General features: G+C 42.6%; 5 protein-coding genes across 9 annotated transcripts; 1 reads left to right on the top strand and 4 right to left on the bottom strand.

Moving 5' to 3' along the window:
* Window positions 1–10,862: 10,862 nt before the first annotated feature.
* FEM1C (fem-1 homolog C) lies at window positions 10,863–25,620 on the bottom strand. Of its 3 annotated transcripts, none has more exons than XM_035100027.1 (3): window positions 25,548–25,620; window positions 23,680–24,396; window positions 10,863–16,955 (listed from the first exon to the last, which is right to left on the bottom strand). In XM_035100027.1, exons 2-3 carry the CDS (start codon window positions 24,221–24,223, stop codon window positions 15,646–15,648), a joined length of 1,854 nt encoding a protein of 617 aa, XP_034955918.1. In that variant the 5' UTR covers window positions 24,224–24,396; window positions 25,548–25,620; the 3' UTR covers window positions 10,863–15,645. The 3 variants fall into 3 exon arrangements, with proteins under 3 accessions (XP_034955918.1, XP_034955916.1, XP_034955917.1); XM_035100025.2 differs by lacking the exon at window positions 25,548–25,620 and adding an exon at window positions 25,341–25,493; XM_035100026.2 differs by lacking the exon at window positions 25,548–25,620 and adding an exon at window positions 25,105–25,332.
* A 17,977-nt stretch (window positions 25,621–43,597) lies between these two features.
* Window positions 43,598–72,356, bottom strand: LOC118076882 (uncharacterized). The gene is made up of 5 exons (XM_035100041.2): window positions 72,218–72,356; window positions 71,913–72,126; window positions 69,636–69,881; window positions 68,130–68,363; window positions 43,598–44,801 (listed from the first exon to the last, which is right to left on the bottom strand). Exons 2-5 carry the CDS (start codon window positions 72,096–72,098, stop codon window positions 44,097–44,099), a joined length of 1,371 nt encoding a protein of 456 aa, XP_034955932.2. The 5' UTR covers window positions 72,099–72,126; window positions 72,218–72,356; the 3' UTR covers window positions 43,598–44,096.
* A 15,688-nt stretch (window positions 72,357–88,044) lies between these two features.
* On the bottom strand, window positions 88,045–104,326 carry CDO1 (cysteine dioxygenase type 1). Of its 2 annotated transcripts, none has more exons than XM_035099994.2 (5): window positions 103,884–104,326; window positions 97,817–97,894; window positions 92,505–92,662; window positions 90,221–90,390; window positions 88,045–88,767 (listed from the first exon to the last, which is right to left on the bottom strand). In XM_035099994.2, exons 1-5 carry the CDS (start codon window positions 104,060–104,062, stop codon window positions 88,738–88,740), a joined length of 615 nt encoding a protein of 204 aa, XP_034955885.1. In that variant the 5' UTR covers window positions 104,063–104,326; the 3' UTR covers window positions 88,045–88,737. The 2 variants fall into 2 exon arrangements, with proteins under 2 accessions (XP_034955885.1, XP_034955886.1); XM_035099995.2 differs by lacking the exon at window positions 103,884–104,326 and adding an exon at window positions 100,084–102,948.
* Window positions 104,327–106,409: 2,083 nt separating this feature from the next.
* ATG12 (autophagy related 12) lies at window positions 106,410–111,130 on the bottom strand. The gene is made up of 4 exons (XM_035099759.2): window positions 110,885–111,130; window positions 109,973–110,109; window positions 107,864–107,926; window positions 106,410–107,124 (listed from the first exon to the last, which is right to left on the bottom strand). Exons 1-4 carry the CDS (start codon window positions 111,096–111,098, stop codon window positions 107,065–107,067), a joined length of 474 nt encoding a protein of 157 aa, XP_034955650.1. The 5' UTR covers window positions 111,099–111,130; the 3' UTR covers window positions 106,410–107,064.
* Window positions 111,131–111,212: 82 nt separating this feature from the next.
* On the top strand, window positions 111,213–136,251 carry AP3S1 (adaptor related protein complex 3 subunit sigma 1). Of its 2 annotated transcripts, XM_035099758.2 has the most exons (7): window positions 111,213–111,499; window positions 115,167–115,258; window positions 118,493–118,604; window positions 121,818–121,889; window positions 124,861–124,968; window positions 127,448–127,489; window positions 135,714–135,789. In XM_035099758.2, the coding sequence occupies exons 1-6, from the start codon at window positions 111,431–111,433 to the stop codon at window positions 127,481–127,483; spliced, it is 489 nt and encodes a 162-aa protein (XP_034955649.1). In that variant the 5' UTR covers window positions 111,213–111,430; the 3' UTR covers window positions 127,484–127,489; window positions 135,714–135,789. The 2 variants fall into 2 exon arrangements, with proteins under 2 accessions (XP_034955649.1, XP_034955648.1); XM_035099757.2 differs by lacking the exon at window positions 127,448–127,489 and having other exon boundaries at window positions 111,217–111,499; window positions 135,714–136,251.
* The last annotated feature ends 7,928 nt before the right edge of the window (window positions 136,252–144,179 follow it).

Here is a 144,179-nt window from a genome sequence, read left to right as displayed (position 1 = left end):
GATTTCACATACCGTACTGATTTGAACAACAACAACAAAAATAATAATCCAAGGATTTGGTAACAGACATCTTAAATCCTGTAAATTTCAGATCAAACGTCAAGTGTCCAGAACCTGAGGAAATACTTCTTAAAAAGGAAAGCTGTGGACAACTAGTGAGGACATTTCTGCCCCGGTATCTGACCAAAGGAAAGCAAAGAGCAGTGGCTAAAACAGCCTCAGGGAAGAGGACATGCTCTACAATTGCTAAAGGAGGCCAAAGTGGCATCATTTCCTGGATGGATGATCAGGGATCCCACAGAACCTGCGGCCCTCGAATAATTGCTGGACTCCAACCCCCATCACCCCTGACCATTAGTCATGTGGGCTGGGGCTGATGGGAGTTGGAGTCCAGCAACATCTGGAGGGCCACAGGTACCCCCATCCTTGCCATGGATGATGCACCGAACATCTAAAGGAAGGGAAGATAAGTGCCATCCGTTAAATTGTTCTGCAAGCTTCCAGAGCACAAAATACACTTTGCCATGCAGAGGAACCTGCCATCGTGAATAAAAGCCTTTGTCTCTTTCCTGTTCAAGCTTACAGTTGGATATTGTCTAAATAAGGCACACCCACACAACTGACCTATCACAGAAACATACTGCAAGTCCATAGCCAGTATCCATTAAGATGATTACGACAATGTAATGTGAAGTAATATTCAGTGGATAATCAGTGGAAAACCAACAAGAGTGCTGTCAAGGAAGTTCTGTTAGTGGTCATTGTTAGTGGACACAAGAAAAATAATTCTATGTAACTTGGCAAGAGGTTATCTTTCTTTTCAAAGGCAGAAAGATGGCATGGCATGGCTGAGGTCCCTACTTCTTGGCCGGGGGGGGGGGGTAAGCAGCTCTCATAAAATTCATTTCCCTTCACTTAGTTGCTGAAACTCTTGAGCTATTTTCTTTGAAACGTATAAAGAACACAGTCTCTTAGCAACACTCCTCCCACAGAGGAGAAAGAAAGGATGATATCAATTCCTTCTGCACATTAAGCAAGGCAAGCTGAGCTTTGGAAAACACTTTCTTGTTAGATAGAAAAAGACATGTAAATTTGTGCCAGCCCTGTCCTTTAAAGATATCTTTTGGATAAAGTCACACTAGGACTTGTACATTCACAGTTGGTACTTGAGTTTGCACCAATAATAAGAACAGTCAGCTAGACTGTCCTGATGAAGATCTAGCAGCTTACATGTACAGTCAGAATAATCAGAACCTGCCTAATATCTTCTGTTATTCCTGAATTCCTGTTTTTATCATACTTTTTTACTGGGGTGTGTGGTGTTTGTTTGTTGTTGTACCTCTGTTTTTAATTATAGCATTTTATTGTTTTTTTGTGTTTCATTTTTGTAAATATTTTAAATACTAAGACGTTTAGAAAATATTTTAAATAAATAAACGCAGCCCCGTCTTGTCCACCCTCGTTGGAGCAGGTCTCCAGGGTTTCAGCCAGGGTCTTCAGCCCTACGTGAAGACTGGAGGGCGGGAGTTCAACCTAGGGTCTTTTATCTGCAAGTCATGTGCTCTACCACAGAGCTGTGACCCTTCCTCAGAGTTACACCTGCAAAGAAATGCAAAAGGCCACAAAACCAGAGAGGTGAAAATAGATAGAATGGGAAATAATTGCATCAGGAGTTTCAACAAAACAAGCAAAACCATTACTACGAAAGCACAGTTGTTGCACTGTATGTAGTTATTGTTCAATACTTAATCCCTTTGGCAAAATCTAACCACCTCAGAGGAACCATTCTTTCTCCCAGTTGCCAAATCAGGTGGGAAATGTGTGTGCCTGGGATGGTGTCTGTGGCAATAACACTGCTAGACACTTTAAAAATTTGGGACATGGGCCACACATAAACATATTTGCAAATGCTAAGTTTCTAGGCAAGATGCAAATTAATAATACAAGTGTTACAGAAGGCAAGCCATCCAAATTACCCTATGTAAACTGTTCAATTAATTTGCATCCCACCCCAGACTACCTTAAATCTGTTCCTCATCAATTCTTCCCTCCCCCTCAATTAATTGCTCAACAAATCCTGTCCCAAATCAATTCAATTACTGCCATTCACAACCTTCGAAATTGTATCTAAATTGAATCATCTTAAATTAATCTATTCCTCAAATTACTAGCCTACTCAGTAGCCCAGATTGCACCCCTAATTCAGTTTCTCTCAAATTCATGACCTATCCAAAAAGACTTGGGCCACTTTGAAAGAGTCAGGGCCTGATAGGGCTTTTTTCAGCCAGAACTCAGTTCTGGCACCTCTCAGGTGGACGCCATTGCCATTATAAGGCAACAAGTGAGGCTTTCATGGTGAGTTCTGGCACCTCTTTTTCTAGAAAAATAGCACTGCTGCCTGTTCTCCATGCTAGCAGGCCATTTGGAGTCCAAGCCCTTGCTTTCCCCTAAAACTCCAGTGGCATTGCAGCCCCCTCAAGAAATCTAGCTGCGACCAGAACTCTAGGAAATGCAAGGGACAAATGCATTCCTCAAAAATGAACATTCTCCTCCTATGCTGTTGGGAAAACACTGGATGCACATCACACAAAACTTGCTACCCCTAAATGCATTTGCAAGGAAAACGTTGCATTTAGCAGCCAAGGGTTTTACCCAAGTTCATGGCCCTGATTTATTGACTAAGAGACATGCCTGTACACATTCTCTATAAATAGGGAATTCTCTACAGCTACCAGTTTTAGAGATTTTCTGACTCAGTAGAGAATTTTTAACAGATTGTTTTCTTCTTCTCCCTGGCAACTTGCTACTTACATATAAAGCTATAGTGTCTATTTTCTGAGGCACAAAACACTTTCATGCTAAGAAACCCAGGCATAACAGCGCTTATCACTGGACACAGAACGAGATGCTGCATACATAAACGTTTTCCAAGGCAAACTTCATTAAAATTAATTGGTGCAGAGGCGAAAAACACATGCCTTCACAGTTGTGTTTTCTTCTGGCCGTCATAAATTCATACTCTTTCCAGGTTTGCAGAAACTTACACAGAGATGTAAGATACGAAACACCCTCAAACCTATACGACCATTTGCCTGCATTACGCTGGTCCCTTTTAATGTTTCTCTCCATGGTACAGTAGTTTGATCATTTTTGACTCTGGGCTTAATAGGGCCCACTCTTTAGATGGTTACGTTATTATTTCACTTATTTCGAAATGGGGCAAGCCAGCCCTGCTGCGTTTGGGGGGTGGGGGTGGGACCCCACTTGCTCATTCTGCAGAGTGAGGCCCTGGACTTCTGCCCCACACCCTCCAACAACCCTCAGATAAAAAGAGACATTTTCATCTGAGGAATGTTGGCAGGAATGAACACACAGAGTCATTTTTGGGAGGTTTGTGACAGAACTACAACATGGTCTCTTCCTCCTTCCCCCACCTCAGAAGTGTGTCGGGGTTGGGTGTTCGCCACGACTTGTCCGCCTCAGCCGCACCAGCTCCACACTTAGAAGGTGCCCGTTTCATTGCTCTCATCTCCTCGCCGACCTGTCCCCAGTGCCAGGGGATGCAAGAGGGCAGTTTGCTGCTTCCTGGCCTCCATCCCACTCTCCTTTCCACACATGCAGCTCCCCCCGAAATCACACAACTGAACTGCCACAGCACTGGACCTCATGCACAGCACATGCGCAAGCTAGTCCCTCCATTGCTTTCCCCCTCAGCCGTTCCGATCAGTTAGGGATCGAGGATAATGTGCAGCTTTACTGAAATGCTGCAATATTGCAAACGCAGACAGGAAACTGATAGATTGCACTCAGCAGCTGAACACAAGAAGGAGGAAACATAGTTTTTCTTCTTCTTGGTGTCGTTACTAGCCGGCTTACGTTTTGCAGGTTACAAATCGGTTATCAGCTAACTACGAAGCTGGGAGAAACTAGAAACGAGCCAGCAAAACACTGAACCGGCCAGAGAAACCTTTACAATAGTTAGACAGACTGGAATTGGAGGCATGGGAGTGGAGGCAAGCCCATTCTCCCTAACCAGAAGAAAGCAGCAAGAGGAATGGTTTGTATGGCTTCAAGCAGGAGGCATCAGGGCTTTAGAGTCCACCCGCCTTCTTCTCAAATCCTAGTAAGCACTAACTACTCTTTGGGAAGGAGCCCACAGGCCTCCCCCCAATGCCACTGCTGCCCCAGGAGCTGCTTCTGCGCATAGCTGTAAAGTTTTCCCTTTTCTCATGAGGAAGCCTATTCCGCATAAGGGAATTTCCCTTAAAAAAAGGGAGAACTTAACAGCCATGCTTCTGCAGCTCCCGTCCGCTGCCCAGGAGAAATCGGGGCACCCCCGGATCAAGTCAGGAGCCGTCCCAGCAAAATTGGGACACTTGGAGGGTATGCTGCCCCCAAATGCTGCCCTAACTACACCACTTGTTTAATGGGCCATACATATTGTGAAGTCAATTTAAAAGTGTGTATTTGTTTGCTGAAGCAACTGCAAATATGTAGGAAGAAATAAAAACTGCAAAAAGGCCTGGACGGGTTCCGCACCCCCAACATAGGCTAGCATTTGCTTTGGAATTTCTCAAAAGTAACAGAAGCAAGTTTTCTACTCAAATATAATTACAGATCTCCAGTGTACAACTTCCCACTACGAATCCAAGTTTAATATGTTCTCTTTTTTCCTACTGTTGCCCTTTTGTTTTGCACAAACAAGCTCTATAGCTGCTGCCTGGGTTAGGCACAGAAGTTCACAAACCAACTAAATAGGTGAAATGGGACAGAGTTCATGAGTACTTAACCAGCTTAAATTTAGGGACTCAGGCTTACCCTGTTTGTGGACTGCATTAGTATTTCAATCGTTCCAAGAAAATCTCCTAGACTAATGCTGGCTTTTTAAACAGGGAGAAAGGCAAATCTGGTATTAGCTTTCTTTCTCAGTGTCTGAGCAGCCATGATGTTTGGGTTTCATTGTTGTTGTTAGAGCTGTTATTTCCAGAGCTGCTATTTCCAGTATGAATCAGCACAAAGTTATTGTGCCATACTGTATTTCTGTTTCTCTTCACATCAGAGGCACAAATTCACACCCTTACACTCTTGGAGAACTGCTGATCTGTGGTTCCTCCATATGCAAATCTGGGATTACATTATTGGGAAAGTTTAAGATTTACACAGCACATTCTGCTTGCATCTGAATAGCAGCATCAAAGCCTTTGTCTCAGAAATGGCAACCAATAGTAGAAGAGGTTTCAAAATTCATTGGGTAAGTGATATTTCATATTGGGTTGCACAACATGTTAATATAGAGACGTTTGCTTTAACGCAGAAGCAGAACTACACCTAAACTATTTCTGTGATTGTATGTCCTCACATCCAAGCTACAATGCAGGTAACCAGGCAACCAGTAATCAAAACAAATGTGGCCACTTGATTATTTAGGGTGTATTCTTTGCTGAAAGAATCTAGGTTTTTCAGGCACCTGTCATTTGCATCTCTAACATATTTGTCCTGACATGATAGGCACCATATTATCCTCTAGCTGGTTTTTGCGTTGCATTTACTAGAAAGTCGAATAAGATATAAGACAATTGTCTGTGACTCATACTACATTATAGGCACTCAAATCACATTTCAATGAATGTACAGATGGCCTAGTCATCTCATATAAACTGCTGTTATACAGATTACAAATATTGCAGCTAAAAGAGGACATCTTTATCCAGATGTGAATATAGCTGAGCACTCACTTCTGCCAGACATGTGGGCTTTTTGCAGACTTTGGTCCTCTCCATATACTAGACTGAAGAATTCAGCTTTACTCACATTGAAAAGGGAAATTAACAAATAAGCACCATTTATGTTTAATATAGAAAGGACCAGGGGCAACTTGGGGGGAAATAGTTTGGGGAAGCAATTGTGTGGCAAAGAGAGCTAGGATATTGCTATATACATTAAAATCAAATAACTTGTGACTGAAAGGTGGGTGAGCGAATGGGGTGCTAGGCAACATTTAGAGAATACTCAGTTGTGTTCCTGATTGGGCATTGGCAGCCAGGTCTTTCTGTCTCTCACCTGACATCAGGTGGGTGCATGAGCTTAGTTTGGAGGAAAGGACCTCACAGGCCATATTAGGTCTATGAGCCAGAAGTTCCCCACTCCTGAACTGCTCCCTGAAATCATCCCTGGAAAGTACTGAAGTAGCTCTGGAAAAAGATATATCTGCAGCCATATACACAGTGCTTCTTTTCTAGAAAAAGAGGTGCAGGAACTCCCACCTTTTTTGGATAGACAACCCTAAGTTGTTGAGCACCTTTCAGGAGGACGCCAAAGTTGTTTTTTTAGGGGCAGCAACCACCCACAGCTGCTTTAGGCGCATCAATGCAGCAACATAAACCCAATGCCTTACACCACTGTCCTCTGACTCTGCCACGCCGATTGCCGCGCTGCCCCGATTGCTATGCTGCTTGCCGCCTCCAACACACAACCAAGGGCACCGTGCCGCCAGCAGCACACTGCTCCCAGTGCCATGCAACCAGCCGCACAACCCCAAGGAAGGAACGCAACACTAAAGAGACGCCGGAACGCACAAAAGAGGGGCCGGAACTCAGTTCCAGCTGAAAATACACTGTACACAAGGTCCCATGGTTAGAGTGCATGAGGAATTGGTGGCCCAGCAAGATATGAGGGCAACAGCAGCACCATCTCAAGCCTTTCTGGGCAACTCAGACTATATGCAAAATAAGGGCAATGTAGGCATTTAAAAAAAAATCCTGAAAAGAAGCCGGCCTACAGCAAATAGTGAGAATACTGCTTAGGAGCACATCTGAAATATTCACAAGGCAGCAGGAGGCAGCTGGCCAAGGAATTCGTACAGGAAACCCCCTAAGTGAGAGATCCTTATATGGATTTGGGAGCAAAGCCCAGTCTGATATGTGACACTTGTACTTAACTCCGTTACATAAGGCCAAAGGGAGAAGTGCTCTAGACCTGTGGGGAGGGGTGCCCCCCCCCCACGCAAGAGCAGCTGTCTGAAGAGACTGCAGCAGGAGCTATACTGAACTTACCAGCAACATTTTTCTTTTAGGAAACAGGTCAAGGTGCACCTCTTCTGACAGGCTTTCGGAATATGGGGACTGTAACTTCAACAACTTATGAACAGTTTGACGCGGCTGCTTTTATCGGTCATTGTATCGAAATAACTGTTGCGGTAATTTTTTTGCTGTATACCTATTACATTGTTTTAATGCTGTAAAATGCATTTAGTAATAAACCAGCATTCCTGCAAACTGCTCATGTTCCCGACACGATCGGAAAACAGGGGGCTTATCCAAAAAGAGCATTTTTAGCTCTCAATCTGCTTTCCCTATATTAAAATTAGACTACACTCCTGTGTATCTGAATTTGCATATGAGGAGCAATTTCAGCCTTATCCTGTTCATACCAGTAGGCATTCCCTTTTGTATTTGTCTCTGCCCTCTCATTGGTTGATGTTCTTATGTCAATTAATTGTCGACAGGGCATGTGCACAGATAGCACCTTGTTTTTTTTGTTTTTGTTTTTAAATATCCCCATCAAGAAGTGTAGACACACACAAAAACACAACCCACACATTCAGGCAATTGTAACATTTCTTATGCACATGCTACCCGTTTGCCAATATTATTATATTTAATATAGTGCCATCGAGGTCTATAGCACAAGAGGTTGGTCCCTTGCTGGGAAGATCACAACCTGCAATTAGAAACTACAGAAGGGAAGAAAAACATGGGTAAACAGGAAAATCACACGTTATTTCAGTTACATGTAGTGCTTAAGCAAATCTGTGTGTTCAGTTCCTTGAAATCTTTCTTTCTCTGCAAAAGAGGCTCTCATTTCTCTGCCTCATTCTTGGGGAACTTGAATTTTTCTTTAGAATTTCAGGTGAGGGATCTTGAACTTACCTTAGTGCTGCAAGGAGGCTGGGGAAGGGTGTTTTTTTTTCATTCCAGTCAACATTTCGCCAGCACTTAGCAGCCTCTAGGGGCTGCTCATTCTTCTTGCTCTGGGGGGAAAAAACACCTTGTCTCTTCCCTGGGATTTAGTTCCAGCGCTGGCATCTGGGAAAGCTGTACAATGCAGATTTTACCAGATTTGTAAAATGAAAAAAGAGAAAAAAAGAGAGGACACGAACAAAACCCCTCGGCAATCTCAAAAATAAGGGGACAAAAATGTTGCACCTGATTCATGAGAATTTCACTGAAGTTCTCCCCCTGGGGAGTAGGGGGTTGTGCCAGATGTTTTAAGAAAAGGAGAGTTTTGAGGAGAAGGCCTAGTTTCAAGGCCTAGGGCAAGGGTGGCTGATCTATGACATGCCATATGTTGCTGGACTTTTAACTCCCTGACCAGCAGCCATATTGGTCAGGGCCGATGGGGGTTGGGAGTCTTATAACAAACAGCAGGAGGGGCACAGTTTAGCCATCTCCCTAGAAGAGCTGGCCCAAAAAATGAACCTCGGTATAGAAAACTAGGCTAGCCATAATATGGTCAGTGTCTTGAGAGAACATATATTGGAAGCTTTCTGTAAAGACTGAGGCCTACATCTCACACAAACTTGGACGTGCTTACAGCCACTAAGTCCAGCTCTGTTTTGGACTTAGGCCTACATGCTCTGAAGGAAAAGCAGGATAAAAGTATGATTTTAAAAAAATGTTACATTATAGAGGTTTTTTTAAGGGAACAGACCCAATTCCCACAAATACTACATATATATTAGAACCATAGTCAAATTGTGATCTGTTCTTTTAAGTATACTTTTGTGTAATAGGCTAAATCTTGTCTACAACAAGATTTTCAGAAGACCAAGGGAGGTCTGAGAGAAACAAGGTAGATCTGAGCAATCTCATTAATTAGAAAATTCAAGGGTGAGGAATTCTCGTGTGGTGACTCATCCACTAAAAACCTCGAGATTAATTTGAGCAATGAAGTAGGCACACCGCTCTTTCAACATACTGTTCGTAATTTAAGGATAATAGGTGTTCAGAACTCAGTCGCCAGACAGATAATTTTTAATACATTCAGAGCACTTTGCAGTAAAAAGAAAAAAAAGTCATGCAGACTGGCTTTGAAGAGACAGGCAGATGCACTCTCTTTATATCTCCAACTGCATGCTGCATCAATGAAGACTGACCCCAGCACAACCTATTTTCTGCCAACATTCATGTGGTAATAACTTTGCACTGTGAGAGGAGGGTGGTGGAGGGAGGAAATATAGTGTGCGTTTTTTACGTGCACACCTGAAGCAATGCAGGCTGACCCATCCCACAATCCCCATATTTAAAATTGTTGTATACCTTATTTATTTTAAAATCTGAATTGTCTTTCCTTTTACTACATCTTACGTACCTCATAAGATTGCTCTACTTCTGGCAACAAACTGTTGAGAGAGATGGGCCTATCCCTGCTTAACCCCACCCCCCACCCCCGCTAACACAACCCCTCTGAAGGTTGTCACTGCCTGAACACCTGAAACAGATTTAGGTACTGTATAGCTAAGGGGAAGAGGGGTGAAGGAAGCGGCAATTTTAAAATTTCAGCAGATAAACCATGCTGAACACAGCTGGCATGGGGAAATGATTCTTCTTGTGAATTAGCACTGCTTCACATTCCCTCTGTGCATATTTTAAATAAAAACATAAGCACTGTTTCATCATAAGAAATGGTCATTTAAAGCTGCTCTGGAACGTCCTGCTGCTCAGGAAAGCAGAAAGAACAAAACTAGATTGGACTGAACTGGTATTGGTAGACTGCTTGCTTGGACATGAGAAATCACCTTCATGGCTCTGTTTCACGACTTTTGAGACATAGGCAGCATACTGTTCTCTACTACTCCACTTTATAGCCATGTTCAAATATATAAAAGGATGTCATATAGAGGAGGGTGAAAGGTTGTTTTCTGCTGCTCCAGAGAAGCGGACACAGAGCAATGGATTCAAACTACAAGAAGATTCCACCTAAACATTAGGAAGAACTTCCTGACAGTAAGAGCTGTTCGGCAGTGGAATTTGCTGCCAAGAAGTGTGGTGGAGTCTCCTTCTTTGGAGGTCTTTAAGCAATGGCTTGACAGCCATATGTCAATAATGCTTTGATGGTGTTTCCTGCTTGGCAGGGGGTTGGACTGGATGGCCCTTGTGGTCTCTTCCAACTCTATGATTCTATGAACTTCAGCTAATTTCTGTTGAAAGGTTTTCTACATGCTGGTATGAAGCTATTCTTTACAGTTTATACTTCTATCTCAGCATCCCAGAAAATGTTGTAATACCAGGGGAAATTCATCCTAATAAACACCAAGGTGTTTTCTTTTTATTAAAAGAAAAAAGAAAAGAAAAGCAAAATTTCGTGCTAATCAGTTTCTCACCTTTATGGAGAAGAGAAGCAACCTGGAAAAAATTTTTAAGGTCAATCACAAATGTGATATACCCCAGTGTTGTGTTTATACTAGCACAATGGCTATATTACAAAACCCTCAAGATATGCATTGTGTGAAGACAGGAACAGAATCTCCCCTGTAGATCCAGCAATTTCAATGTTTCTTTCACATGCCATCATCGTTCTTTCAATATCTATGTTGTATTGTAACATTCCACAAATGTCACCAATATTGTTAGAGGTGTTGCCATAAGCCCAAGTTCCTACAGGAACACTTATTGTGTGATCTATGCATCTGTGATCAAGCTATGCGCAGGATAGCAAGCTCTGAGCGTGCAGTGTGCAGCACCTCAGGAATCTCAGCTTTCATTTGAAAATAAAAGCTTCCAGTTCTTAAAGCTGTAGAGACAGCTGGAAAACAAGGTTCAGAGAAATGTCAATGGTTTATATTATTTCTTGTCTCTCAGAAATTGTTTGCAGAAGCAGAATTATTATATTTATTCACAGTCTTTTTTTAGTGCAAAATTTCAATTTCAGTGCACTTACACATAGCCCTGAGCTCATTTACATACATCAACTTATTAAAGTCTGATATGTTAACTCCACAACAACACACTGAAAGACTTGTGCAAGGTTAGCAGTGATTAATTGATAAGGAACTGAGGAAACAAGATCTTTCATCTTGTTATTTTTTTTAATGTATTAAAGTCACATCCAGTAGGAAGGAAAAAAGGCATAATAAAGTATTTTCTTAGCAGGTGCATTCCTCTATTTTTGACAGGCTTATCATAGGCACAACTTGGTAAGACTGAGGGAAGAAAAAAATAAATAAATACGTTATACTATGAAGCAGCAATCTTCTACTTTTCAGGAAAGTTCTCCTGCTTCGTAATGGGTTCAGGTGCCCCATCTCAATTTTGCCTAATGAGGAAGGGTGAGAAAACTGAGGTGTACCACATAAGAGACTGGGAGAATGATAGTAAACATACAAGGAAAAAAGAGGGACAGATCAAATGACAGGATTGCATAGGAGAAACAGAGTATGCTGCTGAAAAACTCAAGGAAAACAATGGTTTAAAGCTTTTAGTTGACACTAATAACTGCATGGGCAATAAAGAAAGGAAGAGTCAACAGCCAAACTTGTTTTGCTAAGCTAAAACTAATCAGGATTATGTCATTACAAGTGAAGTCAATAGCTTACATCTCTAGCCTCTTTCAGGACTGCCTAGACTTGCCTACTTGGAAGCTTAGCATGGTTAAGTTCAGTTGTGTACCACAAAACCACCAAAATACAGGAATCAGTACCCAAAGGAGTCCAAAAATCCTCCAGCAACTAAAGGGTTTTCAATGTATTTCTTCTAAGTGGACTGATCTCTTGCTTCCCCCCCTTTTTTTTCTGTAATTATGAGGGCTACAAACTTGGTTTTTTTTTAATGAAAATGTAAATTTATTGCTTTTATCTTTAAAATATTGCCTCATCATCAGATTCCATACAGATTAGCAGAGCAGAGCAATCAGTGGCTTTGGCATATAGAATCTGGCTACTACTTCAAAAACTTTATCTCCAAAATGTACCAGTCTTACTCCCTGGTTCTCTGCTCTCAAACAATACTAACTGAATGCACATTATCACTGGATGGGATATTTAGCTAGTACGAAGTATGGCTGCTCTTCCCTTTCTTAATTGCTCAGTACAACATTAGAGGAAAACACTATTTGGAGCCCTCTCTGGCAACCAAGTTCATGCTAACAAAGGAACTGTTGTGCTAGTGCCAAAAATTATAAGCATTCATAAATAAAAAGGGAAATACATAAAAGCAATAAATGGGATAAACTTGGTCAAGAATCAGGATGAGCCATACTGATGGTACACATTTCTGCCTCTTTCCAAATAAAGAGATGGTTTATCTGATAGTTATGTGAGGTTCTCAAATAAGGCATGACAGCAATTCAGTAAGAAGAACTAGATGTTTTTAGGTGAAACTATGTCGAAGAGAAATGATCAGTCAGAATATCTTAAAGGGGTTCATTTCCCTAATGCTGGCAAGTAGATATTCCTGCAACCCATGCTAAAACACATCTTCATGAATGGCTTATAAGCCTCATAGTAAGTAATAATTTCCAGGACTACAGGAACAGCTATCATCAGTATTCCAAGTGGTGGGTAATTACTGTAGGAAGCCACTTTTTAGTATACACAAAGAGATGGCTATCTGTTAGTTTCTAATTTACTATGCATCTAAAGCTGCATTAGTTTGAACATTTAGCAAATTAATTTCAATAGTTTAAAGACTTAGAAAATTAACATGAAAACCAGACTTTGTCTTCATGAGTCTTGGACTGTAGGTGTAGGGTATAAATTAATTGTATTGTTTTTTTAAATGAAGTATCAAGAGTGTAAAAAAATTGTATTGTTTTTTAAAATGAAGTATGGTTGTTCAGTATGGAGGTGCCATGTTCAGTAAGAAGGCAAATATAAGAAACTAACAGTTTCTTTAAAGTTTTACAGAATAAGAATTCTTTAACTTATCAGCAGGATCTATTTTTCAAAGTATATCCAATAAGTCAAGAGAAATCCCCATTTCCAAACGCTTAGTACTGCCTGAGTAAAGTTACGAAGGAAAATAAAACATTTTTGAGGACACGGTGTTCTACAGTCTCCCTGTTCATCACATGTCCTATTTCTAGGCTAAAGTAGGTTAGGTTTTGCCCTTCTAGTATATGAATTAGTATTGTCTACTTGCAGGCAAGCAATGAAGATTATGAAAAATCTGACTCCCCTGTCTCCAAACTGCTCAGGCTGTGAATCCAGAAATAGGAATGTGTTTCAACCAGGGTAAAAGTAATTAGTTAAATTAAATGTTCTGCTTTATACTTGTGAACCCAATTTCCCCCTATGATTTGCTTTTGATAGTGACCCAGATGTCCCCATGAACAAAAAATAACTTGCATTTCTTGCCTGTTCTGAAAATTAAACACATAGCAATGCAAGTTTCTCATTCCTTTCTTGGTGTGATGGAACAAATTAATTTTTGTCATATACACTCTAGACTAGGCAACGACCCACTTCAAAAGCAACACTAAAACACAATTTAGCATTGCAAGAATGAACCACAGTGAACTTTGGACTTGCATCCCTTTCTCTCCATTCTCCTCCTCCTTTGCATGTGAAAAAAAGGAAAAAGCAGCATCCTGAATTGGGAAATGGCTAAATCTAACTGGTTTGTTTGGGAAGTGGCTAACTGGTTTGTTTTAACAAATGAGAATGTAAAGCTATTGTTTAATCCTGGTTCATTTGAACTAACTAGTTAGAATAAACCAGTTTCCTGATATTGTGATTTATTCCAAAATGAAATTGGAGGTTTTCAGTCTTCTTCTCACAAACACAAAGGAGAAGAAAAAGAGAAAGCAAAAAGACACATTGCAGTTTGTTCTCAAAATACTAACCCATGATTTAGCATTATTTATGAATAGACCAATAAAGTGATGGTTTTTAAAAGTCAGTGTGAGTACTAGTTTATATGTACTGTGAGGATGTGCCAACCAAATGTGATCAATCAACTGAGGGTAGTAATGTTGTAATTAAAAAAGGAATTCCAGATTCATGCCAGCCTTGAAGCACTGATTTGGTTCTGATATTTTTCCTGCATTGTCAACTGCTACAGAGTCACAGTAACCTATCATATGTGTTGTTGTTGTTTTTCTGAATTGAAAAAGCACTAGGTATAGTAGTACTGGAAAACACTCAATATGTTAGATTGTAGAAATGTCAAATACACTGTATGCCATTGAAGAAAAATGAGGTGGGATTTTTTTTTTCTTGAGAACCATTTTATTTTAAGACATTTGCAGGTCTAATATGCCATAATAAGTTTCATTATGAATCAACAATAAAGTGCTGAATTATATTAATTACCTGAATCTTAATCTCATTTGTAGTCTTCACTTATGGTTTCCTTATCAAGTCTAAAAAGCCCTTTCTGCTGCAATAGCTAAGCTGTTGTGCAAGTATTATAAAAATAGATAGCTTTCAGTCGAGACTATGTACTCAACATGGCCTCTGATGTTTTTCATAAATATGGCTGAAAGGTATTAGAGAATAAAATGCATGCAAATTATCTGTAAGAGTTATTTGAAAATGAAGGGGATACTACTAAACTTCTGAAGCCCCTGCAGAGGGCTACTGATTACAACCATATAGTTAATTATAATAGTTGATGGCTAGTTCTGGACTGACAAGCATCATGCCAACATGCTTTAGTTTCTTTTGTACTTAAGAATCTTGAGTTGTAATTTCAGACTATGTTTGATCTAGTTCTCACTGAGTTGTATGATTAAGTTTCAGGTTAAACTTGGAAAAAAAACTCTCTATGCCTAGTCACACAATCAGCTCAAGCAAGACACTAGTGTAGAGGAGAATATGGCAGTTCCTTTCCTTTCTCTCCTCGCAGCAAGACATATTTATATGACTTTCAGACTTAATTTAAAAGTGGGATTGCCAACAAGTACACATTTTACTCCCAAATTCAGCACGCAACTCTAGAAAAATAAATGGAAAGCAACTGCAGAAAAAGCTGGAGGCAAAAAGTCATATGAGAGTTTAGACAGCTGACTGATGTCTTCAAGAAATGTCAAACTGTAAAGGGTATATTTTCAAAGAGTTCTCTAACAAACTGCAAGAAAACAGTGTCAGAGCTGACAATGGCCAACTGCTGCATAGAAATATGCCAACACACAAACAGTCATGTTCAAGCCAGTGCATAGAGAGGATAAAAGCACTTATGGTAATTGCAAATGTTAACAAGTCCATACAACTTGTATAGTTCAGCAATGAACCCATTAGAAAAAAGAATAGAAATGCTCAAGCAAGAACAAAAAGATGACTTCCCAACTATATAAAATCCACACACCAGTAAGAATAAGACAACACCACGAAAATTATTCAGTTCAGTCCCAAACAACCAACAGGCAAACTAAACCAGAATAGACAAGCCTTTGGCAGACAAATTTTAGTGAGTCCGAATATAGCATTACATTTCTAAATAATCCACAAAATATATTATATGTTTGTTTTAAATATTGGGCAACCAATTCTGCAGATCTGATTCTAATAATGCTTTAGCCAATGAGCAGGATGGACCAAGCTGAATGAATGATGGTGTATCGCTGGCATATCACAACAGTGCTTGAGAAAGCAACAATTGATGTTACTAACTCGTGCTCCCACAGTACCAAGGGCCTATTGTCAGACTGTCATCTATGGAGCAAAACAAAGTTCTCAAGTTTTTCTGGGATGTGCCCTTGGTAACCTATGCAATAATTCACAATTACACGGGCAGCAAGACACTGCAGTGTAGTATGGTTGATGGGCTGGATCAAGTTCTTTGCCATTTCCTTCTCATCCAGCAAGTCAATAGCAGTTTGTTTATGCAAGTTTGTTGCATCAAAATGTGATCCTGACTTGATAAGAAGATTCATGATGTCAGGGTGGTTGTTCAGTGCAGATATGTGCAAAGGGCTGTTGTCATCAGAGTCTCTAGCATTTACATCAGCACCACATTCCACTAGTATAGCAGTGACTTGCAAAGAAGGAAATTTACAAACTGGGTAGCGCCCCACACATGTGGTGTTCTTGTCAACAGCAAGGTGGAGTGGGCTGAAGTTATTCTTTCCTCTAGGATGTAGCTTAAGAAATCGATATATAGTTTGTTTCTTGAAATGATCTTGCTCGGGACTACAAGGAACTTTCTCCAGCAAGCAAATTAAATGCAAAATGATGGAAAGGGCTTTGTTGAGCTGTATTTGGTCAGGCGGACACTGAGTTTGCTTGATAGCACGTTCTATTTCGAGGACACTTTTGCACAGTATACCCATGAGATCATCAAATGTAACTGTTGTGCCCAGCAGGCCTTTTGCTCTGTCTTGAAGCATGAAGGAGAAGAGTTCAGCAAACGAAAGCAGACTACTCGCAGTCATAGGGCTCAGGGGGTCCAAATTGCTCTGCTGCATGTCCAAAGCGTACTTCCACAGATTGATGCATCGTTTGAAATTTCCAGAGTCTGCATAGACAGCACCTCTGTACCGAATATAGTAGGACGTATCTGGGTGAGATGGGCCAAGAATACGTTCTCTAATTAACAAGGCCTGCATTCTCATCTCATCAGGGTCTGCAATAAGGTTTTCTAGCTCTTCGGCACTGTTCACCTCCTTGGCATAATCATAGGCCATTATTAACGTTTGAGGCACAGGTTTGCTTAGTATGTTAGTCCTATCACTGTATCTCATATCCATAGCTCTTTTCCAGTATTTCAAAGCACCGAGCAAATCTCTCTTTTTATCCACAAAGGTGGCTCCCAGGAGTTCCAGTGCATTTATACGTTCTACTTTGCTAGTTTCAACATGTTGGGTCAAAAAGTCAACTATGTTTGTGTGACCTGTAACACTAGCAGAGAGAAGGGGAGTCATTCCATAGCCATCTTTTTCCATCTTTGCACAATATTTGAGAAGCATCTTCATGATTTCCAGGCTACCAGATTCTGCACAATCATGCAATGCTGTGTTTCCTATGGAAAAAAGAAAGCAAAAAAATCATGTATCCTATGACACATTTTCAGAGAAACAATAAAGGAATTATGGCTGTACATAAGTCAAATTATCTAGTATGTTAGTCATTAAAATAATGATAAAATTACACATCATAAGCAGTGGACAAATAATTGACAAAGGTGGTATTTTAATCTAAGTCATGAACATGTAAGAAAAGTAACTTTCCTTATTAGTCACTTAATAATCTTCCTATTTGAATTTAAGAAAAACACTCAGCCTTGAATATGTGGGATTTTATATTTGCCAACCCAAAGCTTACAGCATTTTGCCAGAACATCACACTGCAGCTGTTCTGCTGGAGCTAAAAATTTCCCCATGTTTTCCCAATACATATTATTTAACCACTCATTCAGTGGTGTTCAAAGCATTTATAGTACCTGAGACAATGAACTTGGAAGGAGATAAAGGAAAGCCCTGTCTGCTGGCACATTTAGCTAACTTGTAGACAACACTCAGGTCACTGTAAAGTGAACATGATTATTTTGGGGGGGGGGAATTCTGCAAGGATTACCTTACACATTTTAAGGACAGGTGAGTAATGCTATCCTTTCTGCAGGAGGTAAACCGATTAAGACAGGGTGGCCAACATGTGGTCCTCCAAATGTTGCTAAACTACAACTCCCATCAATTCTGACCATTAGTCATGCTGGCTGGGACTGGAACCTGAAGTCCAACAACTTCAAAGAACAACAGGTTAACCACCCCTAGGTAAGGAGGTCTATAGGATTGGGGCAGCTAAGCCTTACTGGATCAAATAATGAAGCATAGTTTAAATAATTATCTATAATTTTCTGCTCTACACAAGCCTAACTTTCTTACGTCACTCAGTTACAAAGCCCTTTAGGAGTATCAAAATCTCTGAGGTCATAGCAGTGACTGTTTCCAAGTTCTGCAGCAATCCCCTCTCCACTTTAGAAAATTGTGAATAGGAGAAAGAAGAATTCTCCAATAAGTTTCACAATCAATGTAGAGTCTGATTTCTGCTTGTGGGGTTGCCGTCAGCACATGTCTAGAATTGTAAATAATTATCAAAATAAATAAATTCCTGCAGGTAAGCATCTGTTGTGTCAAGGGGCAGATTGGAGCATTTACAAGTAAGCAGATCCTGCAACAGGAAGTATTCCATCCCACCATTTGACATGATCAGTTACGGCACAATTTTACAAATATATTTGTTTGTAGGTATCTGTCCCAGCTTGATGTCTCAAATCACAAATTGGGGAGTAAATCTGCAACCAATTAGGCAACTGAAACTACAGCTGATGTTTAATTATTTCTAATAAATTTAAGGATTACCTTTGAAATAGTTATAGTTCAACTGCAAGTATATTCCTATTATGTGTGGCTGTATTGGTTTGCTGCTTGAAATAGCAAGATGGAACAGATATGCCAGTTTGCCCACTGAAAAAATAGGTTCAGATACTCCCTTGCAAATGAACAGCACAGAGATATGCTTCACAATACTATGCATGCTTATTTAGAAAGAAGTCTGACTTTCTTTAATTGGATTTATACCACAGTGTGCGTGAAAGTTTGCAGCCTGAGTCACAGTACTCTAATACTTCTCTGCTTCCCTCCACTTATACTGGGTAAATTTCTTAGTAGATAGCCTTCTGAACATGTCTTACAAAATGTTTCTGTAATAAAGCCCTGTTTATATATATAGCAAAAAACCCATGAACAGGCTATTGGTTGCCTATTTGTCCCACCCCATCACTACTGAATTACTGTGAAGTCAAGTTAACAGGAGAGTTTTTAAAAAAGAATGCTGCTATGAGGAAAATGAAGTCAGTATGTCCAAGAAATTGTTCACATGGGGCCCTGAGACAGATCTTTGTGGACAGGCAGGGAGAGATAACTTGGAAGACAACCAAGAAGGTACCTGTATTTAAAGATAGGAAGCACTAAGCATGATAGCTTAAGAAAAGAATGTAAAAAGCTGAAATTGAAATACCTAATTATTACTGACCGTTGTTCCACTTAACACCAATTCATATGCACATGGCTCACTGATGCCAATACTATTCAACATCCAGCTTATACACGGCTGGGTAATAATGCAGAACAGAAGCACTGTGTTGGGATCATGTCCCTGCGTCCCAATGTGGGGAAGGAACTTACTGTTGATAAAATACAGCCAGTATTTCACTGAAGAATCAGATTCAGCTTCTCTCCAATAGTTCACCATTTCAGAGGTATTGAATTTGTTTGCTCACTAGCCACATAGTTTAAGATATTAGGCCAACTCACCAAAATCTTAACTCTTTTTAACAGGTTGGTAAAGTAACCCAGTGTACCATCATGGACAGAGTACAACTCAATGTCTACAAGAGTGTGGTCATCTTCCCTAGTATATTACTACTGGCTATATATCTGTTAACCTTTGAATCACAAACAATGTGCCAATTTTATTTTTAACTTTTTGAAAGCCATAATACATGGATTAATCATTCCTGTCAGAACCACCACATTTCATTGTTTAGTTATTTAGAATAAGATGCAATGAATGCGGCCCTCTCACTTGCAGGTCAGCTTTTGCTCTAGCACAGGCATCTGCTAACATTAGAGAAGGGGATGAGATTTTCTCTAATTCACCTTCCAATGCCTGCCCAAATGTGTTCTAGAGGATCAGGGAACCCTTTAGAACAATATGAAAAGTGGTGTGAGGGACTTCGTCAGAAAAAAGAGAATTGGGAGAAAATTGCTTCCCCCTTTTGACATTCACAGATGCCTCTGCTGGATCAAAACCCATCCCAAGAGTTAGATGTAAAATTGGATTTCACCCTTAAATAACTAACTCATAACCCTTCCACTTGTGCATATGACTGCAGCCTGAGGTAACAGCTGCTAATAAGACATACTGAACATTCAAGAGGGGCAAGTACTTATGTGCAAATGTGCATAGATAGGATTGTGAGGCATATATTTTGGTTTTCATTCAATTTCCTTATCCATGCAATGAAAATGTATCATCTGAAATGCTCAGCTTCCTGTAAGTTTCATATTTAACCTAACATGTTTGCCTTCTTCCTAAAAGTATCCACTAGGGAAGCAGTATAACATTTTCCTAGTCCTTGAATAACGTTTAAAAGATTCCTAAATAAAATCTCTCTAAATCTATGCAGCTTAATATTTCTCCAAGTGACAATGTTGCCATGGATAGACTCCAAATTGATAATCATAGATCACAAAAATGTGATAGGTTTATATAAGCACAACAGTATGACTAACAAAGAAGGGATTGACACGGTTCTTCTGTCTGGCTCTAGAATATGCTGGACAGGCTCCCTCACACACATTTTAGGTTACTTGCCAAATAACTAAGATCTTACATATCTTTTCATGTAATACATACACACCATCACACTGTACTACAACTATACTATAGGCACATAAATTGTTCCACACAAACCTAGGAGTTTTCAAAAGGCAGGATCAAGCTCAACAACAACATAATAAACAAGCTAGCTCCTCCACATACTGCCAGCACAACCTTCTAAGGATTTAGAGAAAAGAGCCAGAAACAGAAACCCGAGACAGAAACTGCTCTTACTATCACCACTGTGGAGGACATATGATGGAAGAAAGTGCTTCTCAGGAATTGAATAAAACTGATCGGTTCAGAACAGTTAATTACCCTTTGGTAGATTTGTCTAAAAAGCATGGCTCTCCAGAAACCATTGGACTTCAACTCCCATCAGTCTCAGCAACATCTGGAGGGCTGCCTGTTTCTCCAACCCTGTTACAGTCTCAAGGCTACTGTACTGCTATTTGCAGCAAGGAGGCTTTGGTTGCACTCCTGCCCACACTTGTCTAAGAGTAACAGAGCAATTCAAATGCCCAAATGGCCATGTTGGGAGCAAGTGTAGATGCAGCAAAGATGACCCTCCATCCAGCTCTGCCTGGCTCCACTAGCCTAAACCAGCAGGGGAGTTTTGCCACTGGCAGAGCTGCAGTTCAGTATGTCCACCCAAATAGCAGAAAGGTGGAAGCTAGCACTGGGATTATCACTACTACAATGGAGACCCCCAAATAAGGCATTATAGGGATGGCCTGGGTTGACACAAGATCAGAGCTGGTATGCTGCCATCACTTGATGGCAGATGGCTATGATCCTGGTAGCTGGCACAGTGAAGGGGCATTTTTCCTGCCCCATCCCACCCTGCCAAGCACAAGCAGCAGGACTGTGGTTGCAATGGCTAGCTGAATTGCTCCAGCAAATCTTGCCACTGCTAGCCAGGGGTTAGGATTCAACTGAGCTTATTTCTGAGCTTGCTTTGTTCATAAATTTTATAGAATAGCACAGTTAAGGAAGAAATGTGTATTTTCTCTACATCTGTGAGCTGCTTCAAAGTACCTTTAGAAATCAGAAACCAGAGTGCTCCCCAGCTGGCAAGACAGGCCTTACTGCCCGAACTAGCAGGTCATACTTCATAAGCCTACATTTATGCATGTTTTGAAACAAAAAGCATCATGTAACTGACCCATTATGCATTATATGAAAAAGGACTACAAATGGTACCCAACTACCTTGTTCCATCAGCACAGAGATTTCCACTACACAACAGAACTTCCCACCTCCTCTCCTTGCACATGCCTAATATCATCAGTTCCAGAGGGTTGGGGGGAAACCCAGAACAGTAAGGGGAACATGGAAGGAGGAGAGAAGGGAGAAGTTCCATTGTGCACGTGAAAATGCTTGCACTGACAGAATGAGTTAACTGGAGACCACCCACTGCTTTCCGAACTATAAGATTACCTTTTTAAAGGTGAAATCAATATCTTTTAAGACACCTATACTCAATCTGCATATATACTGCATGAAAACAAAAACTCTAAAATATTTACTTCCTGAGTTCTTTTGAAACTTCAGAACTCACAGTGCAGATGTGCACAAAATGCTACTCAAAGTCCAAAACTGGCAGTCACATTAAATTGGTCACAACAAAAAAATTATTCCCCAGTTTACCCGCTGAATGTGTTGATGTGGGAATTGAGATAATTACTTTTTCTATTAATAATTACAATAAAACTAAGATTTTATTTTCAATAAAATTAAGATTTTCTTATGACAAAGAAAAATAGATGAAGTCACAACTTCTGGTGATTTTTTTTTAAAAAAATCTCTAGGCCAAAACTCTTATTCCACCAATTGGAAAAAAGAGCACCATCAAGGATAAACAACTCTGTAAGCTTCATTTGCCAATAAACCAGCAATGTCAGTGTCACTCTCCAATGTTTAGGAAATGACATCCATAAAAGTTTCTGTGAGTTCTCACCTGGCATAGCTTCGATTATCTAGACACTTTACTAATAGAAAGAACCCATGACCATGACACAGTTATTTTAGTTAATGTACTAAAATAATACTGAGAAATTAAAATAACAGAAAGGGGTTAAGTTCTGCTACCGAGTGTCAGTGACAGCAGTATGCTTCTTCTGCTTATAAAAATAGAATTCCTTTCACATTGCTATAAGGGCAGAACTTGTGTTTCAATTATGAGTCATTAAGCAAAGTGAAGAAAGACAACACCAGAAAGTCACAAAACAAGATCCAGCTGGTCAATAATAACACTTAGTATTTATATAAGGTTGTGGACTGTTCAAAGAATTTACATAATCATAGTTTGATTTATCCCCTCACTATATTGCATCCAGGAAACTAAGCAACTGTCTGGAGGGGTTCACGACAGAAACAAGTCAAAACTAGAAATTTCCTGATTTGTTGTTACACCAGTGTGCTCTCAGTCACTCACATTCTTAGCACACAAATAATATTTGTTATTACACAGTGGAAATGACTGAACCAAAGCCCATGGATTTTCGTAAGACTAAGGCTGCTATGGACTCATTTACATAAGAGTAATCCCCATGGAACTCAATGGGTTTTACTGCTAAGTAGACCTGTGTAGGACTGCACAGTCAGTCTCTCAGTTATACGTCCTGTTTTTTAGATTAGTGTAGTGAGTGAGGTCAGATGCATGTGAGTCAGAGACAGGATGGGCAGAGTAGTATTTGTGAATCTCTGAAGCAATAAACATTCCTAGCAAACTAGTAAAAATGTGAAAGAAAATAAAATACTGTAATAAAAAAGCAATGTCATGCCTAGAACAAATGGACGTGTAAACTACAATCACGAGAAAAATCCACAGAACAATTTTGCTGACCAAAATGTCAACATAGTAAACAAGAAGAACAAAGGTTTCAGTTGTGACACAGTGCCACTGTCCTTTTATTGTAATTCTATTACAACTATAAGGATAAGACTAATATGGGATATTTCCTTACTATACCTAGCAGGCAGATAGATATGTTTAGATAATGGGTGGTGATGCCTAAAGAATGCCAATGCAATTTGTATTTGTAGTATTACCTGTATTAATAGTGATTAAATTCTTCCATTCAACGATCCAAAATAATCTAGTTTCTGTATGATGTTGCTTTTTAAAAAACAATGAATTATCACCACATCATTGTAACAATACAACACTACCTGAGCATAATCTATGGAACAATTCCCTTTAAAAAAATTAATGAAACCTAAAGAAATGCTATATACAACATGGAAAATTTAGCAAGGACAGAATTAAGCTTGGACTTTGAACCTTTGAACTGTCAAGCCAAATGAACATTCTGAACAGTTCTTTAAAAGTCACTGCTGAAAATGGATACTGAACTCACCTTTGACACTTTTTCTATTTACATCAGCTCCTTTTTCAAGCAAATACTGAGCGATTTCTTTGTGCCCTTTATAACACGATATCATAAGGCATGTATGCCCATGGCGGTTTGATACTTCCAAGTCAGCTTTGTGTTCCACAAGATACTTTACAATTTCTAGATGACCATCAAAACAGGCAGCTCTAAGAGGTGTTGAGTTTGTCAAAGTGGTATTGTTGACAGATGCTCCATGATTTAATAAAGACTGGACCACCTTCAAATGGCCAGCTGCTGATGCTGCCCATAATGGTGGTGCACCTTCAATAGTCTCACCATCAAAATTCACAGAGCCACCAACTTCTATAGAAGCACTGCACTGTTCCAGTAGATGTTCCACCATGTCAAGATGGCCATAGCGGGCTGCCATCAAAAGGGGTGTGGCACCATTTGTTTTTTCTGACACCAGCAAGGCCACTTCTTCTTTAGTTTTATTCGCCAGTAACTTGGTGAGAAGCCGCAGCTTGCCATCCCGAGCTGCATTGAATACTGCTGTCTTAAGATCCATTTAGTCTCTTCCTCTCTCTCTGACTTGTTCTTCAGAATCACAGATAATGGGATAACTGGAACCACAGAGTTGAAGCTGCTCCCTGCACACTCTCCTCCAATGATGTGCTGCCTCTGTGTACTGCATGAAGCTTTCACACGCGACCTCTGAAGGCAAATACTATGCTCAGCAACCTAGAAAACAAGACAAAGTTTGACAGCTTCCTCTTTGAATCTAAGTGAAGACACTCAAAATACAATCATTACCCTTGCTTATACTGTCCCTCCCACTTGTCCTCAGAAGAAAAAGGCAGCTGGATCTGAACATTTTCAGGCAACAAATGCTAGCTTTTGAGATGACTATGGGGGAGATAGGATCCCAGATGCAAATTATTCTTGCCACTTCTCATACCAATCTATTTTGTCTGCTGAGCCCATGTGGGTTCAGACAACCTAGCTGACACGGGATTGTCACCACCTGGTGGCTACAAAAAGAAAGAAGCAAAAGCGAAGAACTTTTAAGGCTGGGATCCGTACCTATGCCCGAAATATCACAAGAATCACAAAAGGAAATCTTTAAAGTGCGCCCTCAGCTAGGAGGGCGCCCTCAGGAATTTCCCCGCCTGCCCTCCACGGTTTGACGGCATAGATGGCCCCATCGTACCCCCACGGTCACGACACCCACACCCGAGGCGCCTCGCCCTGCTCCCGACCCCCAGCCTACCCGCAGGGGCTGTACTCCGGGCACGGAGCCACCCAGGACGCCCGTCGCTTCTCCGCCCCCTTTGTCCTGACTTCTCCCCTGAGGAGCCTCCCGCGGCCAAAAGGAAACAGGCACGCAGGCGGCCGGGCGGGCGGACAACGTCGCCTAGAAAGCTCTGCTGCCGGGCAGCCGCTCCTCACCTGCGTCGCCTCCGCCTGCTTGGCCCTCGCGTTCCCTTCGCCCGCCCCGAACCGCAGCGCTGCCTGCCCGGCCGCCGAAATTCCAACCGCCCCGCTCGCCCTTCGCTGCGACCGGCAAGGCAGAGGGAGCCTCGGCAACGCCTGAGAGCCAGGCCGGGGCGGGGACGAAGGGAAGAGGACGAAGAAGGAGCTTGTCTCTCTCTCCCTTTCCCCCTCTGGTCTCTGCAGCCAGCTACCTTCCCGCCGAAAGGCAGGCCCGTCTCCGTCTCCTCAGAGCAACCGCCGCGCCGCTTCTCACAGCCCAGCCGTCGGTGGTGCCGCCGCGCCCCGCTCGCGGCGCAGCTCCTCCATGACAGGCTCTCCCAACTGCAACCAGCCAGCCTCCTCCCTCCTCCCCGCCCTCCCTGATCGAGCGAACGAACACAGAACCCGGCGCAGCCTACCTTGCTGCTACGTCCCGCCTCGAGGCCGAGTGTGTGTGGGGTGGGTAGCCCCTGCGCTGCCTGCCAGCCTCCTGAGGCGCGCGGCAGCGAGTGAGGGAGGCGGGACTCGCTAGGGCACAAGTTGGGCTGAGAGCGCAAGCACGAAGGCGGTTGAGGGAAGCGGTTGGTGAGGCGGGGGTGGTGCCGCCGCCGCCGGGGGGGCTGCCGAGCTATTCCGGGCTGAGGAAAAAGCTCGGGGAAGCCGAGCCTCGCTCAGCGCGGGGCTAAATTAGCACATAATGGAGGCGGGCGGGCGCCAAGCGAGCGCGGCCTATGGGGAGCCGGTCTCCGTGTCGCCTGGCCTGTCGCGCTGGCTGCCTCCCCTCGGCTTCCCGCCACTGGCGTGTGGGACGTGTGAAGGAGGAATCTGAGGGGCTTCTTCCCTCAGACGTGTGTCGTGGGATTGAATCAGGGCAGAGAGCCGAGGAAGAGGAGAGTTAAGGGCCGCTTGTCGCCAGAATTTGGCAGCCAGCCGCCAAAAGGATCTGTAGCCGAAGCTGGTGTTTTTCGTTTCTCCCTAATTTGTATAACGTGCACTTAAAAAAGGTGGGGAAATGCAACTGTACAGAGGAAGCACACTGGAGATGTTCAGGGTGGGTTTTTTGGGGGTTGTTTTTATTAAATCATATTTCCAGCCCATGTCCCTGATTGTCCCTCTCCCCAGTTTTACCCTCACAACACCCCTGTGAGGCAGGCTTAGGCAGAGAGAAGACAGTGGCTGGCCCTAGTTCACCCAAGTGAGTTTCATGGCCGAGTGGGGATGTTAACCCATGTCTCCTCCTAGGAGGTCCTAGTCCAGTACGCTAACAACTTACTACCACTGGCTCCTACACCATGTTCTAATTTTTTATTTTTTTTAAATAATTTTTTCACATTTATTCAAAGGTTACAATACAGCTTTGTCCGTTGCCATATCACAGAATGTTCATTCCAATGATCCTCAATCCCATAACACTGCCATGTTAGCTCACCAAATACACTCAATAGGAACCCAACTACTGATCTGGTTTACTAGACATTTTCAATCAGTATATAATAATAATAATAATAATAATAATAATAATAATAATAATAATAATAATAATAATTTATTATTTATACCCCGCCCATCTGGCCGGGTTCCCCCAGCCACTCTGGGCGGCTTCCAAAAAAACAGAAATTCTAAAATACAGAAATCCATATCCCCTCCACAGACACCTCTGCAGTGAGGATGGCATTAAAATGCCCTTTTCTTCAGTAAAAGAGAAAAAATGAGACTGTTGTGTGTCAAAAGAGATGCCTTTGATTAATTGCCATGCTACAGTAACCATGAAAGAGGAAAAGCACTTTGGATATGCCTAGGGACACTTGTTTTCTGTGATTTTTAAAAAAGTTGGGGTTGGCTTTTATTTTTTAGAAATCACAGGTACTTTGTGTTTGGGTCTCCTGTATTTTTTGTTTACAAGCTACTTTAAGCTTTACCCACCACCAGGATAAAGTGCCAGAATTCTTGACAACAAAAGGAAACAACCCTAAAATAGAAACATTTGTGATAGTCCTGCCACAGTCTCAGAGGTGGCGGGCAGGTTGGGTGTCTCATTACAGTGCTGTAACTTGTAGATCAAAAATTGAAAGGATGAGAAGTGGCATTGAATTATGGGAAGGGGTATTTGCCTTCCTCTGGCAAGATGCAGGAGTAGGGCCAGCTGGCACTGTCTGCTGCACAGTCGCTTGCAAAAGATGAAGCCCTCTGGTGCAATACGAGTAGTTGACTGTAATTTATGTATTTATTACACATATATCTCACCCCAAAGGAGCCAAGAGTGGCAAACTAATAAGTGATAATGCCATTAAAAATAAAAGCCTATTAAAAGCAAACCATCACATAAAAGCTAAAGGGCAGATCAAGACTTTATGCTGTTATTGGTATACAAAACCTGTTTGTTCTCAGGGAGCTAACAAAACAGCAACAGCATTCCTATGGGAGATTCCAAGCCATCTTGGATTATGTCCTACAAATACTGAATGCATTGATCTTTTCTCTGGGTGAGGATGGTTCTCTAGCTGCCTCCTTGTTTCCTCCATTTTGAAGTTGTGTTCCACTTCTAGCCACCACACATCCCCAGTCCAGGTTTTGTATTTGTTGTAATAATAATAATAACAACCTACCTTCACTGTAAGGTCCAAGGGTAGGTTAGACTAGAACATTAAAAACAACTGACAACAATAAGTTGTTTTATATCAACCTTAAGACTCTCCAAGTGTCCCTATTTTCCAGGAGCAGTCCCAGATTTACAGAAGCCATCCTGGTTTCTCATTTAATCCCAGAATGTCCGACTTTTCCCTAGGACGTCCCTATTTTCATTGGAGAAATGTTGGAGGGTATGGAATAGGACATCCCCAAAGCCATTTTTCAGCCAGAACTCATCGGAACTCAGTTCCAGCACCTCTCAGGTAGGCACCATTGTCATTCTTAGACAGGCATAGGCAAACTTCGGCCCTCCAGATGTTTTGGGACTACAGCTCCCATCATCCCTGACCACTGGTCCTGTTAGCTAGGGATGATGGGAGTTGTAATCCCAAAACATCTAGAGGGCTGAGTTTGCCTATGCCTGTTCTAAGAGAACAAGGGAGGCATTAATGGTGAGTTCCGGCACCTCTTTTTCTAGAAAAAATAGCACTGCATATCCCAGTTTTCATCGAAGAAATGTTGGAGGGTTTGAATAGGATATCCCTATTTTCATCAGAGATGTTGGAGGGTATGCTTTTGTTTATGCTCATTGGCAACTTTTTTGTTTTCCTACCAATTCTCTTTTGATTCAAAATCTGTTCCAATTGTGAAAATGGATTTGCTTGTTCTGTGTGCTTATACGAAGGGCCTGGCTCCATACTGGCTAACTGCTTTAGGGTGTGGAGTTAGTGACTCCTTCCTCTGCACCTTAATCACGTTTGTCATTAGATGAGCAGTTTCAGACCTAGCACTTTGCTCCTGGGCTGCAAAAAGTCATGGCCAGGGGTCCCCTAACTTACTCGGCTTTGGGCTGGTGCCCGCTGTGCCAATCACGCGGAGGGCAGGGAAGCGCGCACCCATACATGTGCGCACACGCGATTTCCGGCCCACTTCCGGGTCGGAAAGGCGCTGGAAATAGCTTGTGCACATGTGCATGGGCCTCCTCCGGCCCGGATGTGCACCGGAAATGACACTTGCACATGCGCACAAGCTATTTCCGGCGCCTTTCCAACCCGGAAGTGGGCAGCTGCGCTGCGCCGGTGAGAGCTGGGGGCGGGGGCCGCATAAAGGAGCCTCATAGCCTTAGTTTGTGGAACCCTGGTCATGGCCATGATCCTTACAGCTCTGGCTTAAGTTGGGTTTCGTATCCCATTTCAGCCTTCAAATGTTGCAGTACAGAAATAAAAATATAATGAGCCCCACAGGGTAGGTAAGACTAATTCTTGGAATTAACTAGTTTGGTTTAACAAAGGTCACTGCTTTAGTTCAAAAATCTCTGAACTGTATCTGAAAGTAGTTTTCATAATTGCTGAGTGAATTAAGTTCAATTTGGGGTAGAACTTTGAACAATTTCTAGCTCATCCTCAAGTTCATTCACTTTTCCCTTTTTTGCTCTTTAGACTCTTCAGGCCTTTAAACTTCAAAAATAATAATTGTTGGGGGAAATAAATACTGTATTTTTCCATGTATAAGACTCATTTTTTTCCTTTAAAATGTCAAAAATTAGGGGGTGTCTTATACATGGATACATCTCCCCTCATTTTCTTAAATCTGAGTCTCCAAAAATAGGGGGCATCTTATACATGGGGGCGTCCTATAGACGGAAAAATACGGTAATTTACATTCTACTTCTGAAGTATATGTCAGCAGCTTGTAACACTCGGAAAGCTCTTATTCCCCCCTTTTCCCCAAGGATCATTTGAACGAGTTGAACTATGAATGGAACAGGTTTGTTTTGTTTTTAAGTAAAGGGACAAACATGAATTGGAATTAGTTCCTTTTTTTAAGAACTAGAGCTAGTTCCTTTTTAGAATGAACTTTCCAAGCTCTGGATAAGGCCAGAGGACCATTTGGTATTCTTTTCCCTACAGTGGTCATCTAAGTACCTTTGGGAAGCCCACAAACATCAGGGTCAAAAGGCAACAGCTACACCCTGTAATTGGTATTCATATCAGTATCGATTGCCTCTGAGCCAACATCACAGGGTTACCTTGAGCGCTCATTGCCCTAGGGGGAGAAGACAGATCATTTTGAAAACATATTTCCCCCTTATAACCAGGGCTGGTGCAAGACATTACGCCACCTCTGACAGCAGGCTGTGTCACACTTCCCTGCCGCCGCCACCCTCCTCTGCTGCTGCCACCCTCATCTCTTCTCCCAGCGTCTGCTTCTGTACCTTCCCTCTTGCTTCCAACAAAGGGATGCTAGAGCAGCAGGCTCTCCTGGCCTCACTCTGAGGTGTCCTTGTAGGCAAGCTTGCCTAGAGGGTGCCTGTGTCACTTCTGCTTTGCAATCTTATGATATGTTTTTAGTTTACGCTCCAGCATCCTAATATTTTAATATTTCTTCGTGATATTTGTGTGTTTTGCCTGAAAAGTGATTTATAAATATCTCAAATAAATATACTGATAAGGTAGAGGACCCTCCAGACATGTCTACTAGCTTAACAATAGTAAGCTGGGTTGTTCTCTGGTATTCCACTCCTGTACAGAGTGAGATGTGAACATGCACATTACTGAATTAAGGTCACCTAGCTGCACAGAATCATGCAGTCAGTAGCTTGGGAAAAGTCATTGTGGCTGAGGTTAACCCAGGCTTCCTTGAACCTTGTGCCTTTTAGTTTTTTTAGACCAGAACTTCCATCCCTACCCTGCTAAGTGGGGTAGAAGGGATTTTCAGACCAAAACATTGGAGGACACCAGAAGAAAAGAAGCATATGGCACTTTCTAATTATTAGTATTATAGTCACTGTAAAAGAAATGTTTTAGAGCTTTTTTTAAAAAGGCAGTGTGTCAGATGCTGAACATATTGAAACAACATGCACTTATTTATTTAGAAGATTTATATCCTACCTTATGAATGAATGATCCTCAAGGCAGAAAACAATAGACAGATGTGAGCAAACCCACAGCCCAGCAGCTGTTTTCCTGCCGATGGATGGGACCAGAGTGTACTTCCCTACAGCTCTGCAAGTGTAGAACAACTGACAGTTGGAGCTGAGTGTTCTTTCTAGCAGGGAGGGGGAAAGCTGAAGCCAGTGCGTGAAGCTAGGCTTGTTTTGCCATGATGTTCCTCCTGGGAGGAAAAGGTGAAACCTCCCATTGGCCCTTAGTCTCCTGTCCAATGGCAAAGACTAGAGTGTGCCTGCAATTCCAAAGACTATTTTAAAATAGCCTGCAGGTCAAATAATCTTAATTAGGCCAGATGGCTTAAATATTCAAGCTGCCTTTCACTACAAGACAAGATGCAAAAACTAAAATGTGATCGCAACCCAAGCTGACCACAGATAAAATGGTTTCCTGTCTCCAGATATGACAATCCTGACAATGAAACAAGATTGCAGTTACGTCTAACACAAAGTACACTTAACAGTCCAGCCTTTGTGCAAAATGCAGTAGAGGGTGTTCTAACTGGTGTTGGGGTTTTTAATATTAATTGGTTCCACTGCTACACCAGTTTCATTGACTCACAGTTAATTTTTTTAACAGTTCCTCATTGGGTTGTGCAAAACTGCAGCTTCTGTATGATGGTGCTATTTCATCATGTTGGAAATGTGCAATTCTCCATCATCAACAACATTTTAAAGGGTGATTTATTGGTTGTTGCATTCATTCATTGCTTGCTACAAAGAAAGTCCCAAAGCTAACTTACAACTCCATAGAATGCACAAATGCCTAACAGATACAAAAAGAAAACAAAAGATTATAAATTGTTAGGAACCTATGATACTTTATGACTAGGAAAAACCTGAGGATAGGTGAGGAGAAAGTTCACTAGAGATAAATTAGATTAAATAACAGCAAAAATACTAGTTTGCTCTTTCATGAAGTTGTCTTTCATTATGGTTATACATTACTATGGAATTACAGGGTTTAGATGTGACTGCACCGTACATGGTCAGATGCAAATTTTCTTTCTTGTATTTTTACTCTGCCATTCAGCAAATGGCTGTTAAGGCAGTTGCCCTTGGGAGTCTAACAGTGTACAAACATGCTGCAGTGCAGACAAATAATAAAGCATTGTAAGTCACTAGTGATAGCATTTTGCTGGGCCTCTCTCATGCAAAACAACACCACACCCCTGAATAGACTTGCAGAGATTCCTGAATCAGCATCAAGCAAGCAGCTTCAGAATTGTTGCTTAAGCTTGCACCAGAGCTAATGGGGCACCTACCGGTATCGACACCGCAACAGGCCAAGATGTAAAAGAGGTGGTACTTGCTTTGTGCCTTTCTTTGTGTTATGTTTCCTCTTAAGTATGTTCAGTAGCACATGTTGGGGTGGTGCTCACCCGACCTCTGGCTGATCTCCGTTTACTGGGAGCTAGAAGGGGAGAGGCAAGGTCGGAGGGGTACAAATGTACCAGCAGAGCTAATGCAGTCCTCCCAGCGGTTCATTTCCACTGCACTGAGCTTGTCACTGACTTGCACCTCCCCCAGGACCTCCTAGTAAGTGTCAGCAACACAACCAACTGGAGGGCAGGTGAATACCACCACCACCACACTAAGGGCTTATCCACACACACCTTTTGCCTCTCATTTTCTAGGCACAGATCCACACTTTAAAGCTCTCTGAGTGCTCTTTCTCACCTTGCCACTTTCCCCTGGAAACACTGCTCTTTAACACTGAATCAGAACAAACGGCAATTCGAGTTTTCAAAGGATTGCCATTTGCTCTGATTCACCAGTAAAGAGCAGATTTTCACAGGGAAAGCACCAGGGCAATGCAATTAATAATATAATATAAAATATAATATGTAAAACTCAGACATGGAGCTTTTTAGCATGGTCCTGTGCCTAGAAATGCAACACAAAAGGAAGTTAGGATGAGCCCAATGTATACTATGGCTGTTTAGGCCACAGGTGGGGCAGTACACCACAATTCCCCATGGTTAAAAATACTTTCCAAAGAGCAGTCTGCTTTATGCCTATTCTTAATGACAACTCCCCTCAGCAGACAAAGTTATTCTGTTGTGCAGTTGCAGCTTCTTTATTAGCCTTTCATCTGAATTGCCAGGTTCTCTCCCCAGGGCTCATCTACAGTGGAGTTTGATGTGGATCTGAAGCTACTTGGGTCTCTGCTTATTTTTGTGGCATCCACACAACACCCTCATCCGAGTGGCAGCCCACACTCTCCCTCCATCACTGCTATATTTGGATTTTCTGAATGAGAGCAGGAAACTGTGTGTAGGGAAGAGGTTAAATACCCATTCCCTGTGTGCCACCTGTCTAGTCCTGAGAACCCTCTCCAGAATTGGCTTTTCCGCTATCAGGCCAAAGGCCAAGGCATTTGCTCATAACGTGTCATTTGGCCCCGAGGTATAAAGCAAGATGCAGCCACTGTATAGTCTCAAGCTCTGCTTCCCCACCCTAGCCCACCTCCTGGTTAGGCTATAGGTGTTGGGGATTATCAGGTAACAGGTGGTGCAGGAGCTAAATCCTGTCTCAAAGCATCACCAGCTTCAGGATAGGCTCCTCTGTGTATAGTTATAAACTCTAGCTACAATACAGAATAAATACATTTTGTGAACCTTGGTATCTACAAGAGAAAGACTAATTGGAGGGAAATCCTGGAAGAGCAATTAACTTGATTAAGGGGCTAGTTGTGCTAATTTATGAGGAAAGATTAAAGGTATTAAAATACATTCAGCTTGGGTAAATGCTAAATTAAGATCGAGTGGGGGGTATAGAAAATGCACATAACTGAACAAAGGAATACTTTCAGATACTGTAATGGACAGCTATTCACTAGCACAAATAGGGAGACACTTTAAAAACTTCACTGTTTCTCCAGCTTAAAGGAGGACAGCTTTGTACACCATAATCAGTACTGGGCATTAACCCAAATTGGTCAAAGTTCAGATGACAAGGTGGAGGTAAATAAACATTTTGGCTCCTACACACTCTTACTTCTTCAAACAGAACTGGCACTCCCACTCAAGAGAGTTTTATATTACAGTACTGGAAGGAAGATCCACTGGCAGGCAGACACACACCTCTAGGTTCTTTTCCATTGCTGAAGCATTCTGGCCCCTAAATATTTCTACCTATTTGTTTTGTTTTTTTTCTTAGCCCCTCCCTCCCCCCACCAGTTTGCATAAGCAGGGGTGGAGATGCTATCACCCAAACTAGATCTTGTGCACCAGACATTTACAGCACACCCCCCCCCAAGAATATTGTTTAACCATTTCCAGAGCTACAATTCCTCAACCAATTAACAAACAAGAGTTCCCAGGATTCTTTGGGGCAGGACAATGTGCTTTAAATATGCTGTAAGTGTATGGTAGCCTTCTTCAACCTTGGGTCCCCTATCAGCCCCAGCCATCTTAGCCCAACGATCAGGGATGATGAGAGTCATAGTACAACAACATCTAGGGATCCGAAGTTGAGGATCTCTGGGGTGTTGTATGTACACAACCTAAGCAAAGAAGAATCTCGTGAGTCCTCTTTGTCATACATAAAGGAACAAGAACCATGGCTATCTGCTGGCCCAACATGGAATATTTGGGACCGATTTCATGGCTTGCTCAGTAAATATGAAGAAAGTCGATGACTGAGTGGTGACATTTGCTTTGTGTTTTTGTCAGGCAAACTTTACTACCTACTCATCTCTGCTCCTGTCAGACTTTTGCCAACGGTGGAGGTGACTGCTCAGATATTTACAAAACACTTGATGCACATAATGCAACAGGTTAACACAGCAAGTGGTATGGAGCCTGAAATGCAAGCAAGAGAGGTTTGCAAGCAAAGATGACTCAAGTAATTGAGTCCTCTTGTACACCCTTGGGAGGGCCAAATATATTTCCAATTGCTCATAACATGTGGCAACATTCGGCTCTTTAATGTTAAGCTCTTCCAGTAACCTGAAGAAACTGGGTGATGACAGTGGTGAAGGGTGTAGAATAACTGAGCGAAATGCTGTTGTTTTACACTGTAGTTACTTAATAGATAAACAGAATTTATCTCTCCCAAGACACTAGTGCTGGTTTTCTGGCAGAAGGATGATTATCCTTTGGATATTTCAATATTGCAAGAATTTTAAAAATGCCTATTTAATAGCTATTTCTATGGAAGTACAAATAGGGCAGGGATATTAATATCCTTGTGGAGGAATTGTGAAAAGTTGAAATGGTCTCATTAATCTATGTCATTTTGCAGTTTTGATGCTGCACAAGGTGGAGGAGACCATTTGCTTTTCTTTCCAGGTGTGGTTGACAAAAGGCTGCTTACACACAGTCTTCCAAAATTCCAATGCTACTTTCTGGACACAACCCTGCAGGCAGAAACAAAGTGATCATAACACAATTCCACTGATACCCAGAGTCAGTCCAGAGGGATACAATGGTCAATGATATCAAAAGCCACTGAGACATCAAGGAGAAAGAGCAGGTTTGCATTCCCCCTATCTATCAGGATGACCAAGGCTGATTTGGTCTCAAACCCAGACCTGAACCCAGACAGTCATGGGGTCAGCAAACTTTTTCAGCAGGGAGCCAGTCCACTATCCCTCAGACCTTGTGGGGGGCCAGACTATATTTCGAAGAAAAAAAATGAAATGCCCCACAAATAACCCAGAGGTGCATTTTAAATAAAAACACACATTCTACTCATGTAAAAACACCAGACAGGCCCCACAAATAACCCAGAGGTGCATTTTAAATAAAAGGACTCATGTAAAAACACACTGATTCCCGGACCGTCCACGGGGCAGATTTAGAAGGCAATTTGGCCGGGTCCGGTCCCCGGGCCTTAGGTTGCCTACCCACGATCCAGATCATCAATCTCATTCAGAAATGTCTGCAGTTGCTCAGCCACAATGATCTCGATCATTCCCTGTCCCCCAAGAAGTATTTGTGACAGGGAGATTGTTGTTATAATCCATTTTTACTAATAGGGATTCTCAGTGAAAATAAAGATTGCACTCACCTTAAAGGCCAGCACAATTATGTACAGAAGATCATTTAGGAGTGCCTAAGTTAGGGGTTTGGTGGGGGGCCGGATTCCCCAAAATTCCTGGGTCCCAGATCCTCCCCATAATTCCTGGATGTAATGAATATTCAAATAATAAAGAAATTATTTAATAAAAACTATTATTTCTACCCCACCCATCTGGCTGGGTTAGACTAAATCAAGGTTGATTGAACTTTGCCAAAGTCATAAACCCCTGGGATTTAGTGATGCTAAGTAGCCAAGCAGAAGAAGAAGAGGAGGAGCTTGGACTTGATATCCCGCCTTTCACTCCCCATAAGGAGTCTCAAAGCGGCTAACAATCTCCTTTCCCTTCCTCCCCCACAACAGACACCCTGTGAGGTGGGTGGGGCTGAGAGACTTCAAAGAAGTGTGACTAGCCCAAGGTCACCCAGCAGCTACATGTGGAGGAGCGGGGAAGCGAACCTGGTTCACCAGATTTCGAGTCCACCACTCTTAACCACTACACCATGCTGGCTCTCCCCACTCTCTGGCTCTCTGTGCCAGAGCACAGAGCCAGCGGGATGGGCCATTAGCAGGGGTAAAGGTTGGTGGTGGCCCATCAAGGAAACCATCAGAATGCAAGATTGCTGGACAAGGGGAGTGGGACCCCTTCTTTGCTGGGTGCTAATGGGGTCCTTTACCCTTACCTTTTAATGGGCAGAGGCAAAGGCCAGGTTTTGGCTTTCAGCTTTGAATGATGCAGGCTGGGGGGGTGTCTTGGAGTCAGCAGCAAGAAGGGGGAGGGGAGAACTCTCTGTGAGCAGAGGATAACAGACTGGAACTAAGAGACACAGGAGATGGCTTTAGTTTGCTGTAGTTTGAATCCGGTTTTGCCCTTAAGCAGGAAGCCAGACCCTCATATGATGTGAATGCTTTGCAATCCCTCCACCTAGGTGCAGGTTGTGTATATGTGTAAATAAAACCATATATCATAAAGACACCACAGTATCTGCTGTGCCTCATTGTCCCAAAAGGGAACACAGATCCTGGTAAATGCACCTGCAATTCCTGGTATCTCGCACTGCTCATGGTGTGTAACACATGGCTTACACAGACATACTTCCACAACAAGAATGATTACCCCAAGCTCCTCTAGTCTGCTTTCTAAAGCAGACCTGTTTTCCACAGTGAGCTGATTCAACAGTCCCATCCTTGTCCTAACACCTTGCTCGAAGAGAACAGCATAAAAAGCATGTTGAGAGCTTGTAAAACTAAAGTAACCAAATGGAGCCTCAAGTGTTTACGGTATCATGTGGAAATTGTCATCTCATGCATTATCTACCAGGAAATGCATTGGCAATACCAGTGCATGTCATGAAACTACACAGACTCACCTCTGTATAGGAGAGCCTCTTATCTGCAATTAGTTATCCTATGGAGCAATCCCTTAAACTTCTAACGTATGAGATTTGCAAGTTGCAAGCTCACATCCATTTCCCAGTCTTCTGTTGGCTGTTCTTCACTGCTTTGAAAGTGTCATGCCACAACTGCAAAACACACCTCTTATTTATAGCCCTCCCCCCCCCCCTCTAACCAAGGTTAAAAGGTTAAATCCTGCTTGATTTAAGAACAGCCTATTCAGGGTACCATTTCCATTTGGCTGGTCACATTTTTATGGCATCAAAGGCTCCTTCCCCAAATCATGGAAAAACAAAATTTATCTTAACAGACACCTCCAGTGGTATGTTGGCCACTGATTGCTGCTTCTCGGAGCAAGAACAACTTGTACTGCTGATCATTTGCCAGCCAGTGTCTGTTACCCCCTTTTCCAGCAAAGCTCTATTCCCTGAACTTGAAACACTTTCAGCTACTTCTCTTTTTCGTTGGTTACCAGGAGCCTCACGTGAGCAAATTCTTATTGTTCTGCAATTCCGGGAAAGGCATATTTGGTCGCAGTACATGCTGAAATAAAACAACAACAAAGCTGAAATACCCAGGCATACTATTCTTCAGAGAAAGCAGGATTTATAATTGAATGAAAAGCCTATGTGCGTACAGGCTTCAAACTTCATGCTGCATATCTGGACTTGGGGGCCAGGCGTGTGACAGGGCAGGGCGGGGCTGCTGAGCACTGATCCACTCCATCTGTAGATGTGTGCATCAATGGAGTCACTTGAACAAATCCTGTGGTCCTTCCCACTCCCCCCCCCCTCACTAAGCATCATTGGAGACAAGTCATTTTGTAACAAAGCTGCTAATCAAAAAACGTACAGGTTAAGCGGATAGAAAGCAAACATGCAGCTGCATATTCCTGCCTTGCAGGGGGTTGGACTAGATGATTCTCAGGGTACCTTCCAACTCTCCAGTTCTGTGATTCTATGATTCTATGCACACAGAACTATCACCAGTCTTCTTTCTTCTTTGGCGATCACTCGTAGCCGAGTAGTAAGATTGTCTTCCATAAACACGGTTTTAACAATGAGTCTGCTGGATCATCATCAGTACAGCACCTCTTATAGTGCCAATATGATCTCTACAAGCCAGGGACGCAGATGGCGCTGTGGTCTAAACCACTGAGCCTCTTGAGCTTGCCGATCGGAAGGTTGGCGGTTCGAATCCCCGCGACAGGGTGAGCTCCCGTTGCTCTGCCCCAGCTTCTGCCAACCTAGCAGTTCAAAAGCATACCAGCACAAGTAAATAAATAGGTACTGCTGCAACAGGAAAGTAAACAGTGTTTCTGTGTGCTCTTCCGTCACGGTGTCCCGTTGTGCCAGAAGCGGTTTAGTCATGCTGGCCAGGATCTGGAAAGCTGTTTGTGGACAAACGCTGGCTGCCTTGGCCTGAAAAGCGTGATGAGCACCACAACCCCATAGTTGTCTTTGACTGGACTTAACTGTCCAGGGGTCCTTTACCTATTTTTTACCTTTACAAGCCAGCCCCTCTCCCCTAATGGGTTTCTTTTCCTTTTCCTTGAGTAAATTCAATCTGCAATTTTTAAATTTCTACTAACACACACAGAGATTGGTGAGCATTGTCCTTGGGTTTTATATAACTGTACAAGTTTGCATGTGTGATTCCTTTTACATCTTTTAAAGGAGAGTTGCAAAATTAGCTACAGCAGCTAAAATAATAATAATGCTTAGCATATTAAAAAAAAATCAGTGGAGTGTTTTGTATTTGCAGTGGAGATGGTTTCTTGCAGGGGGAATTTTGAAGCCAATCTTTCTGTATATTCATTTATGCATATGCTAAACATTGTGTACTCTATACATTGTACTGTATGTATGTACGTATGTATATAATTTGACAAGCTGCATCAGTCCTCTAGAGAAACACATTCAGAACACTTAAGCATCATGACATATAACCAGCCTGCCACGTATCAACACACCCTCTGAATTATATTTATAAACTGCTTTATAGTCCAAGGCTTTCAGTGTTCTGATATGGAATAACTATTTTGCTGCTGATATTTTTTTTTCTATTTTTATCATATGCTTTCCTAACTTCAGATGTGATGGAGATCACATCAGATTAGCACTTCTTTAGCATGGTGGAAGAGGAAAGGGGGTGTTAATTCTCCTAAAATAAATAGAGCAATGCACATATCAAAGCAACATTCCACATAGTGTTAAGCACAGCCTGGTATAAACAAAGAAAGGATAAAAAAGGGCAACTACTAGCCAATGATCTTGCACTGCAACATTGCACTTGAGCTGTAGAGCCTGTGCAAACTAACAACCGTCCAAGAGCACAGTGATAGAATTTCAGGCTTCGGCTTCCAGGGCAGCACAGTGCCACAGCCTTTGGGAGCACCTGGCACCCTGGGGCAGCTGCCAGAGTGACTGAGCCCCCCCGACCAGGTGACAGTGCTGACAGCAGAGAGAGCTCACTTCTCTGCCAACCATACCATAGCATCTTTAAGTAGCCAACTCACTGAGTTTTTTAGGGTTTTGAAGAGGCTAGTCCTTCTTCAGGGTCAACAGAACCCTCTGGGGCCAACAGTGATGAATTTGCAAGGCACTTTGAGAAGAAAGTTACTCATATTCACCCCAAATTGGAAATGTCCATGGCCCTGTGACAATTATATGAGATTGGCTTCAGTTGTTGCAACTCAAGTACATTGACAAGTCACCCAGTACGTTTCCGAGCACAATTCAAAGTGTTGGTGCTGACCTTTAAAGCCCTAAATGGCCTCGGTCCTGTATACCTGAAGGAGAGCCTCCATCCCCATCATTCAGCCCGGACACTGAGGGCCTTCTGGCGGTTCCCTCCCTGCGAGAAGTGAGGTTACAAGGAACCAGACATAGGGCCTTCTCGGTAGTGGTGTCCACCCTGTGGAACACCCTCCCATCAGATGTCAAGGAGATAAAGAACTATACTTTTAGATGACATCTGAAGGCAGCCCTGTATTGGGAAGGTTTTAATGTTTGGTGTTGGGGGCGGGGAGTTGGTACGGGGAGTGGTAAACGCCTCTTTGTGGAAGGAGATGCCAGTGGCAGAGGTGCTAGTGCCCTCTCGCAAGGGGCCATCCCTGGACCCTGAGGTATTAAAAAAACTACTGCTCAATAGCTAATGTCCCCTTTGGGGGTAAGGTGATGGAAAGGGTGATGACTTCTCAACTTTAGGTGTGTTAAGATGAGACCAATTACATAGATCCATTTCAATGGGGTTTTGACACCTAAATGGCTTGATGGCCTGACGGAGTACCTAACCTAGGAGAGAGACAGCAGGAGTGCAACACTGTTGATTCTCCTGGCTATTTCAGCAGCTTTGACACCATCGTCTATGGCAGGCATCCCCAAACTTTGGCCCTCCAGATGTTTTGGACTACAATTCCCACCTCCCCTGATCACTGGTCCTGTTAGCTAGGGCAGCGTTTCTCAACCTCTGTTCCGCGGCACACTACTGTGCCGCGAGAAGCTGGCTGGTGTGCCGTGACGTGAGAAGGGCGATTTTGCAGCATCGTGGTCCCCTTTCGCTCTAGCTGCAGGAAGCCGGCCAGAGCCTCCCCTTTTTTTTTTGGCAAATAAATTTTGGGAGGGAGACCGAGGGAAAGCCGCCCGCTTCTCTCTCACGCCGCTTTACGGCTGCTGAAAACCCCCCCGAGAGAGAGCAGCGCCGCCGTACAGCGCCCAGGCTCCCTCCTCTCCCAAGGTAAAGGGACCCGCCGCCGAGAGTGGGAGGGGGGAGAGGGGGCGGGGGGAAGGAGGAGCGCAGGCGAGAGCTGGTGGGCAGAAAAGTTGGCCAAGTCACGGCAAGGCGAGGCAGGCACGCGGGGGGCGCGCGCGCAGGTAGCGGCTCGCGAACTGCGAGGCGCCAACCCGGCAGCAGAGAGCTAGAGCGCGCGAGGAGGGAGCACGCGCAGGCGCCGCCGCCGCTCTTCCAGCCCAGCTGCCATTCTCCCAACACTAAGCGCTCCCCTCTCCCCTCCTTCCTTTTATCCCACACCCCCATCTTTGCCTCGCTTTCTCCCGCCCTGCCCGTGGCCGCAATGAGCTTGACCCGCCGGAAAGCAATATTTGGCAAGTGTTTCTTACAGTCATAATTATAATATAGGGCGGCAAAGAGTTAATTTTTTAAACTTTTTAATGGTGGTGTGCCTCGTGATTTTTTTCACGGAACAAGTGTGCCATGGCCCAAAAAATGTTGAGAAACACTGAGCTAGGGATCATGGGAGTTGTAGGCCAAAACATCTGGAGGGCCACAGTTTGGGGATGCCTGGGCTTTGGTATCCTCCTGGAGTGGCTCTCTGAGGTGGGAGTGGGAGGCAAGATATGATATGATGGTTCTGCTCTTACCTGCAGTACCAGAGCCAGAAGTTAGCATTGGGGGATATTTTTCCAGGTCTGTCACTGTTGCACTAGGGCAGGCATAGGCAACCTTGACTCTCCAGATGTTTTTGAACTACAACTCCCATGATCCCTAGCTAACAGGGCCAGTGGTCAGGGATCATGGGAGTTGTAGTTCAAAAACATCTGGAGAGCCAAGGATGCCTATGCCTGCACTAGGGCATCCATATGGAAAGGAGAAGGCTGTCACGTAGGAGATGGAATCTGAGCCAGTGCAGTTTTGCCTAACAGGTTGAACCTGCTGAAATTCCCTGTTCTACCTAATTATTAAAGCACAGGAGCCCTGCCCTTCTTTGCATCTGGTCACCCTAATTTTAACTTTTGTTTTCAACCAACAGCCACACAGGAGAATAGAGTGCCACAGAATGAGAGAAGCTATCTGCTAATGTATGTAAAGAGGGTTGTAGAATTTGGTGTGCCAGTCATGTAACGAAGAAGCCTGGAGGAACTGGCACTAGCTTTGGATACCACAGTTGTTCATGTGGTTCAAGCCTGGAGGAACTGGCACTAGCTTTGGATACCACAGTTGTTCATGTGGTTCAAGACATGTTGCAACACACCATTTTGTGGTTTGATGGGAATGAGGCCAATTGATGGAAGCTCTCTGCTGAGAAGCCTTTTTATCCGCGAATCCCAGCTGTATAAACACATCAAAAAAGAAAGATTTGGAATGACTGAAGGAATCAAGACAGCTGCTGAAGCATCATATTGATTTATGGTCCAATATCTGTGCCTTGGATGTTGGAGACGAGCACCATTACTGGGCAAGGGCCAGGCAACTTTGTCATCCCCAGCTTGTTTGTTATTTGGTTTGAATGGCAGGCACAACACGAGAGACTCTGCTATATTGCTAGCAAATTACCGGTATCACCCATATATGAAGTCACTGGCAGGATTTGAAATATAAGCAGTGGATTATTAACGATGGTGGGGTTTAGAAAATTAAAACTTACGTGTTGTAAAACAGCTAATAAGAAGGAGGAAAAAAACATCAGGAAAGGAGGAGTGGAAAGTCAAGAAGAAACTGCATGTTGTTGTTTTAATAACATGGTGATAAGTATTTTGGAATATTTTTGGAGATTTAATAAAAATGATATGGGAAAAAAAGAGAACCCCACAACATCTGGAGGGCAACAAGTTCTTCATTCTTGGTGTAAACACACAAGTACACAAACATTTCTTTTTGTCCCCTTGCTCTGCCTGGTTGAACAGGTTTCTGAAACAATGCAAAACCTGTTCACTAAAGATGGAAGAAAGATGCGTATACACACAACTGACTGCAATCCCTCTTTCAATCCATGTTCAATTCTCTCTCTAAAAATTGTCCAATTCCGGCAAAAGCTGCCTTACATTGAATTAGACCCGTGGTTCCCCAACCTTTTTGGGGTCACAGCAGTGGCATTGCAACGGGGGTGGGGTGGGGCGGTACGCCCCGGGTTCCATGTCTGCGGGGGTAACAAGAAGTCACCCCGCGGCGGCCCGCGGCGGCCCAAGCAGCCATCACACTGCCGCAGCCGCATGTGGAGGATCCTCTGTTCGCGGCTGCAGCTGCGAGCAGAGGATCCCGGCGCCAGCGGCAAACCACTAAGTACAGCACATGTGCGGTGTCGCATGCATGCACTGTACGTAGCGACGCCACACATGCACTGTATAGCGGTTTGCCAGCGTCGCCGCTCCAGCACCGGACGGACGGTGCCGGGATCACTACAGCCGCGAACAGAGGAATCCGATCCTCCGTTTACGGCTGCAGCTGTGAGCAGAGGATTCCGGCACCATCCGGCACTGGAGTGGTGCCAGCTGCAAACTGCTATACAGCGCATGTGCGGTGTCGCTACATACGGAGCATGCGTCGTACGTAGCAACGCCACACATGTGCCCTATGTGCCCTCAGGTGTCACGACGCCTTCCTTCGCCCCTGGGTCATAGCCCCTCTTGGTTCCATATAATCATCTGCAGTTCCAGCTACTCTAGAAAAAGCGTTATTCAGAAAAGCAGTTTGCATGACCCGTGAAGGAGGATTATAACACAACAGAATTCAAAACGGTAACAAATAACTGCACATTTATTCAAAATCCAATGAAAACTATTTAGTTCAATTAGTGCAACAAAACTGATGGAACTTTATCTAGAGATAACAGCTTCTCAAAGTCCGATAGTCATTTACACCTCCAGAGCCACCCTATCTCTTAGCACACACTACAGGTAACCGTGCGCCCCTCCCTGGGCATGGTACTGCCCACTTTGAGAACCACAGAGTTTAGGCCATTGGACCATCTAGCCCAGTATTGTCAGCTCTCCTGTAGTGCCCCTCCCAGGCAGAGCTACTTCTGGCTCTATGAAAGATAATTTAACTAGATTTCTTTCTGTAACCCCTGTTCTATGAACCCCCTCTGCAAAGCTTCCATGAAGTCAGCTCTTACAGCTAGCGAGCATTTTTCTGCCATGAGACACAGTTAAGTGTTAGGATGATTAACACTCAGTGGGGATCATTTGAAAAAAGCAGTTCTTTGGTGCGTATGGGGGTTTCCGCAGAAATTGTCTTAATAGGTTTGCCACTCGAGCAGTTTCTGCACCTCTTCCTTCTTCTTTTCATACTGCCATATGGCTTGCTGTTGCCTATATCTCGAGTCCTGGAAAATGTTCTTCACTTGCTGGGCAAATCCAGGGCTATCTTCCTGTAGTGTGTTAATGGTCTGGAGAACGAAAGGAGTCCTCTCCCTTGGGAGTGGGTTATTCCGCGGCCTCATCGGGATGACGCTGTATCCTTTGTGTGGTACGGTCATTGCACTGAACAGACACGTGCAGATCTGGAACTCGCACCAAAGCTCACTTAAGAAGTTTTCAGTCAGCAAGATGATTATCCAAGCAGACCCATTCATTGCATCCTTTAAATTTTCAAACAGATGCCTCCCGCCAGGCATTTCTGCAAATATTATTCCTGGTTTAATGCAGAATTCATTCTGTAGCAAGTCCTGGACTCTAACAGCTTCCTCGACATCTTCCTCAGCATGAAGAACCACAAACCTGTAAAAAACATCCCCAGCATCTTCGTCACTGCTGTGAATTTCTTCGGTATTGGTACCACCGCTGGTTTCTTCGCCCAGTGACAGTTCAGATGTTTTGGGCTTTTGCTTAAAGCCTTCTTGTCCTGGACTTGCATGGTTGCCCTTCATGCTGTTCCTTGGAGAAAAAGGAAACGTTCTTTTGGAGTTGCCATTTCCCATTGCAGCAAAACACACCCAGATCTAAAGACGATGAAGTATCCCAATTTTTCCAGTCTGTAGAATAAATGAAAAAGAACTTCAGAGGAGAAAAGATCTAAATCTTTTAACATGGCACAAAATTCATTCAAGGCTATTCCTGAAATCACAAGGGATCTAGGGCAGCAGCGGTGGGGGGAGCAGAAGTTTTTCAAGGCTTGTAAAGGCAAGACTGGAAAGTACATTACAGCAAAAGCATGTGAAGCAGCAGCAAGGAGGAGGAAAAGGGGGATTGAAGAGCCTTTCTAATATACATACTGTACACAGAACAGACTGCAGAGTTCTGGAGAAACTACAATAGCCACACTTCTGGACTGTGACATGATAATAAGCATATAAAAGGCTTAGGGAAGTTTTTAATGTTTGATCTTTTATTATGTTTGTAATATTCTGTTGGGAGCTGCCCAGAGTAGCTGGGGAAACCCAGCCAGATGGGCGGGGTATAAATAATAAATTCTTATTCTTATTATAACGTAATACAGGATATTAGTTAGTTTCTGGTGCTATTTAGACAGGGTAAAAAGGTAAAGGTGCCCCTGACCATCAGGTCCAGTCGTGTCCGACTCTGGGGTTGCGGCGCTCATCTCGCTCTATAGGCCGAGGGAGCCGGCGTTTGTCCACAGACAGCTTTGGGGTCATGTGGCCAGCATGACAAAGCTGCTTCTGGCGAACCAGAGCAGCGCACGGAAACGCCGTTTACCTTCCCGCTGGAGCTGTCCCTATTTATCTACTTGCACTTTGATGTGCTTTCAAACTGCTAGGTTGGCAGGAGCTGGGACCGAGCAACAGGAGCTCACCCCGTTGCAGGGATTCAAACCGCCGACCTTCTGATCAGCAAGCCCTAGACTCTGTGGTTTAACCCACAGCGCCACCTGGGTAATTTAGACAGGGTATTTCCCCCCAAAAAGACAGAACACATGTACATGTGGTGGTACCAATAACTATTAATAAACTTTTTAGTTTTTTGCAGGCCTTTGGGGTTGTTTTATGTTATGATTTGTATTGGTTATAATTGGTTTTATTATGGGTTGGGTGGTTTTTTGTTTTTTGTTTACTGAATATTTTTTATCAATGTGGTAAACTGCCCAGAATGAAGCACAGCAATTTTGAAAAAAACATTATATGTCACAAACCTGGAAATGCCCCTATTTCAGACTGCCTTCATACTTCCCCATTTTTAGTTACTTTAGCATTTCTATTTGCTGTGAAAAGGAAACGGGTATCTAACATTTCAGGTGGTTAAAGCTCTGCACATCAGCAAATGGCTGCTGAAATACTCCCCACGCAGCGCTTTCCAAGCAGTGGCCAAAGGGTTAACTAACACGGCACACTGTGTAGCAGGTCCCTGCCAAGTGCACACACACAGAAAAAGCAGTCCCAGGAATGTGGGCATCCGTTGCTCTCAGAAGCTGCTTACTTGAATCTACAACAGGAAGCCATCCTTTCAGACTACATACGGTAGCACATGCTAAAGAGTCTTTGTCCCTGTCAGTGATGTGAATGCACTGAATATATGATGCATGTGAGCTCATCAACTCCCCCAAAGAAGCAAACAGCAGATGTGCTCACTATGTTGAACATAAAAGGAAAACCAAGAATATTCTGTAACTATCCTGCCAAAAAAACCCCCACAGGCCAGGATCCAGAGAGCCTAGGGTACAATTGGAAAGGATTTGTTAAGAATGATTTGTTAAGAAAGGACGCTGAGGATCATCCAGTCCAACCCCTGCAATGCAATGCAGGAATCTCAACATGTGGTGTCCCATCCAATTTGAAACCATACCAGACCCTGCTTAGCTTTGCAAATGTGCTAGCAGTTTTATTGTCGCAAGTACCGTTCTTGTATTGGATGGGTATGTGTGTGTGTGTCACTTGTTACCCTAACTCAGAGCTTTCCAAACTGTGTGTCTCGACATGTTAGTGTGTTGGCTGCCGTGTGTCACGCAAACACTCTTATAAGGGGTTAGTTTAACCCTCGGTTTGCTAGTAAAACTGAGTTACTGTGTCGGGAAAGGATGCATGTTTAAAAAGTGCATCACCACGGGGACAAATAGAAGAAGACGACTTCACCCCGGTATGGTTCCCCTTTATCACATACACAGCCCAACAAGACAATGACAAAAATCCACCAACAGCATACAAATCAATATGGCTAACCTGATCCAAAACACTCACCCACCCCACTCACAAACAAAACAAAGACCACCACAGCCAACCCCAAAGAGGCCAACTCCAACATCTCTCACCACCAAAGGAACACAAGTGAACAGCAGAGAACCTACACAAGCGACGCTGACAAAACCGCTCACACATATTAAGCAAAATAGAAACATTGTCATCCGACCCCACCCCCACCCACCCTCCCTCCCCCATCTCTACCTCTCTTCCCCTTTTCTTCCCAATGTCTCAACAAATGAAACTGATTTGTAAAAATGTTATGAGAGACATTGCACATATCTTTTGAAATATACTCGGAGTCAAGAGTGAATTTCATGCTCTTTATTCAGCTCATAGTCATCAAGGAGGAGAAGAGAAGACGAATGGCTCTTTTCCCCAAACCATCTGCTTATATACATTATTTACACAATGGGCCTTGCGTGATTGGCTACTTCAGGGCTACACCTGTGGGCCAATTATATTATGGATTGACTTCTGCCTGCAGCCTGATTGGCTGCTCCTACAGGCCAATCAGGTAGCAGATTCACTTCTACCAGCCGCCTGATTGGCTGCTCCAGCAGGCCAATCAGGTTGCGGATTCACTTCCACCTGGAGTTGGATTGGGTAGCTCCCGCTGATTCTGAATCCTATTGTTCTAGGATTCAGCTCAGTACATAACACCCCTCCCCTCTAAGTTCCAGTCCTGCCCGGGAAGTTGCATTCGTAGTCCCCAAGGTCTGCTGGCCGCCTCCGTGTGCGTTGTGGCCTGGGGTGTTCCTTGGTCAGGGGTTCTGGTTCTGGCTCGTGTTCCGAGGCTGCTGGCTGTGCCAGGGCTGTCTGGTCTGGCGCCACTGAACCACTAGGTTGTAGCTCTGGTTCCGGTGTCCTTCCAGCCTCGGGGCGCCCCTCTGTGCCTACTGCTTCTGCTTCCCCTGCCCACCCCTCTCGCTCTACAGGCCTCACTGCCCTGCTGTCCCCTTGGGACCCCTCTGTCCCGCTCTCCTCCCGGGTTCCTCCTGGGAATAGTCGCCGTAGCTGGTCGCAGTGGCGGCGCCAACATTGCCCCCCTTCCGTTAGTACCTCGTACGACACGGGACCGGTCACCTTGGTGACTGTGGCGGGTACCCATGCTGGGCCTGCCCCAAAATTCTTTGCATACACTGGGTCCTGGGCCACAAATGTCCGGGGGTTCCTGCCTTTCCCCACCACTACCTCATCCTGAGCTCTGTCGGGGTGAAGTCGGTCCAGTCTAGTTGCAAGGCGCCGGCCCATTAGTAATTCAGCTGGGCTCCGGCCCGTCGTTGTGCTTGGGGTGCTGTGCTGTGCTAGAAGAAATGCGGCAAGGCGGTATTCCCAGTCCCCTTGTGTCATGCGGCGGAGGCTGTCCTTGGTGGTCCGCACCATGCGCTCCGCTTGGCCATTGGTGGCAGGGTGGAATGGTGCTGAGCGGATGTGGCGGATGGCGTTCTGCGCTGTGAAGGTCTGGAACTCCTCTGACGTGAATGCGGTTCCATTGTCCGAGACGAGGGTGTCAGGGAGCCCGTGGGTCGCAAACAGCTTACGTAGTACCCGGATGGCTGCCGCCGTAGAAGTGGATGGTACCAGTGCGACCTCCAGCCATTTGGTGTAGGAATCCACCACTATGAAGAATGTTTTTCCCTGGAAGGGGCCAGCGAAGTCCACGTGCAAGCGTGACCATGGATGTTGGGCGGACTCCCAGGGCTGGACTGGGGCCCTTGGGGGATCCGGGCGGGATTCTTGGCAGGTCTGGCAGTGTTGGACCCAGGCCTCTATCTCTCTGTCAATCCCCGGCCACCACACATAACTCCTGGCAAGGGCCTTCATCCTCACTACCCCTGGGTGTGTCTCGTGTAGGGCTGTGAGGACCCTTTTGCGGAGGGGCTGGGGAACAACAACCCTGCTTCCCCATAACAGGCACCCCTTGTGGGCCGACAGTTCATGTTTGCGGTTTGTGTAGCCAGCGAATTCTGGCCCGGGGCTGCTGCTGGGCCATCCTCGCCACACCCAGTCCAGGACCCGGGAGATGACCCTATCTTTTGTGGAATGGTGCGCAACTTCTTGTGCCTGAATGGGTCGGTCGGGAAGCAGCTCCAGGGTCATAACCTCTTGCGCAGGCGCTGGGTCGGGGCCTGTTTCTGGTAGTGGTAGCCTGCTGAGGGCGTCTGCGTGGCCCATCGCCTTCCCAGGGCGGTGGATTAGTGCATACTGGTAGCCGGCAAGGAAAATTGACCACCTGAGGACACGTGGAGACAACACTTGGGGGGTCTGCTTCTCAGGGGCAAACAGGCCAAGCAACGGCTTGTGGTCAGTCACTATGGTAAAGGGCCGCCCGTACAAGAAATCATGGAATTTTTTTACGCCCTTCACGATTGCCAGACCCTCCTTGTCAATCTGTGAGTAGTTTCGTTCGGCTGCAGCAAGCGTCTGGGAGAAGTATGCCACCGGCACCTCTCTTCCATCCGGGAGTTGGTGTCCCAGGACAGCGCCGATGCCATAGGGAGAGGCGTCGCATGCCAGCACCACTGGCAGCCTCTCGTCGAAGTGTGCTAAGACCGAGTTCGAGACGAGCAAGTCCTTGACTGCCTGGAATGCGGCCCTTTGTCGCTGGCCCCACACCCAAGGGGCCCTTTTATCTAGGAGTCTGTGTAGGGGCTCCGCTACCGCTGCCTTATGGGGAAGGAAGGCATGGTAAAAGTTCAATAGTCCCAAGAATGACTGAAGTTCGGGCTTGCTCTTGGGCGCTGGGGCCTCACAAATGGCCCGTACCTTGTCACCGGTTGGATGGACCCCTTCTGCGTCCACCTTAAATCCCAGAAAGTCCACCTGCGGCACTCCCAGTAAATACTTTTCCCGCTTCACCTTGAGGCCCGCCGTCTGGAAACGGTGCAGGACGGAGCGGAGGCGGTCCTCAAATTCCTCTGGTGTGGGCCCGGCGATCAGTACATCATCGAAGAAGGGGGTGACGCCAGGAATCCCTTTAAGGAGAGAGTCCATTAGATTCTGGAATATGCCTGGTGCCACGCTAACGCCAAATTGCAGCCGCTTAACTCTGAATGCCCCTCTGTGCGTCACAATCGTCTGAGCCTCTACTGTGGCTTCGTCCACAGGCAACTGTTGATACGCTTGGGCCAAGTCCAGTTTGCCAAAGATTTTTGACCCAGCCAGGGTGGCGAGGACATGGCTGACCACTGGCACTGGGTATGCATGGGCCGTGAGAGCCTTGTTTATGGTGCATTTGTAGTCTGCACAGATGCGGACCGAACCGTTAGGCTTGACGGGTGTGACAATTGGAGTTTCCCAGGGGGCGTTGGGCACCGGCTCCAGCACTCCTTGCTCCACGAGCCGGTCCAATTCCTCGTCTATGCGGGGTTTCAGGGCGAACGGGACCCGGCGGGCCTTGTGCCTGATGGGTCGTACAGCGGGGTCCAGCTGTAGGGCAATGGGGGGTCCTGTATATCGTCCCAATGCCCCATCGAAAACCCCTGGAAACTCTTTGCATATGGCGTCCACGTCCACTTGTAAGCTAGTGCGGTTCACCCCGGTAACGGCTAGCCCCAGAGGTCCAAACCATGCCAGTCCCAGTAAGCTAACGTAGGGGCCCTTAACTACCAGCAAGTCCAATTGTTGCTTTCGCCCTCGATATTGCACCCTGAAGGTCCCCACCCCCATAGTAGGGACCTTACGTTTCTGGAAGTCCCGGAGGGTGAATGGGGCCGGCCTTAGTTTGGGACCCCCATTAGGGCACAGTTCCCTTAATGTTCGGGCCGAGATTATGGATAGAGTTGAACCCGTGTCCAGCTCCATGCGGCATGGGGCTCCCTCTATCTGTACCTCTATATAAATTTTCTCTGTGCTGGGATGGGGCAACTGGAATACCTGGTAGTCCGTGATCTCCGTCGAGTTGCCTTGGTACATGGTGCCGTGTGACCTGGGGCTCCTGGGTCGGTCATCTGATGCTTGTCGACGGGTGAGTCGAGCCCGACACACCCGGGCGATGTGTCCCAATTTTCTGCACTGCCTGCACTCTGCGTTGCGGAAACGACAGGTCCTCCTCTCGTGGTTCTTCCCGCAGCTTGCACAGTTCCCTCCCTCTCGTCGAGGCTGCTGTGGTGTGTGTGCTGCTTGAGTGCGCCGCTGTACTCGGTGTACTTCCTCCCTGTCAGATTCGGATTCGTCGGTGAGGTCTTCGTGGTAGACCCTCGGTTGGGATGGCGGGGCCGGTCGTGCCTCTTGCGTTGACCTCTCGGCGGCTTCGGTTGCCAGGGCTTCCTCCAGAGCAATCTGGAACGTGAGGTCTTTTTTGGCGTAGAGGCGTCGTTGCAACATCTCGTCCCTCAGGCCACCGACGAGGCGGTCACGAAGCATGTTCTCCAATTCTGAGAAGTTGCATAACCGGGCGGCTTGGCGGAGGGAGGTCACAAACCCAGTTATGGTTTCCCCCGGGGCTTGCCGCTTTGCGTAGAAGGCATTTCGGCAAGCTACCACCGAGGGCTGTGGTGAGAAGTGCTCCTTCAGCCGTTCCATTATTGTTTTGTAAGAGACGGTAGCGACATCTCTAGGTGCAAGGAGAGCCCGGGCGATTTCAAACGTCTCCTCTCCACAGACGCTGAAGAATGTCGCCCTCTTCATGGCATCGTTGGTGACTTCTTTTGCTTGCAGGAGGAAGTTGAAACGGGCGGCGTACCCTTCCCAGTCTCCTGATGCTGGTTTGAATGGCGAGAAGCTGCTGTCGGTTGCCATTCTGGGTTCCTTGGGTCCTGGAGCTGAAGCCTGGATGCACGGTGCGATGCAGCGGTGCAGCAGGTGGCGGTGCTGCGGTGCAGTGCGTGGTGGCGGTCAGCTCAGCAGGATCCCACCTTCGTCGCCAGTGAAATATACTCGGAGTCAAGAGTGAATTTCATGCTCTTTATTCAGCTCATAGTCATCAAGGAGGAGAAGAGAAGACGAATGGCTCTTTTCCCCAAACCATCTGCTTATATACATTATTTACACAATGGGCCTTGCGTGATTGGCTACTTCAGGGCTACACCTGTGGGCCAATTATATTATGGATTGACTTCTGCCTGCAGCCTGATTGGCTGCTCCTACAGGCCAATCAGGTAGCAGATTCACTTCTACCAGCCGCCTGATTGGCTGCTCCAGCAGGCCAATCAGGTTGCGGATTCACTTCCACCTGGAGTTGGATTGGGTAGCTCCCGCTGATTCTGAATCCTATTGTTCTAGGATTCAGCTCAGTACATAACATCTTTGTAAACCAAGAAAACCTTAAAGGAAAATAAAGATAAAAAGTGTGCCACCAGCATGAAAATTCTGGAAAGCTCTGTCCTAACTGGTTATATTTATGTATACTGCACACTGCCACTTGCACGGGTGTAGGCAGGGGGGACAGCTGCCCACCCACCCCCTGATCAAGTAAAACAATAGAAATACTTCACTAACTGACCAATCACATCGGTTCTGTCCCCCTAACCAAGCCCTGCCCGCCCCAACAAAAATCCTGTCTGCACCCATGGCCACCTGGGATACCTCCCTGACTCTCATGGTGGTGGTGGTGAGAATGAAGGACAGCAAGCAGGCAAATTCATAGATGGCTGCATTTACCTTTGGGTCCCATGGCCCTGAATACCAGTTGCTGGGGAATATGAGCAGGAGAATGTTAATGCACACAATGTGCTACCTATGGGCTTCCCGTAGCCACCAGGTTGCTTATTGTGAGAACAGAATGCTGACTGTGGTGTAATATAGCAGGCCTCTTCTGTTCTCAAGGAGGGGTTGAAATTTAAATGGTAAAGCCATCGCTTTGATAACAACCCTTGCCGAAGAAGCCTGGAATGAGCAGTGAAAAACGAGCTGTGCATACAAGATTGATTATCTGATGAATGTGTTACCTTTCTGTATGAAATGCTCATCAGAACTGGCTCAGATGCTGCAACTGCAGACTTTGGCTGTTTTGTTTTTTGGGGAAACAGCACCACCTTATGGCACGGGTACACTGCGAGTTCTGTATTAATATGCACTTTAATATGCACACATGAAACCGTAGCCAAAAGCTGGCCTGAGCTCAGTCTGTTTTCCTATGGCAGTTAGTACAGTACTGTGATATAGAACAGGCTGGAATTCTCCATCAGTGATTCCCACATTTTACTCAACACACAACTAGAATTAAAAGGCTAGCAGGCAGGCAGAAACCAGGCAACTTTCCTTCATGGCACTTCAGATACAGCCAGGCAGCTCTGATTTTAGGAGCTGGAATGAGGTTGTTTTTCACAGCTTCTGTTCCCTCCAGCCTGAATGTTTCAGCTCTACATTCAACCATAGCTGCCAAGTTCTCCCCTTTTTTTAAGGGAAATTCCCTCATGCTGAATAGGCTTCCTCGTGAGAAAAGGGAAAACTTGGCAGCTATGCATTCAACAGGTCTAATGTTGTAATGAATCTGCTCTGTGAGTCTAGCCAATACAGTGGTACCTTGACTTGCAAAGATAATCCATTCCGAAGGCGCCTTCGTAGGTCGGAAATTTCGGAAGTCGAAAAAGCGGCTTCCCCTTTTAAAAAACAAACAAACCGGAAACGGAAACATTCGCAAGTCGAGTAAACCGCATCCAAAACTTCGTAAGTCGAGGAAAACGCATCTAAAAGCGCCACAGTTTCCCTTCGGAGGTCGGAAAAAACGTAAGTGCGCGGCCGTTTTTGCCGCTCATAACTCAAAAAATATGGAAGTTGAGTACTTCGTAAGTCGAGGCACCACTGTATTCCAGAATACAATGAATCCACCCAGCGGTAGAAGACTTAGAAACAGTTAGGCTGAATGCTGAAATGGCTGAGATCGCCAGTCATCTTCGGTCTTAGCAAACAAGCATTGGCACCATCTGTTATTTTTAAGGTTCTCAGTGGACAGAGACACAACAGCAGAGACAGGCAGAGGACGAAGGGCAGCCTGTCCATCTGTCCATCTGGAGTCATTAAGTATCTTTCCCAGGGACACTTCCTGCACTCCTGGTTGTGAATGCAACCAGGCATGTAGAAAACTGTTGATATGCCCTGACCCTATGAACCCTATAAACATGAAATAATCAACACAGGAGTAGAATCAGTAGAAAGTACATGCATAATAGAGGAACTCAGCTGTAAACATAAGACATTAAAAAATTCCATTGCAGAACCTGCATACTATTCCCTCAATCTGCTTCGTTGAACAGCTCACATTTTACGGTAGCTCAGCTGGTTAGAGCGTGGTGCTGATAATGCCAAGGTTGCAGGTTTGATCCCCGTATGTGACAGCTGCATATTCCTGCATTGCAGGTGGTTGGACTAGAAATGATCCTCAGAGCCCCTTCCAGCTCTATGATTCTATAGATATACCAGTGTGAGCTTTGCTGTGACTTTCAGGTGAAGTTCAGTGCGGGAAACCAGCCACAGTTTTAAAGGCAAGAAGAAATAGAAACAGTCTCATTTATTTATAGCAGACAAAGATAGCGAAAGGCAGTGACACCTGGGAATCGAGCATCAGTTTGAGATCTCAAAGGGGCCTCTACCTAATTAACTTCCTGGCTAAAAACTGCTAAATAAACTCACTCAAATTACCTTGCAGGTGGCAAATGTTCTTAATAGCTGATCCACAAACCAATAGATACAAAGTGGTTAAGATGGGAATGGTTAGAGGAAAGACATAATCCAGCTCTGGGAAAGACAACAAGAGTTAAGTTGCAACACTTTATGAACAACTTACTATCCCCAATTACAGTACTGTACTCCTTCCAGAAAAAAAGAAATGGAACTTCTCTGTGTAATTCCATGTATCTCAAACGGTCATGGGCAAGGTAGTAAAGCCTAAGGTTTTATTTGTGAATATTACAGTTATTTAATTACTGCCTGTTGTGACTAGTACAGGCATAGGCAAACTTGGCCCTCCAGGTGTTTTGGGACTACAATTCCCAACATCCCTGACCACTGGTCCTGTTAGCTAGGGATGATGCAAGTTGTAGTCCCAAAACATCTGGAGGGCCAAGTTTGCCTATGCCTGGACTAGTAGCTCCCCAAGAACCATAACAACCATTGTTTTGGAGACAATGACAAGTCTTTTTTAGAGATCAGATTTTCTGCTTAAGCTCACACAAGAGGCTTGCAGTATAGCCCAGTGCCTGACTTTTTCCTTTGAATGTCTGAACTTCATACCAACATCACAAACAGTTTTCTGAACTTCCACTGAGAGTTTGCCATGTAACATGGGGACTTGAGTTCATTGTTCCACAATGTGGCAATATAAACCAGCCCCTCTGAGATCCACCCCTCAGCAAGAAGTCCCTTCTTTTCTTCAGAGTTTTCTTCAAATCAGAATAGGAAGACTATTCTGACAGACAAGACAGGATTTGCTCCCACAAGATGGCTGCCAACTAAGATGGCTTGAAAGGAAGATGAGACAAATTCATGGAGGATAAGGCTATCCATGAGGCCTATATTCTATCTCCACTGTAAGGTTGTATGCTTCTGAATCCCTCTTGCTGGAAACCACAGAAGTGGTAGAGTGGGCCTGCTTGTGGGCTTCACATAAGCATCTGGCTGGCCACTATGAGAACAGGATGTTGGATTAGATAAACCCCTGGTTTGATCCAGCAGGCACTTCTTATTTGCCCCTTTCCTTGAGTCCTCTGGGAAACAGGGAAGTCAAGGGAATGTCAGGGCCAGTGGTGGCCACAAACACCTGTCGGAAGTAAGCATGGACCAATGGTATCAAATAGTATAGGAAACAGCCTTCTTAGAAAAACTGACCAATAAACTATCTGAAGAAGTGTGCATGCACACGAAAGCTCATACCTATGACAAACTTAGTTGGTCTCTAAGGTGCTACTGGAAGGAATTTTTTAAATTTTGTTTTGACTACGTCAGACCAACACGGCTACCTACCTGTAACTGACCAATAAACTGAAACTGACACAGGGACAAATAGAAGACGCCTCCACCAGTATGGTGAAGTATCACACCAGTATCACATACACAGCCCAACAAGACAACAAGAATCCGCCAACAGCATATGAATCAATCTTGCTAACCTGATCCAAACGCGCGCGCACACACACACACACACACACACACCTCACTACAGCCATCCAAAGACAACCAACCACCCCCTAGGCCACCCCAACCTCTCTCCCCACCAAGGAAACACAACGAGCGAATAGTAAGAAAACCCACACAAGTGACGCTGACACAAAACCCCACAAATACACTAAGTAGAAGAACAGAAGCATTGCCACCCAACCCACCACCACTCACCATATCTCTCCCTCTCTTTTCTTCCTAACCTAACACTGTAGAGCAGTGTTTCTCAACCAGTGTGCCTCCAGATGTTTTGGGACTACAACTCCCATCATCCCTAGCTAGCAAGACCAGTGGTCAGGAATGATGGGAGTTGTAGTCCCAAAACATCTGGAGGCACACTGGTTGAGAAACACTGCTGTAGAGAACACTAATGTCTCACAACAAATGAAACTGCAGGTCCCTACTATTAAGTTTAGGGGGGGGAACAAAGCTGCCATGGATTAAAGGAATTCGCTTCACAGCCACCCAGAGTGGTACAGTGGTTAGAGCAGGCATAGGCAACCTTGGCTCTCCAGATGTTTTGGAACTACAACTCCCATGATCCCTGACCACTGGCCCTGTTAACTAGGGATCATGGGAGTTGTAGTTCCAAAACATCTGGAGAGTCAAGGTTGCCTATGCCTGGGTTAGAGTCTTGGCCTAAGACTGGAGAGACTCAGGTTCAAATACCGTATATTCCGGCGTATAAGATGACTGGGCGTATAAGACGACCCCCAACTTTCCCAGTTAAAATACAGAGTTTGGGATATACTCGCCGTATAAGAAATACGACCCAGCGTATAAGACGACCCCCAACTTTTGAGAAGATTTTCCTGGATTAAAAGGTAGTCTTATATGCAGGAATATACAGAACTCACTCAGCCACAAAGCTCACTTGCTGGAGACCTTGAAACAATAATTGTCTCTCAGACTAATCTACCTCACAAAGCTGTTGAAAGAAGCAGGGATGGTGTGAACCTTTTATGCTGTCTTGAAGTTCTTGGAAGAAGGGTAGAATAAAAATGCAGCAATAGTTCTTTGGATTTCAGCTAGAAAAGGGGGGGAATACAAGTGGCAAATAATTCAATATTGCTTTCGTTTTTATATGGAGTTAATTGGATTAGTGACACACAAACACACCTAAAGGTTGCCAATATGCCCCGTAAGTAATTAAAGTTTTGTTTGTTTGTCCAAGTATTCTCTGAGGTTGTCACTCTTTTTGGTATTTTGCGTTTTAATTCTGTTACTGTTACTGTTATATTGGTTTTTAAGCTAATGTTTCGATTTATAGTTTGGGTTAACTGTGAATTGTTCTATGTTATGTTACTGTTTTGAATGGTTAGCAACCTAGGATTTCTTTTTTAAAAAAACAGGTGGGATACATGTTTAATAATAAATAATAATAATAATAATACACGATAAAACATCAAACATTTAAAAAATTCCTTAAACAGAGCTGCCTTCTATGTCTTTTAAAGTCATCTGAAACCCCACCCACCTACTCCTGAAGATTTATGGTCTTCTTGTATGCTCTCAATGAAAAACAAAATCTGGCACACCTAAACCCTTATGTTATATTATTAAAAAATTCCTTCCAGTAGCACCTTATAGACCAACTAAATTTGTCATTGGTATGAGCTTTCGTGTGCATGCACACTTCTTCAGATACTTCTTATGTTACCATATATTGTGTATTAAGTTCTAAAACATGTTCTAGTCACATTGGTCCAACATCCCTCCCCTGCCCCCCCAAATCAGAACTTGTGAAACAATAGTTTTTATTTAGATCAATTTGAATTGAAGAGTGCAGTATGCAGCCCTCTGGGTGATACAGAACTCTTCCTCAAACTAGATGTTTGAAAAAGGAAGGTAAACCAAAGGAAGAGATGTTTTGATGACAAGGGTTGCTATTGTGCCTGTTTGGAGAGGATTTTATACAAACTCTGTATAAACCCCGAATCTACTGTACTAACATTAAACAGAAGCACAAAAAACCCCAAGAGAAAAAATATCCAGCTACAACCACACTTCCTTTTTTTTTAAAAAAAAGCAAAAGAACTCAATTTTCTCTTATCCTTACCCTCTAAAAAAACTCTAAACAAGTCTTACATTGCCTCTTAAATATAGTCAGGCAATGGGGAAATCCAAGTCACAACTAGAAACTCTCATGTTCTTTGCAGACAAAACATTTTTTTTACTTAACTAGTAGAATAGTTTTACCTTGTTGAAAAACATTTTTTTTCAACTTTTACTTCTATGAAATGAATCCTACAAACTTCTTGGCTGATTTATATTATGTACAGTGTTTTTAAAAGAAAATGGGTGGTGTGTCCAACTAAATCAGGCATCCCCAAACTGCGGCCCTCCAGATGTTTTGGCCTACAACTCCCATGATCCCTAGCTAACAGGACCAGTGGTCAAGGATGATGGGAATTGTAGTCCAAAACATCTGGAGGGCCAAAGTTTGGGGATGCCTGAACTAAATCATACTCAAAGTAGACCCACTGAGATAAATTAAGTCAACTGATTCCAGTGGGTCTACTCTACTCCGAGTATGATTCATCTGGAAACCACACCATACGGTTCTTCAGAAATCTGAGACAGAAACAACAAGTTGGATTTCCAGAGAGCCCAAATCCAGGGGCATCCAACATCAAAGGGAAGACAGCAGCAGATTGGGATCCACTTCCTCTCTTACTTCCAGCATTTTCAACTTGATACCATCACTTTCCCTTTTCTAAGCCACCTGCACAGGCTGGATCATTAGGAAATAAGCCCCTTTCTCTCCTGCTCTCAGAATTGTGCGGGTACCGATTTAGGGTGCTCATGCTGGAAATCTCTAGTGCTCCTTTCCTGACCTCTAGCTATCAATCAGGTCTTTGGTTGATTTGATTTACACCCTATGCCCTTTTAAAATGTGGTGTGTTTTTTTTGGGGGGGGCGCCTTATCGGGTTGTTGTTTTTATTTTGATTGCCGGTATGTCTTTTGTGGTTTTATATTTTGATTTTATTCTATGAACCGCCCTGAGACCTCCGGGTATAGGGCGGTATATAAATTCTAATCCTAATCCTAATCGAAACAAAATAAAAAAATTCCTCCCAGTAGCACTTTAGAGACCAACTAAGTTTGTCATTGGTATGAGCTTTCGTGTGCATGCACACTTCTTCATCTGATTTTTAAAATTTTGTTTCCACTAAGGCAGACCAACACGGCTACCTACCTGTATCTAATTCTAATAACAGCCTCTCAGCCTTTACAGGACTGTTGAACCAATAAAATAACCGGGGGGGGGGGGGGGACTCTGAGAGAAGCATCCTGTACTGTATAATAATTTTTTTAAAAAATAATTTATTATTTATACCCCACCCATCTGGCTGGGTTTCCCCAGACACTCTGGGCGGCTCCCAACAGAATATTAAAAACAGAATAAAACATCAAACAATAAAAACTTACCTAAATAGGGCTGCCTTCAGATGTCTTCTAAAAGTCAGACAGTTGTTTCTTTCCTTGACATCTAATCTATCAATCCAGTAACTAGATTTTTGTAGCACGATTGGCACAATTCTCTTTTCTGTCCCTCCCCTACGCTGCAAAAGACTGAAGACTTGTCGCCACGCGAAAGCCCATTGAATCGAGGGTTTTTTTGGGGGGGGGCATCTGGCTGCCAAAGGGGCTTCACGTCGGACAAAGGGGCGAGGGAGAAGAACGGGGGTCGCCACTCCTGGAGCTTCACTTGCAGCGCCTGGTGGAGAAGCAGCACTTACCCGTCGAGGAGGCGAGCCTGGTCCTTCTTCCCCGCGGCGGAGGCGTCCGCGAACGACCAGCTTCTCTCCCCTTGCGGAAGTTGTGGCCGGGAGGATTTGTGTCTCAGCGCCTTTTACGTCCGGCCGCTGCTGAGAAAAGGGGAAGCATGGCATGGACGGGGCGGGCCCAGAGCTGGAACCCGTCGCCTTTTTCTGGCTGTCAGCAGCTACAAAAGCAGCAAGAAGGAGATTGCCACCCCCTCTGCTTCGAAGCTGCCCAAAGAAAAGCGCAACCGTGTTCCTCGGGTGGACCCGTCGACATCTTAGACTGATGTAAACCGTACAGTACTGTATGTGAATTAGGACTGTGTAACATACAATGGTATCTGACTGGAGCGACACACTGAGTATGTGCTTGTGCGCGAGCGTGTGCCTTACTCCAGTCATGCACGTGTGTGTGCGTGTGTGTGAGTCTTAGGCATAGAAGCCAACTCCTAGGGGCCAAGGTCCTTTCACCCTCCCCAATAAAATATTTGACCGGATCCCCCCCCCCAAAAAAGTTGATAGGCATTTCCACGATTGATTATGTGGGACGGGGCTTACCTGGGCTCCCCCAATATTTTATTCAAGTTGGGACCCTTGTTCTTACCTTGGATAGATACAATGATATTTGGAATGAGTTTACATATAATATATACGGTAAGGTTATTGACAATTTTATGTGTATTAAGATAAAAAGAATATACACATGTATGGTGGTGCATTTTCCCCTTTTTTATTCTCACTTTTTTCTCATTTTTTATAAATGAAATTCTCTTAATAAAATAATAGTAATACTAGTTACAGGTAGGTAGCCGTGTTGGTATCTGATGAAGTGTGCATGCACACGAAAGCTCATACCAAAATAAAAACTTAGTTGGTCTTTAAGGTGCTACTGAAGGAATAGTAATACTGTAGTAGTAACAACAACAACAACAACAACAACAACAACAACAACAACAACAACAACAACAACAACAACGGTTATAGAGATGTCATTTTACCTCACACAACCCTAATTCACACTTGAGCCCTGCAATCCACAGCACCCCTGCTAGGTAAGAAACCTCATTAAACACTGTGGGGCTTACTTCTGTGTGAACATACACAGGATTGTACCATAGGTCAGCATCTGTCTTAAGTATCATGCTAATAAAGAAACAAACCGATAGTGTCACATTTCAGGATGTTAAGTCAGCTGTTAAGTCAGTGGATTGGCCTTATCCAATATGTGTTTAGCCCTAGCAAGGAGAGGGAAACCTCAACAACTGGGGAGTCTTTGGCACCAAGGCAAATGCAGTCCTGTATAGGATTGCTTTTCCCCACCCCTGTCTCAGCCACAATGTTGAAAGCAGCTTCCAATGAAATAAAACACACAGCGGTTTAAATCACAAATATGTGTCCCAAAGACATACTTTAAAGCTGTATAAACCAGCAATGCAACTTGATGGCCTTAAATGACCAGTCCCCAAAGTTGAATCAGCGACAGAATTGTATGTATTCAAATTTCTACCCTGATTTTGTTTTGTAGTCTTACTAGTGTGAAGACTTTGGCCTTGTCTATACTTTATATACCAGCAGAATAATAATAATAATAATAATAATAATAATAATAATAATAATAATAATAATAATAATAATAATAATTTATTATTTATACCCCGCCCATCTGGCCGGGTTCCCCCAGCCACTCTGGGCGGCTTCCAACAAAACATTAAAATACAGAATAAGCCAGGAGAGTTCTGAGACCATTGAGGTTCTGTGGGTGGTGGTAGATTACATTTTTGAATATTCCTCCATGTGGAAATATCATTGCATATACCGGTAGAAACCTAGGTCAAGAGGAAGAGGGCTTGACGAAAACCGCTTCCTCTGATACTCAAACTTTTGACTCTCAGGGAGTCAAAATTTCCCACCCACGGCCTGAAGTGGCACAGCTCACTTTACCAGCTCAAAATTATTTACTGTAACCTCATTCTGTAACATGTGAGAATTTCACTCACATTTAAAGATGGTACTTGTCCCAGATTCCCCCCACTCATTCTTATGGGGAAGACTTGTGTGAGAAGAGCCACCTTCTATAACTGCCCATTGAGTTTTATAGTTCTTCAACCATTCATGGTCTCTTTAAAAAAAAAACAGACAGAAAAGCAAATAAACCTTCTAATTTCCAGTAAAGTTGTGTTGTCCCCTTAGCACAATGACTTCTGCCAGTGCAGTGGGACTTCTGTTTCTCTCCTCTCCCCATGCGCTCCTCCAATCTGCTCCAAGGGTTCCAGTCTTGAACCACTGGCTGTAGAATACTTAGATCTTCAGAGGGATGCGAGTGGTGCTGAGGTTTAAACCACTGAGCCTCTTGGTCTTGCTGATCAGAAGGTTGGTGGTTTGAATCCCCGCGTCATGGTGTTCCGTTGCACCAGAAGTGGTTTAGTCATGCTGGCCACATGACCCAGAAGGCTTTCTGTGGACAAACACTGGCTACCTCAGCCTGAAAACGAGATGAAATAGGGACATCCTATTCCATATTAATAACAATTTTATTAATTATACTCCGCCCATCTGACTGGTTTGCCCCATCCACTCTGGGCGGCTTCAGATGTCATCTAAAGGTTGTATAGTTACTTATCTCCTTGGCTTGAGGGTCGCATAACTTCATACCCTCCAACATTTCTCTGATGGAAATAGGGACGTCCTAGCAGAACATTCCAGGACCATCAGAAAGCGGGACGGCTTCTGTAAATCCGGGACTGTCCCAGGAAAATAGGGACACTTGGAGATTCTGCAATGCATGGTGGTTCACTAGGGACTCAATAAAGCTCACAGATGCTGCTTGCCTGGGATTGTGAAACGGAGGGAAATGTATGACCAGCTCCCACCCATGGTTGGTAAGGCTGTGTTATCAAAGTTGCATTATTGAAAGCCACAGGCCACATTCACACCGCACCTTTAAAGCACTATAAAATCACACTCATGGCTTCCTCTAAAGGATTCTGGGAGCTGTAGTTTGTTAAGAGTGTTGAAGCTCCGAGCCGACAGCATGTTGAGCAGTGGAGTCTTCCAATTTTGAAAGAATTGAGGACTTTGGTTACTGTGAGTAGAAGAAAAGGGATTTATAATTTGAAAAAAAAAAATTGGCCACAGGAGGAGATTTAAAAACGGAAGTTGATCTCCCCCATTGAGTGAACTGAGACGCAGTTAATTTGCCCGAAGCCGGAAAGATTGACAGGAAGCTTTCAATTTCCAAAGATTGGACTTAAAACCTTCCCCCTGAGGCAGGGTAAAGGGGAGAAGGGTTGAACTTAGTAAAATCCCTGTTAAAAATTTCATTTTGGACTGGGGAAAGTCCCCCTGTAAGATGGAGTCAGGTCCCTGGAGGGATCAGCGAGCCGCCATTATGACATCACAATAGGAAGGAATTTGTTTACCTCTTTGAGGTCGGGAACTGTCAGTATTAAAGAGAGTGCAGAATATAAGGCTGTGAACAAGAAGTTTGATAAATGCTCTTTTTGCAAATGGTCATAAGAATTTTAAGGTATGAAGAAGAACTGAAAATGCTAGTCTGCAACCAGTTTGGATACAATTTTTGTTTTTGAAGTCTGGAAATATAAACTGCGCCATTTCCTGTCTTGTAATCTGTGCTGTTCCCATGAAATTGGAGACGAGCAAGATGCCAGCAGACATAACATCAGCTGACTTGTCAGATTTTCAAGAGGAATTCCTGAAATTGCTACGAGATCTAAGAAGTGAAGTACATCAGAATACCTTACAGATTGTAAAAATAAACCAGAAGTGTGTGGAAATTGAAGGAGGACTAATTTCAGCAGAGACAGTAGAGAAGAAAGAGGAGCATTCATCAGTCCTGGACAATGCAATTGAATCTAAAAAAGAAGCGGAAGGGGCATGGAGCATTGCTCTCCCAGTGGGGGGGGGGACAAGACCCATGCTTGATTCAAAGGGTTTTTAAAGAATAACCAGCATGGAATAATGCCCTCTCAGTGAGAGAGGGAGGGCAGGATCCATACTGGGGTCTGAATCTAAGAGGAACAAAAATTGTCAAAGGATTGAAAAGTGGAAATCTAGATGGATGGTATCATGTAACAGTTAGAAATTTGGGGAGACAGCAGGGGATGAAGAAGGAAGTGTGGTGGATAGGATGTGACAGAGTGGGAGTGGGGTAAAGAGCTATAATGGATGTCATTTTCTGATTGATTAAGATTGTCTGAAACTGGAATGACCTATGGGAACTGGCTGAATCGTCTGGGAGACCTTGAGTCCAGGGGGGGGGGGTGAATCAGATTTCAATGTATAAATGTTATTAGGATAGAAGAATCAATATCTGAATTCATGAATAATTTTTGGGAATAAATTATAGGCAAAGGGATGAAATAGTAGATGGTTGGGAAAATGATTTATGATTTGGAATAATTGATGAATTTATAGGGTTAAGGATAGTTGATGTTTATTGATTAGGAATAGTTGAGAGATAATGGGGAAAATGTATTAAAATGATTAGATATAATATGAAAATTGCTTAAATTGGATTAAAAAATGGACTCAGTGAGGGGGGAATTGAGGACGTCTACAATGTTAAGTAAAAATGAAGGATTTGCTGTAATTGATATTTCTTTTTATGTTTTTTTTGTATTCTGTATTGTTTTAAAACGAATAAATATTATTTGGGAGGGGGGGGAGAGAGAATTGTAGCTCTGTGAGGGGAATAGGAGTTTGCTAACAAAACTCAGATTTAAATGTATGGTGTGGCCGTCACCTACTCAAAATTAAATCCTATGGAATTCAAGGGGACTTTCTCCCCAGTAGGTATTGCAGCCTAAATTGTTCAAATACAGGATGTGGGGACGCAGGATTAGATCAGTGTGTCACTGTACAGTCGCACCTCATTTTGCGGCCGAGATCCATTCCGGAGCCCCAGCCGCTAGCGGAAAAGGATGCACGGCAAAGCGCTGCATCTGCGCACGCGCACACAGCTTGCACTTCTGTGCATGCACGATTTAGCACTTCTGTGCAAGCGGCAAACCCGGAAGTAACCCGTTCCGGTCCTTCCCGGTTTGCCGCAGATGTTCGCTGGAATGGACGCTAGACAAGGCGGACGTTCGCAGAGGTATTACTGTACTTAGCATTTGGTTTCAAGCAATACAAGCAGATTAGTTCATGTGAAAGGCATGGTGTTGATATTTATTCCCTGTCCTTGCTCTTCAGCAACTGATAGATAAAAGTTTATTTCTGTCTACTGGTTCAATGACTTTCCCTACAAATGACAGAAACCATGTATTGATTTATCCATTTATTACCACAAGCAGTTGAAGTTCTCAAGCAGAAGTTCCACACCCTGCCCTATCCTCAGTTGCAACAGCACATTTATTTTACATAAAAACATAAAACTATTTTCAGACTCTGTCGTGTCATATTATTTCCAGAAGGCAATGCATGGAGTTTCCCTCGCATCAAATATTTGCTAAATATACAATTTCCCACTTCCTCTTGTGCTTCTGGGTCTCTTCCCCTTTCTTTGTGGTCTCAGAGTCTTCTTCACTGTACAGCTTTCAGCAAATGCTCAAGACACACATTTTTATCCAGGCATTTGAAACCTGAGATTGGTGTTTTCAGGGCCCACTCTATTCCTGTGTCTGTAAGCTGTTTATAATTTTTACTAGTTGTTGTAACTTGCCCTGGTACCTCTTAGTAAAGTAGGGTTATGAATGAAACCAAATGAAGACTAGAGCACAAGTCTTGCTCTGAAGTCAACTGAGCACAGGTTATGGTGCAGAAACATGCATACCATGTGGCAGTAAGGATAGAGCATTTCACAGCCTACAGTCTTTCCTAATAAACAGGCCTTTTTTCAGCCAGAACTCAGTTCCAGCACCTCTCAGGTGGGCGCCATTGCCATTCTAAGAGAACGAGAGAAGTGTTCATGGCTAGTTCCAGCACTTTTTCTAGAAAAATTGCACTGCTAATAACCAGCCTGTGGACCTCTTTTGGTGGATCTGGAGTTTATCAATTCCCAGTGTGGAGAAATGTCTTGCCAAGGGGCAAAGGGTTATTTTGAATTCAGGTAAGCAATAAAGGAAACACCAAGTTGATTACTTTCAGGTTTATTTGCTTGTTCCACTGTGTGGGTTTCTTACATATGCTTCACTAACATGCAGTGGAAGCTGCAGCAATTGCTGGATTCCAGCATGAGTCAGCATTCTATTATCAGTATTCAGGGTGCCTGTCTTCAGAAATAGAGCACTGTAGAGTTTTAATGCAAGAAATAGACAAGTACAGTCAAGAAATTTATTTTACTCAAGCTCAAGTGGGAGACAAAACACTGTACACCAAGTTATTTCTGCAGGACTTTAACCAGTACAGTGCTGAGATCTTCCTTGCTACTAATACACAATCAATGTTGTATCTAAAAAGCTACACCCGCACACAATGTGGTAGTGAAGTAGACATTTCAAACAGCTTCAGTAACTAACCAAACTAAGAAGCTTAAAAAACTGGATGTTGAACCACTCAAGTGTTAAGATCACATCCACACCTCCCTTTAATACCACATCAGCATTTAACCTCAAGACAATAGTCTTTGTTTTTACAGAGCATTAACAGACAGGAGATTTTGTCATGTATTTTTCCAAGATTGATATCTTAACATCTACAATGGTAAAGTAGAGGGAGTCAACATTATATAAGAGGGCAATTCGACACAAATAAGATTTTTGTGCTTGTAAGCTTTTGAGCTTAGTGGTATTCATATGCTTACAAACACTGGAAATCACGTATCTTTATCCTTTCTAACAAACCTTATTCTCCAATAGAAAATATAAATACCTGGAAGCAAATTCTGATGAAATCAATTAGGCTTACTTTCAAATAGATGTGTTGTATGGTTGGGCTAATAATGTTACTTATATTTTGATTGCACATTTTACTGTTGTTTCAAGCAACCTTACACACACACAGGAGCAGGCATCCCCAAACTGCGGCCCTCCAGATGTTTTGGCCTACAACTTCCATCCATGATCCCTAGCTAACAGGACCAGTGGTTGGGGAAGATGGGAATTGTAGTCCAAAACATCTGGAGGGCCGAAGTTTGGGGATGCCTGCACAGGAGTATGCAATATGTTCTCTATTAGGCATACACAAAGAGTACCAGCTATATGGCAAGTTACTCCCATAAACCTCAATGCAGCCCTTTAACCCAAAAGTGGTAGAAGCAAGGACAAGGTGACACATTACTGTATTACACCCAGAAAAAAAGAGTTTTGCAAAAAATATTAGACTCTTCAATAGGCAAATGTAATAAGCTTTCACAGGTGTTATACAATCATGTCCAGCATCGTGCATATGTTGCTTGACAAGCCACTTATTTTAGGTTACAATTCTCAAACCATTTAGGCCAACATTGTCCCATGGGACTGCCCAAGTAGTAAAGAGATTACAAGACTGGCTTTGAGTCACAAGGCATTAAACCCAGTGCACTTTAGTTTACTCTTCTTGTTTCCAAGTGGTACTGACAGACTATAGATTATTTGTGACACAGCCTATTTTCCTTCAGATCTTCAAAAAAAAGAAGCAGCTCCACAAGCTCAAAGACGCAGCTTCCAGAATTTACAAGACAGTCTCCTCATTTGTTTAATTTAAAAAGATAAATTCAAAAAATAACAACCCACACAGCTTTCCCCATTGTACAGAGAATTGGTTGCCCTGGAATTCTCAGCCTAAAATTTAGTACTGTAAAAGACACACACTTCCCCCCCCGCCCCCACATAAATGGTTCTGCAAGAAAATGCGACCAGTTTCCATAGCAAATCACAACAGTGCAGTGCAAGGCTCTGAGACAATAGCTAACCACATTTGTTTTTCTTTCTATTCCCACTCTTTCCAAACTAGAAAAAAAATCCAAATACCACGCATTTTTAATATGGACAATCTTCCAAATCATCATTCAAAGAATTTTCTTGAAAGCACTGTGCTCCTACCAAATAGTCTCAAAGGTTGTTTTTTGCTATTGTTTTAAAAAGCAACCTTACTTTAGATGTCTCAGCACATATCAGCAGAAGGAGAAAACCAATATATCACACATAAAAAGCTATTTTCTCCCACAGCTTTTAGGGAGCATGTGTTTTGCAACTTTAAGAAGGGCAAAGGTACTTAAAAATGTTCCCCATGTTTCATTGCTTTGTAACTAGAAATTATTTGAAGAACAGTATATATACATATTTATTTTTACAAACAGTGGGTTTTACAAACTCATGTTCTCAACATGAGTTATGATCCAACACGAGTTGTGGTGGTTCTTTTGTCTGAGAAGAAGCTTTTGAGAAGAAATACCTGCCCAATGCTAACTACAAGAAGAATGATGGCTTCTCCTACTGACCAATAAGCCACACGTGTGTTTAAGTCTTCTGCTCTGCTGCGGCCTTGTGCTTCTCTCAACCGAAAATGAGTCTGGGAATCTATGACAGATTTTAGAGCTTCATGAATTGAAACACATGCCGACTCCATCTAGATACAGAAAGAAAGAGGACTGATGAGTACTCTTTATTGAAAAAGGGATGCAGGATTTTGCATTTTCAGCTCATTAAGCTTCATTTTATTTTATAACCATTTTAATTAAGATTTTAATTATACATCTCAAAATAAACATTTTACATACTGTTAAATATCCCAATGGCTTCCCTCCTTCTCCTTCCATGGTTCATTTTGCTTGTCTTTCATTCCTGCATATTTTACTATGACCATTTTAATCAGTTTTCCATTTTTACATCACTCAAAATTAATTACACTGTTGATTTTATCTTAATGCTGCCAGCGTTTTCAGCTATTAAGCTATCAACTACTGCTGATCTGATTACATGATATCCACATTTGAATATGTATGTTTTGATTTTATGTGAAGACAGAAAGCCTTTGGAAATAAAGACATCATATACTTATTTCTGTCGTCCCCTTCTCCTAGTGCCCTCAATCTTTCCCAACATCAGGGTCTTTTCCAAGGATTCTTCTCTTCTCATGAGGTGGCCAAAGTAACTTTTATATGCCTGTTGTCTTTGTCCATGGAGTTTTCTTGGCAGGGATACTGGAGTGGCTTGCCAGTTCCTTCTCCAGGTGGATCACGTTTAGTCAAAACTCTCCACTATGACCTGTCCATCTTGGGTGGCCCTGCATGGCATAGCTCATAGCTTCTCTGAGTTATTCAAGCCCCTTCGCCACGACAAGGGAGAAGGGGACGACAGAGGACAAGATGGTTGGACAGTGTTCTCGAAGCTACGAACATGAGTTTGACCAAACTGCGGGAGGCAGTGCAAGACAGGAGTGCCTGGCGTGCTCTGGTCCATGGGGTCACGAAGAGTCGGACACGACTAAACGACTAAACAACAACATACTTATTTCTATCATATAGGCTGGCTGACTACCGTACTTTGTGCACTGTAAACATTTCTTGAGTAGCACTTGGGTATGTTGATACTGTGCAGCGATTTCTTTCCTACCCCAGTGGTCCAACTCCTCACCCTCCTCTTGCTGGGACAAAAAGCAGCAACTATTTAGTAGTGGAGTAGTTGAATAACTAAGGCTGCAGAATCCTAAAACCACTTACCTGGGAATAAGCTCCATTAAATTCAAAAGGACTTTTGAGTAGCTTTGGCTTAGGTTAGGAATGCATTGTAAAGCTATGACAAATGCCCGTGTCTTCCAAAAGCAGCAAAACTCAAAATTCTAATTGGTGATATGAGAATTAAAGTCTAAATTTATATTTAAACTCAGTTGTGTAACTACCTGAGTAAGTGCAGTAACTCTGTTTTCGCTAGGAAACAGAGGCGGATCATCTCCAATCTGGAAGTCAAAGTACACTGTTTTGTGTGTAAAGGTAGAAAACTCATTGCTGAAACAAAACTTGTACGTCCCATTTCTGGATGCGGTAAAGGTGAAGCTATCGTATTGTTTCTTCATCTCTTTGTATAGTACAACGCCTTCTGGATCTTCTAAGCGGCAGTCAACATCATAGTGCCCTCCAGTGATCACCTATAGAACAAATAAAACTGGTACATGGAACAGTCAGCCATATCACCCTTCCTAGCCAAATATCCTTCCATAAGAAAGGGGGAAACCCATAGTCAGCACCAGGTACAATTATTAAAGGCAGCTCAGCTCCAGCGTGGGAAGAGTATTAAGCTATAAAGGGAGCCAAGAAAAGGGACCACTTATAACACTAAATCCCCATGTTAGCTATGCGTGGAAGACACCAGTGAGATGGTACCTATTTTACTGCTTTAACTTGATCTCCTAAACCTTCTTTATTTTAAACATTCTCTCAGTAAAGTCAATTCGTTATATGGGAATAACGGTCTAAAATTGCTCAACCCAAACAGCAGTGGGGGAGGGGGCATTTTGCAGAAGCACAATATTGTACTACCTTGCTGTGTGAAAGGGAGGAGGAAGTAGGTAGCATGGCAATCTAAAGTTGCCAAATAGGCCAGTGTTCTGTGGCTGCACAGAACTGGCGTTGCCAGATTGCATAAAAAGGAATGCTCCCTTTGTTTCCATTTAATGATGAGATGATTCACCATTCAGGCTGGGTAGCAAAGAAATGTATTGCTTGACATTTTAGGTCGCACCTGGTGAACATATTTAAGAGAAAACGCTATTTGACACACTACCCCTGGGTTTCATTCTCAAGTTTCAGATGGAAACAATAATCTGAAAACACTAGTGGGGGCAGTGGGGTGAAAGGTTAAGTACCCCTCCGCTAACTACTGATCTCTGCTGCCCACTACTCCATCTCATTGCCAGTTTACAGAGAAGTGGTAGCTGGAGTAATGTAGCAATCTGGCTTTAGGTTTTATATTTCAATGTCTCTCCGCTTTTTAAAAAAGAAATCAGGAATAGTAATAAGTTATGAACTTCCTTGATTCTTTCAAAGTTTCTGCCTTGGCAGCACACAAAGAAATAACTTATAGTAACAATCTTTCCCATTAGTTTTCAGAAAGTAATCAAAAGTGTGAAACACACCAGAACGCATGAGCTCTTATTGGATTACACCCAACAATTGATGCATTTTACTGGGCCATGTGAGAAACAATTGGTTGTATATATTTTTCAGTCCTGTAAGCTATACTGCATTCCTTTAACCTAACTCAAACTTATTTAATATTATTCTCTTTTCTATGCACAGCATAGTGCAAGTATTGAAGGACACCAGATCTGATTTTGAACAGATGCAGCTGCACCAGAGAGATCCAAGGAGTCACTGTGAGATTCTCCAACTGAAAACTGCAACAGGCAGTTGGTGTTATATGCCCTTTACTCATGCAAGCATTTAAATAAACTTGGATCTCTCTCTTCTCTCATGAGCACCACAACTTCACGTAGAAACGTATCAACATGTTATCTTACGACAATATCCGACTATTTCAATTACTTCTCACACTTTTTTGTTTCAATTGCTTAATAGTTACCTTTCAGGGCTGAGCACTCACAAATTAACATACACAGAGAAATAAAACAGAACCTTAGGCACAATATAAAACAGTGAGTGGATACAGACAGACACATGAGAGATACTGAAACATCGCATTTATCTTAAGGAAAGATACCAGCACACATTTATATTATCTTTTGAAGGTTAAATGCAAGAACTGAAATAACCAAACCAAAGTTAACTGGAAGAGAGTTCCTTAACCACCTGTTGGCATTTACAAGCAGCAGCAGAAAGGGAAGAATTCCCTATTCGTGCCCCGCCCACCCCCCTCTGGCCAGGAACACAGAATTGTAGAATTGGAAGGGTCCCCAAGGCTCATCTAGTCCAACCCCCTGCAGTGCAGGAACCTAAACAAAAAAAGCTGCAAAAAGGAAGAAAAGAAGGTAGATCTCCCCGCTCCACGTTGGCTTTTCAGTGCCTGCTTTAGGGGGTAATTTTAAATCACAGTATTGTCTGCCTGCCTCTAATTACACCACAGCACTTATTCTAGAATAACCCAAAGGCAGGCAACTAAAAGACAGCTCTCACAAAAGACAAGGGCCTGTCTGGCGTGCGAGGAGAAACGGCGCCCTTACCTGGAACTCCAGGGTACACTTGGTGCCCTGCACGATCTCTTCATAGAAACACTGCTTGGCGTTATCTGGCAACTCGAAGGTGATCTCCGAGGCGCGGACGGACCAGCCCAGGTTGAGGAGCAGCAGCAGCAGCGCCGCCGGCAACCCCAGGGAGGCTCCCGGGCCCTGCCAGCTCCTCAGCAACATCTCTTGGCCGTAAGAGCTGAAGGGTGAACTGAAAAGCGAGAAGCGAGAAAGGAAAGTGAGATCAAAGCGTCGGCCTTGCCCGAAGCCTAGCGAAGGTGGGCGTCGCACCCCAACCTCACCTGTGAAGGGAGCCGGATGTAAGCCGGTTCCCACCTGCGGCGTGGCCGAAGAAAAAAAAGAGGGGGACGAAGCGGAGCTGGAGACCCGGAAGTGATCTGGCTCCGGCAGCGGAAACTTCCGGGTGAGTTGTCAATTGTAGACGTGGTGTTCTTTGAAGGGAGAAGGCGGAGGGGGGCGGGGACTAGGCAAAGAGGTGGGCGGGGCTTGAGGGGGCTAGGAGAGCAAGGACGAGTCCACTCCAGCCGCGGGACGTTCTTATTGGCGCTTCCTAGGCGAGGCGCTGATTGGATGTTGCCGGGTGACGGCCGTCACAGTATGGAGTTTTCTGGGAAGCGGGAAAAAGGCGACGGCGGTCTGTGCTCAGTTGAGGTGGAGAAAGAGGCGCCGAAGGGCGGTGTGTGGAAGTCGCACCCCTCAGCCTGGATGTGTGTAAACGCTTTTCCTTCGTTGGCAGATACGTCTAAGCACATATAACCAGTGAGTAAGTCCCATTGAACTCACTGGGTGTTTGTTTGTTTGTTTGTTTATGTATTTATGTACTTAAAGTAATTTTATTTTACCTCCGTTTACTGCATTTATACCCCACCTTTTTCTCCGAGGAGCTCACGGTGACATACACGGTTGGGTTCATATATATATATATATATATAGTATATGCTGACATTCAAAAGATGTCTCCCCACACAGTGACTTACAGTTCATAATAATTTTTTTTATAAAACCATTCAAATTTTTTAAAAAAACCCAATTATAATAGCAATGAAAAATTAAATCTAAACTAAGTTCAGTTAGCCAACCCTTGCAGTAAAATAGGGTCACTACCCCTCACTATTCAAATTGTTGATGTGAGGATAAAACACTTTAGATAAAATAATAATTTTCCCCGTTCTAAAAAAAAACCCCCAACCCCGTAGGTTTTTATTAGATTGCAATTGCTGACATAAGTGTCCTTGAGGAAGATGAAAAGTGATACTTTTATTTCCTCTGAATACCCAAGGGACTAATTTTGAAGTTGCTGCCACCTCTTGGGGGGAAAGCCACAGTGTTTATAAGCATCCTGTCTCGTTTTATAATGCTCTCTGATTTCTGAAGCATTGAGGACAAATCAACAGACCTTAAAACCACTTGAGGAAACTTGATTCAAAAGCTTACTGCATTGTTATTCTGCTGCTCATGATTTAATAATATGAAGAGCACGAACTGCTTGTTGCTTGGTTAGGTTATCCAGACATTTTTTTCTGCTAAGCATCTCTCTTAAAGAATTAGCAGATGATCCATTTTTTATCTACAAATGGTATGAATTTAGTGTAATGAAGTAACTCACTTGGTTAACCTGCAAGTATAGTTAATTCCAATTAAAAAAACCACACCACAGAGCTTTGCCAATTAATTTACATCGGGGGGGGGGGGCAGGAAAACCCTAACTGAATAAAGCAGTCATATACTCTATATCTGAGCAGAGGGTGGGGATGAAATTCCACCAGGATGGCCACCATATTCTACGTGTGCTCAGTTTGGTACAGAAGGAGGGAAACACCAAACATAGAAAAGTGGTATGAAACAGCAGACACTGCCCCAGAAACCCTGAATAGACTGTGAATGCTCAACAATTGGGAGATGTACTGCCGACAAAAGAGGCCAGTGAATCCACAACAAGGACATTCCCCCAGCATTGCTGCATGCACAGTGATGCCAGAGCACTCTCAAGTCATCACTCCCAGGGGCACAGCCAGCAATGCCCATGGTATAGCGTCTCCAGCTATCCCTATGGGCAGAGGTTTGAATCCCTTATGCTCCTCACAAGAACTATCTGGAAGGAAGGAGAGGCTATGTAATACAACTTACACATAAGCTCCCTGGGCAGCAAAGTGTATATAAATCACCCCTGGGATTCTGATCCCACCCAGGGAGGGAAAGACCTGGGGGGGGGGAGGGTTTGCACCGCCAAAGGGAAAGGGCCAGGTGAAGAATCAACAATGAGAAATACAGGTATGCACAGAGTTGAGAAGCAGAGCCGTCTTTCCAATAGGGCTTAGTGGCGTGTTGCACCACAGCGCTGGCCTCTCAGGGGCACCCCAGCGAGTGGGGGAGCTGCGCGGCTTTTCCAACGGCTTCCTGTTTTCCTAGAATCCGTTCCCCCGGTACACACACAGTGCTCCTGCATCCTGGGCGACGCAATAGCTGCTTGCTGGCGGTGTTGTGAGGTTGGGTGTGTGCGTGCGTGCGTGCTTCTCTAAACTGGATGGCTGAGCGAGCGCAGTGCATGGCAACCCTCCCCTCACGTGCCCTCTTTGGGAGCCAAGGCCTTCTTGGGGATGGGAACGAAACAAAAGGATGCACATGTAAGGCTCCTCCTCCTCCTTCTTTCCCCTGTGCTGCGCTTGCTCTCTCAGCCTGCAACACTCCTACGGGCTCTTCCCTGAAATCCAAATCTCGGCACCAGACTCTTGGCCAGGCGCCCCTGAGAGCCCAGCACCCTGGCTCTCCGGGCCAGTAACACGTATGGTTAAGACGGCCATGCAAGGTGGTCAGAAAAAGCACACATGAAATATTGCAAAGTAAACTTCTCAGTTGAAGCCATAATTTCTGTTAATTCACTAGAGGGAGCTGTTGAATCAGAATACAGTGGTACCTCCTGTTACGAAATTAATTCGTTCCAGAGGTTGGTTCTTAAGCCGAACTGCTTGTAATGAGGCACACTTTTGCTAATGGCGCCTCCCACTGCTGCTGGCGCGCAACTTCTGCTCGCATCCTGGGCAAAGTTTGCAACCGGGAGCATCTACTTCGGGGTTAGTGGAGCTCGTAACCCAAAGCGTTCACAAGGAGGACGGTCTGTAACACAAGGTTCCACTGTAGTTTTCCAAAGTCTAGTTCCTTATAAATATTGAAAATAAAACATATTCTTTTAATGTTCTGGCTATACTCAAAGAATGTTTTTGTCAGCTAAGGTGGGATCATATGCTAGTAAGAACGTCTCTCAGAAAATAGGCAGAGCACCACAGGAGAAGGCGTAAAATTCAAGGGAATAAAAAAGTTATTCCTATCAGGTAGCTGCTACACAGGGAATTATGATGGTATAAAACATTTTGGCAGTCCCAACCACCAAGAAGGGATTGTTAGCACAATAAGGGACATTTACGTTTTGGACAAATACTCCTTTGTTGCACTTGGATAGTCTACAGATTTTGAAGATTTGTATCCATATTCCTCAAATCAGTGAAAGTAGATCTGGTGGAAGAAGGCATAATACAACCTATTGTGTTCCTTTTTAAAATTATTCTGTCTGTTTTGATGATAAAAAGCAGGAAAAGCTATAGGGTTTTTTCTTTTCAAGCTCTGGAGGTGGGAGGGGGGAAAGCTTGGTTTGTAGCAGACGCTGGCTATGTAGCACTGTGACAATAATATGTGTTGATTTGTATGAATAACCTTGTTGAGTCACTTGAGGAAGTTTTTGTATACACACTTCAAGAGGAACTCAGTGATCTAGAATTCAGACTCAGATACATTCCATTCTGGAAATAAACAGAGTAGGATGGTATTTTGCTTTTGATGTTCCCTGAGCTTGAAATGAATGAACAACCTGAGAAAGATTGTGTGGATGTTAGTAGGGGACTAGTAGGGGCCCTTAAACCAGACCAACACAGCTGTTGTTGTTGTTTAGTCATTTAGTCGTGTCCGACTCTTCGTGAACCCATGGACCATAACATGCCTGACTGGTGATTTTCTATCTTATTTTCTGAATTTCCAGTGCAATGTTCAGAACCACTCTTACAAGGAAAAATTAAACTACCTAATTTTCTGGTATGATTTTTAGTTATGAAAACACGGTTTTTTAAAAAACCCTAAAGATAATCCAAATCCTTGAATGTCTGCCTGAATGCAAGAGAGACAGTGCATGCCATTAGAAAGAACCTGTGTGTCAATTTTTTCGTTAGGCATGGATAGTTAAGAATTTCAGCTTTGTTTTTCCTCTTTCTGTCAAAAGATGTTTTGTTTCTGCTCTGTATACTTTCCAGGGCACACACAACAGAAGCATACACAAAAGCTCCATTCATGCTGGTGTTTATTTAGCTACTGAGCAATGTCCCCTTTCTATGTAGCTGATGAACCTTGCAGCAGTGTGGCATTGACCCTCAAGAAACCTTGAGAAATTGTAGCCACATTTTAAATATCTGCATAAGCACCTCTCACTTCCAGACACTAAGAGGCAATATATACCGTATTAGCTGGCTTGCTAGCTGCTGCTGAAACACCATTCTACTTGTTCTTTCCTTTTACTGCTGTAAGATTCACTCAACCCAATCTAAATTTGTCAGATTTGAATTTGATTCCTAATCCATCAGTGGTTATAAACGGTGAGGGGGAGGATAATAAAGGACTAATATTTGGCTCACTGTTAAAGTTTCCTTTAAATATTTATATATGGAGAGTCTGTGCACCAGGACCAGCTCTGTCATTAGGCAGAGTGAGGTAGCCAGCTCAGGCAGCTGATTAAGGGTGCAGAATGCTGAGGCCTGGTTGCTATGGGAGGCAATGAGAAGGGATATATGGCCACCTTAAACCACAACACTCACTGTTGCTGAGCTACTGGGCCTGTTTCAGGATTTTGTTATGAGGATATAAAGTCCTTAGCAACTTGGGACCCAATTCTGATAAGGAGCACCTTCCCAGATTTTTTTAAAAAAGAGGAAAAACTAATTCACATTTCAAGAGCTATATAATAAAAGCTAGAAAAATATTTTTTCCTCCAGGAATCTTAATAAACTCAAAGTAAAAACTGGCCCAGAATTTGTGCTAGTATGTCTGACCACCAGGGGTTGCTTAATTTGCAAATGGGTCACTGAAATATTGCCAATCTCACATTGGCAATAGGATATTTTTTACTTAGTGGATTTCCTTTGGTAAGGGGAAATTTGGGTTATATATAGGCTGGCATTTTGCTACCAAAGGTGGTGTATGGGGACTGCAAAAAGTATGGTGGACATTAATCCCACAACGAACTCCCATCTGGAAGGGTCACTGCTTTCCATAGCCAGATCTTTCTGGGTCAACTGTGGGGTTTGAGCTGCATGACTCTTGTGCAAACTGATTTGGGGAGCTGACCGCTGTGCTGTAAGCACAGCTGTTGCTACTTTGTTTGCTATACTTGATCAAATGATTGTCCATATTTGCACTATGAGCTTAGGCACGTATTAACCCCAGGACAGTTACTATGTCTAGTCACATCTTTTTGTTGGACTGACGCAAAACTTGTGCTTGCATTTCTGTATAAGCAAGCAGGACCATTCTGTTCTGAAGCCAAATCTTCCTCTGTCAATCAGGATAAATGAACATCAGTGCTCTTAAAAACAAACAAAAAACTAAGGCTTTATTGTTTTGTTTTTTAAATCTGTTGTGCCCCTAGAAACAACCTGGTTCAAAATTATATCTAATGAGTCTATCCTCAGGCCCTTAAAATTTAATCTATGACCCTTTGATCAAGCGGACTGGTTTCTTAAACAAAAGAACAAAAACAGAGGAAAAAATAATCTTCAGGTATTCTGGCACAAAGATAATGATTATATCCAAATATGCAGTTGTACTACTGGAAAACCTCTTCTGCTCATGGCAGGATTGTTCCTGACATAGAAAAAGAGGAAATCATTTCCTCCCCCCTTAGGCCCTTTTAATGGCCCACTCCAGCCTGTATATATTTTCCTTATTCTCCTTCTTTCTCATTCTGTAATACTACTCCTAAGCATGGTGGTGCTATCTTGAGAAACTTGAACAGTTTTGTAAGAGTCCATGGAATAACACTATATCCTCCACTTCCACTCATGTTTCTTTGTATCTAAGCCAATGCATTAAATGTTGTGGAAATTATTAATATTTGGGTTCAGTCAACTAAAACAGCATGAACATTTGCTTTCCATATCATGGGAAAGTATTTTTCTGCCCAGTTATTTAGCCTTTGCTTCTGAAAAGTTTTGTGTGCTTAGTTACAGGTAGTAAGTTCGACTGACCTGGGAGGGACTTCCTTCCAAGTAAATAGGCACAGGATTGTATTATTGTGTTGTCTCTCTTCAAGGGAGTGATCCTGTTTAGGCTAAACTGCATGTGATGCTACAACATACACAAAGCCTCTTATGTGTAAGTAAAAAAGAAGTGTTTATTCAGGCAAGCAGTGGTAAAGGGCTTGGCAGAAGACACACCATTTAGGAGTCATGATTCGGAAGTTCAGGAATTAGGCAAGATGTTCAGGACTGGATGGAAGCAGTGAAGATGTCCCAATGGAGACAGAGCCCATGAAAGTAAATGCAACTTAGAAAATTCATTACGTGCTCCTCCCTTTGTTTACTAATAAGATGCAGGGGCCAGTTTTCATCAGGACTGCAGCAAATAGGGAGGTTAATTTAACATTTTCTTCCCCAGCAGCAATCCCAGTTAAAATCCGCTCCCTGCTATTAACCTGAGCAGTGGAGAACTCCCACTGACACCTGTCAGGGAAAGGATGACAATGCCAAAGGGCTCCCCCTGACAACCTGTTTATTGAGCATTCACTTTGATTTGCTTGCACAAAGCTTACACAGATTAGACTATGTCTAGTCTTTATGGAGCATTTGTTCTGGTTTGTTTGTGGGATGATTATACAACAATCTGCATTCATCCTGATTTCTTTGCAGAGTGCTTATAATCTTTCTATTATTCATTGATACCACACATTTCAATGCATTTATAAGTCATTTTCCTAACTGCAAAAAGTTAATTTCTTTTTTAAAGTGAATGTTTAGGGTGGCAGAGCACTTCAATTCACTTTAATTGTGCAAACCTAAATTTCCCGTTATGCATTTGACTCATTCCCACAAAATATTGACAACTCCAAAAGTCTTGTGGCACCTAACAGGAACAAATTCAATATGGCATAAACTTTCGTGGATTAGAGCCCACTTAATGAGATGTGATATTGAACCTAATGAAGTAGATTTTAAATTGTGAACACTAAATCATAATAAATTTGTGTATTCTGTAAAGTACCACAAGACACTTCATTGGTTTTGCTGCAACAAACTAATACAGCTACTATAAAAACAGCAAAATAAAACACATGTAATAAAACACATATAATGCATAAAATATACATGCAAATATGGCATACCGTATATTTCAGGTCACAAGGCTAAATTCCTAGGTTTTCCTGCGTTGGGAAGCTTTTACTGCAAACGTAGCTTAACATAACAGGCTTAGCTACACTAGACATCAGATGTTTGATTTTATCAATGTCACTGAGGGTGGTGGTTGACTCTTGAATTTTCTTTAAATATTTTGACTTTGGAATTTTGTAAAACTTGCAATATAACATATAATGAATGATGACCCCTACTGTCTGGTATACACAGATCCAGAAGCGCTGTCTTTCAGGAATTTTCTTGTAACACCCAGAAGTTTATAAAATAATGCATGGTGTTGAGAAAACAGAAAATGGTTTGTTGTTTTTTTTTGGTCTCTCATAATACTAGAGCTTGGAGATATACGAAGTTGAATGTTGGAAAATTCAGGACAAAACAAAGAAAGTCACTCAGCATATAGTTACTGAGGAGGCAGTGATGGCCACTAACTTGGATGGCTTTAAAAGAGAATTAAGACAAATTCATGGAGGTTGTAGCTATTAGTGGCTACTAGCCAACTACCACTGGCATGTTGCCACAGGGGTTTGACGAGAATGGAAAGCAAAAGGTTGAAATAGGTTCCCAACTCCTGTTTAAAGCCTTAGATGGACTCTGTGAAACATTTATCAGAGGCCTCTTCTTGTTCTTCTTTTATGCCCCACTGTAACCCTGAGGATCAACAAAAGAGTGTCCTCTCTAGTCTAGTTCTCACAAACAGCAGTGGTGAACCTCTTCACATCATAGGTAAGGGTTCACATCCATTTCATCCAAGGATTCCCCACACACAGGAATTTAGCATATCAGCAAGAGTGATTCTAGTCTAACCTTCTCCCTGACAGGGTAGCTTTCTATGTCTAGGTTCCCCACCCTCCTGCATAAGGCAGTATTCTGTCATGTGAGCCTACAACTAGTCTAAGGTGGTACAGTCCAGATCTTGGTTTTACTAATTCATTTGAAGATTTACATACCACCTTTTCAATATATATGCCTTAACCACGGCAGCTTACTGGTACATCATTTCATCACACACACACAATCTCAAAGCAACACAGTGGCACATCAGGTTACAAACACCTCGGGTTACAAACACTTCAGGTTACAGACTCCGCCAACCCGGAAGTAGGTTAAGAACTTTACCTCAGGATGAGAACAGGAATCTGCGGCGGCAGCAGGAGGCCCCATTAGCTAAAGTGGTACCTTAGGTCAGTGTTTCCCAACCAGTGTGCCTCCAGATGTTTTGGGACTACAACTCCCATCATCCCTAGCTAGCAAGACCAGTGGTCAGGAATGATGGGAGTTGTAGTCCCAAAACATCTGGAGGCACACTGGTTGGGAAACACTGCCTTAGGTTAAGAACGGTTTCAGGTTAAGAACGGACCTACAGAATGAATTAAGTTCGTAACCAGAGGTACCACTCTATAAAAATGCAGAAAAGTTAAGCTGAAAAGAACTAAATGCACCATATAAAAACAAACATAACATTCCAGGCCTGAAAGCTCATAGAAAGTTTATGACTACTTCTTGTTGTTGTTGTTTAGTCGTTTAGTTGTGTCCGACTCTTCGTGACCCTATGGACCAGAGCACGCCAGGCACTCCTGTCTTCCACTGCCTCCTATAGTTTGGTCAGACTCATGTTCGTAGCTTCAAGAACACTGTCCAACCATCTCATCCTCTGTCGTTCCCTTCTCCTTGTGCCCTCAATCTTTCCCTCAATCTTATGACTACTAGCATAACCTTTTAATCTTATAATTGAATAGATGGTGCTTTCTTTTGCCATGTGACAGCAACGAAAGCTGCATTTCTATGCTGATAACTTGAAAAATGACTCCTCTGTGAATGGATCTACCATTAAACATTATAGCAAGGTAAACTTATGGAAAACCAAAATAAAAAAATTCCTTCAGTAGCACCTTAAAGACCAACTAAGTTTTTATTTTGGTATGAGCTTTTGTGTGCATGCACATGAAAGCTCATACCAAAATATAAACTTAGTTGTTCTTTAAGGTGCTACTGAAGGAATTTTTTAATTTTGCTTTGACTCAGACCAACACGGCTACCTACCTGTAACTAGAATTATGGAAAACCAATTCCCATAGCACTTCTGTAAGATGTGAAGGTCACCATTATTGGAAGCAATACATTAAAACAAACACTGCATGGTAAAGGCACCAATCAGGAAGACGTGTGTGTGAAGGGAGAAGCTTATTTCTACTAGCGACAATGCAGTATTCTACAATAGCAACAGTTACCCTGAAGATAGTCATATGAAGCCTCCAATTTGTTATCACTTGCATCTTTATGCAGAAGTTGAAAAACTGGCTTGGCCCAGGATCTGTTAGCCTTTAAAAAAAACCAACAACCTTGGAGGTAAAACTATTATGTAAACTTTTAATAAAGAGTACTCTGTTACTTTCCTTAGTAACTTTTGTTTCCATAATGCCATACAGAACATAACTGAGGGAGCTGAAACCTCTGAGCCCTACTCTGGTTCTGTTTAGAGCATCAGGGCAGGACTATTTCTGGAGATTTTACTGCACTAGATAAGGCAGGAAAGATACAACCCTCCAAGTTCAGTTAACATATTAACTCTGGAAAATTATGGATTCTCTTTGTATAACAGTCTCTATAGATAAGGTAAAGGGACTCCTGACTGTTAGGTCCAGTCGGGTTGCGGTGCTCATCTCGCTTTACTGGCCGAGGGACCCGGTGTACAGCTTCCGGGTCGTGTGGCCAGCATGACTAAGCCGCTTCTGGCGAACCAGAGCAGTGCACGGAAACACCGTTTACCTTCCCCGCTGGAGCGGTACCTATTTATCTACTTGCACTTTGACGTGCTTTCGAACTGCTAGGTTGGCAGGGGCAGGGACCGAACAATGGGAGCTCACCCTGTCGTGGGGATTCGAACTGCCAACCTTCTGATCGGCAAGCCCTAGGCTCTGTGGTTTAGACCACAGTGCCACCCTACAGTCTCTATACTTTCTGATTATCGGTTCTGCCCCATGAGAGATATGACACTATCACCAAAAGATTCCTTCCTTTATTAATAAGTGTTATTAAAGTGTACTTTATTGACTCTAGCATTGTAGCTCTCATCTATGCATTTAATGTACTAAGCCAAGTCAATATGTTAGACAGAATGCTATATTCTGGCTTTTTAAATTTTTAACATATGCCTGAATTTGTGTTCCATTATCCTAAATAAATCTTACTGTTCCTAATATTAACAGTTTTTACCCACCACGGAATGACGATGCAAGACATTAATTGAGTTTGAGGGGACAACTTTATTAATGTAAAAAAGGTATGTGGAGTGAGGAACTTTTTGTAATTGGCACCTGTCTCAAGTGACAATGGAGTGTGCCTCCAAGGGTGAAGCCAAACCACTGCGTTAGCAGCATCAAAGTGACCTCCCCGGGGCGCAATCTTGGGCAGTGTGTATGGAGGTCCTGAACTGCCCAGATGACAAGACCCATCTTGGCTCAAAGCCCCTCATTAAAATATACTGATCAGAACCTTTCTTTACCCACTTCCCTAAAATGGCTAGTTGAAGGGGTTGCCTTAGAGGAGCACCTCTCCCCTCCCCCGGTGTCCAGCATTCAGAAGGAAGAACCTCACAGGGTTCAAGGTTTGGTCTGTCATGCTTTTCCTTGAGCAACAGCTGTGGGAATCCCTCCCCACTGATGTGCATCTGATCCCATCATTATATAGCTTTCATCGCATTCTGAAGCTGCACCTCATCACTTTGACCCACCCTTTTCTTCTGATGAGTGATGGTAAATTGTTTTAACGGATTTTAATATTGTATTTCTGAATTTTTGTAACCCACCCAGGAACCTTATGGTTAAGGGCAGGAAAGATATTTAACCAATAAATAATAGATTGGGAGAACATCCCTTCACTATGTGAGTGCCCTTGAGTGCTCACCAGGGGAGTCACTTTAAACCCCTCCCTCCCTCCTCACACTACTTGTCACAAGGCATGACCCTCTCCACCCTACCTGCTGACCACAAGGTCAAGCAAGCAGCACTGCAGTTCCCTGCCCCAAGGAACCTATCATATCCCACAATAGTGAACTTAGGCTGCAATGCTTGATCACATTGTAATGAATTATGTTTTCCTGAATAATTCTTACTATTGATAATTCACTTTTTTCTTGGTGTGAGTATTCAATACTTCTTGCTTAGCTGTAAAATATATATATTTGTGACTTCAATACATTTAAATTTTTAATCAATATAGAGAGCTACCTGTGTTGAATAGGAAAGATGTACATTGATGTTTTATATTTATATCTGACTCTCTTGGATCCCTAAAATCTTCTTTCATGCTGAATAAAATAATTAATAATTGTTAGTTATCAGTCATGAATACAAGAGAATAAATGATTCCTGCACTGCAGGGGGTTGGACTAGATGACCCTTCATATCCCTCCTAGCTCTACAATTCTATAAGTAGAAGTAATCCCAAAGTAATTATATAGTGGCAAGGTTTAGAGTCACCAAAAACAATTTCTGGAACCCTCCCATTGATATTTCTACTTCAGTAAGGGAGACGTACTGGGATTTACAATACTGTGCAATGTTCTCAGGCTAAGCAAATAATTTCCTTGGCAACTAAAGCAAGTCAAATCTTGCTGTGCTGTTACTGTTTGGTTTTCGGGTTTTGTTCAGACATTTGTTCAGTCAAAGTTATATGTGATACCGGAACACATGCCAACAAGTGAAATCTGGTTTAGCCAATGAGCAAACCTAAGATCCTGACACAAAACACATGTTTGCAATTTAATACTGCACTCAAGCAAATGCTTCTTCAGCCAAGGACTTTGCTTTGCTGTTAGTCAAGTTATGAACCAATTTTGTAAATACTTGTAATGAAATACTTTACATAGACCCTGAAAACAGAGAAAGCCAGTTAGACATTCCGGCCCTGTTCCTATACAGGAGTAGATAGTTACAAGTGCTTTTTATAGATCAGACTAAACAGTGAAATATTTTTGCTTCTTTGTATCTTTTACCTACCCACTCTCAAAAGTTATATATAAGAAGAAATATAAAAGAACTAGTTAAAATAGATAAATCAAATGTTAAACCCATCCAGTGTCATACTAGATATCCTCTTACTTTCAAAGTACTTGACCAAAATTTTAAAATTCACATAGTGAGCTGAAAAATGTAAAAAGTCTCATTTGATCACATTCTGAATGATGCAGTTACATTTTTATTGTTTTCTGACAAATTTCACAAGCAAGAATGCCCTTGTGGATAAGCATCATTTGTGGAATCTTTACCTAATTAAAATGGATACAAAAAAGTAAGGTGGGTGGAACTGTTTAAGAAAATACAAATATTGAGAGGGAAAATATTATTTCCTCTATTTCCAAAGTTCAGGGGAGAGTATACATATTTATGTAGTCTTACTACCCATTAAAGTAATTTTACAACAAAAAATTGAGGGAAAGTTAATGGATAAAATCCAGTGATGTTCATATCGGTCAGCTTGATAAAAACTAGCTGCTTTTACTTCCATCAGACCATTTATGTGTGCACTGGAAAAGTAGCTTAGCTACATTCTCTTGTGAGTCATTGATCACTCTTCCAGTTCAACAAGATGTGTATCATTTTTGTAAAAACTGACTGCAGAGAATACTATGCACACACTGACAGGATTATCCCACAGTTCTCCTTATCACTTTAGGGAAAACTTACTCAGCTGGAGGCAACTTATTTCTAGGACATATGCATTCAAGGATTACACTCAAGCTAATCTTTTCAGAACACTTTTGATTTGACAGCCCTTTGATCAGTGAACTGCTAGGCCCATACTCACCAATGTAACTTTAAAGAACCCATATAACCCTTTACGCAATCTAGAATTCCAAATCCCCTCTTGCCTCTCTCTCAATTGCAGGATCTTGCTAAAAATTAACAGCACAATCCTATGCATCAATACTCTCAGCAGTAAGTCCTGTTGAATATATTGGTGTGGCCCTCCATACCTCTCTAGATGACACTTAAAAATGTAAGAGCCTGCTGGATGAAACCAGTGACCCATCTAGACCAGCATCCTGTCCTCACAGTGGCCAAGCAGATGCTTATGAGAAGCCCACAAGCAGGATTTGAGCACAATAGCATTCTTCCCTCCTACTGTTTCCAGCAGTAGTATTCAGAAACATACTGGAGTTAGGGCACAGTCATTGTGCCTAGTAGCTACCTATTGATAGCCTCTATGAATTTGTCCAATCCTCTTTTAAAGCCATCCAAGTTGGGGGCCATTTCTACATCTTATTGAAGCAAATTCCATGCTCTTTGAGTGTTCTTGCCTGGCTGGAATCTACCTCTGAACTCCAATGATGCCTCGTTTGCCTGGATGAAAGAAGTAAAGTGGTACATGAGTATGTGTAGAAACCAGCCTACTGTGCAAAGGGTAAAATCAACGTGTTGCTCTGTCCACTTTTCCCTTGGGCATGTGGCTACCGGTACCGATGGTTGCTAAGAAGGGGATTGTAGCCCTTGGGGGCTGAGAAAGGTTCTCCATCCCTGGTCTGCACGGTCCTCTTCTGACTTGCAATAACTGCTGGAGGCCCATTGCTACAAACATTTACAAAGGTCGCCATAGCAGTTACGGTAATATATTTGTTTGCAATCATATCATAAAGTCACTTAGCAGGTTGCTTTAGTGGCATATTAGTCACATAATCAAGCTCCTGTTGGCATGCCTGTGCTGTAAATATAGGTGTTTCATTTTCCATTTCCATAGCAGCTGGCATTAATTTGACTTGGTATGATTTATACTTTAAGGCAGGGGTGGAGCCCATCTAGCCTGCCAGTTGTTGTTGGACTAAACTTCCACCATCCCTGATTGGCTATAATAGCTGGGGCTGATGAGTGTTGTAGTCCAACAATGACTGCATTGATGATAACTGTAGTCACCACCACCCCGTTACGGGTTGGTGGCGTAATGGGGCATTGCTGCCAGCTTTCAATTTCATTCAAACTCAGAATGCTCAAGAAAGTGCCAAACAATGTAATAAAAAAAGCATTTCAACATGTAATTCCAGAAAGTAATCACAAGCAGATTGCATGTTTTAACCTTGTTAAGGCTGTACCCCAGCAGAGCAAACAACTTTCTCCCAGGCTTGGGAGAGGCTACAAAAATAAGCGAAAAGAATTAGCAAATGAACAGGGTGTACTTTTAGCTTAAAGAGGAGAAAAACTCATTGCTAGGCTCCAGATTTCAGCTCCCCAAGCCAATGCCAAGGACGAAAGGCACAAGTAGAGGTGAAGAACAAATGTTTACTGTGAAGAGTATCTCCTTACCCATTCTGCACTTGCTGACTAATGGCATAAATTCATTCTCCACCCACCTGCACACATACCACTTTTGAGAAAATGGAAGCAGATAAAAGAAAAGCAAACAAGAAGCAGTCAAACAGTGTAGCCTCTGTCTCATCTCCACCAGCTGTCTCCGGTGGAAAGTTACCGTTAGTAGACCTTTTTTTCCACCTGCAAAAATGAATAGCTGTGATGGCAGTATTGGCTATTCAAAAACAAGGGGAAGCTTTGACTCTGCATATGTTGCTGAACAATTCCTATCAGCCCTAGCAAGCATAGACTGTGGCCAGGAAAGATGGGTCCCACACCAGATCAAAAGGGTATGCCATGCTTATTCTAGTCCCAAGCATGTCACTCCATTTTTTTTTAAAAGTGATGCAGCATAGCTGGAATGAATGGCTGATTCTTCACACACCATGTTTGACAGCTGGACTAATCAGTCGAGAAGTCTGACATAACACTTCTATCCCTTCAGCACATTCCTTAAAAAGTGGCAGGTTGTTGTTCAGGAATAGCTGATCACAAATGGCAGAGGAATATTGTCTGCAGGGTATGTGATCTATGTTCCTACTGTAGCAGGTACCTTTCCACAAGTTTCCCAAAGCTGATCAAATTTCTGGTTTTTCACAAAAACAGCCTATTCAATCTGATTTGTAATGTAATCGTGGAGCTTGGATTGCATCTGATGCAGTCAAATGCTCTTTTTTCAAACACAGAACTGGAAGCATGTATTATAAGTAAGAAAAGATACCTATCCAGCTGATGCTCTTAAGCATTTGTCTGTATTTGAAAACAGCATTTTTCTAGGAGAGAAATAAGGCAGGAATATGTCATCACTCCCAAAAATTCAACACCACCTTTCCCCCATAGGAATACCAGATTTAGGACCTGCAGAAAGCAGGCTATGGCAGAAACATGGCTCTGACTTAACATTTTTACATGCTTATATAAAGAACTCTTTGTTACTTCACACAGTCCTTATCACTTTCAAACTGGCAAACAAAAAAGGTTTGGGAACAGAGAGCTTTTGGAGCTGATTTTCATGGCGTAATAAAAGTAAAACTAATCAGATGCAGAGCAAGAGAGGAAGGGGCTGTTGAGTCCCCTCCGCAGCAGAAATCCAACACATGGTCAGGCAGTGGGATTGCACTTCCAGACTCCATCTCCAACATTGTATGTTGCTTCACTAACCCAGCCCAAATGTTGGAGCTCTTGCACACCAGCAAGTTGCTGTATATTCACCTTTTGCATGATGGGGCCTTAACACAGCATCCGGAAACCATGAAAGGGTTTATTTAACAGACAGATGAGCAGCCATCAATTATGCTAAAATATGCTACAGGACAAAAATGGGGAAGTGTGCCCATATTCAGTTTTATTTAGGTTTTGGGGCAAGTTATGATACAAATCACTTTAAAAACTAAAAATTGATCCCATTGATCCCATTCAACATCATTAACTTTTAACAGATATTAACAAACATTTTCTCCTGGCCTGGACATATGTGTTGGTACAAGACATTATTGCTCCTATTTTATTCTTTTGTTTAAAAAAAGAATCAGATCTTACACATAAGATTTTAAGATGCACAAACAATTTTTTTAAGTTCCAACAGATCATTAAACCCAGGTTAAAATGAAGCTGCTAACAGTATACAGTACACAGTACAGATGACACCAAGAAGTTACATTACTAGTAAAAATTGCATACATTCAAACAGATAGGGCTGTTAAGAAAGTCAAGTCATACTTAAAAGCCCAAATGCTGTAGTTTGTGTACAGAGTCTCAAAAGTAAAAATGATGGGGAAAGACTCTGGTTTCATGGTAGGTTGTGAGAGTCATTTGAACTCTGCAGGAATACATGGCACTACTCCCTTTAGTGTTCAAGAGCAGAGGAATCGTGAATGATAACTACTTGACCAAATAGCTGTTCTACTGTTGTCCTACATAGAGATTATTCAGACACAGCTTGGCACTGGCATCAATCATACAATCCTTCTGCTCCAGTTCAAATAATAAACCATCCAGCCGGCCTTGTGCTTTTCAGTTGTTCTCTTGTGAAACTGATGTTGCCTAGAGAGAAGAGAGAGAATTTTGTTGTCTAGATTTTTCAGTTATTTCAAAGAAAGAAGTCTCTGAGGTACAAAATATAAAAACATGTGAGCGAATAGAGGGTAACTAAATTCTGCCATGGCTCCCACTTGATAGTTTTTTTGCTGTTTGGTTCTGTGCTCCAACACCAAGCCCTTTTCATATATGGGTGTGTTTGGAATTTACTTGTATTTCTTATGCCCAAAGACTTTTGGGGATGTTACTGAAGGTTGAAATCAGCACTATGGTGTAACAACCATTTGCAGCAAGCAGAGCATTGAAGGATCTCAGCAAAGCAGAGGAAAAGGACTAGAGGCTAAAACACTTGACAGATATAAAAGTCCTAATACAGGCCTCCAAGGAATAGTATAGGGGGTAGCCCATGAAGTGGCTGTTGTAAAAGACACTATAGGAAAGCCTTCATTAAAAGTTGTTTGAAAAATATCCACATGCTCTCATTTTATTCCACTACACGTTCATAAACATTACATGGAACAGCCCTTTCAAAACTGAAGATAAAACTACCTCATTTTTTAATACTCCCATAGGGCAAAGCCCTGCCCAATGAGAGCTACAGTGTCTGGGATAAGAATTGTAGCATAAACATTTAACAAAAGGCTACTTTTCTATGTTCAGAAAGCTTTTCGGATTGCTGTTTTTTCCCCTTGAAATTTTACTAGTTTTAAAAACATTGCTCTTCTGGCAGTCTGACATTGTGGGGAGAGCTGTAGCTGAACATTTAAAAGCTTAGTTTGCTGTGTATTTTTAATGGGAAATTGCAGAACATATTTAGCTATGTTTTAACTCTTAGGCAAATATACAAATGCTCCATCCTGGAGCTCCTAGCCCTGCAAGTATTTATTTGCAGTGGCATAATGAGACCTGACGGCATCTGGGGCGCGCATGCCGTCCCATAGGGGCGGGGCAGCAGCTAGGAAAGGGAATACAACAGCTCGGGCATGCTGCGAGTCCAGCCCCGCATTGCTTTTGAGAGCAGCATGCTGGGCTTGTGCGCCAGGTTGGGCTCCGGTGTTCAGCCCTCAAAGGTAAATGCTGCCCAGGGCGATTCACTCCCAGTGCACCCCCTAGCTATGCCACTGGTTTATTGATTCCCAAGTTGGCTTCTTTGCAGCATCCCCTTTCCTTCCAGAACAACATGGCAGTTCATGGCCCTCTGCTCTGGTCCCTGCTCCAACAGATTTGCAACTCATCAGAAATCCAATGAATTTATTATTTTTATGTTGTGAAACACCCTGTAATCTTTGAATGAAGGGCGGTATACAAATTTAATAAATAATAAAATAACGTATTGGGCCTCCATCAAGGGGTTCATTTATTAGCATGATGTGCATCAGCCAAGAGCTGCCTTCTTTCCATAGAAAGGTTGCAGTGATCAGCTAAATGGTACAGGCAAGGTGCAAATCCTTATACTTACATATGGGGTCCTTTCTCCAAACTGACTATAAAATGTCATTTTAACTTTTTGCTTGTGTCCAGTTCTTTGGTCAAAAGTGTAGCAAGCTTCAAAGGGTGGGCTGTACAAATGAAGACTAACAGCAGTTTCTGTATGGCTTGGGTTCTCCACACGGTGTAAGCCAATGCAGTCTAATGAAAGAAAACATAAGAGCACCGATTATGTACAAAACTTGGGTCAGATCATTTATCCAACAATTTTACCCTCAATGTTAGGATCTTTTAAAATAAAGTAAAATGCCTAGCTTCTATTAAAAATCTAGGTGAATTATGCATAGTTATAGTCTGATAAATGCCAGCAGGATGTCTCCATGAATGTTAGTGAGATCTCAAGTGCTGTGAATTTAATCATCTGCCACCAGTACGAATGCAATATTCTCTTTTAAAGATGTTATCAAAATTCTAGGGAAAATAAATGAAATAGAGAAGACCATTATTTTCCCAAGAACGTGGGAAAGATTCTATATTTTAAATCAAGTTTGGAAATTCTCAGGGCCCTGCCGAGCTTCTCTAACTAGCCATCAGGCTTCTCTAGGCTGTACTATACATTTGAGTTTTTTCACCAAGCTGAAATGTGTCCTCCAACTCTTGCTCATGGGGATAGAGGTAGAGAGATGTGTGTAACAATGCTGACTATTGCATCGTGCTGGAATGTAGCTCATTGTGCAATGGGTCACATCCATTGGTCTGCTCACTTTTGCCTCTAGTCCTGCCTCTCACTGGAATGCTTCTCCCAGAGTGTTGTGCAGAGGAGCAAAGGGCCCTCTCACTTAAAAGATTCCCCAAACTGTATTTTAAGCAGATAGTAAGGACATTAGCCCTATGATGAAGGAAATAATTCTTTTGGGGTGAAGCATTTATTCTTCCAGTAATTGGTTCTGCCTTTTCTAAGTATAATTAGCCATTTTAGTGCCTTATATAAAAATATCCAGTTATTTACCATTGTGATGTCATAAACAGGTCTTTCAAATATGGTACCATATTTTGATATCCAAAAAAATCCACAAAATTTGACAATCTTCAGGTGCTACCTTAGCATCAGTAAACATATTGTTGCTTCATAAAATCTGAACATATGAGCTGGCTTAATGCAAAGCTTATAGTTGAATTAATATTGTATAAAGGAAGCCAAATTGCCACCTACCCATCTTTGAGCTGTAAGTTGTGGACATCCATTTGTTGTAAAGTCTCATAAGCAACACACCCCCATACATGTGATTCCATCCCCCTTTTTGCTTGGCATACCTTTCTGTGTAGCAACTACAGTATTTTAGTTTGAAGATGTTCAGAAAGAAGAGACTAATGCCTTTCGGCATGTGTGCATACATCATTTGTTTTTGATTTCATTCCAAATCAAAGTGTTTAGACATGAAAACAACAGAGAGGAAAAAACATAGCTGAGATTTTAGTTCCTTATGAAAGGTGTGTGCGCCCAAGTATTGAACTGAAGTTGTTTCCCCAGGGAAATGCAGAGAGGACATTTTTCTCATCTGGCATACAAGAATAAACCACAACAGAAAATAACCAAGATCAACTAAGGCCAATGTGGCGTGTGCCATCTTGATATTATCTTGGCAAAGATGGCTTCTGTAATTAAGATGGAAGGATCAAATAATGTTCTGCCATTATTTATTATTATTAGTTACATTCATACTCCACATTTTTATTTTAAAAAGCCCAAGGCAGCTAACAGTTATGGAACCCCATTGCAACAATAACCAGTCCACTCAATGTAAGCTCAGACATTCTAATCCTCAAAGTCAAAATAATGAATCCCACCTGAAATCAAAGCATGGAGAATCTGGGTGGTAAGCATGATAAACTTGCAAGTTTCTGAACAGAACTGAGATACAATACTTTAAATACGTTTTTGGAAGTGCTGCATGCAACCATGGTACTTGTAGCAGCATTTAAAATCCATTCCATGGCATCTATTACAATGGGTCTCTTGTGTTTAAAAGGAGTAGCAGTCAAGGTCAGCAACACTATGCACAGGGATCTTATGCCTAATTTGTAAACTCTAAATTCTGCACATAGTAGTTCAGATCATAAGGAGGAAACAAGTAAGCTATCAGCAGAGGAAAGATTAGACTTATTCTATAACATGAAATGTCCCCATGTCTCCTATTCTTTTAACCAAGAAACAAACAAAAAAAAAACCCCTTACCTTCCATGACTTGAAACGTCTACCCAAGAAGTTATAAGGTTATTTGGGTATCTATATGAACCAAAACGAAAGGGCTTACCATTAATATAGGCACACTGGTTTTCCTTCAAAACTCTTTCGGATTTCTTCAGCAGCTCTCCAGTCCCCTTTTTGCCAGGCCACTCAAACAGCGTCTCTTTTAGATTTCCTTGAAGCATTTTCATAAAGCAGTGTGAATCTGTGTGATCATGGATACTGCTGTATATGTACACAAACACAAAAAATACCATTATGAAGTTAGCAGGGCTGATACCTTTTTTGTACTTTTACATATACAGTCAACTCTCAACTTGCATAAGGGTTGTGTTCTGCAGATGGCATGTAAAGTCAAAATTGCATATGATCAAAACAATCCTGGAACTGCCCCCATTCAAGCATCTTTTTCTGAAGACCGCAGGCTTCCCACGCAAAAAAGAGAGCTGTTAAGCTTTCTGACATGCATTTAATTTGTGCAGTGTCAGCTGGTTGGCCGCTAAGCACATAAAGCTGCAATCAAATAAGTTAAATGTGTGCAAGTTGCAAGTTGACTGTAGTATAAACATAATGTACTATAAAATGATTACGGCTGCAACCCTAACCCCATTTATTTGGGAGTAAGCTCCATTGAAGTCAGTAGGGCTTACTGTGTTGTACATCTAATACAAGAGAAATATTGTTATTGCTCACATCATTTTATAGTGTCTTGAAAGTGGGATGAACGTGAAAAAGTCAAAGTGAAAAAAGAGTCAGATTTAAAGAGAAATATTAGAATTTCTGCAAATATGAAAAGAAAGACTGCAGCTATAGAGGATTTTTAGGAAACACGGTGTGATGTCACTGGCAAAATTTGTTAATAATCTGTTCTTTGACAATGGCTGGGTATGTCTAGTCGATTAAACAATAGGACCATAACTCAAAGGCATTACCTGGGAAAGGACTTGGGCTGCAATGAAGGCGCTACTGGACCAGCATTTACACAGTGTGTACGAATGAGAAGTGAAGGGGAAATGGTGCCTCAGTCAAGAGGCACTAATTTGTAAGAATCGAGGGCAAGAGAGGTGAATGTTGCTGGCTAGTACTATTCTGGGACGTGGGTGGCACTGTGGTCTAAACCACAGAGCCTAGGGCTTGCCAATCAAAAGGTCGGCGATTCAAATCCCCATGACGGGGTGAGCTCCCGTTGCTCAGTCCCAGCTCCTGCCAACCTAGCAGTTTGAAAGCACGTCAAAGTGCAAGTAGATAAATAGGTACTGCTCTGGTGGGAAGATAAACAGCATTTCCCTGCGCTGCTCTGGTTCTCCAGAAACAGCTTAGTCATGCTGGCCACATGACCTGGAAGCTGTCTGCGGACAAACGCCGGCTCCCTCGGCCAGTAAAGTGAGATGAGCGCCGCAACCCCAGTCATTCGCGACTGGCCTTAATGGTCAGGGGTCCCTTTACCTTTACCATTACTATGCTACTTGTCAACAGCAACCACCACTAGAACTGGCAGTCTATATGTTGGTTGTGGGTAGCAAGAGTGTAGACACAGCCTGCCTGATACATAACCTTTTGCCTGGAAGCTCTCTTATAGTTGTCTATTGAATTTAATTCCATTTAAGATAAAAATCGATGCTAGATTTATGTTTGGCTTTCAGACCCAACCCTCTAACAAAAAGGCACCACTACCTCCAGAGATGAAAGTTCTCATTTCAGATCCACATAATAATTTTCTTTTACATCATGAACTCGATTCAAAACAGTCACTCATATTTTCCATTGGAAAATATGTGGCAGTGTTCTTTCTCTGTTACTGGCTATATTCTAGAGTGGGGGGGGGGAACGCCACGTTGTCATTCCCCCATTCAGATTTGATTGACTCCTTGACTAACTGGTGCTGCTTCTGCAACAAAATAAAAACAAGCTGTGGTTTCTTATTTTTAAGCAGCTGCTTGTCTGTCTTGCCAACCACAATGCACTTGGCAGAAACTTGGAGTGCAATTCTGAAGAGAAACCAGAAGAGAAAAACCACAGGTAACCAACAGCCTAGTTTGGGCACAATGCTAGCTAAACAAACCTTGAACTGAAGCATTCCTCATTTGGTGTGGCCAATAGCAGAAGATTAGGAGCACTCACTTCCTGGTTTAAGCCAACCAATTTTGACTTACATCTAGCTTTTGAATCAGTTGAAACTGTGGTTTGTTGCATTAAACTAGAATAATAAACCAGGCTTGTTTGACCAGGCTTGTTTCATTATATCAATTTTAACTGGCCACAGTTTGCCCTTGTCAGATGCAATGATAAAATGAGGTTAGCCTGAAAATGCTTCTGTAGGTTCATTCCTGTAGTAGTAAACTGTGGCCTAACATTACATTCAAATTAAGTCATTAGCTTGCATTGTTGACAAAAGTAATGATCCTATGTCAGGTTTGCACAGTTTGTGACCTGCCACCAAGCTCAATATTTATTCAGCCTTTAGTACAGGGGTCAGTAACCTTTTTCAGCCGTGGGCTGGTCCACCGTCCCTCAGACCATGTGGTGGGCCGGACTATATTTTGAAGAAAAAAATGAACGAATTCCTATGCCCCACAAATAACCCAGAGATGCATTTTAAATAAAAGCACACATTCTACTCATATAAAAACTGGTGTTTTCCAGACCGTCCATGGGCCAGATTGAGAAGGCGATTGGGCCACATCCGGCCCATGGGCCTTAGGTTGCCTACCCCTGCTCTAGTAGGCTACCATACATGGGTAGGTTGTCTGTTTAGTCTGAATGGTCGCAAGTGGGACAGGGCGAGGCAGCCCTAGATAAATCTGCATAACAATGTGCCAGATGTGCTTTCGCTCTTCATTAGGGGAGGTTGAAACCTGACATAGATTATTCATTATTGGTTTTCACTTCAGTAATCTTTGTGCAGACTTGCACCAGATCAAGCCATAACAAGATTTATTAAGAGAACTAAGAACTTGTTTATGCTTGGTGGGATTCACCTAATGAGTCCCATCAGCACAAAAAGTTCTACTTGTGTAATGGGGTTCCCCCTTCTCCTCCGCCCATGTCCTCCCAAATTGGCTTAGGGTATGTATGTGTGTGCGTGTGCGCCAGGATCAAACCAAGCACAGGGATCACAGGTAATAATGTAAGGTTCAAAGGACCTAGGAGTTAAAGGCAGGTAACAGTATAAAGACACCCCACCCCTTGAAGGCTCATTGGACACTAGATTAAAAGTGAGCTAAAAACTATTTTAAAAAATAAATACGTGATAGTAATAAACTCATTCCCAGAATCCTTTCCTGAACTGCCTAGCATCCAAAAGTATATTCTCTGCCAGCTTAACTTTCTGGACAGCTCACTGTGGTACCAAAGGAGCCCTATAGTTCAGCTCTGTCTTCATACAATTACAGTTATGAACAATGAGAAAAACGCAAGCTCTATCCCCTCCCCAGGTATCTTTTACTGCCCCCAGCATTTTCTCTCTGATGAATCTAGGTAGCTAGAGGTTAACACGAATCTTGGAATCTGAGCTACTCTTTCTTTGCTATTTAGGGGTGTGGGTGTGGATACACCTACACATATTTTCAGAAGAAAGATAGCAGCCAGCAAAGTGTCACCCTTCCCCACCTACTGAATCCCCTTGGCAGCAGTTTTTTTCCTTCCTGATGCAACAAAAACACATCTGGGAATCCCAACTGGAAGAAAAAGCAGTGGGATGGGAGAAGGGTTAAGCAAACACCACCTGCAGCTTTCCTAGTGCAAATTACGTTTTTGTGAAAACAGAATCCCTCACTTCCACAATCCTCACAAGACAGCATTTTACCCAAATGGAAACAGGGCATTTCAGGATTCAGTGCAACAGTTGCAGAGACCATTGAACCCCAAAGTTTGGCATATTGGATAGCATGCAATTTTAGTCAGCATAGAGCCATTGAAATGAATGAACATGACAACCTTTGGTCCATTAATTTTGATGGGTCTACTCTGAATAAAACTTAATTGAATGCCACCCATTGTGTTCTGGGAATTGTCAAGGGTACATTGACCAGATATTACTGATTTACAAAATTAGAGTTCTGAGGGGAACTCTCTCATTTCACAAACCCTGCTTTAGACTAGAGGCAGAGACAGCACAATGTGCCTTTAGTAAAACACTGGGGGTAACATACATAGAACAATGAAAAATCTACTACCATTGTAAGAAAGCACAAAGAAGGAATTCACCAAATGGTTCAACAGTTTGCTATGACAAAGAAGCATCACATTCCTCATGCTTAAGAGATGTCTGATAATTGTCTGTTTTGCAGAGGCAAGAGAAAAGGGGCATATATTATATATCTAGTACATAGAGAGAAATGGTTCTCAGAACAATAACATATGGCTTTTTTTTTAAGGGACTCTGGGAAATCTGGTACCTCTGGCTTGCAGATGAGGCTGGATCTGCACAGTGTTGATTGGCCAGCCCTTGTGTCAATCACATATTCACCTGCCCCACTCTTCCCTGAGCAGAATCACACACAGAACTTGGGTTACTCACAAAGCCATATTCACCTTTTCACAGGGTCTTTCACAGTGTTTTTAAAAAGTGTAAGGAACCCAGAGATGAAGCCCTGATTAACTGAAACAATCAAATACGCAAAAATGGACCTTTAAGAGCTGGTGTACTGCTTTGGTTTTGTTTTAAATAGTTGGATTTAAAAAAAAATCATGCAGGGAACCACCCAAAGCTTTTGGAAAGGTTAGAGCGGGGGTCGGCAACCTAAGGTCCATGGGCCACAAGCGGCCCATGGGGGTTGTTTAACCGGCCCATGAGCTGCCCGAACTGAGCTGCCCCCTCGGCAAGTCCCCATGCGCTGCGCTAAACTGGCGCAGCTCGGCGCAGGGACTCACTTCTGCGGCACAGACACCGGAAATTGCGCACGCTCACATGCGTGTGTGATCCGGCCCACGGAGGGATCTCCACTTGAGTGAACCGGCCCAGGCAAGGTAAAGAGGTAAACCTTGCCGACCCCTGGGTTACAGTTAATGGAGTTTTATAATATACCATCTATATAAGGCTACAGTACCTTTTTTGCGGCACAGATGCAATGTATTGTATTATTATTATTATTATTATTATTATTATTATTATTATTATTATTATTACCATGCCCATCAGGCTGGGTTTTCCACTCTGGGCGGATCCCAACAGAATATTAAAAACACAAAACATGAAACATTAAAAACTTCCCTAAACAGGCCTGCCTTCAGATGTCTTGTAAAAGTCAGATACCCGTAGTTGTTTATTTCCTTGACATTTGATGGGAGGGCGTTCCATAGGACGGGCGCCACTACCGAGAAGGCCCTCTGCCTGTACAGCTTTATATTATGGGAAAATATATATATATAGCCACAAACCTGCCATGGCCTTCACCCCAGCATAAGATCATCAAATTGAACTTTCCATTTCCTTTATCCACAAGATTTCTTGTGTACCTGAAAGAATAAGATGCAGGTTTTATTTTAAGAGCCATCACTGAGAAGCAGAAACAGATGTTCAGAGCACATCTCCCTTGAACAGTATATGCAAATTAAAAAAATTAATGGTTGCTATTTTCCAGCCTGCTCCCCTACGCCATCCATCTAGTAATATTTTGTGATTGAGCTGTATGACAGTTCTACTCACTGCATTGTTTTGAACAATTAGTACCTACTGCATACAAATTATCTTGATAATACTCTACTATCTTACTGGGTAGTTCTAAGGTTCATTGAGATAATATATCTGATAATATAGGTGAAGTGCTTGTATTACTCCCAAGTTTTATCTTTTAAGGGGGGGGGGAACCACACTTGCACATAAACATACTCTTGCACTTGTCCATATATTCAGACCTATTTTCTTTCAGTCAGTGGCATCCTAAAACTGCAATATTTATACCTTTATCATATAAGGGTCATAAAAATATATCACGGCGGTTTACAATGCTGAGTGAGTTTTATCCTTTCCAGGATCTCTCTCAGAAAATGGAGAGTGAACAGAATCAAATGAAAAGTCAACAAGAATTAACTTTTATGTAAAATACAAATTATTAAAAACTAGGTTGTAAGTCTTAAGTAACAAATTTCAGGAATTGAATTCCAGTGATTACAGACTTGGTACTTTATATATCTATGTTAGCTGATGGCATCTGTCTGTCTCAACAAACCATTTAAGTTAGTAGTATATTATATATACACATACAAGTTGAACCATTGGTCCTTTCCTAGGTCAGTACTATCTATAGTGGCTGGCAGTTGCTTTCCAGTGTTTAAGGCAAGAGTCCTTCCCAGCCCTGTGTGGAGATGTCAAGATTGGAACCCAGAATCTTGCATACGCAATGCATGTGCTTGGCTTCCACTACTGAGCTACAGCCCCCTACTCTCTTTGTTGACTGGACAAGGAACCACACAATTTTTGCATGTACCTAAGGGAATCTGGACATGTCTTTCTCAAGGAGCAGATCCTCATTCCCTTACTTTTAAGATTCCAAAGGTTTGTGACATGGCATAGTGGTCCACCATTCAAAGGAAATGAATAAAGAAACCCCACTGGCCTTAAGGGATAGCTAAAGTAGCTCTGAATCCCAGCCATCATGGAAACACAGAATTCAATCAGGCCCACAGTTGTGTGATCAGTGGGTCTTGGAAATCGGTCAGACTGAATAGACAAAACTTTTGATTGTGGTGTAAACCCCATTAACTGCAGATCTTGTTGAAGCCCAAATATTTAGGAATATTTATCCTATTGCTATAGTTCAAGAATGCTGAAAAAGATTAGATAAATATAAATTAGGATGTAGAGTGATGGTTACATTTGGTCAACAGCAGCACAACCTATAAATAGAAAAGCACAACATAACCCAAATACTTCTTGGGTGAGGTAATTTCTGCAATGAGATTGTAACTACAGAAGCTTTGTAACAACAAGGAAGTTACTGAATTTGTTGTCAAATGGTCCCAACCATTTAAGCTACTTTTCTGCAGAAGATATATATGCATGCAAATCCAAAGTGTGTGGGGTGTGTGAGCGACTCTCCTCCTGATAAAAAGCCAACTTTACAGGGAATTCTGCCAAGCAAGATAAGAACAAACTAGTTTCACAATGCCAACAGCAAGTGTTGCACAATAATCGAAGATTAGAAATGGTATGAAAAAGACTAAGGAATACAGCAAAGGGCATAGCTGCCAAGTTATCCCTTTTTTTAAGGGATTTTCCCTTATGCTGAATAGGCTTCCTCGCGAGAAAAGGGAAAACTTGGCAGCTATGAAAGGGGGACAGGGGGCACGCGGCAGACTGAGCAATAGCACCTGATTTATAATTAAATCAAAGCCTGACTTTTAATACGGTGCAGTAGACACACCCTGTTTTCGTTTTTAAAGGTCAGGTGTGCGCGGGCAAGCTTGAATCGGTACACAATCCAGTGGAGGCAAGTTTGCAGACGAGGGTTCCAAGGGGACCTTTCCAACAGTGGAACGCCAGAAGGCTGGGAAGCCAGAAAGCCCCTGATTTGCTGCCGGTGCCTTGTCCCAAAAAATATCTGTTAGAGAACGCAATAACCTGGCACAGATCAGGGAAAAGAAAACACTTGGCTTGATGTCAGCCATTCGTTTCCCTCCTTGTTAACATTTCGAAAGCAGCTTACAGTATTTGCAAAACGACCAGGAAGGCACATCCGATCAATTCGCGCAGTAATAGCCTGCTCCTTAAATTATTTGCGGGGCACAGCCCTATGAACTAGACATTGTCCTCCAGGACTGCCAACGCCCCTCCATCGAGTCTTATAGAAGTACAAAAAACAACAACAAAAAATCTCCACAAGTTCCAACCTCCCCGGGAGGCTCGGGCTGCTATTTACCTCGAGCCAGCTCTCATTGGCGCAACCCTTCAGGGGTGTTGCTCAAAAGCGGCTCTGATTGGCCATCGGGTCCCCGCCCTCCCTCTGCCTCTAAACCTTCAGTGCGTGGCACTTGGGAGAAGCCGGGAGAAAGCAGTCAAAAGGAGGGGGCGGGGCGGGGCAGGGAACGCGCAAGGAAAGGGGGCGGGGCTGCGGGCTCCGTGGATGCGCTGCTCTCGCACCCCAATGGGGTCACCCAGCAGCCCCCAAAGAGAACCCCAGCCTGCACTGATGGTGGAACATACTGTTTCCACACGCCATGGGAAGGGGCCTTCAAACAAGGCTTCCCGGGGTTTCAGGCAGGGGACCCTCGCAGATCTGGGCTATGGCAGTCTGGTTGTGGGGTATTTCCCCTGCGGTGAGTAATTCTCATGTCTTCAGGGCTTTAGATCACAGAATCAGAGTTGGAAGGGACCCCAAGGGTCCTCTAGTCCAACCCTCTGCAATGCAGGAATCCTGCCCACAGCCATTCCTGGGTGGGCTCCAAACGCCAACCATCTGGTTGACAGACAGACAGCCACACACACACACACACGCTTACCGGTAGCTGAAATTCATCTGCTTTGTTTAATATTCATTGTGGATTGTTTTTACTTTTTTATTGTTAGCCACTTTGCTAATATTCAGCCTTCAGGGCAGGTGTAAAGCACAATAGGCAAGTATGCCAGACTGCTACAGACCATCCAGTATGTTTTGCAGCACTTAATGGATTGAACTTAAGTCTCCCCCTAACCCCCTTCCCAAATAAGATACTCTGAACTAAAAGTCAGCAGAAGTGGAATCTGCATCTTAGAGCCCCTGCCATCCTCTTGATTTGATTATCAGCCTCCCTAAGGAATTGGCTATTTGTGTGCATTTTCTGTTGCTGCTGCTTACTCCCCCCCTCCAAAGAAACACTGAAGATGACTTCTTGTCACCTACATAAGTTAATCATTTGGGAAAGTGTGCCAAAGAACAGGAACCAGAAGGAGGCTTGATATGGGATTAAGAAATACCTGTTTTAACTTCTGCTAAAAATGCATTTGCAGAGAAACTGGCATTTAAGCTAATTATAAATGTATTATCAACACACACACACACACACACACACACACACACTTATCTGTAGGGAGAGTATCAGAATAGGACCCCAGTCCCATCCAGTGGATCATTGTATGGTTTATGGTCTCTTCAGTGAGGCAGGTCATAGGATAAGGTTCAGTTTGTGCCGCACACACTATACAACACACAACACACATGGTAATCTGGGTGAACCGAAGAACCCACTTTTATCTTTCTACTAATCACTATGAATAGCTCCATAAAAAGGATGGTTTAGTTTCAGCATTAAGGGTTAATCAACAGTCATGCTAATTTATTCAAACAAACTGTTATGCATGCAGCCATTTGAGTGAAGCAAGTTTTGAAGTTGCTTTGGTGATTTTCACCACAACATTACAGACTGAGGGAACCTGAACACCATGAAGTGACCATATACATGTATAAATTTGCAGGAGTACCTAAACTCAAGATAGTTAAGGGATAAACAATGAAATTATGATTATAGGGGCACATCTGATGTGCATGTAACGTCTTGGGAAAGTTTTAGACTCGAGGAAAATAGTGATTGATCATAACTGGATTTCTGGTCAGGTATAGCTAAGCTTCTGCAGTAAAATTATGTATTCACTATAGTAGCAGCAGCATGCATCATCATTAATGAAAACAACCACCAACTGATGATGCATGCTGCTTCTGCTTATATTATGTATAATTATGTATTAATAATAGATGTGGGTTGTTTTAAAAACTCTTTAAAGTGCCATATAAATGATATATCCTATTGTTCATTGCCACTTGACAGGAAGTAACAGACAACTAAGCTACCAAGTGGTTGGAGGCACTTTTGGTCATCCAAATTCATCTTCCATCACACTCAAATTAGTATGGTCAAATTGTGGGTCAGTGGCCAGTAATTAAAAAAAATATGTATAACCTGTATTTCTTTCTTCAATGTGAAAAACTCCAGAAAAAAACCCTGCTTAAAGGTGAAGATTCACTTTTGACAGTGAACCAATGCGGCCCTTGGACTGCAAAAAAGGCTAGCTGCCTTAATCCATGCTCTTGATTAAGGCCAAAATGTAATGTTTGAACAGTTGTACTGGTGCTGATGGAGAGGGAATTACTGCATGACTAGGAGTTCACACTGCAATAATTTTTGGTCACTCTGACACATTGACAGTTCACAGAGAGGGGCTTGCTGGTGCAGATACATTTGCTCATGCAGTCCATATGGAAAGGAAATGTAGATGTGAATCACCAACTATTTAACAGCAACCAATGGCTGAACTTAGCCTTGTTCAATGGTACAGATTATGAAACAGGCCCCTGAGAAAAATGATTAGTGATGATTATCCAGTAATTAAAGGAGGCACAGGACTTTTGTGACACAAGATTTGGAACAGTATTCAGTAGACATCTCATTAGTGCCTTCACCCCACCCCCACTCCTGGCACATGTTTTAGGCCAGGAGTAGGCAATATGATGCCCTTGAGAAGTTGTTGGGACTACAGCTCCATCAGCATGTGCAATGGTCAGTAATAATGGACGTTGTGGTCTACCACCACATGGAGGGCACATTAACTCTACCTTTATTAGGCTGCTTCCAGATTTCCACCACCAGGCATATTGCTTTGTTCTGGAGTGCCATTTCAAATGGACTGGAATGCCCGAGAAAGAAGAAGAAAACAACTTTGGAAAAGCCCTAATGTTGCAAGATAAACCAGTCAAAGTTTAACATTTAACAGGCTAGTCATACAAAGAAACAAACAAACAAAAACCCAACACACAAGCTACAAAATGAAGGCCAAACTAGGAAGAAAGGCTGTGACCCAAAAGCCTGGTGTTAATCCTGCCACCTTGACCCACTCCTGGGGTGCTTTGAACTAGACTTTTGGACATCACTGTACTTGCAGTTGAAGGGATGGGCTGCCAGTTAGTCCGCCTGCGAGGCCTGCCAAAAAAAATTCTGTAGGCATTCTCATTCCAGCTGTTTCTAAGAGCCACGACTCATCTTTAAAGTGCCAACCACCTCCAAGCTGCGCAGCATCCCACTTCTCAAAAAAGGAGATTTGAGCTACTCAAACCGCTGGCCTGAATGCAAGCTGCTAAAAAAGGAGCCACTATCTGCACAACACATATGTTAGCTATTAGCAGCAAATTACATATGTAGCAAATGTTCCATAAAAGATACACGGAAAGGAATCTGAGCAAGATACTTGAATTCGCAACACCTACGAACATCAAACGTGCAAACAAAGTACAAGAAAAGTGCGCCTGGAGAATAGATTGCTATTTAAATTCTAAAAGATCCGCACTAATTTTGTACCAAAATTAATGAAATGCTCCAAGAAAATCACGTCAGTTTGGCATTTTAAGCAAAGCGACTCTCATTTTAGAAGCACGTATTGACCGCTTTTCGTTCCCAGGAGAATAGGAATAAACCAGCCAGCTTGTCACCCGTTTGCTTGTTCAGGCGAACTAATCTCCTCAATTCCCACCGAGTTTACCTGAACTGGTCAAACTGAGCAAATTTGAGCCACTCCTCCGGGTTGCTCTCGTAAGATTCCATTAAGGTTTGCACTTCTGCCACATTGACTTTGTCGCCGGAAAACAACCGATGCAGGATCTGGATCAGCTCGTCCAGCGTCTGCGCTTTCCACAATTCCGTCTGCCCGGGATGATCCATGATGCGCTTTTGCAGAGCCTGCTTCGAGTTGCACAATGAAAGCGCCGCGTCGCTTCGCAGCCGGTGCCTTGGCTTGCCGCTATTTATCTCCTGGAGTTCGATGGGAACGTACCAAGTGCTCAAGGACAGGGAGCGCGCAAGGGAGGCACCGCGAAACTGCTTCGGCTAGCTCTAGGCTTTTAGAACACGCTGAAAAAGGGCCACCCCCACCGTCACCGTAACCTATCACAGGCTGGTTTTTCAAAAGCCCTCGTCGCCGTTGCAAGATGGGGCGACTGGGCTCCCCCCACTTTCGGGTTGTTTGCCCGCCTCGCTTCTTAAGGGGCCCCGACTGGCGCGCCGCCGTAGCCTTACAGCACAAAGGCGCTGTTCTTCGTACTTAAAAGGGAGAAGGAATATACAACTGATGAAGCCAAGAGTGATTCCCCCCCAGGCAACGTTGGCATATTCTAATCTAATCTTTTAACTCAGCAACAAAATTGCTGAAGGCACTCTTTTATATTACAGTAGTCTCCGCTTTTCATGGCGCAATAACCAACCAGGTGTGTTTTGCGGAACCAGGCTATGTTTATAAATTGAAACACATAGGCACTCACAGTTACATATTACCAATTAAGTTAGCTACCTCTGCAACAACCTGTGTCTTGTATGAAAATTCAGAATGGTAAAAGGTGGCTTCTCACCCAAGGACAGCAGGTTTAGGATCAAAGTACTGTAGTTCATTCCCATGAGTGAATATTGGTTTTTTTATTTGAGTTTGACCAAACTGCGGGAGGCAGTGCAAGACAGGAGTGCCTGGCATGCTATGGTCCGTGGGGTCACGAAGAGTCGGACACGACTAAACGACTAAACAACAACCTCTGCAACAACCTGTGTCTTGTATGAAAATTCAGAATGGTAAAAGGTGGCTTCTCACCCAAGGACAGCAGGTTTAGGATCAAAGTACTGTAGTTCATTCCCATGAGTGAATATAGAAGAGAAGTTTTCAATTTTTAGCAAGGTATATAAGGGGCTTAAGCAGGCAGGTGACTTAAGAGAAAGCAATCTACAGTGACATTTAAATCCAAAAGCTTTAGAAAGAACACTGCAGATTTTTTGCCTGTTTCATAGGACAGAAAGGCTACTTTTATTTCTCTATCATTTTTCATTATTAGATTATTCAAAATTTATTATAAGGGCCTATTAAAGTAGATCTCCCAAAGTAGAAAGCAAGCTGTAAGGTCTATCAGAACTTTTCCTCTGGCTAGGTATTAAGGGTGGGGCAGGGGAAGGAGAGGAGCTTGCCCAGTGTTAAATAGTTGCACTTTAATAACAATGTGCTTTAAATTTTCTAGGATTGATTATAAGTCCCAAATACTCCACTTATATTTTGTAATGCATTTTTAAAGTATTGCTAGCATTTTACTTTGTCTAATAACAATGGAAACTCAATGAAAGCTTATCAGTCGCTTTTGATCACTTGCTTAAACCATTTCAATTTCCTTTAATGGCACTATCATATAGATCAAATATTTAACTGTGGCATACTGTGTTCTTGGCTGTATAGCTTGATCTGTGCAGATGTGTAGATTGTCCTACCTTGTCACACACAACTGACAATGACATTTTGCTTTGTCACAGCCATTCATAGTGGTGTTTCTATATTTTATTCATACAGCCCATTACATTGGGCTATAAAGCAGTCTTCACATACTGTACTGAGTTTAGTCAACTGCAGCATGATCAGTGCTGCATTTGTGTTTTTGGAAATTAACATTGTAAATGTTAATCCAACAATACCAACAATAGCACCAGGAAGAAATAATGCAGGCCAAACTTGGAAAGCTTATCTACAGTATTGTGATATAGTGGTACCTCAGGTTACAAACACTTCAGGTTACAAACTCTGCTAACCCAGAAATAGTACCTCAGGTTAAGAACTTTGCTTCAGGATGAGAACAGAAATTGTGCTCTGTCGGCACGGCGGCAGCAGGAGGCCCCATTAGCTAAAGTGGTGCTTCAGGTTAAGAACAGTTTCAGGTTAGGAACGGACCTCCGGAACGAATTAAGTTCTTAACCAGAGATACCACTGTATTCACATTTAATAGGTTTTGGATAATGGAGAAATGGTATGTCACTATTGGTACTGCCTATTTCCAGTTTATTTTATTTCCTGAAGCTAAGATAAGAAAAGCTAATGTGTGATCTCTACTTTCCTACAAGGTCGCTTTGGGTGTTTAAAGTTATTCATTCACCTACAGGGTCTAGTAGGTTTAACTTGAAGCAACCTGTTGTAAGAAATACAAGATGAAAGTCTACAATGAATATAAATGTCAAAGGGGCTCTACAAACAAGCAATAACAATAAATTCATGATTTGTTAAATGATAACCTTTATTCTCAAAGCTGCCCAATATTCCTGCATTTATATTTCTGCATTTCATTGTATATACTTGGTTGTGTAGTGAATAAGGGGAAGGAAGGAGATTAGTTGGGAGGGCTGCTGCTTGAGAAACACCATCCTAAAGTCTCTTTGGGACTACAGATTCCAAAGTTAAATCCCAGCAACTGTGTTTAAAACAAATAGTCATAAGAAAATGTAACTATTTTATGCATATACAGATACTTCAGCTGCCCATCTACAATAAATATCCTAAAAGGGAGACTGTAAACTTCCATGCAGCCTGATGAAATAATGATCTATGTACTCTCCAAGTCAGGAGATAGTATCCTTTCAAAACAAGACTCAAGTCCTGGAGCAAGGACAGGCAGCTCAGCTGTACAGATGGCACACAAACAATTATTTGCACAAAGCAAGTGATCAAATGAAGAAAATGGAAGCCGGGAGGCTACGTAGTTCTTGTATTTATCTCCTATACTGACAAGTAGAGAAAATAGGGAGAATAAAGTGAACTCCATGGGTAACAATGCAGACATTTCTTCAGTTTGTCCCTGGGGAATGTTTCTGCAGATCTTTATAGCCCATTCATTTTCTAAGAATCCCAAGCACTTGTAGCTCCTAATTCATCCCCAGGCCTGAGATTTACAATAATGCAGTACAAGCTTGCCATCACTTCCAAAACACTGCAATAGAACAAGAAACAGAGGAGTCAAACAAATTTAATATTTAATTAAAACGATAAACTGTTGGGTTGCTATTATACAGCCCAATACATAGTGTCAACATTCTATTGAAGGTTTCTTATAAAATGCTGCCACCTGTTGACAACATACTTTGAAAGTTACATGCTGCATTTGCTCCAGCAGACATGGAGTGAAATTGTAATCAAACTGAAACCTTTTACAGAGCAATCCAGACACCAGAGCAGGCAGTGAGACTCACTGAACCACTGATGCATTTGGAAGGGCAGGTAAAAGCTTGCTCTGGGCTATGCCAGCCTGAAGCTGGTAAAGCATTCCACCCTTCATTGGGCCCAAACCACCAAGTCATGGCAGTAGAGCTGGCTAATGGATTCCAGGCTGGCTCAGCCACATTCCCTCCCTCTCTGGAATACCCTTTTGTAGACTGACAATGGGAGGACTGACCTTTAGTGGGTGGAACAGAGAGCTCTGTGCTGGTGAAGTTGTTCTGGGAAGGGCAACCTTTGCCTCATCCAAAAAATTGAATGGTGCCCTTAGTTCAGGCATAGGCAAACTCGGCCCTCCAGATGTTTTGAGACATCATTCCTGACCACTGGGTCCTGTTAGCTAGGGATGATAGGCGTTGTAGTCCCAAAACATCTGGAGGGCCGAGTTTGCCTATGCCTGCCTTAGTTTCTAATGTAAAGAAGAGAAAAGGAAATACTTAGAAGCTGAGAATTACCTCATATAGTGTTCCAACTTCCTGGTCTGGTGAAGGAGCAAAAGACTGATTCACATAAATAAACTGTATGAGAAAGAGATACTTGGTAAGTTTTAGAGGAAGTTGCTCTGTTTAAACTGAAAACTTTTATCAGACAATATTATCTCCTGTGTTACCAGAATCCTGTCACTGCAATTACAGGGCTAAGAGAAGAACAGTCTACAGTCAGCCATAAGCTCAAGGTTCAACAAGGGCGAAGGAAGCCAGCCTACTCATATTTACTGGCCTGAGGACTTAAGAGTTGACATGAGTTTGCTCCTCCTTCAGCCCACCTCCAGCTCATAGTTACTTGAAGTCCTTTGGTAACAGGAGTGAAAGAAAAGACAAATTGCCATCAGGATAACGGCTTGGCCACAACCGAAGTTCCTTTATGGATAGTTGCCAAGTGGCTATTTGTGAAAGCTTTGCAGGAAAGCTAGATTGGATAAGAGTCCAACTATTTTGGGGGTTCATGGCTCTTGATCAAACATTGTGAGTAGAACAATGAGCTAGCTCAGGGGTTCCCAACAAAATTTTCTCGAGGACCCCTCATCGAGCCGCTATTGTGACAAGGACCCCCATTAATTCCTAATCCTAAAATTAAAAAGTGAGAGTCTTTTTATATGTTATATTTATACGTTTTTTACAGTTACAACGGAGTACTCCATCAGTATACAGTTAGTTTTAATTTTCAATTCTTAATGAGATGAGTTAAATCTGTCCTTTGAGTCCATTATTTCCGAAATATTAGGTTCCAAACTTGAAACTTTCACTCTGAAATCCGACCGCATGTCGAGCCGATTCCTATATTTGTTTTTCATGAAACACATGGAAGAAAAATGCTTGCTCACACCGATATGTGGTTGCAAATGGAAGGATCTTTTTCATTGCCTTATCTCCAAGTTTCTTGTTTACAAACACTACTGTTTTGCGAAGAGGCAGCGCGCGCCAGGGAGGAGGGAGGGGAATGGAGAAGACAGGGTACCTGCGCAGTAGCGCACAAATGAAGCCGACGCGCGCAAAGCATCTTGGGAAGGTGAGCGTTAGTAGAATGTGCGCGCTGCCTCTTTGCAAAACAGTAGTGTTGGTAAAGCGCCACCTAACGGCATACAGCAGAACTACTGCCTCTATCTAATTCTAGTTTTGCGCTAGACTCTGCTCATGCAGGAAGCGGCCAAAACAAAAAAAACCTGTTATCATACGAAATATATTTAATATATTTTTTATTCTAATAGCATCTTGCGGACCCCTCTGGCATAGCTCGCGGACCCCTGGGGGTCCCCGGACCACCTGTTGGGAACCACTGAGCTAGCTGATTCAATATTAAAATATTCAGTTTCAACACAACAATCATTTCAGAACTGGGTTAGCATTTGTGAACTAAAACCACTGCCAGTATATAACGTGGCTACTTTTGCACCCATACAACCATTTCACCTAACATCTATTTTTTCACAGTTCAAGTTTAATAGCTTCTATATTTCTCTGTCTTTTGTCATTTTTGACAACAGCATAAATGTATAGCTGGAACCTCAATCATTCACTTGAAGATGCTCACATTACATTTAGTTTCAAGTTACATCCACTCAGGATCTCAGCTCAGCCTAGATTTAATGAAACCGATAGAGGGAATTCAAAATACAGTGGTACCTCGGGTTAAGAACTCGATTCGTTCTGGAGGTCTGGTCTTAACCTGAAACTGTTCTTAACCTGATGTACCACTTTAGCTAATGGGGCCTTCCGCTGCTGCCGCCACGCGGGTTCTTAACCCGAGGTACTATTTCTGGGTTAACGGAGTCTGTAACCTGAAGCGTCTGTAAACCCAAGGTACCACTGTATCTAAAGCCATTATTCTACTACTATGAGAATTAACCTTGGAAAACCTTACCCATATACATAGTAGTAAACTTTCAAATAGATTTGGGGACTCAGAACTCATCAAGTATATATTTTGGAGATAGGTGGGGACAAACTAGAGGGAACATTTGGTGCCTTCATGCCCTGCTTGTGAGCTTCCCAGCAGCATCCCACTGATTCAGCTCTTACTGATAGCTCTCATATTCCTAAATAGGGAAGGAGGACATCACATACCAGCTGTTCTGAGGCCACTAGTTTGAGAAACTTTTTGATGAAGTCAATAAGTGCTTGGATTGTGCGCGTTCTCTCTACTGTCCATTTCTTGGTTTTCATTATAGGGGTATCCCCAACAGCCTTGAGCAAAACATCAACTAGAAAGCAGAGAAAATTGCAAATGAGAACAAATGGAAACACAGCAGAACATGTCACTGAAGTATACTGAAAGATAATCAATAAAATGTAGGAAACAAATAAGGAGAAATGCAACAGAATAATTTGCAAAAATCATGTAATTGTAGAATTTATATACCTAAAATACTGCTGCTGAGCCCTTGAGGTACAGCAGGATATACATACATGGGTATAGCTTGGGGGGGGGGGAAAGCTGTGTCCCCAAATCAAGTAAATAAATAAAAATACTTAACTAAAAGTAGAAATTGTCGATGTTGAGATTTTTCTGAACATTTGGGGTCAAAAGAAAGTAATTTAAAACAACTATTGTTGAGACCTTTTGGTCCGAATCTGCTAGACAGAGACAGAGGGTGTCCTGCCCACACCTAACATAAATAATAAACATAATAATTTATTATTTATACCAACCACGCCCATCTGGCTGGGTTTCCCCAGCCACTCTGGTTGGCTTCCAATCATACAATAATATTTATTAATACAAGTGTCATTTATTGGTGGGGAACCAGAAGAAATCATTTGATTCATGGAGGCCTGGGGCGCCGAGCAAGATCAACGGAAGCACAACTGGCAGGTAAGAGGGACAATAGATCGGGACCTTTTAGATTAAACTTGACAGCGCAGCGTTAGCCCTCAGCCGTTCAGGGAGGCCTGCGATACCTGCCTAGGGCGACCCTCCCTCCCTCCAGCCTCTCCCTTTCGCCGGGGCGTCGGCCCTTTCGCGACCCGCCCGTTTACTTTTCTTCCTGGTGTCTCCCGCAGGTTCCTCGGTCACCGGGGAAACGGCCGAAGCGGGAGCCGACTCGAGCACCCCCAACGTAGGCCCCGCCCCGCCCTCCGGGGCATCGTCGCCACCTTCACCCCGGCCGCCCTCCTGAGGCGGAAAAGGAGTAGCGGCAGCAGCGGCAGCAACACCACAGGGCTGCTCCTGCTCCCCGCCGAGCTCCGACATAGTAACGAAACAGCGGAAGCAGCATCCCCAGCGGCGCTCGCTCTCATAGGCTCCTGCCAGGGGCACGTGACCGCGCCGCCGCCGCCGTTTTGTCCCTCGCGCGCTTCCGTCCTTGTAGTTCGTGTCAGTCAGATGACGGTTCCCCCCATCGCTTCTACTCTTCTCGTCGTCACGTGAGCTAGGAGCGGTTCAAGCGCCTGTGGTGTGTTTCGGTAGAGGCGGGTTTTTAGGGGGCCGGAGTCGCGGGCCCCGGACTGGGGGAGGCGCAGAGCCCCCCCACCGCAACCGCCTCTCTCTTTCGGCTCTTCAGCAGCAGCTGCTCCTCCCTCACCATGATTAAAGCCATCCTGATATTCAACAACCATGGCAAGCCGCGGCTCTCCAAGTTCTACCAGCGCTATGTGAGTGGGGGCGAGGAGAGGTCGCCGGGAAGCGGCGGGCGGGCGGGCGGGCCGGACTCGGTGGCATGGCTGTGTGGCGGGGGAGCTCATTGCGAATGAAGGGGGGGGGGTCGCCGTCGCTTCCCTTGGCGCTGCGAGGCAGGTGCCCTCTTCTCTTCCCTCAAGATCAGTGCAGGATTTACGTATAAGCTAAACAGCTGTAGCTTAGGGCCCCACTCTCTTGAGGGCCCCCCCAAAAAAATGTAAAGGAAAAAAATCTGGATGTACTTGGATAAAATACATATTTTGTTATGTGGAAATGGCTTTAGATACCTATTAGATCCATAAATTACCATATAGCATATATTCAACACAAAAAACAGCGACCATTTGTTGTTGACAAAGGACAGCTGGACATATAAAGGGCCCCATTAGCTTAGGGACTCATCAAACCTAAATCCGGCCCTGCCCAGGCGACGCCCTTCGCTCAGGCGGCTCCTGTCCAGAGAGACGTATATTCCTCTCTTCCTCCCCTATGGCTTACTTTCAGGGAAAGCACTCTGCACATGTTCCCTCCCTCCTAGGCATTTCTTCACTCTCTCCCCCAGCCCTGGTGTTGGCGCTGGCCCTTTGCGCTGCCGACTTGAATAAGATAATGGGGAGGTGGGGGGTGAGCAGGTAAGCCCTGCCTCATAAAACCAATCACATGACATCGCACACGTACACCATTGGAATGGCAATGCTCATCCACTTTGGGGGGGGCCCACCCCACCTTATTTGGGGGGTAGGGGGTGAAGGGCCTCGGTCCCTAGGAGTCAGCTCCTGTGCTGCTCTGCATCACCTGCCGACCGTATCCTGGCCTCCAGGAGTTGTAGAATTACTGGTTCATATCCATAGACCCACCATCACAAGCATGCCTTGTGAGAAGTTAGGTCACCGGGTCATCTGGCTCATGGTTGTCCCCGACAGCAGCGGCTCTCCAGGTCTGTGACAAGTGCCTTTTAAATAGAGATATAAGAGCATGACGTGTCGCCCACTAGAGGTAACAACCCTCCCAGTGCCTTAGCTATTGGGGGAGGGGGGCTAGCTGGGGTTTTTTTTTGCCCCTGGTGAAGTCTCCAGAGGGGTGCCATTGAGGCTCCCAGCCTGTGTGTGGACGCAAATGCGCATGGGGGTGCCAAGCTTGGTCTTTGACCCCGGTGAAATAAAGCCTAGTTTCACCCTGACCCCTCTCTTGTGCAAAACAGACATTGCCATCACCAGAGTTACAACTGCCCACCATGAACAACCCAACCAGTGGTTTCATGTAGATATTAGATGACACTGGGGACAGTGTTGCCCCTAAAACGAGCTCCACCTATGCTTTTCAGTTCTGCATATCAAGACTAGTCTTAGTCCATGTAAGGGAAACAGCAAGCAGCTAGCTCCATCCACCTTGTAGCCATACTGCAGGACTGAGGAGGCAAGAAATGTTCCAAAGATGTTGCCCATGGATGTGCGGGCACAACACAAGTCCTTTGTATTGCTCTGCTTTCTTTTGGACCACATCAGCGAGGCCAAGAGAGGGGAATCTTGTTATATGGGTGACCCAGAACCTCCATACACACTGTCCAGGCTTCTGCCCTGGGAGATCACTTAAGTGCTGCTACCCAGCGGTTTGACTTTGCCCCCCAGAGGCGAACTCCATTGTCTCTTGAGACAGACAGATGCCAACTACAGCAACAACAATGGGAGATTAAATAGTTAAGCTGAATGGTGAAGAAAGATAAATGTTGGTGGCACAGGGGGTTGCTTTGCTGTATTTTAGCACATTGGGCTGAGCAGGATGGGTAGGAGGATGACAGCTCTAACGGTATTTTAGTGGGTAAGATGAGAAGCAGGTGATTATTGTTTGATGCAGAAGAGTTCTTATGTTGCCTGTTAGCTGATGCTTCCTTCTAATTAGTGACATGTGATACTCAGCCAGGCTTTGGGGTTATGGTTGGTATTGATCCTGAATGGTTAGGAATTCCAAGTTTGTAGTGGTTGGCACTATTAAATACACACACACAGAAAGGGTACTAAAAACTGGATGTTTGTTAGCAGGACAGAAATGTGTAGGGGATGTCACTTTTAAAGGTTGCTTTCCATATGACAAGAGGGAAAATGGTGCTACCATTTCCAATCAGAAAATTTTGAGTATCCTTAAGTCTATTTTGTACTTGTGGTCATTCTGTTTGTGCTATGTTTGCACATTTAAACTCAGATACATTTGCTATCCATGATGATGTATTTGCTGGGGTTTTTTAATACAAAGAAGAAAACTTGTTAAAAAGTTGTTACATGTCAACCCAAAGTGACTCTTAAAAGGTAAAGGAACCCCTGACTATTAGGTTCAGTCATGAATGACTCTGGGGTTGCAGCACTCATCTCGCATTATTGGCCGAGGGAGCTGGTGTACAGCTTCCAGGTCATGTGCATGACAAAGCCGCTTCTGGTGAACCAGAGCAGCACACGGAAATGCCGTTTACCTTCCCACTGTAGCGGTACCTATTTATCTACTTGCACTTTGACGTGCTTTCAGACTGCTAGGTTGGCAGGAGCTGGGACCGAGCAACGGGAGCTCACCTCGTCGCAGGGATTTGAACCACCAACCTTCTGATCGGCAAGCCCTAGGCTCAGTGGTTTAACCCACAGCACCACTCTTAGTTGGTTCCTTTACTTGGTGATTGTCAGAGGGAAGAAGGATAGAATGAGAACTATGCTGTATAAAAATTGCAGAGCCATTGTCCTTAGCAACTCCAAAAGTTCTTATTTTTTTAGTCATTTTTAAATACTGCAAAAATGTATTTGCATAAGCAAAGCTTGTTTCTTGTGTTGTGCTAATATAGAAATTTTATAATGTGGTAGAGTTACAGAACATCTTAGGTGAAGTAAGTGCAAAAAACTTGTCAAGAAGGATTTTTGAATGCATCTTGTGAAAGTTTAAGGGGCTAGGTACAAATCTGATGTTTGTGTCTTTTTTGTGCACAGCATCTTGCTTGACATGATGATTTGACTATGCTTCAGAGGATGAATCCATGTTTAGGTAGTTACTCAGTTCTATGCTTTGAGAGTTAAACTAGAGGGATAGCTGTGGTAGCCTTTTGCAGCGAAAACAATCTTAAGAGTTTTGTGGCACCTTAGACAAACAAATTTATTGTAAGTTGATGTCATAATAAATTAGTCAGTTCGTAAGGTGTGGCAAAACTCTGATAATGAATTAGAAATGGAAAAAATGTGGCTGTGCAAAATATACTAGTCTAAAGTTTTAATGTAGTAATACTGGAATTGGATCAGTTTGTGTGTAATAAATAATTTAGTTTAAATGCTACTCTTGCCCCAAAGCAAAATCTGAGATCCTAGTTGAATTTCCCCCTGAAGAAATCAGTTTCAGCATTTATGTATTACCCATTCAGAATAATGTTATTTTCCCCCCTCTTGCACTAGGATGGAGATATTTCTGTATGTTGATATTTTGTCTATTTCGGAAACAATGTGTGGTATGGAACAGTACCAAGGGCGTGTTTGCATGTGTATATATTACATTATATATTCCTCCTAAAATGTTGTACCAAAATTGTGGACAGGGATGGAGCAGTGCTTATGTTATCCAACTGTATTTAGAAATATAGATTGTTTTACTACCCTAGTCTCTTTTCCCCCCCAGAGTGAAGATACACAGCAACAAATTATCAGAGAAACATTTCATTTAGTCTCAAAACGTGATGAAAATGTCTGTAATTTCCTAGAAGGTGGCTTGTAAGTATCCTGAATTGTATCCACAGTTGTTAAAGTGAAATATGAAGGTGGGGGAAAGTATCCTACTTTGAAGACTTGACACGTCAACATTATTTTGATTTTGTACAAGTGCAACATCAAAACCCATGACATTTCCTATAAAATGTTTAGGCTTAGAAGACAATGTGCATATTCTGCTGTGATGCTTACTTATTTGATGGTGGCCAGAATTGTCACTGGTGTCATAGGGTTGTATGGAGTGAGGAAGGGTAATGCCTCTGGTAGGGTAAATATTGTGCTCCCTCTGGGGTAGTTTCTCCACCTTTGGTCCCCATCCTGCACTCAGCTCTCACCTGTGATTCCTAGAAGCTGTCAGCATGCAACAGCAGCCACACTCTGGGAGATGGCTTTGATTGGCTGGCTAAACCCAGGTGCAGATCTTCTGGGATTCAAGGTCCCTTACTATGTTAGCAGGCACATGTTGTTGCATTAGGACCACCACTCTCAGCTTAATACACTGAGATATGAATGATCCTTTTGTTTGCCTGTGCCTTTGCATATACCCAAAGTGATTCAGTAAGTCTCTACTTAGCTGTAGCTTTCTGTTTTGCCTGAATTGGCAAGCCATGGCTACCAGCTTTAGAAGAAGGCATACATGCATTCTTATCTAGTGTTGTTCTTCATTTGGATAGTTACCCTTTTCAGTACCAGCGTAGGTTGATGTTTGTACATTACCTGTTATATTTTACGTTACAATGTTTGTACATTTTATATAATATAGTCTTTATTATGAGGAGTCACTGCCTACTGATCTAAATGGTTTTGACTTTAATGTGTGTTTTATTTATTTGACAACATGTACCGTGTTTCTCATATTATAAGTCATGTCTTATATTAATTTTTTCCTCAAAAAAACACGACATGGCTTATTTTTGAGGGATGTCTTATTTTTAAAAAAGTGCACGCGGGCGCTGTTTGCCGGGCTTGTCAAGCCCAGCAAGGAGCGCCCGCCGATCTTCGGTGACAGGCGGGGGTGGGCGGAGAGCGGAGAACGATCTCCGCTTCCCCCCCACCCCCGCCTGTCACACAGCACAGGTCGGCGGGCGCTGTTTGCCGGGCTTGTCAAGCCCAGCAAGGAGCGCCCGCCGATCTTTGGTGACAGGCGGGGGTGGGGGGAGAGCGGAGAACGATCTCCGCTTCCCCCCCCACCCCCGCCTGTCACACAGGACAGGTCCGAAGATCGGCGGGCGCTGTTTGCCGGGCTTGTCTAGCCCAGCAAACAGCGCCCGCCGATCTTCGGTGACAGGCGGGGGTGGGGGGAGAGCGGAGAACGATCTCCGCTTCCCCCCCACCCCCGCCTGTCACACAGGACAGGTCCGAAGATCGGCGGGCGCTGTTTGCCGGGCTTGTCAAGCCCAGCAAACAGCGCCCGCCGATCTTCGGTGACAGGCGGGGGTGGGGGGAGAGCGGAGCACGATCTCCGCTTCTCCCCTACCCCCGCCTGTCACACAGCACAGGGCCGAAGATCGGCGGGCGCTGTTTGCCGGGCTTGTCAAGGCCAGCAAACAGCGCCCGCCGATCTTTGGTGACAGGCGGGGGGGGGGAGAGCGCAGCACGATCTCCGCTTCCCCCCCACCCCCGCCTGTCACACAGGACAGGTCTGAAGATCGGCGGGCGCTGTTTGCCGGGCTTGTCAAGCCCAGCAAACAGCGCCCGCCGATCTTTGGTGACAGGCGGGGGTGGGGGGAGAGCGGAGAACGATCTCCGCTTCCCCCCCACCCCCGCCTGTCACACAGGACAGGTCCGAAGATCGGCGGGCGCTGTTTGCCGGGCTTGTCAAGCCCAGCAAACAGCGCCCGCCGATCTTCGGTGACAGGCGGGGGCTTCCCCCCCACCCACGCCTGTCACACAGCACAGGTCGGCGGGCGCTGTTTGCCGGGCTTGTCAAGCCCAGCAAGGAGCGCCCGCCGATCTTTGGTGACAGGCGGGGGTGGGGGGAGAGCGGAGAACGATCTCCGCTTCTCCCCCACCCCCGCCTGTCACACAGCACAGGGCCGAAGATCGGCGGGCGCTGTTTGCCGGGCTTGTCAAGCCCAGCAAACAGCGCCCGCCGATCTTCGGTGACAGGCGGGGGTGGGGGGAGAGCGGAGAACGATCTCCGCTTCCCCCCCACCCCCGCCCGTCATACAGCACAGGGCCGAAGATCGGCGGGCGCTGTTTGCCGGGCTTGTCAAGCCCAGCAAACAGCTCCCGCCGATCTTTGGTGACAGGCGGGGGTGGGGGGAGAGCGGAGCACAATCTCCGCTTCCCCCCCACCCCCGCCCGTCATACAGCACAGGGCCGAAGATCGGCGGGCGCTGTTTCCCGGGCTTGTCAAGCCCAGCAAGGAGCGCCCGCCGATCTTCGGCTCTGTCCCCCGATGCGCGACGGCTCGGGGAAGCAGGCAGGGAGCTCCTGCTGGGTCCCGCGCCTTCGCCTCTCGCTCGGTCGGGGCTACACGACATGGCTTATTTTCGGGGTATGTCTTATTTTTCACCAACCCTTAAAAATCCTGTCATGGCTTATTTTTTGGGGATGCCTTAAAATATGAGAAACACGGTATATTCTGTTTGATTGTAATAAAACCCTCAGAGTGGTTTACCAAAATACCCAATACAATTATCAGTAAAAGAAATCAAGAACAAATATTCAAAACATGCAAAAAATAATTAAACTCAACAACAAGCTAAAACCAGATTAAAACACATGACATGGATACATGTCTGGATAGGCTTGCCTAAAGTAAAATGTTTGTAGCAGGTGTTGAAATGACTACAGGGAAGATGCTTGCCCCATGTCAACAGGCAGGAAGTTCAAAAGTGTGGGTGCTGCCACACTAAAATCCAGATTTCTTGAAAGGGCAGAATAAGTGTTATGTGGCATTTGTAACAGTGCTAATTGTCCAGATTGAAGAGGCTAAGTGGCCATATATGGAGTAAGGGAGTCTTGCAAGTATAATAGAATTGGAAGGGATCTCAAGGGTCATCTACTCCAACCCCCTGCAATGCAGAACACACAGTCTCGATATAGTTCCCTATCAAATTTGGGACCGTACTGGACCCTGGTTAAGCTTTGCAATGTGCTAACAGTTTTATTGCTGCACCACTAGGGGGAGCTGTCCCCAATTTTACCAGCTAGTTTAAAAAATGTAGCTCCTAACAAATGCAACTTGGAATGTTGCAGTTAATTGTTAATGTTTATCTTGTTTTGTTTTAGATTAATAGGTGGATCTGACAACAAATTGATATACCGACATTATGCCACATTGTACTTTGTCTTCTGTGTTGATTCTTCAGAAAGTGAACTTGGCATTTTAGATTTAATACAAGTAAGTAATCTATAGAGGATTTTGTATGTTTTTGAGCTGTTGTTTTTCTTTATTTTATCTACTAATAAAGAAATAAATCTACAGTGACCATCATTAAATGTAAGGTAATGAGATCCTGAAGTGTTTATTCCGCTAAAAATATTTTGGGTGAACTACTTTTACCTTTACCTTTAAGGCGTGACATGCCCCTGTACGTATAATAATACTGACAATATTTCTCAACACTGAGTATTAATACTTGTATGGGGAGAAAATTATGTAACATTGGCCACACTATTGTATGTTTCGCTTCCGGTATTGGTGCTAGGAAGCTGATTGGGAGCTAAGTTTCTTCCTTTGAACAGAAGCTCACTTGGATTGGGTGCTCTGGAGAACCACTCTTAGAACAAAATATTGCCTGCATGTGATAACAGCTTGGAAAATAAAATATATTCCCACTGGAAATGAGGCACTAGGTTTTCATGATCTGCAAAAATAAGCAATCATTTCTGAAAGTGTTTCTGTTGCTATTCATTTTGTATACATATGTAATCTGTGGTAATCAAGTGGTGTACGTTTTTGTAACATCTCAAACCAATTCCGAAGGCAACTGTGTGCATGCTTGGGAGTAAGACCTACTGAACTTAGTGGAATGTACTTCTGAATAAACATATATAGAATTGTGCTGCATGCTTATACTTTTGAAATGTGTTAGATATATAAGAATGTGAATGTTTAACAGGGCTATGTGGGTTTTGATAAATACAATCTGAGTCAGGACCATTCTGGTGATGTGGCTAGAGTGGTAGGACATGGAAAACAATTAAATGCTATAATCCTCACCAGGTAGTCTTTGCAAGCCTGTTTTTAGCCTGCAAAGCTGTTATCAGGCTAAAATGCCACTTTTTATGCTTATTTTTTAATTAATTAAAGGAGGGGCGCATTCCATTTTGTTCCACAAGAGGGTGTCCTACCACAGCAAAGCAAAAGGCCAGCTGTAGTGTGGCACTCATTGTCCAAGTTTGAAATGATTCTGGAAATTTTGGGTGTAATACACATACCCAGGGAGGCTTGCCTGGGGCCTCATTACATATCTTTAGGTGCCAGGCAAAAACATTCCCAGGTCTTGGACTTACTAAACTATCTATGGTCTTTTAAACTTTGTGTTTGGGGCAGGATGTTAGGGATTTTTTTGGTCATTATGGCATGTATTTTTGTGTTCTTACATTGTAAACCACCGTTTGATCTGTGGATGAAGGTCAGTACAGAAATTTAATTAATAAGAATAACTATAACATAACAAAAGTAGTCATCAACAATAAATAAAACATTTAAAAATACAAAACCAAACTAAATAATCTAAAATAAAGAAACAAAAAGAACAACAGGAACCCCTCCCAACAACCCTCCCCCCAAAAACCCAGTCTGCTCATGTTATGATGCCATGTAACCTTGTACAAATATGTTTTTATTAATATTTTGTTAGCAAAGAGAATCCATTCAGTAAGCTTGAGTTCAGAAATTTGTTCACTTTATAAAAATATTTATGGGTGTCTCTCAGGAAAAATCTGTATACAGCTACTGGGTAACCTATTGTGCTTACTTAGAAACGAAAGTCTAGGACTTTTCATATATGAGATGCATTCTTGGATAATCCTCAGGATGGGCCTAATCCGTCATGCCATATATCCCTGCTCCCATCATGCTTCAAAATGCTTATATTTGGTGAGGCTAAAAGCTGAGGGTGAGCTAGGAAAGGAAGCAAGGGCAGTGTTGTTGATGGGCAAAACAAAAATCTTAACCCATTAATTCCAGGTCTACAGTGCAGCTCCTAAAAATGGTTCATGCAACCTGTCAGTGCAGATGGTTTAACTGATAGGAATAAAAGCATTTATAGCAATAGAGAATGAAGTAAAGTTCCACTGAACTCTAGGGCAGTGTTTCCTGACCACTGGTCTTGCTAGCTAGGGATGATGGGAGTTGTAGTCCCAAAACATCTGGAGGCACACTGGTTGAGAAACACTGCTCTAGGGGATCAAATGATCATTTCTATTTATCTAGATTGTTTTAATTGAAAGGAATGTAATCAGTGCTATTTTTCTAGAAACAGAGGTGCACGAACTCACCATAAACACCTCCCTTGCTCTCTTATAATAGCAATGGCACTCACCTGAGAGGTGCCGGAACTGAGTTCTGGTGAGTTCTGGCTGAAAGAAAGCCCTGGTTGTAATACACCTTGAAGGCTTGGTAACCCCAACTCCCTCTTTTTGGTGAATATATAATGCATTTTTCCCTCACCACTTTCCCCTTGTACTGAAGGTCTGTATTTTTTACTATTAAAACATTCTGGCAGAATTTTAAACAGCAATATTTGAAAGCAGGAAGAAAATCATTTTGATAGGTGCCACCCAGGCCCACTAGGAGACATTTAGTGATTTCAGGGGAAAATATTTTCTACCTAAGATTGTTCCCTAATGTTTGGGAGTCCAGTTGAGGCAAATGTCTAGCTTTAATGAACTCTGTTGCTCTTTCCCAGAACATTTTAATATGTTTTGGTTGTATATAGTCAGTATAAATGCTGCTTTTAGTAATAGCCTTATGTAGTCATGAATTAAATAAAGTAAGTTTCTGTCTCCTTTTAAATCTGCATGCATTTCTGCGTGTTTGTGGCAGAACATCATAGCTCCTAAATAGAAGCAGTATGAGGGTGCTGCTTGTATACTACAAATGGCTCTAGCTTTAGCAGATAATAAAGCAGCTGTCTAGAAATTTTAATGCGATGTTCAGGCAATGCCTGTCTGTTTGGGCAGATGAGACTAAATGTTAAATTGGTCAGTCCACTCTCAAATCTGTTTTGTTGTTGTTGTCAGGTTAAGCATTTCAGCATGTCTGTATAAACTGTACCACAAAAATTTGATAGTAAAGCTTTCAGACCATAGTAACAGACACAGTGTGAAGTATTTAAAGTAATAAAGTGTGAATTTTGTTTGAAGCATGCTATATTTGACTAAGGAACAGGAATGTCAAGCTATCATATTAGTGAAGTTTGATCTTCAATAACGTACTTGGGATCTGCCAAGAGAATGTGTTAACCCCACATGTTATACAGATGCATTAAACTTCCATAAATCTTTATGGTCTTCTGTGTTCTGATTGCCACATTTACAGTTTGTCCATAATGGAATGATGGAGTTGCTATAAAACTTTGACCCCTTGCAAATTTTCTCCCCACAGGTATTCGTAGAAACGCTAGACAAGTGCTTTGAGAATGTCTGTGAACTGGATTTAATTTTCCATGTGGATAAGGTAGTGTGGTGAGCTGCTGTAACATGAATGCAAAGTATTCTGTTGACCAGAAAATCACATTCTTGTATCTGTCAGAATGGTAAACAGTCCCTTTCCTTGTTCAAATTTCATCATTTTATACTGAGAAATGAATAGTAAAATTCACATGTATTTTCGAAAACGTATTTGCAGTATTGCTTTTGTCAAGTCAAACCTCCTGACCTCCATTTTACTGATCTGCTATTCTACACATGGTTTCCTTGCCCTGAATACTGCAGACTTAACTTCCAAGACATAACAATGCATACAATTGTGATATAAAAGAAAGACGGGGTGTATACAGAAAACCCCTTGATTCCCTTGGCATATAGTCTTAATTCAGAATTGTAAGTTACTTTTGACGTTTTTCTATCTGTTAGCTGCAGAAAAGCATGACTCAGGCTAGTATATTGTCCATGGGAACATAATTTTCCATGCAGAGAATAACATATTGCTTAGGCAGTAAAAACAAAAAAACTTATAAGAAAATTGTGTGGGTTGAAAACTTAAAAGTACTTGCCCCACTCCCCACCCCCACCCCCCAGTTGTAGAACAGCTTGATGCTTGTTGAGAGAATGAGGCAGTGGAGGGAATAAGCGGCTTAATTCTTCCATTAGGGAAAGATACAACAGGCCAGAAGTTTCTGTAAAGAACATAAAGTTGCTTTTAATGGTTGTCAAGATTTCTTCCACATGAGCATGACTTGTTAAGTATCTGCACTGCCAAGTTTATAATAACTTGCAGCAGAAAGGCAGTTGGTTAAAGATACTAGAAAACAACTTTTCTGAGTGCCTTAACTGAACTTGCTCCCTTGTATAGGGAATTTCCCCCCACCCTCCGGTTTCACTGTTTGACACCTATTATAGTTCCTCTGAGGCTATTGTTACTTCTTCCAAGAAATTAGATGTGGACTAGAACAGTAAATGTCTGTTTACGAACACTAGCAAGCTCCCCCCACCCTTTTCCTATGGGAAGTATTCCTCCTTACTAACAATTGCTAATTTGTCTCTACATCTGGGTTTGAAGGAGGATGAAAAAAATTGCCCTTCCAGTTTTTAAGCACATTTTTTAACACTCTTCCACCCTGAAGCCGATATGTTTTCAGTGATGTGATTTCTGAGCAATCTAATATTTTTGTGCTTCCTAGGCTAAGTCTTATTCCCCCATGGCTTACGCCTTCCCTCTTTGTTGATTTCTGCAAATCTGTTCCTTGCCAAGGTATTTTGAAATAGGCGGAAAAACAGCTATTGGGATAAATCATGTAAACTAAGTGCACTTACCCTGATTTGTGCAAATTAAGCGCATAGAGCCCTCACTGGAAATCATTGTCCTGGAATGTTCTATGTAACTTATATACAGGCAACTCCCCATTTATGCGGGGATTGAGTACCGCCCTGGTCCCTTGGGGTGTCGAAAATGGTGTGTGTATCAGGTGTCACACACGGGCCGATTGTGTGCAAATGGGGAGTTGCCTATACTGCATTTGAAATGCCAGAGTAGTTGCATATGTTGCACAGTAATGCTTGAAGCAGATACAATACCTGAAATATTGGTAACTGCAAAAAATGATTCAGCTGCATGCAATGTATGTTAGCCTGCAGCCAAAGCACCTGGAGGTTCTAGATTTTAATGATTTAATTTCAAATATTTTTTACAAGTGTGAGATCCCATGTCTCATTTTACTGGAAAATGTTCAATGCAGCAGCTCCCCGAACTGGAGGATAGTATTTTATTTTATTTTTTAAAAAAGTTGTACTCTACATTGTGTTATGAGTTAAAAACATGTGCTGAGAGTGTTCTGCAAACGTGGAAGCTTTTATAGCTGAGGAAGAAATATCCAGTATGGAAAGCTGGTAAACATAGGATGTATAGGCATCAATATGTAATCTTTATGCAACACTTGCAAACAATTTGAAGGACCTCATAAAGGAGGTATGCAGTTTTGTGTTGGGTGATCTGGCAATCACACGTTTTCTAAGGGTCTTTAAGATTAAGTCCATAATATTTTAGCTGCATCTTATGAGCAACCAGTGTTACAGCTCTAACTTAAATGTTTGCTATGTTACTAATTTTACAAAGAAGAAAGGAATTTAAGAGCCTAACCCCCTGCAATGCAGGAATCTCAACTAGATAATGCATGACAGATGGCCATCCAACCTCTGCTTAAAAACCACCAAGGAAGGAGAGTCCACCACCTCTTGTAGGAGTCTGTACCACTGTCAAACAGCTCTTACTGTCAGAAAGTTCTTCCTGATGTTGAGTCAGAATCTCCTTTCTTGTAACTTTAATCCATTGGTTCGAGTCCTACCCTCCAGAGCAGGAGAAAACAAGCTTGCTTCACCCTCCATGTCCTTTAGATATTTGAAGATGGCTATCATATCTCCTCTTAGTCTTCTCTTTACTAGGTGAAACATACTCAGTTACCTCAACTGTTCCTCATAAGGCTTGGTTTCCAGACCCTTTATCATCTTAGTTGCCCTTCTCTGCACATGTTCCAGCTTGTCAACATCCTTCTTATATTTGTGAAGCTGGTTCTTCCTGCCTAAGTGCAGAACTGTACATTTGTCCCTGTTGAAATTCATTTTGTTAGGTTGGGCCCAGTTCTCCAGTCTATCAAGGTCATCTTGAAACCCACTTCTGTCTTCAGTGGCAATGGCTACCCCTCCCAGTTTGGTGTCATCTGCAAATTTGATTAGCATCACCTCAGTTTCATTGTCCTAATTGTTTATAAAGACATTGAACAACAACGGCCCAGGACAGAACCCCACGGTAACCCATTTGCCACTTTCCCCCAGGCTGATGAGGAACCATTAGTGAGCACTCTTTGGGTTCGGTCAGACAGTCAGCCACAAATCTGCCTAATAGTTTCCTCGTCCAGCCCACATTTCACCAGCCTCTCTGCAATAATATTTGATTAATTTCTCTTGCCTTTGTTTTGTCTCATTTTTTTTAGGTCCATAATATTTTGGCTGAAATGGTGATGGGCGGAATGGTTTTGGAGACAAATATGAATGAAATTGTCACCCAAATTGATGCTCAAAATAAACTGGAAAAGTCTGAGGTAAGAATGGAAAGAATTGAAGCCAATTGGAGCATGGTCACACAACCTGCATGATTTGAAACTGTCATGTATTGTTTAGTATTGCCTTAGCTACATGTACAAATAAGCATATAGTATGTAGCATGTTAAAGCCTTTGTTGATTGCTGAAATAGCTGAACACCCCCCTTTCCTTCTATTGAACTCCCACCTGCCATTGGCATCTGTGTATAGAAACATTTCTGAGCTTCCTTCAGTCAAGGCTTAATTTTGTGTTGATTTGTTAGAACACCCTATTGAAGGGTGTGTGCATGTTAAACAGAAATGAAACCTGTTATTAAAATGCAATTGCTAGAGATTGCTAACCTGCATCCCTCCAGATGCAACCGAACTGCAGCTTCCATGATCTCTGACCATGAGCTGGGGCTAGTTCAGTAACATCTGGAGGGTCACTGTTTAATCACCCCTGTGGCATACAGTGGCCAAAGAAGCTTGAGCAAGAAATAGATCAGCACGGCTAATCATAGATTCTGAAGTGCTATCTAGTTCGACACTATAGAACTTGGTGAATTTGACATCTAGTGCCACTTCATCCTAGGAACGATTTATTTTCCTTCCTAACAATGTAAGCCGGTATGTCTGGAGTTACACAGCCAGAGTGTTAAACCAATGGGCACCTAGAAATTGATATGGTATCTTGCCTTTCCCACAAATAATGATCTGAGAATATGAAAGGCATAAACCGGGGGAAAAATAAGGAATTCTTATAGTCAAGCTAAATGACTGCATTTCAGTCTTTTTTTAAAAAAAAAAATCAGTCCTGGAGGGCATCGCTTTAATGCTTTCCCCATGCTGTTCCTCCCCACTCCACCACTACTGGAGGAGGACAGTTGCTATGAGGGCAAATCCCTTCCCTTCCAGGGCAAATAGCTTCAGTCATTCATTTAATGTCCCATCTAGTTTCAATTCTTAGTCTTTTGTATATAAACAGATATGGCACACATTATCCTTGTGCTACCTACAAATGAAACTCATTTTCCAACTAGTTTGCTCATAAAATTGAGAGGTGAGTTTCCTAGCACTTTGTATTGACCCTTCACATAGCTTTTGCAATTTGGTTGGACATCCTCCGTCCCTTTGCCTACCTTATGTACATTTAAGACGAGCAGAAGAGCATTGGCTGAGAAGCACAGAAATTTGGTAGGTCATGAAACAATGCATGACACTATGCCAGTGCAAGAATATCAGCAAAGATCTAATCAGTGAAAACTAGAATCTGACTTTAAATTATGCAGAACTGAGTTTGAAGCACAGTTTAAACAAAAGCCAAGGTTTAAATTATTGATCTGTGATTTGGACTGTCAAATAATTAATTCTCTCGAAGCAGGCCACTTAAGTGAAGTGGACAAGCTTAACCTCAATTTCCATTGTTTCATCTACTCAGTTTATATTTTCTGTATAAAACTTGACAGGTAAATAATGGAAAAGTAATTAGATCATAGTGGCTTTATCTTTACTTAGAACCACTTCTTGTTACAACACCAATTAAAAGAGTGGATTAAAAAAAGGCAACATAATCTCTGGAGATACTAATTGGTCCTTTTTAAGCTACTTGACATATTCTTTTGAAGATCTACTTGTTAACATACCAACTCTTACTTCAACTAATCCAAAATATTCGCTTTGATCCAAAGTGCCCCTTCTGCTTGTGTGCAGGGTGTGTGTGTGTGATTCCTCTCAGCTCCAGCACCCCATGCTATTCCGGAGTGTCCTCTGACCCTCGGGTGCATTTTTAGGAAGCGTGAGTTGCAGTGGGAATAAGCGGAAGGGAAAGCCCTGGCCCGTGCTCATGTGGCTCTTTGGATCCAAGTCATTAGTTCACCTATTTGTTTATCTCAATTGGTGTACAAAGCTCATTTTCCAAAAGTGAACGGAATTGGTTCCGGAGGCTGTAGATTTAATCTTCCTAGCACATAACTTGGAAGTCAATCCAGAGCAGTGTCAAGTTTGTTCAGCTTTTAGAGAGTTTAGCCTCCACTGCACAGCCCATTTCCCCTGGATGGTTTTGTTACAAGTGAATAAGGCTATTCCAGATTAAATGGGTGCATTATTGCCTTGGAAATCAATGATTTTTAAAAACATGATAATGTTTGTCAGCTGAATTTGTAGGGCAGGATATGGAACAACAGCACCTTCTGCTTTTCTCTTTGCAAGCTATCAACAATTTTAGCTGTTAGTTTCTGATACCTGTTCACAGAAGCAGAAGTCATGCCATTCACTCTAAAAGTTAGTAAGACTTCAAGCCTTACTTGAAGTAAGAGAGTTTAGGATAAGGATTTGTCAGGCACTATCAGTGACATGGAAGGTGTCCTATATAAAAACTGGGATACTTGTGGTGTACTTGCAGTGTTCAGCTGGGTGTAAATTTGGTCGTTTAAGTCACTCCTCATTTTTTCCAAACCACCTGATCTTTTCTAGTTCTTTCCATTCTTCTCTTTACAGACCTTTATCTTTCAGTCTCCCAGACAGGACAGGTAGATCCAGGTATTGCCAACTTTCAGGAAAAAAAATGTGCTTCTATAAAATAAAGGGAAAGCAAAATGATGTCAAAGGCAATAACTAAATTAGGCCAGACTCAAAAATTATGTGTTGATAAACCCATATTTAGTCTTTGTAGCCTACTTTTTGTGCTAGTTTCCCCTCATCTTTTATTGCCTGTAGTGTATTTACTAGATTGTCATTGACTTCATATATTTTTATTTTTACTTTCCCCTTTCATTAGTGTTCAACTTTAGAATTTATATTTTTTTTAAAAAAAATGTAGCTTTAATATTTGTATGCTCTCATTACGAAGCAATCTGATTGTGCTAGTGCAAATGTAATGCTTCCAATTGCTTACGCAATCAGAAGCAGAAATCAGGGTTGTGTGTTTCCTCTACTCTGCTCCCATTTGTTCCTTCTGGAGCTTGAGTTTTACCGTCTGGCTTAACCATAACATAACTCTTAGGTCAGCTATTAAGTAAGGCTGTTTAGGCTTTCTGCTTAATGAGAATCTGAAACTAAGGTTCCGAGCTGATTTAAAATTCTGGATAAAGAGGAACCCTGGCTATCCTCAGTTATAATTAACATCACTGGTGATGTAACACTTAAACATGGAGAATGCCATAAGGACTTCATACTCTAGAAAGGAGAGAGAGTAGCAGCAGCACATCATCTCATGAACCACTTCCAATTGCTTAAAAAAAGTTTGCAAGGACTATTGATCCCCAATTACAAATGCAGTAATACAAATGGAATATCTTAAGTTTTGCAGAATAAACTTTATTGGTGTGGAAGCATGGATAATCCCAAGGGTAGGGTTTGAATTTAGTGGAGCTTCTGCTCACACTTGCAGATGGCGTCTTGGATTTCTGCCATCATGTGACATTGAGAACTATCCTAGAGGGTTGTATGACCCTTGGAAATGACTTTTAGGAGGCAGCAGCAGGAAGCAGGTGGGTAAGCCACAGTCCATGGTCAGAATGTTATTCTTAAGTAAGTGTGATGCTCCAGGGAAGGAATTTCCACTTTTAACTTGTGAGGTAATAGTGCTAGAGAAAAAGAGCTACCTGATGAAGCTTTCAAAATTAGCTGCTTGTGTATTTTCAAGCTAATGCCAAAAATGAATCTTAGAAGTGTGTGTTATTAAAAGGCAGCTGAGATTCAGGAAACAAAAATCAACCCCACACTGTATTGTGGATGGATGCATGAATTAAATAAATAGCCCCACTGCCACATGAATTGAGCTGTAATGGTACATATTGCAAACATAGTGCAACTAATTTGTATTATTAAAATTTACATAGAGATATTCTATGAGTCTGTGCTTTAACAGAGATTCCTGCATTGCAGGGGGTTGGACTAGATGACCCTTGGGGTCCCTTCCAACTCTGCAATTCTATGAGTCTTACCGTATGATTTTGAGAACTAAATTTTTAAAAGAAGTTTCAAGCAGTCAAAACTTGTGGAAATTAAAAACCAGTCAGAGGAGTAATGTACAAATGATGAGAATCCTTTATTTTTAGAACTCAGTGAATTTAAATAACTTCCACAGAAAGGGAATTGTACACAGTAAGCTTCAAAAGGGAGATATTTCTGGGTAGACTTCATAAGAGAAGAAAAAAAGCTGCAATCATAGTTCTGTATACACTAAATGTCAGATGGACCCTTGACCCCGTTGGTTACAAGTAAAATCCTACTATAATACCTTACTTGTACCACTATTATCTTTGAAAGGAAGCTTCAGATATTTGTTCTAATTGTTTTAGAAGATGAACATTCTCTATAGAACAGGTTGTTAGCTAATTTTAAAATGTTATAAGTAGCTAAATGTGTCTTTATTCAGTTAAACGGTGGGTGGGAGCAATGGCTTAAAGTGGCTATATTGGACAGGATTCAACCTAAAAGTGACCAAAATCATGGAAGAATTTTGTATATTGTAAAGCATAGCTTAGATAATAAGTAATCCAGCCAGTTCAGTTATTACTCTTTGATTTAATTCCCCCAAACCACAAAAAAATTCTACAATTAAGAAAAGGGGTTTTAATTAGTGTGTGTTTTCTTTTTATGTAGTATTGCTCTATTTTACTTTCTGCTTGTATATGTTCTGTTTTTATTTTTGGGTCTGGCAATTTTTAAAGGAGACGACAAACAAACAAAATTTTTAAAAAACCATGCCCATCCATTACTATCGCTGTGATCCAAGTGCTTGAAATTTCCAAGAGTATGTCTAAGTCTTCTATCTGTTTGGCATTTTGATATACTTGCAGACTTCATTTTGTTTTTTCTCTAATTCTGTTCATTTATTTAACCTTATGAGAAGAGAACATGACCATTCTTTTATATTCTATAGTGCATCCTTCCATCCTATTCATAACCCTGCTGCTTTGAATCATACTGTACTTATTCTGGGAAGAAGGGTTAATGCAGAACACCAGCAGCTGTGATATCCAAGTTTCAAACATGTGGGAGGAGTCACTTCCAAGAAAGGTGCATATAAAAGGACTCCCCTTTTATAATGAGCACAAGCTCTTGGGACGCTAACCTGTCCATATGTCTTCTAAGGAAGTTTTGGAAGGTAGCTGATAGAATCCTCCTATTCTGGGAATAATACAGATTTGAAGTGATCATAATTACACACTTTTGATGTTAATTAAACGCATGTAATGTGCTACAAAAGAGAGAAAAAATGCACAACTTCCATATTACTAAATAGTGTCCTGAAAGTTCTGTATTTTCTGCTGAAAGGGAAATAACTTTCCTAGTTGTGTGAACTTGGCGAGTGTACTTAACTGTGTCACCTCAGCCTTTTTAGCGTGCTCAGTTTATAGCCACAAGCCAGTATTTTAAGTTCTGTGTCTATCCAGTGGCTTTTGATGAAGAACTGAAATGCCAAACTGCTGTGTGCTCATTTAATTTGAGATTATAAAGCAGCTGGGGAAATGTGTTGCCTGGTTAGTTGCAATTTGAGCTGTCTGTATGTTCATACTGTACTTCTAAAACTCTGTGGAAATGCTTAAACATAAATGTGTAGACAGGGTATACAATCTGTCCTTAGCAGTAAAAGGAGCACACAGATGAAGGGTGCTGAATCCTTCCTTTGTGCCTCATCTACCTTCATTCCTCTACCCACTCCCTTTCCAGCTCTGATACCAGGAGCGAGACAGGAATGGGTTTAGGAGGTAAGATGAATAAACAGGTCTCTCCCTAAGCTCCCTTTACTTTGACAGACACCATCCCATCTGTCTTATGTGAACTGGATGGGCTCACAAAAAGAAATGCATGTTTGCCACCATCTTCTGCAATTCGTTCCCAATATTTCATGCTTTTTTTTAAGGTAAAACACCCAAGTATTTATAAACATTATTCCAAAACTGTACACATTGTCTCAGAAGTACTGTGTGACCTATATCCCATGCTTAAAGTGATGTATGTTAAATCCAGCATTCTAATTTAAATTGGCAGATGTCAATTCACCAAATTAAATATAAGGTCTTGGTCCTCTTCTCTTATAGTGGTATATGGGTAAATATGTTGTCTTGTGTGTTCTGGCAGCTGCCCAGCATTTGTGGATGGGAATAAACCAAAGTGTACATATTTTCCCCACTAAGGTCTGCTTATGGAAATCATATAAAACAAAGTTGGTGTCTTTAATAGATAGTAGCCAGTTGTGGTATACATTTCCAAATGACTTCATTATTTTGGGTGTGGAAGAGTGTTTTTATGAGGTTAATAACAACAGTTTCAGGTTGGTTAAAAGAGTTTTTGGTTTTCCCCCTGTTAAAAGTAAAGTAGGGTGAATGTTTGACAGGAATAAAAAAAGGAATAAAAAGCTGCCATGTTCACCAACATAAAGCTAGAAATGTGTGTTTCCTGTTGTATGCTGATTTGAAGTGGGGTGCCAGGGTCTTTCATATTAAATTAGTTCAACTAACTGGCTGGATATGAAGGAGTTCCCAGGGCAAAGGATGAGTTCACACACTAGTCAAGTGTTTGTAGTAGTAGACATTGGCAGGCTTGGCAGAGCACAAAAACGGTGCTACCTTGCAAATGATGTCATGGCATCAAGTGCTGCACCAAAACATCCAGTGAGCATCTCTGCTCATTCTAGCTCTAATGTATGAGCCAAATTTGCAAAAGCTGCTTATGAAGTTATGTTTACAGTCAAAGCCATTTCCTAGGCATCTGATCTTGGAACTTAATCAGCTGTTCCACCTGGCCTTTGAATGTCTGTAATTTTTAACTCCCAAGCCTTTGGGAGGCAAAATTGCTCTGTTTGAAGTTTACTGCATCTTCACAAGACATCTGAAAGCAGCCCTGTTTAGGGAAGTTTTTAATGTTTGATGTTCTATTGTGCTTTTGATTTTGTTGGGAGCTGCCCAGTGTGGCTGGGAAAACCCAGCCAGATGGGCGGGGTATAAATAAATAATTAACAACAACAACAACAACAACAACAACAACAACAACAACAACAACAACAACAACAACAACTTAAGGCCATATCTGCATCCTTTTGATTCCATGAAATCCCGAGGCTGAGAACATGTGAGTGGCTGCATGTTACAGCAGTTATCTGTATTAGACCATTTATAGGTGGAAAATCATGAGTTTGCCAGGGCTTAACCAGCCATTAGATGAGACTATCACAAGATTTAGGACTTGTGAGCAAATAAACATTGCCAGAGAGGCTGTTTACAACTACATTTCTTCTGCTTTTGATATAAATAAATAAATAAGTATTCTGCCCTTCATTTGAAGATCCCAGTGTGGTTCACAGCAGAAAAATACAAAATGAGAATACAAAATACATAACAAAAAAAAAAAAACCCTGGAAGAATTTTGAGGGATTATCAGAAGTTATGCATGTTTTCATTTAATTATATTCTGATTCCTGGGTTCTGGCCAGTTCACAAGGGTATGTCTTCGTTTTCCAATATGGTACCTGCTTAAGCTAACCTATCTTAAACATTCCGATTCAATAAGTGAACAAGTATAATAAATCTAGCCTTTCTAACCTCCCCCCCCCCAAATTCAGTTGAAAGGAACTTTGAAAAATTGAAGCAGCTTTTATGTGAAGCTATCTTCTGCTCTAAGGCTGCAGTTTTGCACATGCATGCGTGGAAGGAAGCCACATTTAACTTGGTAGAATTTAACTTTGCAGTAAATACCTATGGTGTACAGTGGCACCTCGACATACGAATGACTTGACATACAAATTTTTCGAGTTACGAAGGGAAAAAATGGGGGCGGGCTTACGAATTTATTCGACTTACGATCAAATGTGTGCCAGCCTCGCTTGGGATCGGGCCCTCGCCAGCGCCACTACCGATCTTCGTGTGACAGGCGGGTAAGGAGCGCCCACTACCTCCCGCAGCCCCTCCAGCTGCCGATCCGGCCATAGGGCCGGATCGGGCCCATCGCTGCCTCCCGCCGGCCTTTAAAGTGCCTTTTTTTAAGGCCCCGGAACGAATTAATCCATTCCCAATGCATTCCTATGGGAAACATCGTTTTGACTTACGAATGTTTCTACTTACGAATGTGCATTCGGAACGGATTAAATTCGTAAGTAGAGGTTCCACTGTATTACCATATATCTCTTTTTTTGTTAATTTGGTGCTCTAATTGTATTTTCAACAATTAAGTCAGCATTTTTTATTATTCTGCCTTTTTTGCAGATTTGTAATAAAACCACATACGAATCCTGATTTAAGCTTCCTAATTTTGGAAGCTAAGCCCTTTCTCTTAAAAGTGTGTGAACGTAAAAGTGAGTGTTGGGAAGGAGAAGACCTGAAGTGTCAGTTGTTAAAAAAAGCACTGACTGGATTTTGTTGGGTGACAGTCAGTTAAAGGTTAAGTAGATTAGGAACGCTGTCTTCCTCTATCCATCCCTGTTTAAATCTGGGCAGTGCAATGTGACTTTCATGCATTTTTGCAAGTGATACTAGTAATGGCTAAACATTATTGCCAAATTGAGTATTTAGTGGAGGGCGTATAAGGTTGAATTTGGAGGAAGAATTTAATGGCAGAAGAAGATGAAACAGGTGGAATATTTCCCCCCCCCCCACTTTGCTGCCATTCTGATCCCAAGCATACTCAGAAATAAGACTCATAGAACTCAGTGGGGCTTGTGTTCAAGCATGCCTGGTTGGCATATGTCTTGCAGGTTGTAACACATTTCAAATATATTTCCTTGTGAAAAGATTGCTGGAGTTTGAAATAGTTTTGTTTACTTACATTGTATAAATACTTAAAGGGTATCTAGAAATTTTGCAGATTAAGAGGATAATGGTTTCTGGTGATCATTTAACAAGCTTTTTGAAAATAGTGAACTTCTGATATGGACAAATGCTTGTACTAGACAAAATACAGTAGCCCTCTATTTTAGATAGCCCTAATCAAGGCCAGGGGAAGGAGGCCTGAACCCTTAAACGAAATGCTTATAACACAGCTAGGCACACTGCAATGTTGCTGAGACCCCAGTTAACCACCATCTTAATACCTCATAAGCACTTATACATTTAAATTAATATAGGCAAATTTTCTATCATGGCTCCACACCGCCTAGCAAAAGCCCTTGACTAAGGGTGCTTGTGCAGTAAGTAGCTTCTCCATGTCTAAAGGAAGAATGCAGTAGACTAGTATATGAAGCAAAATATTAAGCCAACCTTCCAGGCAAGAAGTATACTGGCTTGGCAGTATTTCGTCACAGAACAGCTTGGTGTGAGCCTGGAAAGTATTCTGCCAGAAGGAATTGTTCTCTACCCTGGATTAACTTCAAGGTAGTGTGGAACCTTAAAATTAAGAATGTAGTTAGGCAAATTTATGTGAGTATTAATGTTCATTCGTGAATCAAAGTATGTAAGAGCTAAGCCTAGCCTTGTAAAGCAGGACTGCAAGGCATAAACATATTGGTTAATTAAATTCATTCATCTGTGCTGGCAAACATTTTGTACATTTCCCTTAAAGAACAACGCACCACAATAGTGATTTGAATATTTAAGTCTAACAGTTTTCTTTGAAGTAACTGGCAGTCCTCCATAACCCTGGTTTGCTCCTGTATTTACTAGTTTCAAATACCAAGATGCAGTTGGGAGAGCTATGCAGATATAATGGCAAAGCTTCCAAGATCTGCATCCCTTAAACAGGGTGGGTAATGTTTATATAATAAGCTTCTAGAAATGGAGAGGATTTCTTGCATATTTTGCAAGAAGGCAAGCTCATACAAACAACTTTTGCACCCATTGGAGTGGTGACCTTTATGTTGTCAATCTCCTATCCTAAACATGGTGGCTTAGTTTTAATCATTAATTTGTTTAAAGATTGGTTGTAACTACTTGTCTTCTGTGTAGATAATAATTCTGAGCACAGGGATTTTTCCTTCATAGATAAATTATGTTGACCTCAGAAGTATTGGCTCAGGAGCATTTTTCTCTAAGCCTTACAAATGGAAAGGGAAGAAGACCCAGCAAGTCAGGGATGGGAGGGACTAGTCATGTTTATATTTAGCATTTGAGTTGCCAAAATCAATTATTTAGTGTAAGCCTATGTTCTTTGGAAGGATCAACAGCCATGTAGCAGGCAGGCTCTTGTTATTTAAGTGTTCTGGATTTCATTCTTGGAACGTCCCCTGGGCCTTTGAATGAGGTGGCATGGAAAAAAGATATAGAGGTCATTCATTATTCAGTACTACTAAATGAATGATTAGATATAAAATCAGTGTCAAGATTCTTCATATTTTTTGCATATGATTTTAGTTTTCAAGCATTTGATTAAATGCTAAAGCCATAAGAAAAATAAACATTTTATATTAGAGGTAATACAAATCAATAAAAAATGGGTGATTATAAAGATTGGTCAACCAACTGAAGGTGTCAGGAAACTGGAGCAGGTTGCTTGCTGCAATGCCTGGAAACAGTAAAAATCAAAGACAGCATGAGCTTTAACTTTTATTAACCTCAATCTGGTTGTTTTACAGACTCTACATTAATTTTTCCATCAAGTTGCCATTGCACGTGTTAACCATGCTTTAGAGTTTGTGTGAACTGCTTTTTTTCCTCGTTAAATACTTCAGAGTAGTCCATTTCATTCCAATCCAAAATACCATCTGGTTTTTCTGATCTCGAGTGTTGGTGTCTGTGCATAATTATTTATGGTAATAAAGCCATCCCTGTGGTATGCGACTGAGTGTAATGTGCGCCATCTTAGTGATATCTTTTTCTTCTGTATACAGGCTGGTTTAGCAGGAGCCCCAGCCCGGGCTGTGTCAGCTGTAAAGAATATGAATCTTCCAGAGATCCCAAGAAATATAAATATTGGTGACATCAGTATAAAAGTGCCAAACCTTCCCTCTTTTAAATAATTTGTGCACTCCAGGTAAAAATGAAGAACAAATAGAAGTTGGTCGCAAATGTTTACCAAACCAATGTTTTGCTGTTTAAATAAAAGGTCATGTTAGCCTGTAGAAATCCTTTATAAAATTATGTGAAGTTGATTGTGCTTTGCTTAGTAAATTTAAAGAGAGTGGGTGGTTTGTGATTTCCAAATAAAATTCCTGTGCCCATCTAAAGCAAGCATATAATGTTCTGGAAAAATAATTCAAACTGTTTCTTTACTTTGTATGACATGTTTTTTGTATAGATTAAGCTCTGTAATTAGTACAGCAGTCCTGTATACATTCCTTCAAGTTATTTAAGATCCTGATATAAATGTTGCATGAAAGCAATTCAGCTGTATCTTCTCTTGCTTTATAAATAAAGTCATAACTGCAATCATTTGTTTGTTACCTTTGTGGATAGAAATAAATGACTGTTCCATACTGTATCAACTTTAAAGTCTAGTGTATATGTCACTTGAGATGAACTCAGACACAGAAATGCTAGTTTTCAGTCAGAAATCCTGACTTAAATTCAGTGTAGAAGTTCTGTTGCAGAATCTGGGTTCCTACAGTAATAACCACATAATATCAAGCTGCATTAAAATTGGATCATATAAGCCATTTGCAATTGTGTAGCGTAGGGAGGAATTCAGTGTAGTGCTAAATTAAAGTTCCTTAGCAGTATACTAGTGGCACTAGCAGAATGGCTTGCACGAGAGGAGGCATAAGGTTCTTGTGGCTGGCTGCGTAACAGATTGCTGTAGCCCCAATATTTCCTGTTGCACAAGCTTCCACTAGCACAGCTGCTGCACTGTACAATCATTCAAACGGTACAATCATTATTCTTTCCTTTCCACTAGTGCAACATCCCTTACACTGGCAGTCAGAGAACTTTTAAGTAGAATCAGTAAAGGAAAACACAATGGAGCCTGACATTTAATAGGACTGTGGAACCACCTCTTCATAATTTTTACTTTAAATAACTATAGATGCATTAAGGGTTTGGATTTTTAAAAAAACTGAATAGCTTTTGTATCTGGTTAGCTAGACCGAAAAATGACAAATATACTTAATTGGAAAGAAGCTTAAGTTTCTTGAAATTCAGAGTTCTCTGAGCCTGTTTCAAATAAAGCTTATTGGCTGGATTTTTATTGCATGCAAGGACCTAATGAAAGCTCTTGCCTTTTTCTTTCCACACCCATGTAATCAAATGTATTCTCTCTAGAACCAGAAGCTCACTTGAGCAATAAGTTGCATGAGAGATTTAGAGGATTTGAGTACGTAAGGCATTGTTTTCAGATAGATTTTCCACAACAAATACTGGAACAATTTAATGATGGAGTACATGTATTTTGGGGTATGCAGTTTAAATATTGCAGGCATATCAAAATAACCATCTGCATTGGGAGCAAGGTGATTAGTTTTGAAGTATGAAAATTATTGTTGAGTGCACATCTGAATAGGAACTGGAAGGAAAACAGTTACACTTGTATATTTGGAAACTAATTGGGTCTGGAAACAAGCCTTTCCATGTTATGGAAGGCTTTACAAAGCAAATTGTAAAGCCTGTTTGGTTTTTTTAATTCATGGATGAAAGGGACCTAATTTCAAGTGAACATGTTCCAAAAGACACTGTCTTCTATATTTCAGTTATTTTAAAACTTTCTGTAGGGAAAAAAATGGTTCTCAGTTGTCCCAGTTTTCTCAGATGACATAACTCATCAAGAACATTGTTTGAGCTCCCTGGTGTAAGGGAATACACAGGCAGCTTTGTTCTTGTTCATATATATGGCTAGAGCTGGGCTACCCTATGTGGATCCTCCAGATATTGCTAGATTACTACTCCCATCATTTCTGACAACTGACCATGATGGCTAGGGCTATGGGAGTTAAGTCTACAAAGACATTGAAGGCACAATGTTGACTAGAAAGGTCACTACCGTGTTTCTCATATTATAAGACACGTCTTATATTTATTTTTTCCTCAAAAAACACACACTATGGCTTATTTTCAAGGGATGTCTTATTTTTTTCCTCCTCCTGCCGCGGCCGGCATTGCTGCTGCGCCTATCACTATGTCTTATTTTCGGGGTATGGCTTATATTCCTTGAATGCTTAAAAATCCTGCTATGGCTTATTTTATGGGTAGTAAGTACGGTAAGTAAGTAAAACTTTATTTATTTGCGTGGCCTACAGGCCATTGCAACAAAGGATTCATATTACATAACCTGGTAAAAAGGAAAGAAAAAAGAAAAATGCTATATATAACAATAAAATGTGCTGTCTCGGGATTCAGCATAACACAATTAAAATGAAACAGATGAGCTCTTAATTATATGTTCACACAGGAGGCGCTATTGTCCTTCAGCTGGCGGCCCTCAGTCTCATGGCCCTCTCAATAAATCTGGCTACCTTCTCTGTTGTCTGGGCAGTCTGGTCTGCCAGGAGGAAAAGCAGTATATCCTCGGATGGGCGGCCCGAAATGGTGTGATCAGAGGTGTGATGATCTCATCCCTGAGGTCTTTATATAGGGGACAGGACAGGAGTACATGTGATACAGTCTCCACGCTGCCAACTCCGCAGGGACATAGTCGATTCTGGTATGGTGTTTTTGAGAATCGACCTTCAAGGACGGCGGAGGGTAGCATGTCCAGTCTGGCCAGCGTGAAGGCTCGTCTGTATTTTGGGATAGTTAGGTTGGACAGGTATGGTGACCGGAAGTCCATGTAGGAAGGTGGAAGACGGATATACCATGCGCTAAATTTCTTAATAATGGCCATATTGTTTTGTCGTTCAATGTTCTTCAGGCGCTGGTATATGAGGCTGTTTGCCTTGGATGGGCCCATTATGAGTAAATGCTGTGCGTGCAGGCCACATGAGAGGAGTTTTTGGTGCACAGCCTTTGCCCATGCGCCTTTGTGTACATCCCGTGTGACTAGAGGCAATAGCCCAGGTGGATTTAGATTTAGACGGAGCCAGTATTTAAGTGTTCTTTGCCAAGTCCATGTTTCGACAGATAGAAGGTTGGCTTCGAGGCGTAAAGCCGCATTTGGTGCGCATGGTGGAACAGCGAAAATCTGTCTTAGAAATTTTGACTGGACTGTTTCAAGAGTACTACACTGATTCCCCGTCCATATTGGAGCCCCATAAAGTAATTGCGCCAGAGGTTTTGCTTGGAATACCTCAAGAGCTGCTGGGATGTACCTGCCACCCTTCGTGTAAAAGAATCGCAACAAAACCTTAGAGCTTTAGGATGCTTTCTCACTGGCGTATTTATGGTGTGCCACCCACGAGCCTGTTGACTGAAAGACAATTCCCAGGTATTTGAAGGTCTTAACCTGGTCTATTATCTGGCCGTCCATTACCCATCTATGTTGTCTGTGTCTCCTGGTGAACACCATAACCTTAGTTTTCTGGTAGTTCACCACCAATTGTTCTCTCCTACAATAAGCCGAGAATTCCCTCATCAATCTTTTAAGGCCAATTTTGGTTCGTGAGAGAAGGACCGCGTCGTCCGCGTACAGTAGTGCCAAAATTGGTTTTTCAGCCAATTTGGGGGCGTGGAACTCCGGGCCTGTTAGACAGTTAATCATGTCATTGATGTATAAATTAAATAGGGCTAGGGCTAGGATGCAGCCTTGTTTGACCCCTTTGGTGGATGAAATGGGACCAATAAGTTTCCCGTTGAGTGAGGTTCTTACAAAAAGCTTGGTGTCCTTGTAAAGACAGCTTATCAAGAACAATAGTCTTTTATCAATGTTGGTTGTATTCAGTTTGGTCCAAAGTCTGGCTCGAGAAATTGAGTCGAAAGCCGCCTTCAGGTCTATAAAGGTTGCATATAGCACCCCGCGTGTTTCTTTAGCATACTTATCAATGAGATGTGATAGTACAAAGCAGTGATCTGTAGTCGATCTGCCCTGTCTAAACCCGGCTTGTTCCTCCGCCAAAATTGCCTCTGATTCCATCCAGCTGGTTAGTTTAGTATAGAGGTGTTTGGCATATAGCTTGCTGGGTATTGGGAGGAGACTAATAGGCCTGTAACTTGCCGGGTCTGACGTAGGTCCTTTCTTGTAGATGGGGATAATTATTGCCTCTGCCCAGCAGTCAGGGATTGTGCCCGTAGAATCGATGTGAGAAAACAAGGTTGCCAATAGGGGGGCCCACCAGCCCAGATTTGCCTTCAGAAGTTCTGCGGGTATATAGTCTGATCCCGGGGCTTTGTTGTTCTTAAGTTGCCTGATTAGTTTCCCTACCTCCTCTGCAGAGACTGGAGGCCAAGGTGGTAACTCCCCTGGGTGGGCACCTATCTCTTTATGTTGGAGTTCCTCATCTTGAAACAGAGTTTGAAAGTATCTGAGCCACTCCTGTGGTTCGACCGTACATAAAGGCCCATAGCGCTCCTGATCCAGGAGGCCCAAGATGGTACGCCAGAAACAGCCTGTATCTCTCTCGTTCGAAGCCTTTAGTAAACAACCCCATGCAGTTCTCTCGGCTTCTTGCTTTTTTCTCTTTAATGTTTGTTTGTAATTTCGTCTTAAGGTGATGTATGCTGTAAATAGAGAGGGTGCTCCGGTGTTTCTGTATTTGCGGTATGTTAGTCTCAGGAGTTTCCTTGCTTTTCTACACTCTGCGTCAAACCACCTCTCTGAGTCTTTTACCCGCTTTGTCACAATTTTAAGGATTTCTGATGTTAGAAAGCTTTTCAGCCTCTCTAAAAGCTCTTTAAATAGGTCCATGGCCAAACTCGCTGCATTAGCTGATGCGATGGCCGAATAGATAGTCTTCACTTCTTCCGAGAGAAGAAGGTGGGTTAACTCAAAATTGAGAATGGGCGCCCATTTTATGGGTATGTCTTAAAATATGAGAAACAGAGGTATGAAAGGGTTGGGGGAGGTAAACTTGGAGAATTCTTCATGTGTATTTTGGGGTGAAAAATAAAAGCACCCTTCCTATCGCTAGGCTGCATGTGGGTAATACTTAGAATGGCTGAGCACTTAGGAAGGCAGTGAGCTTGGGTTTTGGGAACCTGGAACAGATAAGGCTGGCCGAAAGCTGGGTACTGAAGACAACCAGTGCCAACTTCAGAGATCCAGGAGGATATCAAAGTTTATTATGAGGCCCAGAAGAGGTAGTGAGGGAACACATCTGCTCTCTGTTCACTTCTGCCTTGTCCAAAGGGGTTCTACCACCAAGCCCAAAAAACATTGACACCCAGAAATAAAACTGTTGTAAAAGCTTTAAACATATGTTGGATGCTGTCCTCCGTTTCATAAATGTAGTCCTAGGGTGTAAATGTAGATAAAGACCAGATAAGGTTTATTGACTTGAGCTGATTCTGAAAGAATAGGATCCCTTCAAATATGGTTTAGGTTTAAATGCAGGAACCTGGCTTTGTAGCTGGCACAACGTATCTTTTCCTTTACCTAAAATATTTTAAAGTCTTGTTCATACTTAATGTTAATTAAAAATACTCTGAAGGCATGTGATGCTTCATTACACTAGCATTCTCTAATTCAGCAAAGATGTTGGTTTTCATTCTTTCGCAAAACAATAAAAGCAGGGCGTACAGGGACAAGCCACAGGAATTGGGGGAGAGGAGCTATCAAAGCTTGAATGAAAGAAGTGACATGGAGATTAGGTTACACTATGATTACACAGGTTCCACATCCCCACTTTATTCCTTCCTTGTTTTTCTCCACAGCAGTAGAGAGAGCTGCTCGTAGAAAACAGAGAAATCCAGGATTTCCGTGTAGCTGTGATTGGGCTATGGAAAGATGAATGAGATAGGATGGTACTCTCCTAGACCCTCTCTCGCAAAGGTCATCTATCATGACAACCAAGGCAGTTTCTGTTCCAAAACTGGGGCTGAAACCAGATAAACTTGATGTTCTGTGGAGCAGTTTGCGTATAACCCCTACAAATGTGTTCCGACATCTCATATTGGTTGGCTTCCCCGATTTTGTTTTCTAGGCTGTTGCCAGAACATTTCATTGACCACTTCTTATCCAGTGTATTAATTGCTTCCTGTCTTATCCCTAACCATTTCTGTTAACAATTTTCATAAACTCTAAATCTATCACTAAGTGGGTGGCCATAATCTCAAGCCCAGCTAGAAAAACAGATACACAGTATCGTCAATTTTCGTTTGGTTTCCTTTTACTATATACACCACGGTTAAGATTCCTCTTCTTGTTTTCAAAGCTCCTTAAGGGCTTCTTTCACATCTTTCCTTTGCTTCCCCATCTCTTGGGTGGGGGGGAAAGGAATGCAGAATTACTTAATCATTCCTCAAATTCAGATTTATACTATCATGTCCATGGGGTTTTCTGTTTCCTTCCCCAAAAACTGTGTCTAGATTTTTAAAAGTTCAAATTCTTTGCAAGCTAAGAAGATGGGCTAAGTTGAACTATTGAACTAGAGCCAACTATAGGAACTGGGATGTAGGGGATTCTTGGAGGCTACATGAACAAATTTAATTGGTATTCTAGCTTATCCTTGATTATATGAAAATTCTATATACCATATATTCCGGCGTATAAGACAACCCCCAACTTTCCCAGTTAAAATATAGAGTTTGGGATATAAGAAATACGACCCGGCGTATAAGACGACCCCCGACTTTGAGAAGATTTTCCTGGGTTAAAAAGTAGTCTTATACACAGGAATATGCAGTAATTCTAACATTACATACATTTACCAGCATGTCTTGTTAAGAAACAGCTTTACTCTCTTAATGTACAGAGAGGTGATGACTTATAATCCAATGAAGGTGCAAAATGTACCCACGGAAGCCAACTTTATGCTTTGCCTGTATAAATAGGATTTCCTCTGAGTTGCTGCTCTACTCCAGACCTGTTTTTCATGCCAGTGGTAAGCTCCAGTGTGTCTGGAAAAAAAGAGAGAAAATCTGTAGCGTCAGGTCCTGGTTTCTCGGGATGCACTAAAACATTTGCACATTGTGCACAAAGAAACTTGTAACAATTGGTTTCATTCTGGTTTAGTTGGTCTCTAAGGTGCTATTGGAAGGAATTTTTTATTTTTTTAAAAATTGGGTTAGAAAAGGTAAAAAAGGATGAATAATATACTTCAAAGTAGCTCAGTGTGTTTTCATTTCCATTTCTTTACATTCAAAAATGGAGCCAATGATTTCCTATGAGGTATAGGTCAATGACCACAATACAGAAAACTGAAAGGTTGCTTCTTCATTATTTGCAAATGCTCACATTCTTATCCTAATCTTGCGGGTTTCAAACATTTTTTGAAACATATCATATGTGTTTGCCTTTCGGTTATGGAAAACACTGTCTAACTTGCTATTTGCAAATGACAGAACAATCTGTTTGCATTAGATTAGAGGTTAAGCTTGATTATCTTGACCAGAACTATGTGCTTCAAGAACTTCTTGTTGGCAGCAGAATTCTGTTCCACGGCAGACTTCTTCAGACCTGAAGGTTCTCATAAAGATAAGAATGTGCTAGCAGATTCCAAAAGAGGTTAAGCTAGAATCCAATGGATATAACCGACAAGACTTTTTTAGACTGGGTTGTATCCAACCAAGTTCTTCTGAGAGTAGAATATACTCAGTAGATCCATTGACTAGACCTGCTAATACTGCCTGTTAATTTCAGTGGGCTAATATTGTCCATTAATTTCAGGTTGTTTTCCATCTGCATTAAAGGTTGCCTTCCAGGTGAGTACATGAAGTGTTTAAGTGTTGCAGGAAACGCTGCAGTTTTGCAGTTGGTGTATTTTGAAATTGTTTTATGCAGTGCCGTAGCAAAGTTCTCCTAAATATAATATAAACAAGACAATCCACAATGGCTCAGTTCACCACCTTGACAATCCCTTAAAAATAGAAATAATGCATTTCTGAACATTCATCTGCAAATAATCATAGTTGGAACAACACATTTCCAGCTGGAAAAATACGCCTGGCAAGATCACAAGCATCTGCCTATTTATTTTCATCATGTGCTTTTAATTCAAATCAAAGAAAGGAGGACTGTTGATTCATTAGTTAAGATTTAACTCTGCTCATCCTGAACTACATGGCTCATGCAGAATTTACTCAGCAGTTACTGAATCTAGAAAATTGTTTCCCTTACTGCTCCCTGCCTGCCCACCAATGGTTTATAAAAATAAAAAAATGGAGGTAACAGAGGAATTTGCATCATCAACATTAATACTTTTAACAAATCTGGTGGCAGCAGATCTGAGAAGTGAGATGATAAACTTGAGAAAAATGATCTAAGAACAGCAGGGAAGGATGAGACGGGTGTGCAGATAAGAAGCAGCTGAAATGCAAGCCAGCAGCCTTCTCTC

This window comes from Zootoca vivipara, chromosome 11 (assembly GCF_963506605.1).
Source record: "Zootoca vivipara chromosome 11, rZooViv1.1, whole genome shotgun sequence".
In the NCBI taxonomy this organism is placed as follows: domain Eukaryota; kingdom Metazoa; phylum Chordata; class Lepidosauria; order Squamata; family Lacertidae; genus Zootoca; species Zootoca vivipara.
This window is presented reverse-complemented; position numbering and strand designations above follow the sequence as displayed.

Excerpts from the sequence above, each read along its gene's own strand:
- FEM1C (XM_035100027.1), bottom strand. The coding sequence starts at position 24,223 with ATGGATCTTAAGACAGCAGTATTCAATGCAGCTCGGGATGGCAAGCTG. Across the intron at positions 16,956-23,679 it reads AAATAGAAAAAGTGTCAAAG|GAAACACAGCATTGCATGAT; the intron begins GTGAGTTCAGTA and ends TTTTTTCCATAG.
- LOC118076882 (XM_035100041.2), bottom strand. The coding sequence starts at position 72,098 with ATGTTGCTGAGGAGCTGGCAGGGCCCGGGAGCCTCCCTGGGGTTGCCG. Across the intron at positions 69,882-71,912 it reads AGTGTACCCTGGAGTTCCAG|GTGATCACTGGAGGGCACTA; the intron begins GTAAGGGCGCCG and ends TTTGTTCTATAG. Across the intron at positions 44,802-68,129 it reads CCACAACTCGTGTTGGATCA|ATCTGGGTGTGTTTTGCTGC; the intron begins TAACTCATGTTG and ends CATCGTCTTTAG.
- CDO1 (XM_035099994.2), bottom strand. The coding sequence starts at position 104,062 with ATGGATCATCCCGGGCAGACGGAATTGTGGAAAGCGCAGACGCTGGAC. Across the intron at positions 92,663-97,816 it reads TGGGGTGAAGGCCATGGCAG|CAGTATCCATGATCACACAG; the intron begins GTTTGTGGCTAT and ends GTACATATACAG. Across the intron at positions 88,768-90,220 it reads TTGGAGAAAGGACCCCATAT|GCAACATCAGTTTCACAAGA; the intron begins GTAAGTATAAGG and ends TCTTCTCTCTAG.
- ATG12 (XM_035099759.2), bottom strand. The coding sequence starts at position 111,098 with ATGTCGGAGCTCGGCGGGGAGCAGGAGCAGCCCTGTGGTGTTGCTGCC. Across the intron at positions 110,110-110,884 it reads GGGAGACACCAGGAAGAAAA|TTGATGTTTTGCTCAAGGCT; the intron begins GTAAACGGGCGG and ends TCTGCTTTCTAG. Across the intron at positions 107,927-109,972 it reads TAGTGGCCTCAGAACAGCTG|TTTATTTATGTGAATCAGTC; the intron begins GTATGTGATGTC and ends TTTCTCATACAG.
- AP3S1 (XM_035099757.2), top strand. The coding sequence starts at position 111,431 with ATGATTAAAGCCATCCTGATATTCAACAACCATGGCAAGCCGCGGCTC. Across the intron at positions 111,500-115,166 it reads CCAAGTTCTACCAGCGCTAT|AGTGAAGATACACAGCAACA; the intron begins GTGAGTGGGGGC and ends TTTCCCCCCCAG. Across the intron at positions 124,969-135,713 it reads ATAAACTGGAAAAGTCTGAG|GCTGGTTTAGCAGGAGCCCC; the intron begins GTAAGAATGGAA and ends TTCTGTATACAG.